Raw genomic sequence first — 144,179 nt, forward strand, 5'->3', positions numbered from 1 at the left:
TCAAAAAAAAAAAAAAAAAAAGGTTAAACGTGTTTTCCTTTTATTCTCCTCATTTTGAGAGAAGCATCATCCCCCCGCGTGATTCATTCGGTTTCTGGACGCGTTTGAGAAAGCGACCGGTGCCTTAATGCGTAAAGGACAACAAAGTGGAAAGAAAGTGTGAGCATCCTCCTACGCGCTGAGATCCGATGAGCAAACATCATCCTGCCTGTGACATGAATCAAAGATCAGTCATTCATTTCACTACACAGCCTTTCATGGTGAGAAGAAGAAAGGTTGAAGAAACGTTTAGTTCTCATATTTGAACTTGGAACAATCTTTAAGTTACATTTGAACAACAGCGTACAGGAGAACACACTGCAGATCTTTAAGGGAAAATGCCACAATTGAATGCACCTTAATGCACGTATCTCTGAATATTAATAACGGATCATTTATATTAAGATGATATTTCCCTGCGATGCCATAAAGTAACACTCAGCTGTAGAAAAAAGTGTGTATCGCATCCCCAAAATCGAAATCTTGATATTGCTTTATACTCACCCTATCTGTCTCAATAACAAACGCAGTCATGGTGGTATATCCCCAGGTTTAGTCTCTGATAGGAGACAGCAGGGCGAGGAGGAGGAGGAGGGGGAGGGGGGAGGAAGAAGAGGAGGAGGAGGAACGGCGATGGGTGTCCTACAGGACGTGTCATGTCAAAGTTTCCGAACCAATGGCTGCGCGATTTTGCCCAATCTCCAAAGTCTATTGGCGAGCGTAGCCAATGAGCGCGACAGAAGCTCGGAAAGGTCCAACCTCCTGATCCGTCCAGATTGAAATGTAAGACTGTCTGCACCGCCGTCAGGAAACAGACCGAGAATTGTGCCCCTCTTGTTTCTTATCGCGCAAAGAAGATTCCTTGGACGCGTTTTTTGGACACTGGACACGCTGGACGCGGAGCAGAGACCACGCAGCAGGCAGAAACCGGACACCGTATTCTTCATTTGCGGCTTTAACACAATGGGTAAGTTGAGTGGCGCATGGAGCGTTTTCTTGTCAGGGATGGAGCACACAACGCCACAACGTCCCGCAGCAAATTTGGAGGAACAAACGTGAGATAGTGTCTGAATTCTTGTGACGGATTAGTGAACTCGTTAATCTCTCGCGGGAATTAAAAAGCGACGACGTGAATTATTACATCTGTCAGCGCTGTTCCTGTGGCGTTGAACACGAGACTTTCGCGTGAGTTCGAGCCTCGGTGGCAGACACTCGAAATGTTGCTTAACTTCACGCAAAAACTCTTATTCGTGAAATTGTAGCTACTTTGTGATACACATTTAGATGTAAAAATAAAATCACGTCACACGAACGGCAGATTGGATTACAGGCTGTGGTTGAGCGAGGGTGTAAATATTCTTAAACAAACAGAAACATAAACAAACAGGGGACGGGTGTGTGAGCGTGTGTGTGTGTTCGTGTGTGTGTTCCAGCATGCTTTTACAAGAACTTGAAATTCCCGGATTAAAACATAACGAAACTATTCGCTCCTTTGCTCTATTTGACTGTCTACAATTATAAAGTAAAATTATGAATATGTTAGAAATGTTAGAACCTATGTGGTTGAGGCGCAGAAGGCCTCACGGGTGGAAACGCTTCTTCACCTAATGTCCGTGTTGTTCTCCCACCCTGTGTGTTCCTGTCAGAGCCAGCCTTCGGAGAGGTGAACCAACTCGGCGGCGTCTTCGTCAACGGCAGACCGCTGCCCAACGCCATCCGGCTCCGGATCGTGGAGCTGGCGCAGCTCGGGATTCGACCGTGTGACATCAGCCGGCAGCTCCGCGTCTCCCACGGGTGCGTCAGCAAGATACTGGCCCGCTACAACGAGACCGGCTCCATCCTCCCGGGCGCCATCGGAGGCAGCAAACCGCGGGTCACCACACCCACCGTGGTCAAGCACATACGGACATACAAGCAGAGGGACCCGGGGATTTTTGCCTGGGAGATCCGGGACAGGCTACTCGCCGACGGGGTTTGTGACAAATTCAATCTGCCCTCCGTCAGCTCCATCAGTCGGATCCTGCGCAACAAGATCGGGAATCTCTCCCAGCAGAACCAGTATGAGTCGGGCAAGCAGGCGCCTCATCCACCGCCCCAACCGACGTTACCGTACAACCACTTATACTCATACCCGACGTCCAAAGTGCCAACTCCCCCAGGCATGCCCACCCTCCCCGGACACATGGCCATGCACAGGATATGGCCCTCCTCGCACTCTGTCACAGATATTCTGGGGATACGATCAATAACAGAGCAACAAAGTAAGCATGGAGGCCAGTTGTTGTATTTCCTCTAAAGTTTAATCCAGTAAAAAAAATCATTTTCCAGGGTTTTACGCACAAGAAGATCTGTGTGTGTGTGTGTGTGTGTGTGTGCGCGCACGCGTGTGTGTTTGACAGAATGTTTTGTTTGTTACCCTGATTGTTTTTAAAGGCTTTAAAGAAAGTGTAGTGACTTTCTAGGGCCTCAATGGAGAGAGCGCGTAAAAGCATTAGGTGACCTGCGCAGGACAGGGATCACGGCCTAAAGCTTCTCCTCCGGTTGTGTGTGTGTGGTGTGTGTGTGTGTGTGTGTGTGTGTGTGTGTGTGTGTGTGTGTGTGTGTGTGTGTGTGTGTGTGTGTGTGTGTGTGTGTGTGTGTGTGTGTGTCATTTGCAGGTATAGGCATTGATAGCCTTGGCTTTCCACTCAACTGTTTTGGAAACAGGATCCAGCATAAATCAGTGTTAATGGTTCGACTCAGTGTTGTGAAACGGATTTTCCTTTGTGTTTTTTTGTTCATGCTGTCAGTGCCATGCAAACAGAACCCCGAGCAATAGAAATGTATTTAAGGCAGCGAACCCATAGCAGAAGGAATCACAAGGCAGGAATGCGTCCAGAAAGTTCCACGTTTCTAAACAATTTATGCTTTTCCAAATGATTTGCAGATGTTTCTGGCACGTTTTTTAAATGCCTGAATAAGACGTAGGTGCGTTCAGGGACGGGAGGCCTCGTTTGGTTTCATTTCAACACCAACAAGGTTTAACAAAAGGAAAAATAGAAAAAGGAAATTTGTTGGAAACTTGCTGGTAATATTTTGCAAGATGCGCAGGTTTAGTATTAGTGTGTTGTCAGTGACGTAATTTATAATTTATTGGATTTTATACGCACACACACAAACAAAACGCCGTGGGTGTATTTAACCCCAACCCCTATACACACACACAACACACACACACCAAATATACCAAGGTGTACCACGATCGTATATTTTAAAAGCTTTCTTTAACAGTATCGAGTTACAACATTGGTGGGCTCGCTTCTGTCTCCCCCCGTCCTCCCCCCCTCACACACACACACACACACACACACAGATCGCTTGGATCTGTGTGTATAATATCATATCCATCGCGCACAGCAAAAGCAGAAGGGAAACGGTGAAAGTTAATCTAATTTGTCCGGGACAGGAAGGCGTTTGGTGGGCTAAATGTTTCTGTCTGACCCACCAGAGAGTCGCCTTACCTCCTCTGCCCATCCTGAGCTGCAGGGCCCCCACTCTGATCGGGGGAGGGGGGGGGGGGGGGGGGGGTAGATAAATCTGCGTGTTACAGTATCAAATCTTCCTTAAACGTGAGATCAATTTGTTGCCTAGTATCGGTATTAAGTTTTCGATTTAAGGAAATTCTCTAAAAAGCTGATTTGCATTAGAAACCCAAGAAGCTCTCACCATTTACATTTCACTATTTTATCTCATTTGCATTCACTTTGAAATAAAACGACATTTTAAACAGATTATAATTTTTTTTTAAACCCCTTAAATTTCTATTTGGTAATGATTTCGCAATCGACTCCAAGAAATTAGTTCGTGGGTAAAATAACCCATGATCGCGCCCAAGTGCCCCATGTTGTGTGTGCAGAGGCTTCATATAGGTGTGTTAGTCTGGTTGATGGGCCTGTGCTGGTCTCCTGACTGTCCAATCTTCTCTTCTGACTCTCTTTGCACACCCCCCCCCACCCCCCCACCTCCCCCCAAAGTGTGACAGTCCACCTTTTCCCAGCGCAAAACTAGAAGAGTGGAGCGCAATAAACAGGACTAATTTTCCACCAGCGAGCTCTCCGCCAGTCAGCTGCGTGGTTAAACCGCATTTAGAACCTGGAGCAAAATACACACAGGTAAACAAAAAAGGACGACTAATTTTTTTATAGCACTAACATCCAGATATGATGGACATTAATCATATTCGATCATATTTTTTGTAATTCTGTAGCCCGGAAATTCCCCTTTTTCATTATTAAGACGCTCATATACTGGAGCTTTTTATTTTTTATTGCAAATAAACGCAAATGTACTGAATCATTACAGATTAAATCATCTAATAGTAAATACGTCTAGCAGCCCCCCTGGATGGTCATTCTCTCACGTAACATCCGGTCTGTTAAATATGAACAGGGGCCATGCTCAGCTGTCAGTCATCTTTCCGAGCTGTATTTGTCAAACTGCATAGAGTGAGCGAGGAAATACGTTAAATGTGACCGTGTTCAGTTCCCTCATAAATAGTTATGGCATATTTTGGTGGGCTGTTGGTTTTAGTGCTGGTTCACGCGGGGATCGAGCCAAGACACTGAGCTGCATGGAAAGGAAAACCGACATGGGACATTAGTGAAGGAGGCCTCATGTTCATTAGTCTGCAAAAACACGTTACAGTCGATTGATAGATTTGTAATGATTCTTACCTATTTATTTATGACATTATTGAATTATATAAACAGTGAAAATTCGCCATACACATTTTTTATTAAATATAACGGGGCTCTTATTTTGAAAATCACATTATATTGTTTTTGTTATATTTTTGGGTCAAACACCTATTTTAATATTACTTGAACATATCTAGGTGTGAATATTTTTGGTTGAACAAATATTTTGCGGCCGTGTTCTCTTTTTCCATGCTGCGTTATTATTTATTCTCGAAATTTTTCGCCCGTGACGGAGAAAAATACAATTCTTGGACAGCGCGTGCGCACAAAAAGGGTCATAAAAGCGTTAATAGTAGTCACATAAATAGAATAAAATTAAATATCAATAAATAACTAATTTTTACTGCGTGAAGAAGTAAAGTTGTGGAGTCTGTAAATTGTGTTAAATGTTTGTGTGAAACCGAAGGATTTAAAGCATGTCGTCACATCCATGCCATCCCTGATCCTTTATAATCTTAAAACGAAAGCTTTCGGGTCAAAGGTCTAAATCAAGTCGACTCATTTCTCCCTATGAGGTCAAAGGCCGTTCTAGTAACATGTGGCTTATGCGGGCGAGCAGAGGCACCCATGGGACCCGGAGAGGAGCTTCATTAACGCGAGATTTAAGGCGCGCGGCGGCTCGTGAGGGACTCGATTAACGCCAAGGGGCCGAAACGTCGGGAACTCTCGTTTACGACTGAGCTGTCAAAACACGGCGTTATTCGATTTCGGTTAACCGGTGTGTTATCGCTTAACGTGCTTCTAATAATCGAGTCAAAATATTTTCAGGGTTTGTTTGAAATATATTATAGCTTGGCGAAGTATTGTTCACTTCTAATTTCTCCTTTATCCGCTCTGATTAAGAATAAGTTCCATATGCGTCACAACAAGAAAGATTCGATTATTTCAAATTTAGTTGAAATGATCTTGTAACAAATTTGTTAAATTTATCATTGTACAAAATTTACCAGATTGTAAATTGTTAAAACGTTAGAGGGGGTCTAGACCTTTACAGTATGACGCAATCCAGTGCAAGAGGCTGGGATAAATGCAAGAAAATTTAAATAAAGCCATGATAAATTGATATTTAGTTAATCTGACTGTAAAGGTGCATTATGTTATTGGCTCGTAAGTATGTATACGTGTGTTTGGTGTGTATGAATGTCTGTCAGTATGCCTGTGTGTGTGTGTGTGTGTTTGAGCCTACATACTGTACAGTGTGTTTTGTTGCTTGTGCATTAATCTTCATAGAACTTGAATCAAACTAAAGATATAAATGCAACAAAACATACATTTCTAAGGTAACATAGAGCTTGTGTGGCAAATAAGATGCAGTGAAATCACCCACAAACACAGACATGCACCCACAGACACTCAGCCAGACACCCGCAGTCACCCCCGCCCCCAGACACACACACACACACACACACACACACACAAACACACACAACATGCAGCAAAAAACACACACAGACAAGCTGCATTTCTATGTATAGTTGTGTGTTATTATCGCTGCGGATGTTAGTTTTGGTGTATATTTGTTACAACCGATTTCTCAGAAGTTGTCCTAGAGTCTCCCGCGTAGCAAAACGACATAAAAATACACGAGAGAAACAAAAAGTAGGAATAATTCTCAGTAGTGGCAGACCACCCAGGCATCGAGCTGCAGCCTGGCTGTTGAAAAGCTTTGGTGAATTCCCCACGTTCGGCTCTGTCGCCGTGCCAGAGCACCAAAGCTCATTCATGCTTCAGACTCCTTCTCTATCATATTTCTCCTCCTCCTCCATTTTCACTCTCAATCTTTCATGACATCTGTTTTGTGGCGCCCCCCCACCCAAACCGCCTTCGTCTGCCGCGGTACATCAACGCCATGCAAAGCAACAGTTCCATATACACACACACACACACACACACACACGCAGACGTGCAAATCACGCGTTTGTGATTTTACACAGTGGTTTTAATGTGTTCCAGGAGCATGAGGGTGCATAATTGATCGTGCATACTTTGAGGAAAATTGGAAAAATTCGTTTTTTATGCAGGCGGTTGAGGTATTGCAAGATTGACGTGAGAGCTATGCTGCTCATAACTCTTCCTCTTCGCTTCTCCATGCATGTTCTTCTTCCTTATGTTATCTCACAACTGGCATTGACCTTTGACCTCCACCTGCTAAAACCTCTCTGTCTCTCTCTCCTCCTCCCCCCCAACCAGACGCAGAGTGGATTGCCCACAGTGAACAGCTATGTCACAGCGCCCAGCATCCCTCCCTACCACCCTCCCACCCAAGTGTCGCCCTACATGGGGTACAGCGCCACCACGTCGGCCTATGTGACCGGACCCACGTGGCCGCCAGCCAGTGGCAGTGCTCTATCTCCCCGCAGCTGTGACATCGCCGCCCCGCTGGCCTTCAAGGGCGTGGCGGCCAGCCGCGACGCCATTCACCCGGTCACCGCCTCAGCACTGTAAAATGGGAGATTGGGAGAAAGAAAGAAAGAAGGGTGAGACACTGAACTCACCACGAAGGACTCGGACCCATATTTGTGCCGCTCTCTTCACACACACACACACACACACACACACACACACACACACACACACACACACAAACACTACCCCGCCCCCCGTCCTTCCTAGCTAGACACAACCAGGCCAAAGAGACACGGAGAATAAAACCATCCATCACTTTTTACCCACAAACTCACCTTTTGTGTGGAAGACGTAGCAGGACAGGTGCACTGAAGGACAGTGGACTGAGGACATTTTGCCTTCCATCTTCTCAAATCCTCTCAGATTCTTTACTGCACGCTGCTGCAAATGTCTGTGGTGAACATGGGGTAACGTATAACTTCATAAATAAGCAATCAAAGAAGAGGGGAAAAAGTTTGCATTAGTGTTTCAGGGTGCTTATCAAATTGCTATTGTTGTTGTTTTTTTTATGTTTGTATGCTTTTTTTGTCGTTGATGTTTTGATAAAAGTAATTGTTTTATGGCGCATTGTTTTTTCCCACTTCTCTAAAAAAAATGTAGCCTTTGCAAAGCGCTTCCAAGAGAAGTTATCATTATGTTTATTTATTAGATTAAGGTACGTTGAATGAAGTGCAATTCGCCTCACAGACAGCATGGGAATCTCCACGCACATTTAGACTGAATTGGCATTGGTCTTATGTTGGAGTTTAACGTATAACAGTTGAGCTGCACAGTTCCAAATGTTGCACAATGAAATTGAATGTATCTTATTAAATTGTTTGGCTGTTACTGGTCTTTATGAGCTACTCCAGTTGTTTGGGGAATCCTTAACACATTTGATTTAGACAAGAGAGACAGAAAGAGTCGAATGTTCCTGTGTGCACACATGTGGCGACGGTACACTCAGCCCGCTGTAGTCTACTGGGGCCACAAACAGGAAACAGCGTCACGTGTTTACCCACTAACGAAATGACCAAAAAAAAAGAGAGGAGGATTTGCAAATGAAAGTGTGGTAAATCTACTTTTCATAACAAATGTGTGTGTGCGTGCTCGTACACGGGCGCAGGGACGGATTGATGTGAGGGATCACCGGTCACGGCTCACTAGGAAAGCTCAAACACGCTTTGCATATATGAAGCTTTTTAAAATATTTCGGCCATTAAATTAACTAGTTATTTGATTATTCAATCGGTTTTCACTTATGGCACTTGTTTTGTTTAATGGACAAAACCATGATAAACCTATGATAACCTTAGGAAATATAGGCATAAACTATAAACTTATTTTGACAACAACAATCTCATTTTTGAAAGACTTTATCTTACTTTGAAAATATTAGTCAAGGCCCCGTGATATGCATTTAAAATTGTCATATGCAATTTCTGCCTGCTGGATTATGTGTGTGTAAGATGCCGTAAATTACAACACCAATTTGGGCTCGGAGAGCTAAGGGGCCCTGGGGATGAGGTGGAGCCGGCCCGGAGTCCAAAGGGCCCACAAATAGTTCTCACTGGACTGGACTGCGGTCTAACAAGGTCATCAGACATCTGACCCACACCAGAACCTACAGCGGGCCATAAAAGGGCCAAATAGGGCTCAGCCAGGGCTTAGTCAACATGTTCACTACAAAAGAACAGGACACAGCCCAGTTAACAAATGACATGCTTGCAGAAAATACATTTTAGGGGAAGAATGCAATGACATAAATTACAATTAAATCTGTCCCCGTCTTCGCCCTGCAGCAAACCAGACCAGAGACCAGAGACCCGCTCCAGCATCAGCAGTTACACATTTAGCTCGATCCAGTGACTCTTTTGTGCCTCACATGGCCTCCTGGTTGTTTTTAGTTCCTCCTCCTCCTCCTCCTCCTCCTCCTCCTCCTCTTGTGTCGCAGCGTAAACAGTCCCTCCGTGCGACAGTGTCAACAGTCCTCCCCACGCACACGGGGCTGATTTGACTTGGAAAGCGCTCTGCCCCCGCATCCAGTGGTCACGGACCGTTGCTCGCGGATCGCGGTGTTTTCTTTGACCGTACGTGAACCACATCACAGGGGACGTGAGGATCACACACACACACACACACACACACACACACACACACACACACACACACACACACACACACAGAAACACGCCCGCCGTACTACCGGTCAGCCTCCCTCCTCCCTTTACCATCCGAACATCCGTCACGTAAATGATAGTTACAGTCATGAAAGAGCGCCTCGTTTTAATGTCTCTGTTTTTACTTCTGCCTACACACACTCTCTCTTCTCTTTCTCTCTCACACACACATACGACTTTTCTTTTCAAGGTCCTGTTTTAATCTCCTCTGACTCACACAACGAACAAAGTGCGGTCGTCTTAATTGACACCAGTTTGCAAAAAAAAAAAAAAAAAGAAAAGAAACAAGAACATCGTGTTTTCTAGACGGGTAAATAGTTTCTGGAGAGCTTAATCATCTCTGCTCTTGTTGTCTAATGCCGGTCAACTTTATGGACATGAGGTCTAGGAGGCGTAACTTTCAAAATAGGGCCGAACATGTGTTGATAATTAATGATGGTGAGTCTGACTTCAGTGTCATATGGTTATCTTTACGTCTCCACATGCAATCAGAAACAAGACAGCCATTTCCAGAGTAACACAGAGCAGAAAGTATGGAGCAGCAACGCCTGTACAGCACTTCATGTATGTCTGAAAGAGTCTGACAACAGCCAGAGTGTTTTCTTAATGCTTTAAAACAGCAACGCCAAGGCCCACAGGTGAGTTAAAGCACGGAAAAATTCACGTCTGGTTCAGCTTCTTTCTCTACTCGTGTGTCTTTGGCGTTCAACCGCACGGAGATGAATCACTGTTTCTGCTTGCAATGTAAATCTTGGACTTGTTAACACGTATTAATCATTAGGTTTGAATGTCTTCATTAGGGGGGGGGGGGGGGACAGACAGGTACGACCATGTCCACATCGCATGCCTGTCTAACCCCGGGATTGGAAATGTTACTGGGAAAGATGAGGAATATGGATGGAATGGACGGTTGAAGATTTATGAGGGAATCCAGGTGAGGGGGTGGTTCTGTTGCTTGGTTACCTGTAACGTTGCACATGTTACAAGCTTCCAACGTCTGACAAACAAACACAGACGCTCTGCACTCCATCACAGAGATGACAAGGTAAAGCGCTTACAATTCCATCAGTCTGCAAGTCATCGTTGCGACTCCATCACCACGGGGGCCCCGGGCGAAAAAAACAGGAGCCGTTTTCCATTTTTTGGCAGAGACAAACTCCCATATTAATGATGACTGTCAAGCGCCAACGTGGCTCAGCACAACCTGTAACCCTCCACCAGATGAGGTTAAGATGAGTTTCGTACAAAACAGCCCCCCCTGCCCCACGGCTGTGCGACAGGTGTGTGTGTGTGTTTGCATGTGTGCATATTTGTGTAAGAGATAGCCTGGCAGAGAGAGAGAATGTGTGCGGTTACCCCTCCCATTTGAATGTCTTGAGCTTGTTGTTTTAGCTCGCACTAAGCTTTGCTCGAGCACCGAGAGAGAGAGAGAGAGAGAGAGAGAGAGAGAGAGAGAGAGAGAGAGAGAGAGAGAGAGAGAGAGAGAGAGAGAGAGAGAGAGAGAGAGAGAGAGAGAGAGAGAGAGAGAGAGAGAGAGAGAGAGAGAGAGAGAGAGAGAGAGAGAGAGAGAGAGGACTGACACACAACGTCTACAACTGACAGCTCCTCAAACAACAAAGTGCTCTAATGGTGAAGTGAAGGAAAGTGATGTCCTTATAACGTCACTTTTATGATGAAAAGCTACATTGAAAGACAACATGTGTTTACACACACACACACACACACACACACACACACACAAAATCAGGAACAAAAGATCCTTTTTATTCTTTTTTTTGGAACATTTTATCTGTTGCCAGTAAATACAAGTTACATTCCATAAAAGTTGTAGAAGGATTCTACTTTGAAATGGTAAAAATGTCAGATTGATAAGTTTTAGACATAAGAAAGTAAATGATTGAAACAGATTTGATAACATGAAAAGGGAATAAAAAGTACATAAAAAGTCATGCAGAAAGGTCGCTGCTACCTAAAATTAGTCTCTCTTCACATACATGCTCATACATGCTTGTATCATATCTAAACTAAAAACAATACGTGCGTACAAGAAGTTCATATGTAATCAATTCACAAATGCCTCTATTAAGAAAGTATCACATAATGGGACTGGTTCGGCTGTACTGTAGTGTATAATCATCTACGGCATGAATGAACGTACGAACGTGTGTAAGTACACACAACAGTATGTGTGTATGTAAACACACGCGTCACATGTAGTTGGTGTGTACTGTACTCACTTCAAAAGCTGCTCTGTAATGAGCCGTTTCCATGAACATGTGAGTGACTTTTGCAGACGGATCGCCGCGTCTAAACTCACTATGTGCTCAAGTTATGGTGTCTATTATAAACTGTGCTGCTATTAGGACGTAAACACTCGCACTTCCTTAAAAATGTATCTAAAAAGTTTCCCTTCATCCTGAATTCACCGCTGAAAGCTGAAAGCTGAAAGGCACTTTTTTTTTAAACTATTAAAACTACATCATTAGTCAGTTTGCAAATACTGCTCTGAAATCCTGAGGAACTTACTTCACGTGAGAGAAGATATTATTTGGAATGTTTATTTGGTGAGTGTGTTCTCAAGTAGAAACAAAAATCTGAAAAAAATCAAAATCCGTAGAGCTTTGGTTGGTCATTTGTGGGGTCAGCTTAAGTTTCCCGGCCTGAGATGTGATCTATAAGGCACTCGCATGGCTTTTCCCTCTTCTCCTTTACCAGTTCTTCTGTAGCCATCCAGACACGTATTCATAGACCAGCAGCATCACGGCTCCACCTGGAAACAAACAAGCAGGAATCTCATCCATCCATTCTAGTGTTATATGGACAAAATGCTTTCAGATTTCAGATGCTTCGTTTCCCTGACAACATCTTTTGTTTAGGCAGAAAGGAAACACTGACTCCTTTAGATTCAGTGTAATGTTGTTGTCCTTGCTGACTTTGCAGGGTTTGATGACAGCAAGTATTAACAATTTTTTAAATGGAAGGAGTGCGAACTTGATCCCTCCCTCAGTCGATGATTGGCCGCCATTAGGCTACAATCAAGCAAAGTTCAACCTAGCACTGACATGTTAAACATAAGAAAATAATCATTTCAGCTCATTCAACAATTCCAAAGCCAATAATCCAAATAATCTCAAAGAAAAGTTATTAAGTGAAATTGAAACAGAACCATTTTCAGCCACTGTAACAGATGAAAATGGTTGATGAAAAGGAAAAGGATTATGATTATTATTATTTTACCTGGTCCAAGCCTCATTATCTTGGGCACCAACCCCTTATACAGCGCCAAGTACCTACATTAGAGAAACAGAGAGGATGAAGGTTTAAAGGCTGAAAACCAAAACAAATCCTGCCAAGACTTCAGTTTGACACGTACTCTTGGAAAAGTGTGGTGTGTGTGTATGCTTGTATTCCTGCATAGGAGTGTGCAATAGCTGGCACTGCTGCAGAATGTGAAGATAAGTTCCTGCCTGTCTCACCCCTGTTAGGTAGAGTGAGGTCTAACATCCTGCCTGTCTCACCCCTGAGTGAGGTCTAACATCCTGCCTGTCTCACCCCTGTTAGGTAGAGTAAGGTCTAACATCCTGCCTGTCTCACCCCTGAGTGAGGTCTCACATCCTGCGCTGGTCTCTACCTGCCTTAATGCATTCAAGGTGATCAGTGGCTGGCCTCCTCCTCCTCCTTCTCCTCCTCCTCCGCCTCGTGCTCCCTGTCCCGCTCCCTGCCCCCGCCACTGACGGCGTTAATAAGGCTCGACCCACTTCCTCCCGGGCCCTCTGTCTGATTAGATTGACCCGTGGAGCGCCGCGCGGCTCGTTAGGGTCTGCTTAACGACGTCTCCCATAGGGACCACTAATTAGCTGCGACTGTGTTGTGTTAGAGCGAGGGACTGGATGTGGCGGAGGGGGCACCCCCGTACGCACGCACCCCTGCAACGGCAACCTCTGCTGTGCCATTCCTGCAGCCGCCCCCGAGGCTCCTGCGTCCTCTAACTACAAACATCTCGCTGGCCCTTGTCTAACGTAGCTGCATGGGGGAAAGTGGAAAGCCTCAGGCAGCTTGCTAACATAACACATCTTTCCTTGATGCTTCCATTTAGACCGCTGAGGCTCGAAAATATGTTAACATTTACTGTACGACTGACAGACTGCAGAAATGTATGATCGCACATGTGAGGAACACAGTCCAGAATGGAACGTCATGATTTAGTTTCCACTCCTCGGATCACAGCTCAGCACTTCTCCCGACCCTGGTAGCGTCTAGCTGCAGCTGCTGCGTTTGTCTTTTCAGTTTGACAGATAACCGACAATTAACTGCTATCAAAACACACAAAGTGCCCCATTAAATCTTGGATGCACCAGCCACTGATGCCGTTGACAGTGTGTTCGATGCTGCCAGAGGCTGCCAAACCCATCTCTGTTCCACGGAAGAGTTCCATACCCCTCCTCTCGGGAGACCAGCGCCATGGTCTGGAAGCAGGTGCGGTACTTGATCTCTCCGGGCACCGGCTGGGGGCCTTGGATGCGGCTCTTGGCCACGTCGAAGGGAATGTTCACGCAGGAGGAGATGGTCCCAGACACCAGGCCGATAGTGAACTTCCTCAGGAACTCCAGGGTCGGGTCCTGATGGTGGGAGGAGAAATAAAAGTAGTGAATATCTGTGTACGTATGTATTCCATATGGGAAATCATACATTGCTGCAGTGGGCCTCAGGTTGTAAATGCAGCGCTGGAACATAAACAGTGAATAAAACACACAGGGATAAAGACAGAAAGTAATGACATGGAGGCGATCGAAGAAATTGTGACATTATGCGTGTACGTACGAGAGTGAAAGCTGTGGAGAGGGCGAGCGGGCTTGTGCATATGATTGCAAAGCTGCCATGAAAGCCCTGATCATTTTATGGTAGCGGGGGGCAGATTAGTGCTTCCTGACTGCGGTGCGGCTCTCTGATTGGCTGAGCAGAAGCACATGTTCTCCGCGGAGCCAAGACGGAGGATTTATAAACAGGGTTCATGCAGGCAGACTGGGGAGGCATATGGGGACAATTTGGGTAATTGGGCTGTGACTCGGCACAGGGGTATTACTGTACCAAAGAAGCCCAGACTCAGAGAGCTCTGACAGCTAATTGGCCAGGATATTTTTACAAATGACAGCAGCCTCTCTGGTCCAGGCCTTTCTCAAGCGGCTGGACACCCTGAGAGCTGAGGTAAATCAACAGCTAATCCCACTTCTTCTGTTTTTTTCAAGTGGGATGTGGGGAAGGGGGCAGCATACCCGTGGCCTAAGTACACCCATCAACCCACTTCCTAACAGCCTTAAGCAAACATCTCCTCGCACATTGGCTCGTGAATGATGGCAGTGTGCTATCTGCCCCCTCTGTGCTATTCAAATGGTGATACGAGAGAAGCCTGAGCTCGGCTCGCCTGAATTTGACTGCGGACACGTCTGACTTGCAAGCTCATTGCCCATGTTGCTGACAAAAGGGCTGTGGAGCCACGCCACCGTCAGCCTGGCCAGCGAGTCGGTGGAGGCCACAATATTTATCCTTCGCTGCCTCAACAATGGTCACAAAGAGGCTTCGCTACATCAACGTGCATATTCTCAAAGGCGATGGCCGCAGTGCAGGAACAGAGCTATTTCAGTCATTCAGCCACATAATTATAATTCATGGAGGATGACCACTTGGTTCTCTGTGCATCCTGCGTCAATGGAAAAATGTTGAATATAGGAGCGACCGGGCTTCCACTGTAACCTTCTGTTGAAAACGGGTCCGTTGTCTGCTTCCAATTAGTTCATTGGAGTTAATCTAATGCTCCGGTTTGTACATGTGGGACTGGCGTATGGTAACGTTTCCATTAAACAAAATTATCTTTTGTTTGGGCCATCAGGCTGTGCCGGATGTGTAACGTGAGACTTTGAGGATGTTATGAAGAGCTAACAGACGAGGTATTAGGGGGACTGATCTTACAAGCTCCTCTCTGATTTTTGCTTCCTTTCTTTGCCATCGCATTCAGGCTGACTAATCACTCTGTCAAACACTTGCTATTCCCCCACTGGCGAGGTAGCTGGGACACGTGCGTATCATATAGCCTGAGGTTAGCAAAAAAAATGTGCCGTAGTCAAGGTTACAAACAAGGAGGCCTGAGCGAAGCTAAAATGATGCGTGTGTCACTTTGCTGAGCAGAAATAGAGCGGGACAAGAGACGGAGGTGTTACCGGGTTGGTAGGAATGGCATCCTTCACGTTGAAGTAGAAGCCAAAGTAGATCATGTTGAAAACTCCATGGCGTCCCAGCGTTGATGTCAAGCCTTTATTCAGTCCTCGCCGCCCAAATCCGTCAGACTTAATGATGCGTCTTGCTTGGGCGAATGAGGACGGTTGCTGTATTGAATGTTTTAGAAAAAAAAAGGACACGTCAAAGTTTGACTCCAAACCACAGGGCCTCTGAAGATATGCATGTATTACTGACATGTTACAAGTTAGTACAGTATTTCAATGCGCTTGACCTCCTTGAAGGAATCTCTGTTGGCCTGCAGGCTGACTTTCACCACTTCGAACGGATTGACGACCACAGCCTCGGTCAGGCCTGCGCCCAGCCCGGCTGCAGACAGTGCCTGCGGGGTACATGGACATAATTTAGGTCTGAGGACAATATTGTGGCAGAGACAGAGCGGAAAAAGTGGAAGATGAGTAAGAATCGCAGATAGACTGTATCACTTAGTTTACCAGCGTATCCAAGCAACAAGGGCTTATTGCAGAGTTTCCCCGAGTCTCTTTGTGTCCACTTAAAACGGATATTTGTTTTTATCATGCCTGCCATTGTTACCATTCGACAAATGTTAAAAGACAGGCGAGGCGGCTGCCGTTGACAAATGAAGGAGGAAAGACGAGAAGGGAAGTAAATAAAATGCAAATAAATGTATAATATAATCTAATACCAGGGATTTAACAGTATGTGTTGCAACCGTGTGTGTTTGCGTGGGCGCTGTGGCTGTACTGTGTGTGCTTTTGCTTGTGCGTGTGTGTGAGTGTGTGCGTGCGTGCTCGCAGAGAGGCGTAATGGGAACATGTCAAGAACGTGTCTATAGCTCATTACTCTTTCTGCCTCTTTATCCTGCTGTCAGAGCCTCGGAACCCATCCTCTCAGACATGCCTCACGATGTTTACACAGTCAGCCCGCCATGTTTTAATTCCTTATTTGTATTATTACCGTGTGTGTCCTCATTAATCAGAGTGAAGGCATTCAGCTGTGCCATGCTGAGCAGCTGAGAGAGGGAGGCAGCGCTGTGCCATTCAGACCCAATCTGCACCTCTCCCGCACTAACGAGCGTATGCGACTACAGCGTTTGATACGTAGGGGCCTCTGGGGCAAAGGGTGAGCAGGCGTTTGAGGAAGAGGAAGAGGAGGAAAAAGGAGGCGGTAGAAGAGCGAATGATGGATGGGACAGGTAAACATTTCTCCACCAATGGCTGAACAAACAAGCCTGAGATACATGCCGTGCCGGGGCGGCCTCCACGCTGAGTTACAGGTAAGACATCGATCAAGCGTGACACCTGGCTGCCACCTGAATAGGTGGTGTGTGTGTGTGTGTGTGTGTGGTGACCACGCCCTATACCTTGAATCTGTCTTCCCTAGAACTGTGACTTAATGTAACAGAAGCCAGACTAGAGGAGGATGAAACTATTTGTGCGTCCTGTAGACCAACCAGGTTCCAATATTAACAGCAGTCATGCGTAACGTTCCACTTCAGACTCAGATCAGCGTTGGCTCGGGCTGAAGCCAGACGATTACGTTCAGATGCTCTCACAACTGGTCCCTGCCACTTGCTGTACTTCCCCTCCAACAGGGGAGTCAATCAAATCAAAAGAAAACAAGGCCTCCCTGCCAACAAACACTCCCGGCTTGCCGAATTCATTATTTATGCAAATGATTGGTAGCAACTCAACTTGTTTTTTACTGGCTGCTCTGCTGCCTGGAATCGAACTTACAGTTTGAGTTCAGACAGAAACAGGAGGTCATTAACTGATCTCTCCGAGTTACAAATACACCCATTCAGGATCGGCCTTAAAAAAGCCCACATTGTCCCACTTTTGATCTCCCTTGATGTAGCACTAATGTGCACACTGGGTGAAAGGAGGCTGTTTTAGGCACCGTCTCTTTGAGGGACCTTTCCAAAAAGACCTGCGCTCGTCTTAATAGCCCTGAGTTTAACTACACTACTACTACACTTTTCTCTGTGCGTCTCAACTACACACCAACCATTTTGCGGCACATTTTCAGCGTCATTGTGGGAATTAATCTCATTAGGAAAAGTGGCCATAGCCTAAATTCTTCAGTTCCAGTTCAGCACACACGCTCACATGAGGTTTGCTCTGTGATTTTTATTGGAGTTGGTGGCTTGTTGATGAGGTTTTGTCTGAGGACCATTAGGCCACCATGATACTCAGGACACACTGACACATGCACTATGCTCTAACACCACTCAAGTCACTCCAGACTCACTCTGCATTCAAACACACACTTTGAAAACAGGCAGGTTGACATTAAAATTAATGTTATTTAATTTGGGTGGTAAAAGATTTCTTTTGTATTTGTGTTTGGATTAGCTGAGGCTTGTCAGGCGAGTTAAAAAGTTGATTTTGGCTCCTGGGTGTGACTTCTTCTTCGCTGGTGGCGGTGCGTTTGCCAGGTGTGAGTGTACTCAGGTGTTCTTGCTGTTGAGACTCACCAAGCCGGGAGACAAAGGGGTCAAACTCAGCAGCTTCTTGTACTGCTCAAAGGTGAAGAACTGCAGAAAGAAAGACAGATTGGCACAAATGAGTCATCTCCGTCCAAAAAGCCACAGAGCATTTAGAGGCTGACACCTCTACGCGCACACACACACACACACATACACACACACACACACATTCTGGAACACATACACATGTAGAGAAGAAAGTACCTCAGAGTTTCGTTTGCAGGCTACGCAGCACTTTGAATTTTAGACTACAATCTCTCTGTGAGTGCAGAAGGAGACACATCCACTGATTTGTTTATCTGAGCAAAGGGCAAAACGCCAGCAGAGGCGTTTTAATCGGAGCTTTAATTTTCTCTAATTCGTCGCTCCAGACATGTCTCACCCTCGGCCTGCTTTGTTCGCTGTGTGAGCGATTACCCCATCTTCTCAGTGTGAGTGCTCACTTTTAAAGTTCACAGATCCTCGTCTCCAGTATCTCATTACAGAGTCGCTCCAAAACCCCCCAAAACCCCCCAAAACCCCCCTGTGCACATGAGCAGCAGGAGGGAGGGAGGGAGTGACGCACTACAAACATGCTCGGGCCATATCAAAAGATGGTGCTCGAAGGAAGCTTGGCCATAAAAGCTCGTAAGTCAATATTTGGAGGGGATGGCGGAACAAACAGGAGTGGCAGGTGATGAAACCGAGGCAGCATGTGAGTAAAATGCATGTGAGCGACTGCGGTTGGGACTGTTTTCATACGGTAGCACAGCGGTCCTGTAGCCGTGGTGAAACCAGAGCCGGATGGTTGCGACTCTTACCTTGACTGCTCTCTTTGGCGTCTCGGCCACAATCGGAGGGAGGATGCCCTTATAGAAGCCAAATATTCTGCAAGGAGAGAAAATAAACGGTTACACGTGCTAATCTGATGACTTCACACGGCTTTAAGTCCCACCTGACACTGTGATCAAGGAGGATTTTGTGATTGAATCTCAGTTTCAGACCTTTCCGTGATGCTTGTACACGATTGGAGCGCCTTGGCTACATGTTGCTATTGCAGGGATCAAATCCGCGACTCTAACCGCTAGGCCGCTATAACGTCGCGTACGGCCTCTCGAAATGAATGCAGACCTTGTCATGCCGAGCTCACAGAATGGAAACAGAAAGTATATTGCTGCCATTTGACTACATAAGTACTAAGATTTATTCTAAAACCACAAACCCCGGTAAACACGTTCTCTTGAAATTGGAGGAGAAAATGATTTAAGTATCTGTTTCGGCATTTATAGGAGCGGAAGTTTCAAAAGAGGTGGCTGTATAATTTGGGTCAATTTTGCCGTTTTTCTTCGCTCAATCAAACTTCAGCCACGACTCAAAGTGCTGTTTGGAAACGGGAAGAAATATGAATGAATCAGTGAATGATGCATGTCAAAATGGATCGCTATGGTTACTGATGTATGTATTATGAAGCGTGAAAAGTGTAAAAGTGTGAAAAGTGGATCACGGCAGGCAAGAAAGGAAACATTTTCTGTTAGACATATTTTTGAAGTTTCATATTTAATCGAATTTTTCGATATTTTTCACAAATAGTTTTTCACATTTGAGAGTTTCTCCTGATATTTCACTCTATTTTGCTCTAAATCTCTAAAATAGCAATCTAAATGGGATCGCTATTTTGTAAGCAATCACATTTAGATTGTATAACTGAAGAGTAAAGACAGCCTAGTTACTCATAGTAGTTAGTCATTTTGATTTTAATTTTGAAGAGTTTATCTAGCGTCATCTAATCTAAAAATAAATTTTCACAAACCAAACCTCAGCTCAATTCAACCATCTCTGCTGTGTGAATCAGAGACATCTAACAAGAAAGTTATGATTTGAAAAAAAGTTAAACAATTAATAAAAGCACACCGAGTCTCCCACAAACACCTGGACAGAGCTCATGATGACATCACTCTGACGCAACCTCTTCCTGCATTGCATTAGCAGGCGGTATGTTTCCACTCTGCACAGGGAGCACAAAATGTGTTGCATATACATTCAGAAGTGCCCCCCCCACCACCCCCCACCTTTACATTTAGTGAAAACATGGGTCTCATGGTGCTCGTGCTTCACCACGCATGGGTTACAGCAAAGCATCAGCACAGGTGATCATTATAATCTATTGATTCTCTGTCTGAATTTGACCTCACTAAGCTCCGCCCCCACCCTTGCGAGACGATGAAACGGATCTCAGCCCAGGTGTCCTACACCCGAAGCATCACATACTGATCAATCATTACATGTTTTGTTGCTAACAAAGAGTCACTGGCAACAGCAAAGGACTCTCATTCCTGCATGTTGTTTTAGAGGGATTGCCTGAAAGTGAAACAGGTCAAACAGGTCTAAATCTTTAAACAAGTGCAGCACCAAACACAGAACTAACACTAATGTAACGAGGAGAGGCTCAGGGTTACAGGACACTTGTTGACTGTACGCTATGTGTCCTTAATGAATAATGGCTGGCATTATGTGTGAACACAGTTTTAGTTTGATTTTGAGTGCCATTACGAGACGTGTTGCAGCATGTGTTCACACTGTGAGCAGCCAACAGGTCACAGGAAGTCCATTAATTCTTGTGCAGCTGAGGGAGCAGGGAAATGTAACGACACGCCAACGATCGACACGCCAATGATCAACACGCGCGACGGCTGAGAAAACTTTGCTGCGACTGAACTATTTTGTTTTTTCTTTCAGTCACCAGCTGCGTTTCAGATTCCAATCGCTTTACTGCTGCGATTGCGTTAATGAGCAAAAGTCGATGACAATAATTCAGAGCTGCTACGCTCTCTGCCACTTAGACGACAAACAAGTCTGAACCAGTCGCGTATCATGGTTAATTTAATCCAAGTGAGAGCTTATCATCAAGGTCTGATCCTACTTAACTAAGTCCCATCAACGCACCCCCATATTTCCAGACTTCTTATTGTAATGATTTATACAAGCTGAAATGTTCTTATATGTAGTTAAGCGTTTTGTGCTGAGGGAGGTTAGAGCAGCAGCAGAGGTGTAAATCAGGGAGAGTGTATTGATATGAACACACGTTTGTGGACAAGGAGGACAATGCGGCGTGACCGTGACCGAGTGTATCTTGTGAGCAGTGGCACCAGCTCTATTATGGCAACACACTCCACAAGTCAACAGAGATGTACTTGACCGATTGCGTACAACTGTAAAAATTCCTGCCGCTGGTGTACATTTGTGACAAATCCCCCCCCGTCCCCCTGAGAAGGACGAGCCACACGCCGCGGAGAGGTCGCCTTCAGGTAATCGTCGTCTAGGCGCTTGTTGTCAGGTGACATCGTCGGAACTATTTCATCTACATCAACACCTGTAGCTACAGGAGCGGCGCTGCCTCTGGGTAATGGAGCCACAATAATGCTGGGGTAAGAGATTATGGCAAAGGGAAATCCCTCCTGGAAGCAGAGATTAATCTCCTGTATGGTTTATGTCAACAAGTTATTTCAGGCAGACGGAAGGCCCTGCCCTCGGCTCTCTTTGTCCATGCAAATGCTGGCCACAGATTTCCCGGGTGTGGTCAGACTGGGGAGCCACCAGGTGATGAAGGAGGAGTGAAATTTGTTACAGAACAAATATGGCCTCCACTGAGTGGCCATCATTTGAATCCTAATTTGATTCCCAATGTAAAGTACACAGCAAGTCCCTTTTTTGGCTTTCCTATACAAATGGCCTCCTGACACAGAGCAGATGGATGTGTGTGTGTGTGTGTGTTTGTGTGCGTGTGTGTATGATTTGTCTTTCATTTTCATAAACCTTTCCTTTTTTAACAGCCCCCATCCATCTGGAGAAGACAGTGACACTGCCACTACCAGACGGACGCGAGCAATTATTTAAACTAGATCATGGCTGTCACCGGGCCGACATCAGCGCCGTGTCTAAGCATCCTCTTCATCATTTGAATTTAGCAAAAACTCAGTTGAGCTCAGCCGGTGCCAGCTGTGGACTGTGTTGTTGACTTGTGTCAATTTTCACAGCGCTATGGTGAGGACATCCATGGGAAACGTGAGCGGCCCCCTGGGGGAGGACTTTGCACCGACATGTAAACAGCCAGCATGCTTCATCTGCAAATATTTCCACTTTCCCACTGTCTTGCTGTAACCTTGACATTGTCACTATAACGGGCGCCGTGCAGCAGAGTGTTTCGGCCCGTTCAGGACGAAGAAAACTCGGAACTCGTGTCGGTGCAACGTGGACTTAAAAAGATGCAAATGGATTCAGCTCCACGGTGTAAAGGTTAAAAATAAAATATGACCACACATGTGCTATTTGTGCGCCGACTGTCAGGGAGATTTGAGGAGGTTTAGTGGCGTCCAGCTGTGCGATGAAACTGATGAGTCAGTCCGTGTTTTGGCTCATTTTCTATCACAGAGTTGAATTTGCAAAACGACGGATTCTGTGATGTACGAAATGCCTCCACTGACCTAAACTTGGCATATGTAACTTGTTAATCAGTGTGTGTGTGTGTGTGTGTGGAGTATTGTGGTTTGTGCACTTTTTCATCTGGAACCCACATTTTTCTAAACAGTTACATCTAAAACCCAAAGCAACCTCATCATCATCATTTTGACATTTTCAGAGGATGATAGAATCTGGTTGTTGAGGGAAGGTAGGGGGGGCGGGGGGAGCATACCTCTTCCAAGGCCGGAGAAAAGTCGTCTTCTGCTAACAATATGCTGTCCCAAAGAAGACATGAAGTGAGAAATGACAATAGTAACATAGTTTTGGTGGTTGTTGCATGTTTGTAGTCCGATTTGTTGTTTGGAGTCGGCGTGTCCCTCTAGTCCACCGGGATAAATATGAATATTATATTTACATTACATATTTTCATCATTACTTTTGAGGAAAAGGACCCACAAAAAATGCCTCACCTCACATTGTTAGTAAGTCATTTCTTAACTTCCTGGATCTGGATTAACACTTAAACTTAATGGGCCCCGTTGCTCAATTGGGTTTCAGAACCCAATCAGTTCAGAACTTTGAGAGCAATCCTGCTGACACACAAACAAACAAACCAACCAACAGATGTGTTGAAAACTCGAAGAGGCCGTTAAAATCTCTCATCAAACTCACGTCAGTTTTTCCACACACACACAGACCTATGTAATTTGCGGGACATCTGCATCTTTATCTGCAGGTTCTCACACATCAATAGGTGTACATGTTTCTTAGCATGGGTGGTCCGAGCGGGAGTCGAACCCCCCACCCTGCAGAGTTAGCTGCGAGCGTTTCTAATCGATCCGACTGTATTCAGGCTAAAGCGAGGTCGCCTTTAATATTCACCGTGGCCGTCCTTTGGGTCCCGACCCGCTCTCTGGATAACACACTGGTAAAGAATGCTTGAGAATAGAGTCTTTCTGTGTGCCTCCAGACGGAAACACTTAACACATGCTCACGCTGCTGCACCCTCATGCAACAGAGAAGAGGGGAGAGCGGCCTGTAAGGCAACACACAAGCACGTCTCTGTGAGAGCACTTCAAACATGTCAGAGCTGCAGGAGTTCAGGCTCAAAATTCTGCCAAAAAGACTATCTTAAAAATTAGGATAACAACACTATATTAACATAAAAACTATTCATCAAAACATCCAGTTCATGTTCCAAATGCATCTATCCATCCCAACTCTGCAGGTCTGGCTGTTGGCGTCTAAGATGGTGTCACACGCGCGCGCATGCTTCCATGTCTTTCTGCAGTCTAATCACCAGGCTCGGGCTCCACAGCTCGGGTTTCCTCCCTCATCGCCTCAGAGGAGAAATGTGAGGCCTGGCGTGAGCTCGGCCCTGCCACGAACCCACCGGAGAGGTTTATTTTTAATAATAATTCTACAACAGCGGGGCCTAAAACTATTTGTATAAATTATAACTAAGTGGTTGGGCCTGGAGGTAATCCGCCGACGTGCTACCGGGGGAGCGATTACAGCCTCAGCGAAAATATATGGTCGGTGATAATCGGCCGGCGGCGACGGGGATCTTCTGTTCTATTCTGTTGACGTTCTTATACATGTGGATGGTATGTAATTTACTTTACTGTTGTCAGTGATGCGACGCGAAAGACACACCCCAGAAAACATACAGGCATGCAGGCGAGGTGAGGAGGCCGCCGCAGCAGCAGCAGCAGTATAGCATGTGTGTATGTTGAAGCACAGCCAGCGGAGGATTTGCAACTGTCACTAGGCAGCCTTCTCGCCATGCGCTCGCTCACACCTCGCAGCAGATCAACTTTATATCCGCTATAAAGCTGTCGGCTCGCCATAAACAGACTGAGTGGCAACCACTTTCTCCTGCGTCTGCACTGTCTCAACGGCCTGTCACACGCCCGGCAGAGGAGGAGGGAACGCGGCGGGATGACTCACGCCAGCTCAGACCGACACAGAGAGCGAGCAGGGAGCGAGCTGGTTCTCTGCTTTTATAGTTTAGGCACAAACAGCTGCGTTTCTGCTCGCACAAAGACACAGAAACTCTTTAGTTTGGTCCAACTTTCTTCAACATTGCCGTTGTTTTACTCCACAACATGTATCAGATGAGTGCATGCTATTGTTTCCTTTGTAGAGTCAAGTTCAGCATGAGATTAATGAATGAACTTTGCTTTGAACTTTGAAGAAAAATGGCAGAAACAGTTTTATTCCAAACAGTTTTAGGATAGAAAAACAAATACTACAAATGTCTTTTTTTCTGTCAAAGATTCCCACAATTTCTTTCCACATTCATTCCTCCACAATTTACGGGACTTTCATTGAAGAATACATACTAGATAAATGTGAATAAATCATCATTTAACACTCTGATCCTTGACACTTGAGTGCTTTTACTGTTATTTTTTACTTAAGTAGACTTTTGAAAGCAGGACTTTTAGCTGTATTTGTGTATATTTCCATTACAACACAAGTACTCATATTACATAAAGGATATGAGTTCTGTGCTGCAGTAACACTGACGGCATTGGTGTCCCGAAGCAACTGTTTTATTTTAAATTTCTCCTTTCTCGTACACATTTAATAACAACTCCAACAGATTTCCTACCTTTCGTTGCGGTAGATGGTCCGGAAACAATCCCCCAGGCTCTTGTAGCTGTTGGGGTCACTGGATCCCCTCTGGATCTGGAACCTGCAAAGACATAATTCTGGTTAAACCCCCTCTGGCCTACAATCGCTTGCATCACCGCTTGCTTTATTCCTTCACTGTGTGTGTAAATCACAGTGTGACACGTGTGAAAAACACTTTGAACATATTCAATTTCATTATCAAAAATGAGCTCAGTCCCACCATATTTTCCTGCCCTTTCCCTTTCATCCACCTTTTTTTTCCCCCTCTGCAGATTAGAGGCTCCTACCTCCAGGTCCCCTCAGCGCAGGGGAGAACTCAAACATTTATTTAACCCAACCGATCCAATTAGTCACCCAACTCCGCAGGACCAGCCGTTTAGCGGCCAGCTTTTCTGCCACTAACATGCTAGTAAGCCAATGTAATAGCTCTATAGTTTCATGTAAATTTTTAATATGATGGAGCCAGTCGAAGGTCTTTTAGTTGTGTCGCAAACACACTGGCACCTCCCTTATAAAGGCTGGTGAGCTGTGTGTAAACCTTTTACACGCGAGACATGTTAGGGGTGAAAGAATGGAGCCTGCTGGAGATTGAGAGTGTGATGAACTTGTGTGTTGTGGTGATAATGAGAAGTTGCCGTCCAGAACTCCTACAAAAGCGCTGTTAAAGAATGTGAAACACCCTCAAGTGCAACAGATGATCGATCCCCTGAGGGCTCCAGATATCATTTAACTTTGCCCACAAACGGGAAAGGACGGAAAAAGAGAGCGACAGAGCTGAAGAGAGTTGTAGGGACCAGGACAGGAGAAAGATTCTCTCCTCATATGGCTTCAACTGCCAGGTCATAAGGGCAGCAGTAAGTCGTCCATGCGGGTGCCTGATGGGGCCATAAAGAGCCCCTGGGTTCCAGTGGAGGGGGAGTTTAGAGGGGTGAGCGGCCTTTCATATCGCCCGCAGATTAACATCTTAGAGGGGTGTCCCTCAAATCCTATTTGGTGGATTCCCAAATAGCTTGTAACCCTTGGCTGAAACCCAGTTAACACAGCATAATAAATAGATGTCTGACACCATATTAAAGAGAAGAAGAAAAGAAGGCCTTGCGGTATGATGAGGGGTGTGGGGGTGGTATCGGGGGCAAAGACTTGGAAGATTTAAGACTTCTGGGGCTTGTAAACAAATTCAAATCTGGCCTAATTAAAGGCATATGACACCAGGGTCGAGGATGGAAGGGACCCTGTCCACGGCCCCCCCCCGGGCCCCCTTCTCCTTAGCTCCAATTGCTCCGACCCAAACCGGCCCTGAGAGAGTTTGGTTGGCAGGGCCATGGTCCGGTTCCAGCCCCCTGACTCCCCTCTCGACCCTGGGGTCACCTCATTTCCTCATGGCCCTCTGCTACCCTGCCATAAAAGCCTAGGACCAAACAGCAAGGCCCAGGGAGCAGGAGATAATAGGGAGGACCAGAAGAACTCCTGGCAGCAGAGGAACCGTCAGGCCCCTGGCAAGGAAGCAGCTAATGTCACCTTCACAGCAGCCAACAGTGGAGAGAGACATACTCATCATCATGAGGTATGCAGGAATGATTCAGCAACAAACAGCTCCATAACACTCAATTGAATGGAGATGTATTGGAGGGCTGATGAAGACGATGACATGAGGGCCTCCAGACACAGCTCAGGCAGATGTACTTGGCCTTGGATTGAGTCGTCTTGATTGTAAACTCAGACCACAGAAAGCCCCGGGGCTGCTTTAAAACACTCCTTCACTTGTCTGCAAAAGCCAGCAGAGATACACTCAGTGGTGATGAGATCTGTGAGTTCATCAGGAGTCTCCCTCCTCCTCATCCTCCTCTGCCCGTCATCATCCCTGTCTTCCCCTGTTTGTGCTTTACAGGCCCACAGCTGCCCAGGTGAGGGTGAAGGTGAGGGCAGGTTGGTGCTTCTGTGAGCACGACAAGCTCTCTGGGGTAAATAATCCTCAAGACCTGAAGACCACCTGACCTTCACTCCCTATAAAACGACAAATCCAAGGCGTCCAAAAAGTCAAAAAGGTAAATGAGGGCGGAGCTGCAGGCCAGAGCCCCATTTGTATTTTTATGGACCAGAGCGCACCGGGCTGTGTCCGCTCCCAGACCCCAGTGGTAATGGGCTCGAACTGGGGACCAACAAGACAGGCTGTCCCCTCAGAGAGACCGAGATGTTGAGGTGAGGGGGGCGGAGTTTATTGGGTTGATCAAAAGGCAGAGGCATGATGGCAATACTTTTATAGGGGCATGCCGTGTTTTAAAAGGGGTCTTGTTAAATGAGAGGCATTCCCTAAGTGGCACTTTTGTATCATGGATTGTGGCCATTCTGATGATTGTAAGATTCAAGCTTAAACTTGTTATTTACTTCATAAAAGTAGAGACATTTCCTTCAAAAATGAATGTTAGCATTACAAAATGTAGAGTAAAAACCTGAGTAAAAGTCATTTAGCTTTTTAACATTACATGACTTGAATTCATGACATGAATTCATTGATTTTACAATTAATTATATATTTATGTTACCATTATATTATATCAAATTTACAACTATTAACTTAAAATATTATGGCTTAATTCTTGTAATAGTTCAACTTTTTCTTTTAAAATATAAATTTTTTGGGGGGGAAATTCATTTTCAAGAAATGCAGTAAAACTATATATTTTATTTAAAAAATGTAGTGAAGTAAAAGTTCTCCACTAAAGTGTAAATTCTACTAAAACATACTTAAGTATTGCAACTAAGTCTTTAAAAAAAAAACTTAAGAGGAATTAAGGCCTCATATACTGAGGTATTGACATATACAAGTAGAAACAATGATGTAACCCTTGTTATCTGTTACATTCTACACCAAGTGATGTCATTCTCTTTGACAATGAGCGATATGATTCATGTTCGCTGGTGTGTGTACAGACTGAAAGCCAACTCAGGCCTTTCCTCTTCAAATGCCAAGTGACGTAAAGATAAATGACGGACGAAAGAGGAGAACGAGTGTGAAGGGATGAAAGATGAGCAATTTTTTCACGTTAGATCTGAAGCGCATAAGACAATCCAGAAGGGAACATAAAGGGGAAATCTATTCTTTATAGCCAGACAGTTAATTTTAATGAGCGGGATCATAAATATGGTAAAAGACCATTGCATTGGTATATGAGGTTAAGAGCACTTTCCGACCTAAATGATCCAACATGGCAAAAAACGGGGCCAACCAATCCCATCACGGCTTCAACCGACCAATCCTGGCTTGGGCTTAAAAAAACCTGTGACCAATCATAACGCTTCTCCTAGCATAAAATCCCTGCTTGTTTTGACAGCTTAATGTTGACAGAATTCCTGTGTAAAACACCAACGGTTTGCAGTTTACGTTGAATCTTTGACAAACTGCTTGGCAAAAGAAAAAAAGTTGCGAGGGTGGCGGGAGGAGACCCATAAAGACTTTTGGAGAGAAAAATGGGGAAATAAAGACGACGGGAAGAAGAGGCATGATGGGAGCAGGCGGGAAGTGATAAACCTTTGGCACTTGTGACACGGCAGGCTGCCAGAGTCTGATCCCGCCGCTCGGGCCAAGCTGGGTGTGACCAGCACCACAAAGCCGGCAGGACCTGAGGGTTACGGACCAGGCTGCGGTGTAGATATGGACAAAAGGTTTTATGATTTTGAAATTGGCTGCGACGTCCCTCTGTCAATCCAGATTCTGTCTCACGCTGAGAAAACTGAGCTCACTGGTTTCTATATAGCGGCACTGGGACCAGTTTGGTCCGGTCCAGATGTCTCCTCATATACTGTGACCTGTGTGACCTGAGACCGGGCTTTGTAACTGAGGGAGAGCAAGGGGAGACACCGCATGAAACAGCGAGAGGACGCCTGAAGACGGCCTCACACTCAGACGCTCGGTGGACTGTGGCACATTCAGCCAAGGCTAATGTGGAAGTGGAGCGGATAAGTGGAAAAACATAAAGGCCTTTCTCGGGTGTTAGTTTAAACTGGGGCCTTTTAACCTCTGCCAAATGTTGTTACGGTGCTCAGAATAATGTTAGAGCAATGATGTTAATTATAGTAATGATATAACAGTGAGAGCAATATAAATAATAGTAAAAGCAATATAAAAAATGACTTTTTCAGTGGACCTGCTGGGATCCCTTAAGGACAACGCTAACAATCACCAGACTAGACTGATTCACATTACAAATGATGACTTAAGGGGAAGTTGCAAAGAGAGAAAAAAGAAGAAGCGTGACAGCCCAGCCCAGCCGGATCAGGGCGACGGGTCGAGGCCGCTGACACTAACGGCCTCTTTCATGAGAGGAAATGCCGCAGGATTTTCGGAGACTCCCCTGACAGCAGGTAACGACCGGCTATAACACGCTGCGCTCCAAACACTCAGTATTTCTACGCAGGGCTGTTCTGTTCTCAGCCCCCGAAAACCGCCGAAATCACAGCAAAAGGAAACCTGAACGCAGACACCCACAAGTGTCCCACAGATGCTAAAAACAAATGAGATCTCAGGGAAAGGCTTTATTGTGGCTTTAAAATGGGTCGTTTCAACTCGCTGGTACGTTTATTTGGGTGTTGAGTGACACATAGTTGGACTGGAACCGTATCGTATGGTGTCGTAATGTCCTGTGGCAGAAGGATCAGCGGGATGTGGATGAAACGTAGCTGAACGAGTGAAATGATGCGCTTCTCTCTAGGGCTTTTAATTGTGGCAATTGCGAAAAAACGACCAAAAGGTGGACCCAGGATTTAGAAGAGAGGCTTGTCGAATTTTGTGGTACCACACATATGATTTCCAAATGTGATAATTACACTTGTATGTGTTTACAAGGTCAAAGCCTTCCCATTGGCTCAGACCGGGCCATTGTTTCGCCTGTTCCGACGGGTGTAGCTGTAGTCGTAATGTTATTGTGGTGGACACCCCTGTCTACAGTCACACTCGACGCCATACTGTGCTGCCACGGTTCGGAACTCAGAATCTGGTTCAAAACCTGGCGAGGAATCCCGATTCCCCCGGCTTGAGTGTGTTTGTGTCGAGCCAAACCTTGAGTACAGTGGATCACGACCACATCAAAGAGAATCGGTGGAAGGAGAGAACTACCTCCCTTGCTTAAAGGGTCGGAGCTGAGCGATTTGAAATAGCAACCGACTATGGGGCAACTGGAAACGCTGCGTCAACTGCGACTCTGTCATCTAATGAAATAAGCGACAATTCTTTTGCTCCAAGTTTGGATCCGACAGATACGAGCGACAAAGAGAGCGAGAAGCCACTAGAGAAGGCAGCGAGAGAGGGAACGTTTGGAAAGCTCGGAAAAAGGGTGATGGAGGCGGGACAAAGGATGTACAGAAATATGTGTGTGTGTGTGTGTGTGAGAGTGACTATGCTGCGCTGTGGTCGCAGCACAGTCAGGGTCTCGAGGAATCAAAGCACGCAATGCCTTCACTCTGTAATTAGTGTACTGGAATGTGCACCCCATCACTGATAATGGTTACAGGTGCTCCAAGTACGACACACACACACACACACACACACACACACACACACACACACACACACACACACGCACACACACACACACACACACACACACACGCACACACACACGCACACACACATCTGCGCACAGTGAAGGGTCGTCTTTATTAATGACAACAGCGAATAAAGACAAACACGGATGAAGGAATCAGACGAGCAACACCATCTTGTTCATTGACCCACCAGGAAGTGAATCGTAACTCACCACGAGGGTCGATTGAAAAGTTCTGACCCTAGCACAGAGTTGTCAAAATGACTAGTTTTTCCAACATAGTTTCCTTCCAGGTCAACACACTTCAGCCAGCACTGATGAAGAGATTCTTTTTAAACCCAAACATATAGAAATTAATTTTGTCTGCGAGCTGAAGTGTCGGGCAGGTGGGTAATAGTGAGTTATAAGACTTCTCTCAAATGAATGCAGCTAATGTGGTTGATATGTCAAAACACAGAGGGAGTTTGACTACTTTCATAAAATAACATTACCATGGTTGCTCATGTCAGGCACAAAATCTATCAATCACCCCTCATATCAGTCTTAGAAATCTCCCAAGATCCTCCATGCTTTCCCAAGCTCATGCAGATGTTTGAGTCTGCGCTGACAGCGAAGACTTGCCCTGCAGTCTCACAGCGCCGGGGGGATTAGGAGCTGGTTTGACGACCGCTGACCCGCCTGTGCCTTTACAAGGCAAGATCAGCTATCAGGCTGCTGCCGCTTTGTGTCCTGCTGTTTGAGGGTTGTGTCAGGGATTCCTCCATAAGTGCACTGGGGTTCACCAAGCAGTTGGGGGGCCGAAAAGGGGGTGTAAGTGGGAGGATGGGAGGAGAGGGGACTGAAGGCCCCTGGGCCATCTTCAGCACCGTCGCCGGCTCTTTGACAGGACTGGACGTCATCTGTCAAAGCCCTCATCAAAGATCACTTTCAAGCCCCCCAAAGAGGGACACACTTTCATGCGTGCTGTGAGCAAATGGAGGTAGGGTTGCCATGGCTACAGCCGTGAGCCCGAGCCCGGACCAGGTTTTTCTAATCAGGCTTGAAACGGCCTACTGGCAGGCCGAGTGGTGTGCAACGACTCTGACAGCTATGTCATACAACACAATTTACTTGTAAAGCACATGTACAACATGAATTTAAAACAAAATATTACATAACAACAAAGTACAAATTCAGAAGTAGTGATGAAAGTTGAAACAATGCATTCCATATGTTGTTGACGATGTTGTTATGTAATAAAGTTTGTGTTACCAAAAGTGGTATCAGATTGAACAATAGGCTGTCCAGGGAGGCTGCCAAGAAGCAAAAGCCACTGAACACAGACTGGAAAAAATAGAAGTAAACAGTAAACCGTCAGTGGAAGTTCAGAGGGAGGAGCCAAAAAGCAGAATGATGGGTGGATATGAGAGAGAGAGAGAGGAGAACAATGCAAGAGAAAGGGAAGTACAACACGAGAGCAACGGCGGGCGAAACATAGGGAGGAAACTGGAGGGGTGGAGTGGCATAATGACATTTCGGGGCTCATTATGGCGAACACGTCAGATCAGATCATGGGCACGTCGTGGAGACCGAAGACGGCTAACAGGCAAGACGGGAGAAGCGTGGCTTTGGCTCCTGGGCGGAAGTAAAGAGGACGGCGGCAGGAAGGAGTCGTTCCAAGATGAGCGCGGCTGTGTATTTTGCGCGTGCGTGCGCGTGAGGGTGGAGCTCCGTGTAACAGGATCTGGACATGAAGGGGAATGGGAGCTCTGTGCTAGTCTCTAATGAGAGGGGGGACCTGATCAGAGTCAGATGGGGTGCCCCGAGCACACAGCCCCCCTGCGGAAAATGCCGCCCGACACCCTTTGTTACCTCCAAGTGAGCTGAGACCAGCCCATGAACCATGTAACTAGGTGGTTTCCAGGTTAATGAAAAGCTGTAACTCCGGTCCCACTGTCTCTCTCTCTGCCAGGACGACGACTCCCCTCACATCTCGCACCCTTCATGCCCCCCAACCCCCCCACATATTTGCCCTAACCTGGGGAGGGGGTCAGGGTCAGGGGCAATTAACTCTTTACTTTGTGTGAAGTATGGTACATTTACATTTTGGACATTGATCCATGCCATTATCCTGAGTGACTCTGAGTGACAAAAATGGTAGAAAATGAACTGAACGTGATGCAATAAGTGATAATACATGAAGAAATGTTGCTGCTATGTTTGAATTAACACCTGCCAGCCAATCAGACACAAGCATTCTCAATGGTCATGGGATAAATATTGACAAAGGCTACAAAGAGAGAAATCCAGGTATAAAATGAACCAAAAGCTTGAATGTAATGAAAAGGTCAGAGGTTCAATTCATCCTTCATTCATTCTGGATCTGTGTGCTCATCCTCAAATGTCCATTATTAACAAATGTATGTGTAAATGCTGATGAAAGAGGTCATAAGTCACAGCGATGGGGGGGTTGGACTGCCCCGGAGTCCCTCAGATGTAAGATAGATGTACTTGTTACGAGAGGTGAGTAACAGAGGTCGCGGCTTGGCTGTGGGTGATCACACAATGGGGAGCATCCGCGCAACAACAAAGACTCAAAGAGGCCGTGAATCATCTGCACTGGCGTTTACTTTTCGTTTCAGGCGTCGTATCCTCGGCGATGTCCACCGCCGTCTGACGGACGGATCAAGTACGTCCAACATTCAGCCATCATTGCCGTTTTTGGACTTTTAATAGTTGTAATAAATGTGCGGAACGTTTGCTTATTTTGCTTGAAAACATACCGCAGAGTTGTTTTGTTGTTTTGCCATCAATCATTTAGGGAAGACGTGTGTCACTTTGTGCAAACACAGCTGTGCATTTATCCACCGCAGCTGTGCTTCAGGATGAATCAATTTTTTCAAAAAAAGGGGAAAAAAGGCCGAACGGACCGGATGTTTTCTGAATCGGCAGAATGGCAGTGTTTGGCTGCGACCATGCTACTCCAGCACCCCCCCTCCCCCTCAGAGAGAGAGAGGGGGGGGGGGGGCGGAATGAGAGAGCTAGAGCCTCATTTGGGAAAATAGGTAAACATCAGCTTCCAGGTACACATTTTGTCAAGTTGAAATCCCTTTGATTCTAAGTTGGTGGAAAAAAGTAAATTTACTCCAGTTGTCGTCCAATTTGGGGACCGGTGGACATTAAAGCAGGAGCCGGAGCCTAATAAGAGCCATGCCTGAGAGAGGGACAGACCCAGTGGAGGTGTGTCTGTGTCTGACTCTGGGCTCCAACCTTCCTGCTAATGGATTTCAGCTCCCTCTTAGTGTCCCAATTAGTAAGCTGGTGTGTATACTTGGCCTATGAATGCGTGTGTAGGATGTAAAGTGGGTAAAGATCACATACAGTATGTCAGGACCTATACATGTTTGTGCATGTACTGTGTATATAGGGTGTTTGTTGGTCTTTCAGAGTAATGAGCAACCTCGTATGGTTTAGAAAGACAGATTCAATAAGCCGCCCTCATGACATTGTTCACATTTCCCTTCACGAAAACAAAAAGGCCATTCTGCTCCTTTCATTTGGTTAAAAAACAGATGATTTCCTGAGCCAAGAACAAAAGGAATCAATTTACTCAGACCCAGAGAGCCTATCGACATAAACACATGGCGACACAAACAGAAAACAAACAGATAAACCTGTCCAGTTTTAGAGGGGCTTTTACTGCTTTTTAAGGAAGCGCGTCACAAAGAAAATAGCGCGTGCACTTTTAACCCGACGACCCCGTGCGAGGACAGACAGCCAGAGCTCAACACTTACCTGTAATAAACCTCCATACCTTCACACACGGGAGCATAAATCACGCCGGGCGCCTTCAGAGTATCGGATATCGACTACTACAACCGTGCTCACCCTGGGCTTTTATCCCCCGCGCTTCCTCTCTGCGTTCTGGTGGTGGCATCGGCCTTCAAAGTGCGGCCGTCTCGCGTTTTTTAAAAGGCACGTCAGGCAGTTTATTTACCAAGAAACTGCTGCCGTAAATGACAGAAGAAGCAGTACAATTTACTGACAAGCAGTGAGTAAGGCAAGGGGGGGGGGGGGCAGCAGGAGCCGAGCCAGAGGTCTTGGCTAAGCCTGTGAAGGACTATAAAGCTTTAGTAGTAGCCCACGACCTGTTTATGGCTGGCTGAGACGTTGTGGTGTGAAGGCTCCTGATCACCAAAGACTGCTGCTACTCTTGCATAACAGACAGAAAAGAGATGAAAAAATGCCATGAAACACAGCGAGCGCATTCAGTGGCATTTTTTTTTTTTTTTTCCTCCCTCTGGAACCGCAAACCATACCCAAAAAAAAAGGATCATATTAAATTAAGTAATGAGGTAAAAATTTGAGTGATTTGCAAACATAAAAACGTCTTTCACGTTAACATTGTGTGGGGAATTTGAATGGGTAAATGATGCGTTTCATTTTCCACAAAATGTCTCAGGCTTTTGGCATGGGTGCCCGCCTGTGTGGAGAACGGAGAGCTGGGCTCAGGCACCACCGCCGAGCTGGGGGAGAAGGGCCTGGTATGCTGGGAACGCTGCTGCTACACGCACCCAAGTGCCCACCAATGCATTCCAAGGCAGATGTGAACTGGAAATAAATGTGTTTGGTAGCTTGTACCTACGACAACAGATGAGTTAATGAGTGTGTGTCTGTGTGTGTGTGTCTTACCTGGTCTTCACCACATCCAGGGGGTGCATCAAGCAGATCTCCACCAGACCTAAAAGGCAAAACCAACCAGGTCAGAATCACTTCACTTTATTGACATTTGAATGCGACTTCTTAAGCATGAATACGAATGTTTGCCATTGTGAAATCACGTTGCTCTCTGTCCTTTCTGCTCTTCGCTTACATTCCACTACATGAACCTCTGTGAATCGGTTGCGTGGGCGCAAAATCGATTCACTCTGGTTGCTTATCAAGCTCTTCTTCTTGTGACCAGATGGTTTCCCAGCCAAGAGAACCTTATAATCACTGATCATAACTCTGCCCAGGTTAAATTCCTACTACCTCAAGAATTCCTCATGTTTTGATCTCTGTGTTGATTGTGCATTAACATGGATCTGAAGGAGGGATCCAATATGACACTTTCTTTCCCCAAATAAATCATCTAAGTGTCTATAATTCTCTACATTTCAAGGCGGTGAAGGGCAGAAGCCACCGAGCATCATCCACGCGAACAGAGCACATCATCAACGTGCCAACAGCTGCAGAATCAATGCCGCCGAGTGATCAGTGAGGGACTCTGAGGTTTCACACACACACGCTAACTATGTGCATCTGTGTTGAAAAGCCACTGCTTTGGCACAGAGGCCTCCTGACTCAATCAGACTTTTTTTAACTCTGTGATTCTCACTGCATCCCTTCTCTGCTGCTCTCAGGGCTTCCCTTGCCGATTCCACTGTGTGTACACAGCTGCCGTGCAATATGGGCTCATTCTAATTTGCTCAATTAAGCATATTGTCTCTAAAGCGAGTGAGTCTTCTGGGGTTTTCCCAGGGAAGTAATTATCAAGAGAAATACCACAGAAAAATTACTTTGTCTGCAGTTGCATCTTAATTTACAATTGGGAGAACTAAGAACTATTGAACCAAGCTACTGGCGGGCAAGAGTCAAACTAAATTCCATCTCTCACGGCTCAGTTGATCCTGACTGAGGCTGTTAATCATACTGCACTAAAAGAGTAAACATTGAACTGCGTTGGAAACATTATTTTTCAAGCGTTGCTATTAATAGGGCCGCGGCGAAAGCCACCAAGAATCAAACCTTTCAACAGGTAATCAGACTACGCGATGAAACCTAACCTGCCCGCCGGCTCGATTATCCTGTTCAAACACCAGGATGCGAACAAGTGACCGAACAAGCTCCAACAGGTGACCTAGCAGAGGGAGAGCTGAGCCTGGGAAAGAGGAGAACTTCTGCAATCCCCTTTGCCTCGAAAATGCACGTTTGGACACTAAGTGGGGAAACTAAACAGAGTGAAGACAAAACTAAACATTGACCTAAATTCCTCCCTGTGGATTTGTCTGAGATAAAGCATAGATATAGCATTTGTCATTAATTAATAAGCACTTTGTGTGTAGCAAATGGAAAATAAGCCAATTGTACTGTCATCGATACACAAAGTGGTAGGATTGGGGGGAAAATAACAGCCATGGATAACACATTAGAGTCGTAGGGAGTCGTTCCAACTCACAGAATTGCATCCGAACCGGCCATTTTGAACATGTAGCATTGCCTGTTTGCATGTTTGCTTTTCCAACAGACTATAAGAGGTCATTAATAACCCAAAACAGGAGCTCACCGTTGCTCGCCTCTACCAACGAGTGACCAAAAGGAGCCGTGTACGTCTGCAAGCTTCAGTTGTAATGAGCAGCTCTGGAATTTGGGGCTCGTCGTCGTAAACCTCAGAATGCAGGATACAAGTTTCCAGATGCTCCATCAGCTTAGAATGGCGAAACTCTCTTGATCGATAAATTAAAGAAAACGATCGTCCTCTTGTGCAATACAGATTTTGTGAATTAAAGTGTGCAGTACTGTAACTACTCTCTTTAGATGTTGACTTTGTGTCAGTTTGGCACTCTTGTTGGGGCTCCAACATGGCAGTTGCTGAGGGATTAAGTGATGACAAGCCTGAATGCAAAACTAGGTTGTGTTTATTTGAGCATCCCTTACCGCCCTTACCGCCGAGACACCTTAAGAACAGCTGATGGTAGATGAGAGGGCAGACTGTAGAAAAAAACTAAACTGGAGAAACCTTATGAGCATAATCCAAAACTGACCTTTGCGCGACTTGTTGAGTCCAAATGAAGTGTGTTATGAGAAGGTGCTATAGGTGAATGTGCCACATACGACTCGCTGAAACCCTCTGAAAGTCAGTATAGTATCATTTCAAATGCTTTTCAGCTTTTCCATATTATATAAAGACTTATTCTCCCCTTGCAGCACCACTGTGCACACTGAGGGAAAGTGCAGCATTTTTAAGTACTGTCTTTTTAAGGCCCCCCCCTTTGTGTAAAGCATGCTGGCTTCTGATTGGCCGGCTAAAACATGATGGTTGCTTTGCACATTGTGGGTGTGTCTTGCCAGGTGTGTTACGTTAACATAGTTCATAATGACAATAAGAGAAACAAAGGCAATGTATACTGCGTGAATGAAGGCAAATTATTCCATCAAACACACGGTCGCCATTTCTTTTTGCGGTGGAGGTGTCCGTGTATTCTAACGCACAGAATATCCACCTTCCTCACCACCAATGAGAGGCGCCCTCTCATGCTAGGCCCCAGTGTATCGCACTCTTCTACCCCAGCTGTCAGCACATGCTACTGTTTAATCACAGAGCCCAGCAGTAGTGAACCCACACACCCCTGGGAGCACTTCACACCCATCTACAGCATCTAATGCCCTGAGCACGGTCAAAGCAGGAGATGCGACAAAGTTTAACCTCAGTTTGGCTCCCACGTCTCCTTCAGGCAGTGAGGAGGGGCACGATATCACACCATGTGCCATCTGGATGACATTTCTGGCTTTGTTATGCATCAATGAGTGACAAATTGGAGATTCTTTTATATGAAAGTTCTTTTGTTTTTCAGCCACAATGACACTGACAGGACTTGTCATCCAGTACACACACACACACAGACACACAGTTGGGTAGTAATGCTGTTGGTAAAGGCACGTCAGCTACGCAGGCTGGAGCGCAGCCATTATACTCATCGTACAGGATTGTTTATTGCCTTAACTGCATTGTTTGCCAAGGATATTTGTGCAATGAAATTAATACGAAGACTTACTATGGAAAATGTCTGAATACACTAAAATGTTACATTAAATCTACACCGTGACAACATGTAGCCCCGATTCAATGCCTGACAGCTTAAATCACAAGCAGCTTTAGAACCGCCGTGGAATTTTAGCTTTTGTTTCGGGTATCAGACGAAGAAACAACAAGGCAGGGCATGAAAAGAAAACTGCTGCATCATCCCCCAATCAGCCGGGGAGGTTTGACGACACAGCAGCTCTCTGAGGACAGAGCCGACAAGTCGTCTCACTGGTAGCACGGCGGCGGAGGCCGCCTCTGCATGAGCTGCACATTCCAAACCATCTGATAACTTGTCTTCCGAAGAGAGAAGATCATACATCACGCAGATGAGATGATTATCTGAGTTGGTTTTGGCTCGGGAATGCACGCAGTTTGCTCCCACGCAAAAGTGAGAAAGAAAAACAATGGTGCACCGGGGAGCGATTGCTCAACGGGTGCAGGTGTCATCCATCATGCCGAGACACACACACACACTGAATGACTGTAATTCCCAGCAGCCACAGGGAGAAGGTCACTGCCACAGGAAGCACGACTCCCCCACTTCTATAGGCAAATACATGAGAGGAATACTGGTTGGTCATTTCACAGGCTCTAATGAGAGCCTACTAACCACTCCAGTTAGTCTTGTCAGTATGTAACCAACTGCCTCTAAATTAGTCTCGTAAAAATAATAACAAAGTTTCAGCGCAAAGTGTCTGCAATTTGAACGATGGCACAATTTGAAAGGATTACAGATAATTTCACTCCGGCGGGCAAATTGAAAACATGAGCTGGATTACAGGTAAATGGAAATAAAATGTTCCATCCCTAATCGTTTTAACTTTGTCATTACACGATACATTTCTCGGTTCACTGACAGCCCAAATCATAGCTTGTCCTGTGGTTTCCGCGGCACGAGATCAGGCAGGGAACGTCGCGATGACAGAGCCTTGCCTTCGCCGCCGAGGTCTGCCTTCACTTTGACACAGCTCCTGGCTGAACCTGCAGGTGATACCTCATACCTCCATGTCCTCCATTAATACTTTTTAAAACACATCAGATATGGAATGCTAAACAAACCCTCCGCGCCGCTGCCCTCCCCCCTCCCTCCCCTTCCATTTGTCATGCACTGTAACAAAGCCAGCGTGATATCTATCGGCAGCCGGGCCGGCCTCTCTGACTGAGAGACGCAGATTAGCTTCAGTTTTGTTTTGATCCCGATGCAGAGGAGGAGGTGGAAGAGTGAATACTGGCACTTTGGCACTGCCATGACGGCTGTAAACATCAGGGACGGTGATAAGTAAACAGATGCTAAGATTATTTAAGTAAATAACCTACAAGAAAATGTTTTATTTGACTTAACAGACCTCTATGTATGGATAAAAAAACATTTTATATTATTAGAAATAGAAGAACGTTCCATATTGTTGACATTTATTGTATTAATTCATACCAAAAACTGTAAACCTAACGTGACAGAGGACAATAAATGCACGCTTTTTATACGGTTGGCATGAACAAGACAAATAGGGGAAATGGATGAAATAAATGGAACATACAGGTTCCCAAATAACACCAGTCTGGCTTTAAACAGGCCAATAAATGTAACATACTACCAAGCGAGGCACACTGCAGAGCTGAAATACTGCCTGAGAGGAGAAGATGTTTTTACAGCAAGCAGCCGCCGCAGCAATTCAAATGTGATCCTAGTTCTAATAAATTAATGTACAAACCGTACAATAAAGGCCCAAACCAATCCATAAGAACATGTGTAATGACATCATGGGCAGGGAGCAGAGGCACTGTGGGAAAAGACATACACGATGGGATATTAAAGGATAATTAAAGCTTTTCACAGGAGAAAGATACTTAAATAACGCAGAAGCAGACGACCATTATGAGAAGTGATTTATGCTCCCAATCCAGCTCTCCTCTCCGGTCAAAGGAGGATGTGGAGCTGATCTCAGTGAATTAGTGGAGAAGAAATAATATCCTAAACCAGCAGGAAAAGGAAAAAAACACCCTCCCATCATATTAACTCCTTCTGCTAAAGCAAACACAAGGCGTGGAGGTACTGATTATGGAGGAATTTACATATTTAACAAAAACAAGACCTTATAATGGCTCAGGACATCTGGAGGAAGGGGAGGGAGAAGGAGAGAGAGAGAAGGAGCGAGAGAGAGAAGGAGAGAGAGCTATTAATCAAAGATATAACCAATCAGGCTTCCTGTCTCATGAGCGCAGCAGCGTCTCGTTGAACTCCCCAAACAGTCCCTAATTCTGCTCTCCAAAAAGCTCAAAGGGTGCTTAGAAAAACAAGCGGAGCCATCTCCAATGACAGCGGGGAGGCGGGGGGTTAAACTTAGGGGCCCTGACTAGCAGCAACCGTCCCGGCATTCTTCAGGCCTGCCCTGTAGCTACCGGTGACCACCTCTGAGGCCACAAGGTGTCACATGATTGAATGAACGAACGAATGGCCTCCATTTTCCCCAAATCAGCTCAATTTAAAAGTATTCTTTGCTATTTTTGATTTGGTCCACTTGGACGTTTTCATAAACTCGAGTCAATTCCTTTAGACGCATTCCAGGCTCTAACTGAACAAGTTGTTATTCAGCACGTCACCTTAATCATCAGTCATCAATACACGAGTTCAGACAAAGACAGAGAGGAAAGAGGAGACAATTCATCTTTTTTTACTGCAGAGATTTCTATGGAACCTTCACTTACATGGAAATCCCCTTAGAGAAAACGTAGCCATGGATTCAAAGTGTTTTACGGCACCTTTTGCACTAAAATAAGCTACAAACACACTACGTCCGGAGCTCAATCAGCGGTTTTCAGGTGTAATATAGAGATTTTTCAGTGAGGTATGTAACACGTACAGCAGCTTGTCATCAGCTCAGATTTATCATTAGAAGTCATGCGCCATGGCACATCTTCGCCCACAGGCTACAGGCAGACAGCTCGGGTATGTCCCTGTCTGTCAAACTCGAGATGAACTCTGTGATATTGATGGAAGTGTGAGGGTCTTTGTGTGCGGTGTGCGTGTGTGTGTGTTTGAGTGTCAGACCCATCACCGCGCCAAGCTGCTGTTGATAAGTCAGTGACAGATTGACGGGCGGCCTGTGCGTAAGAGACGCTCGCTGTGCCGACACTGGCGGCGTCAGCGCCGCCCATCTCCCAATACTGTCAGGATTTCCTTGACACCTGTGGTCACATTTTCTATACAGCGCCATCCGATGCAAATGGCTGCGCCTGCCGCACGGAAGTGGAGGGAAGAAAAGGGGGAAAAAATGGATGCAAAACCGGTTGTAACTGATTTTTGAGAGTAAGTGCTCCATGTCATCCCAGACAGATTCTTTCTTTAAGCAAATTGTCTCCAACTCCTGCAGGGCACCTGTCACCATGTGTATCAACAGTACTCATCCTGTAATAAAGGTGTGAGGGATGCCATATGCAAATGACACATAGGCGCCTATTCTTCGGTGACAACCACACCACAAAGAGTTTCAAAGAATGTCACAAAGTTGCCAACTATAAGGCAACTGAGGACACATAAGGTCCAACTATAGGGGATTTTACTATTACATAAATAAATCCATAAAGGTTTATCATATGAGGCTAAACAACCAAACCAACACAGATTTTACTATGATAAATACAAACACATATTCATTTCATGTCAGCAAAATGATTAACTGCAGGCTAATAAATGATTGGTGAAGTATGCAAAGTGTGATAAGATACTCCCTGTGGGCATTCTTGAGGAATATTACAGCGATTTTTCATGCGGGTTTATATAAGTAAACACATATTTCACAAATTGCACCGCTGCCTCTACAAGCCCAGGACTCAGAACATTTCCTAAAGCAACAGTTGAGGACCATGTAATTCTTAAAACCAAATAAAAACAGAAAAATAAACCCAGACTGGCATTTAAACTGTTTTCACCTGGCAACGCAGCGCTGCTTAATGACTTCACACACTCCGCCGTGTACTTCACCCCCCCCCCCCCGACTCACCTGTCTGCACCGCTCCATCAAACCTCCACACACACCCACGGGGTCAAACAACAGAGCTGACAGCCGCACAGACTGTGTCTCCTCTGTTGTTTACACCCGGGCTTTGCTTGTAATTGAACACACAAAGAGGAGGAATAATCCTGTAGTGATATTGTTGACTCATTAATCAAAGGCAATTTTACATACCAGTCGGCACAGAACAGACTGATGCACACACCTTCAACCTCTAACACACATGATGCTGAAAGGTCATATCTGTGCCTGAGAATGACAAATCTCCACCGTGCATCATCAATACTTGTGTGGGCTGGAATTTGCCTTATCACAACATAGCGTGTGTGTGTGTGTGTGTGTGTTTGGGTGTGTGAATTTGTGGGTATGTTATTGCAATCATTCCACACGATACAGTAGCCATGCAGTGCTCTAGTCCGCTGTTGTTCAATGATTACTGCATTAAACAAATACCCTCACAGTCACTTACTCACACTGATACTGGGTGGGAAAGGGAAAATGGAGCGCTCAGTCATATGTTCCGCAACAGTCAGGTCAATACCATAGATAGACCAACCACATACACTCTCACATTCATATCGATGGGCAAACTTTGGCTGTATCTCTAAATCGTTTTCATTACAGAACAGTTCCATTCATGTAAGACCTGAGGATGAAAAGTCATGTAATAAGCTAATAAGTTAATAAACTGTATTTGGGACAGATTTATCCCCAAAAGCAATGGATTCTGGGAAGTAAGCTTTGAGATTTAACATTTGATGAGTTTAGTGATCTCTCAGGAGGACGTTTACCTCGGACTTCTATGTGAAGAAGGAGAACTGGTGATTATAAACTGAAATAATGTAAATACTCATGATAATCAATGCAGCTGGCTGACAAAAAGTGAATCTTCTGCCTTCTGCTTCACAGCTAGAAAGGCATAAAGACGAACACGTTTCCCTGTTCTGCTGCCTGAAGCCTGAAGCTGATTATGGTGATCCTTCATCCTCTGCTGAGTGATGTATCACACACAGCACTGAACGGGACGCAAGTGAACTTCCCACTATAGACACCACCATCATTAACTTCACCACCGGGTCACCACATCAACTACAACGTCGCCACCAGCTGCCGACACGCCCACCCGGACCTAACCTCCAGTCCTCCACCAAATCACCTTGTGTAAACAAAGATTACACCTCAGCCCAAACCCCAGAGGGGAGAGCTGTGTCATTACTGTCACCTAGTGGACAGAAGCGAGACAGAGATTGATTAACACAAACGGGGAAGCGCGAGTGACTGCTTGAGAAAAAAAAAAAAAAAGGCCCTTCGGTTGAGAGTAAAAGGAAAGTAGTAGCAAAAGTGAATTCCAATTAATCCAACCTTGGAATTAGTTACTGTTCCCTCTGCTCCTGTTTCATAAATGAGCCCCGTGTGTTAATCTTAAACTCTACAAACGAGACAAGCCTTCATATAACCTCCAGACAGAATGCGTCTCGTAGGCATTATACCCACACGGGCCAAAACAAGTCCAGAAGCTCACCTGAGTCCATAAAAGCTGATAATAGAGCCAATAATTGGGAGGGAACAGCAATAATGAACGTTTAGTGAGGCAGTAAATTCTTTAATTAGTTGTAAACACCCTGTGTCTATGTGGACACGTTGAAGCTCCACCCCCCCCCTCCTCTGCCTGCCCCGCCTCTGTCTGGAGCTGGACGCACATTTAAGATGCATTACGGTATTTGGCTCATTGTGGGGAAGAGAAAAGACCACCGGCGTCCCTGAACAGGTGGTGGAGCAGCTGAAGCTTTAAACCTGTTATGTCGGAGCTAATTAGTACATTTTGAAATTTGCGATCAGTGTTGAGTCAAGATCTTCCATGGGCTCCTCTGGGAAACGGAACCCGGGATTCTGTGGGTAGGAAGACAACGCTCTTGGCTGACATTTGTGGGACACGTCATGGAAGGGACAGACTAAAGAACATGTGCTCTTTGCAAGGTAGATAAATGCAAATGATGCACGGAGGGAAAAAAAAAACCCCAACGGACATTCCTGAGGTGTGACACCATCCGTCAGGAGAGAACGAATAAGCCGACAGGGTGGTTCCTCTTCGCTGTACTGTACTGGCACTGGCATGATGGGAAAGGGTAGTAGCAGTGGCAGGTCCTGCGTTCCTCGTAGCTTTAGCCAGGAAGCCATTACCAAAGTGTCAATGCACTCAGCCCTGTACGAACACAACAAGGCTCTCTTGTCCCCTTCAGTCTGAGAGACACTGGCCTACTAGCCTCAAACAAGACGTTGGCCAACTCCAAACATTGCATAACCCAGATCCAGATGCACGGCGGTGGTTTGGGCCTGATGAGAGACTGTGATTATGTTACATACGATGGCGGTTTGATGCACTAATTATGCAATCAGCAGCATGACTTTGTGTTATGTGTATGATTTATCAACATTATTTGAAATGGGGTAATTAATTGTCCCAGGCGGGTGGGCAGACGGGTTTAGTGGCTCAATGTGTGACAGCACGTCTCTGACGGTTGTTGTTTTGGCAGATGGCCCCGTGCCACGCGGCTCACCCAGCCCGGCCGTATGGAAACCAAACCCTGGCTCAATCCATAATACGGCCTTAGCCTCTGCCGATGTGCCTAAAGCTCTCTAAATCATATACAGACTGGAGAGGGAAGGACAGATGTAATGGTCTACGCAGACATAAACATATTTATCATGTGCAGTGCAGAAAAATTGGATAAGTAGACAAATCCAGCATAAAATAGGACAAACCTCGCATTATTCCTGCAATCTTAGACAATTCAGAGGAGATTTGTCACTCAAGCTGGAAACGAGAGACGCAACTCTTCAATTGTTGTCATCACGGGACAAACTCTGGAGCTGCTCCATTGCTACTGAATAGCAGACGGAGTCTCTGGACACGGACTACACGTCCAGGGTGAAGTTAAAAAGGTCAAGCAAACATTCTTTGAATCCCGGAGCCTCCGATTCATTGTCAATAGAGCAGAGCCACATTTTGTCTCTTGATGGCGTCGGATTATAGCCTCGCTTCTCTGGTTTCTGCCTTTGTGAGAAGGTTGTTCCCAAAAGCAGAAGAAGGTAATAAAGATCACAGAAATACACATGCAGTCAGTTAAACCGAAAAGAAACCAAAGAAAGTTTGATGGTAAGCCCAGAGGAGCAGCGGATACACGCGTGGAAATCTCTCTGACAACACGTCGGGAACATACAATGGCCCCACACACTTTAGGTAACAAACAACAGCACAGAACCTACGCAGTTCCATTTGAAGCTTCGCCGGGTTCACTTCACATGTGTGGATGCAGAAATCGCTAATGAAATTCAGCGACACGCAAAAGAAATAGCTCCGTCATCCTGTAATTGAAGGGGTCAAGATCTCTTCCCTGGACAAACTCCAACTGAACCGTGCATGAATGTGGCGGTTGCTTTTATCCCGCTATTTGTCAGGAAAGAAAACCCCCAAACAACTCAAAACTGTCAGCGGAGAATTATGGGTAAGAATCCAGTTTCTGGAAATTGGGCAAATAACAGATTAATGAAGCCAAAACGAAGAGTTGGAGGAGTTTCGTTCCAAAACACAACGTATCACAATGTATCACTTGAAAAGGTCTATTTTAATGGCGTATTAATGAGGTTTTCAGCTATTTCACTTAATTACAAAGTCATAACATCTTCAAAGTATGAAATCAAACGTGCTGTTGAAATCTATGGGACCATTTCTTTTTCACATTTTGTTCCAACCACTGGAAAAACTGTATTTTCATTTGGCTTTTGGAGAGTAAAGGTTCGTAAAGTAACAGATGATCCCTGGCATGGACGCCCGACAATGTGTGGGGCCTTCTGTGTGCGGGAGCCAATCGGGTGTTCGGGACGGATCCTAACATGTCCTAAAAGGATCCGTCCGTTCGTTTGCTTACGTTTAGCCATCGCTGAGGCCAGTTTGGAGACGGTAGTTGCGAGGCCCTGTGTATATTTGAGGCAGGAGCGAGGCGCTGCGGCATGAGAGGAGCGAGCCAGCCAGCCTCTTTTTGGGCACCGGCTTTGCTATGACAGATGCCGACGATGAACTCTTGACACGGTGGTTCGACCAGTTTATGTTCAACATGTGTGTCTCCCAGTTACTGTCTCTGGTGTCCAGAGGGCTGCCCCCGGGCCGGCTATCATCTGGGCGCGTAGGTATGTGTGTATGTGCGGCCCTGTGTTTTTCTATGTGTGCGTATTGAGGCCAAGGGAGAGATGAGAGGAGCAGCAGGATCCGCGGCTATCTGGGAGGTTGAGCGTAATGACACACCGGGGACAGATTAGGTTCCTGTCCGTCAGGGTTCCATCAGGAAGACTCTGATTTACAGCCGCGCTGACCAGCCGGTCTGCCCTCCACCCAAAGCAAACACCCACACACACACACGGAAAACACCGGCGTCTCTGTGCGGTGGCAGCTGCTGGGCCCGCACACATGTTGCGTTTGGCTCCTTTGTGCTGAAGACGGCTCGGTTTTTGACTTTAACATCGGCGTCGATTTAAGCGCGGGATCGCTTTTAGAGCAAAAAAACAAGCAGCTGGGAATCGCGATGACGTCAGTATTGGCCATTGTGCGTGTAGTTGTCTGTCCGTATAGAACGCCGTGCATGCTGCTGCCTACCTCCCCAGAACAGCGAGAGACGGGAGATGGACAGATCCATTAAACAAGATGTCACCCCCAAACACAACAATGATTAATCACACGCTGCAAATTATAAGCACCTGTATGAATGGACGGCAAAGCGAAGCCCTCTCCCACTGTCTGACTGCATGCTTTCACTCTCTCAGACAGCCCCCCCACCCCCCCTCCTCTGCTGACCCTCTGCCCCCCTCACTCCTACAGAGAGGAAGTCTGCCTGAAGAGAAATAACTCACCACGTACACAAAAGGCCATTTTGGCTGAAACGTGCCATGAAATGATTTTGATGTTTTATGCAGAGGCGACTTAAAGGAAAACTTACATGTGAGGCAACGTAGGTAAAAGTTGAATTTTAGATCATTCAGCATTATGAGTTTGGTGATCAGTTTGTATAGAAGTCTGATTGAAGTCTGTATAGGACATAGAAGTCATTCAAACTGATACATGTATGTGTTTGAACAAGGAATAAGTGCAGGCTGCACACAGATCTTGTCGTGTCTGTCGTTAAACACCAAGCTGCTGTTGTGAGAGGGATGGAAATATGCAGAGTCGGCTGTAAATATAGCAGGAAAAACAAAGTTCTTGCTTAATTCACGTCCATGGCGCAACAAATTCACTCTCAGAAGACTGTGGCCCTCTGTGTAAAATCACCTGAATTCATTATGCTAACAAGGTCGCCCCGCTGATAGGCACCCGGGCTGATGTGAGGAAATGTGAGTTTGATTAATGTGGGCAAAATTGAGCAGTGCAGACGGCTCCCCAGCCCCAGTTAAAGGAGTCGCCTGCCATCAGGCTCAAACGGCTGCAAGCTGCAGCGCAGGCCCCAACTCTCCCTTCACTCCGGCCCGTAGTGCTCCTGACACTTCACAGCAAATCTCTCACAGACCTTCTCTCTCCTGCCACACAGCACACAAGTGGCCCCCGCCTGGACCTGCATAAATCTGGCTGGCACACACAGACCCCCAAAATGAGAACCATATTCCTGACAGCTTATGCAGTGAAGGAGATGTCCTTTCTGTTGTACGGCTGTGTGTATACATATCAAATGGGCCTGCATGCTGAGCGGGGCTGGCTTGTCTCTGTCTGTGATCCTCCAGTGCTCTTAAACTAGCCAGACCACAGCAGGCAGGCAGGCAGGCAGGGAGGCAGGACCAGGCTCACAAAGCAGACTCTCTCTGGAGAGCCGGTCCCAGGAGATAAACCATCTCACGGAGCTCGGCCCAGATCCATCCAAGAGCAGCAACCACGGCAATCTGTGGCCCTTAAGGGAGCACGGCCCACCGCCGCGCATGAAGAAGGCACAGAGGTGGAGAGAGGGAGAGAAGGAGAAGGAGAGAAGGAGAAGGGAGGGGAGCCAAGGAAGGGAAACGCTCGGGGAGCCTCCAGGTACCTGCCTGTACAGTCGCCTCTCTCCAAATGTTTATTTTGGACTAGACTGGCGGCCAACTGGTTGCAATTGACCCTCTACCAGGACGAGTTAGAGAGTGAACATGAGACTTTTCCTTCTGGGAAAAAGATGGAGGAGAGCCACACACGTACACAGACTCTAAAGCACACACACATGCTCATACACAAACAGATATACACAGATGAGGACAGACTACAATAACGAGCTCCACACAAAAACAATATTCTTGAAAGAGGATGTTTTGTTCCTTGTAATGCATCAGGCATCTTTGAGGATAACAGTGGATGAGTCAAGGATCAGATCTGAGTTGGAGGGATGCCAGAGGTCAACGTCAGATCCAAAAAGGTCCACCTGCCACAGGTGCCAAAGCTCAGGCCTGCTGGCTCTCACAGAGGAGGAAACCAGGCAGACGGGCACATACACGTTCACCACCAACCTACAGACGATCACACCACTCCTCCTCCTCCTCCCCCTCCTCCTCATCCGCTAACTGGCCGGTCATCCGTCCAAGAGCCGGGAGAGGCGAGGATGACGAGGGAAGGTTGCACAGAGGAGGCTTGCTGGCCCCGTAGACTAAATAAAACCTCTTAATCCTCATAAACTACTCCATATGAGTATTACATCCCTTACTCTGTGCAGGACTTCCAAGGGAATGGAACTCATTTTGTGGGCTCAAACATTACCAGGGTTCCTCCTGTTGCTGCCTGGCTTCTATAATAGGTTCCGTGTTCCTGTTGAGGCCTGTTGCTGACTCGAACCCTCAATTTCCCTGCGACTATCGATGACAGAACCCGCTTATGATGAAAAATGCCCCGGAAAATGGAAATCAGTGGGGGGGGGGGGGGGGGGGGGGGGGGGGGGGGGGGGGGGTGGATGACTATGTGAAACGATTTCTGTCCGTGAGCGAGCGAGCGAGGAGGAGGAGTGTTCGGACAGGGAGAGCACGTCGCCCGACAAGGATACAAACGACGTGCACAGGACCATGAGCAGTGTGTTGCACGAAAAGGACAGAAAAAAAAAGAAAAGGAAAAGCCGCCCCGCCACCCACCGGCTCCACACGATCGCACAGAACCTGCATAGTCGATATGAATCATCAATAAAAACTTAAAATAAACACCGCCGTGTAATCACTTTTCCATGTCAGCCGGCCTATTCATGCACGACACGCCAACCCTCCCGGCTCGGCGTACACCTGAGTGTGTGCGCCCAGGCCCGTGCAGGAAACAGGGTGGGAGGGAGGGAGGGAGGGAGGGAGGGAGGGAGGGAGGGAGGGAGGGAGAAAGGGGGTCGGGTTGGCGTTTCACTCCGGGCCAGTCATTTGTCACAATTGTCACAAAATGCACAAACACAAATTACTGAATTATAACTGCGGATGTGTGTGTCCTGCCTTGGCTAAATCAAGGCAGCGCTGGGAGCTGTCATAACAGGGGGGCTGGTGTCTGGGCCACCTAAGGGGGGGGCTTGAGATGTTGGGTGGCTGAGGTTAAAACAATGTGTGTGAAAGGCAGAGTGAGGCTGTGTGTGATTTGCTCGTATAATTTCCCTTCATTTTATATGCTAAACAAGTTGTCCTGTTGTGATTCTGAAGCTGCTGTTTACACCAGTAAAGCTCCTGAACTGAGCAATTACATAAGCGTATTTTTGACGTTTTCTGCAATTCTTTTGCAGTTCTTAACTAACAAAGAAGCCTGTAGATTCCTGTTGGTAATGCTGAGGACTTCTCATACTTGTTGGTGACTTTATTTTTTTGTTTGAGCCGATTTAGACCAGGTAAGGAGCAATTCTACTCTGCTCTGCTCTCTTCTCTGGATCCGGGCCCGGGAACCGGATTGGGTCAGTTTCTTCAAAAGTAACACACCGATCTCATCAACTAATCAAACGTGACGCTGTGATATCCACACCATAAAGCACCGGGACCACTGTGGAGACGACCAGTAGCCAAGTAAGAAAAAACATGATTTGGATTCTTTGTTTTAAAGCTGCAGCGTCCTCTTCATACTTTCATTTTTCCAATGAAATGCAGCCCAGAAGCTTGTAAGGTAAAATCTAATGTAGCGGCTGCCGATCTTCTTGGCAACGGTGACTGTAATTATACTAATGTCCTTAAACCAAATGATTCATTGAAGTTTAAATGCTCCCGCAGAGAGAGCGCGGCCATATTTCTGCACAAGGACAAAATGCCTTAACCATCTGTATCTATCATGCTCACAGTAAATCCCCAGTGTTACTAAAAGAGGTATTGGTTTCTGTGTGAGTCGCTGTGTTAGTCAGCGAGTGTGTGTGGAGGTGAACCACACAGGTACGGTGGGCCAGACACAGGAAACGTATTAACATGGACCACCGTTTACTCTCCTAACCACACTGTGTCCCACGGGAACGTGGATAAAACGCTCAAGCTAAAGTGTCACACACACACACACCCACACACACCCACACACACACGCATTCAGACAGAGAGGGAAAGAGAGAGAGAGAGATAAATTACATTAAAATGTTCACGTACATAAATAAACTGAGACACTACACACACACATCATAACATAAACACATGTTGCAAGTATACATGCGAAAATAGATATTCAGAGACAAACTGCAACACACACACACACGCGCACACATTAAAATAAACACACAAATTAAAGCAAATACATCCTCAGACATACATTGACATAATTAAACACACATAACGAAACATGAATGTATGCATACATTCAGACACGCACATACACACACACACACACACACACACACTATATTCTATATTCCATGGTAACACCTGTCCACATGGACGCTCACACACTCTCCATTAACCCCCACGTGAAACGCCTGTATTCCACTAAAGGTCAGCGTCCGGCTCGTCTGTGTCACTGCTCGTGTGTGTGAGGGCAGCAGAGGTGGACGTGATGACAGGGAGGAGGATGAGCGGTGAGCTAATTGCAAAGGACAAACTTCAACATGCTCGTCTCCCCCCCCTTCCCCCCCCCGTATCCGTTTATGTTCCCTTCATTACGCCGCAGTCTCTGCTTTCCATTTCTCTTTCCTCTGACCGACTCACTCGCCCTTGGCTTCAGCTATCTGACTCTGCGTGTTCCAATTCTGTTCTCTCTCTCTCTCCCTCTCTCTCAGGAACTGTGTGTCTCTTCCATGGCTGGGAGGTTGTAATTTGTTACAGGCGGCGGGGGGGTGCAGGGAGGTCTCCCCTCTTATCTGGACAAGGGATCGCTCGGAAAATCATATCAGAGGGAAGGCGTGTTTAAATATAGCTGTAATTGCTGCAATCACTTCTTGCTGCCTCCTCCACCGAGCTCCCTCCCCCCACCCCCCCACCTCGCCCCAACCCGAGGCCCCACCCTCTCCCCGCCTCTCCCCTCTCTGTCCCGCTAACATCTCCCCCGCGTTTCCCCTCCCTCCTCCGTCCGTTCCCAATTCCCCAAACCTTTTTCCCCTGGCTTTTTTCGGAGCGACCTCCCTCTTTCCCCGGCGTTTCCTCCTGCAGTATCCAGTTAATCCTGGCTCGTGGTGTGGGCTCGGGGGTTCTGGGGCGGGGGGGCGGGGGGGGGCTGACAGTTGCATGACAAGGAATGTTTCCCTTTGTAAGAGCCTACTTCCTCCTCGCTGCAGTTTTAGCCTAATTGAAACGTTTCCTATTGAGCTCAATCAAGGGGGCAATTACCTAATTATTCGCTTATGCCTCACTCGACCCTGCGCGGGGACTGGAGGAACGCTGGAGGAGAGGGGAGGGATGGAAAGAGGGGAGGGGGAAGGAGGGAGGTGGGGGGCAGAAGAAAGTGAGGAGGAAAGAGACAGAGGAAATAAACAAATTAGGCTGAGTGGGGATTTTTTTAGGGGGGGGAAAGCAGAAAGAATCGATTCTGAAACTGTGCTGAGAAACCAGGAAACACACTGGAACGGGTGGAACCGACCGAACTCCTAAATGTCCATTAAATATGTGTATGTAGCTGTAAACCTAGTCCACCTGCTAAATGAATTGATTTAAAATAGATAGGAATGATCTATTTGATAGCTTTTTCCGCTGCATTTTGACAAAATCTGGCGCGGGAACTCTCGAAACAGGTGAAACGGCATCGGAAACAAGTGAAACTCTGACTCGTGCTCTTTCGGCAGGCAGATGTTTCCCCTCCCTCGCTCCAGAAGACGATAAGGAGAGTCGCTTAGCGTTCGAGGAGAATGGTGGCGCTTGCCGAATGTGTCAGGCTTTTTATGGGCTCATGAGGAAAAGTATTATCAAAGAGTGGGGGGAGACGGAGAGGGAGAGAGAGCGAGAGAGAGCGAGAGAGGGAGAGAGAGAGAGACAGAAGGACGAGAGGGAGACATTAAAGGAAGCTGGAATGTTTTGTCCCAGCTCAGCCGGCCTCTAACACATTTAATAATGAGACAGGTAATAAAACACACTGGCACACGCGGCCTCTCTCACACACACACACACACACACACACACACACACACACACACACACACACACACACACACACACACACACACACACACACACACACACACACACACACACACACAGGGGAGGACGTGTTTTCATACGTTCTCTTCCAGGCTCTGCTGACATTCAAACAGATTGCCTGTGTCACGTTCTGAAGCATAATAAACAAAATTTTATAGCTCATTTGAAAATGGAGTATGTTAAAAAGCAATCAGTACGTCGTTAAAAGTATCCATCTTGCACAAAGTAAAGGTTTACTCCTGAATAATTTCTCTCAGCTCTGTGAATAATGTGCCTCTGCCGTAAATATCTCTACCTGTGTGAGAGCTGCGGCTGTGTATGCTCCCGTTTCAATACCATCCTTCTTTCCTCTCATCTCACCCGCCTACCCGCCTCCCTCCCCCCCCGCGCGCTTGTAGCTTCGACAAGTGTTGGCTGGTGCGACTCTTAAATCAATCATTGGAATATATGGATAAATCAGCGAGCCGTCTGGGTTTAAGCACACATGCCGTAGCTTAATTCACCCGAGCAAACGAGCGCAGCGGCCATATTTCAGCCAACATGTGCACCACTGTTGTCTAAACAAGCGCTGCGAGGCAGGCCGCAGAGGAGGGTCCTGGCTGGAGGTCATGGAAAGCAGTTATATGCATGCACACAAACACACACGCTCACACACAAATATATATACACACACACACACACACACACACAGGCCGTGAAGGCAGCAAAGGCCCTGGCTTTGAGGTCATGGAAATCACTTATAATGCCGCCTTTCACCAGGGAAAATGAGAAGAGCAGGGAATCGGGAGGCAGAAGCTGCTTTCCTGTGACATGTATGAGCATGTACACACACACACACACACACACACACACACACACACACACACACACACACACACACACACACACACACACACACACACACACGCGTGCACACACACACACACACACGTGCACACACACACACACAGAGAGGCCTTAAACACACAAGAAAATAGGCAGACGCATACAGACGTGAACACAGACACGCTGACCTTTAAGGTCCGCGGAGAGAAGAAAAATGGAAGCCGGCTCTCTCACAGACTGGGTGGGCCGGTCAGCTGGACTTAGCAGGGGCAGTGCATCGGGGAATTCTGCTAGAACACTTCACACACATGCAACACATACACACTTTTTAACACACACACACACACACACAAACCCATATACACACCCTTCAGTACAAAGTTATGATCATGGAGAAGGACTGAGTGCTAATAATCTGCTACCAATACATCCAGGATGAGAGGAGAGCAAGAGGAGGAAAAGAAGAGAAGAGAGAGAGAGAGCCCAGGTGGTCCTTACCCCCCCTCGAGCATGTCTGGGTACGGCACTGACGTGAAGGGCAAAACCTGAAACCCATGCAAATGTGATCACCAGAGCCGGCCTTGATTGGGACGGCCGTGTATGATTAAATATAATTGCAAAGAACCTTTTCCAAATGCCTCGGCGGTTTTTAAAAAAATAGGAAGGAAGGATTTAAAACCCGATTCTCCGCTCACTTCTGAGGAGTAAGCGGAGAGAGAAAAGGAAGAGGAGGGGGAGGAGGAGGAGGTATGTGTGTTTGTGAGCTGCTTAATGTGAGAGAAGAAGAAGAAGAAGAAGAAGAAGTAGATTTTGCAAGACAGAGATTTAAAAGTGGGTCATTTCTTTCTAATCAAGGCCGTTTTTTACATGCACACGGCGAGTAAGTGGGGTGACGGGAGGGGGGGGGTGTGTATGTGTGTGTGTGTGTAGAGAGGTGGGGGGGGGGTAGAGCCGTCACACGCGGATGATTGATGGCCGAGTCTGAATGCTTAAGTCAACAGAGCGTGAGCACGTCTCGGGCAGCCCAGCCTACAGGCCGCTCGGCACTCAGCGCCTGTTTAAGGGGTCAGGTGCTCTCAGAACACACTCGCTGCGCCACAGCAACCATTATCTGTACCAAAGCGCGCGCACACATACACACACACACACACACACACACACACACAAAGTATTACAAAAAAAAGAGGGGAAATCACCACTCACAATGTCTGAAAAGCATGATGCGTGTGTGTGTGTGTGTGTGTGTGTGTGTGTGTGTGTGTGTGTGTGTGTGTGTGTGTGTGTGTGTGTGTGTGTGTGTGTGTGTGTGTGTGTGTGTGTGTGTGATATTGGCACAAAGTGGTGAGTGCACCGTGCCGGGAATGTGTGTGTGTGTGTGTGTGTGTGTGTGTATCCTTTCATTGTGTGAGGAAGGATTTGGAGGGTTCAGGGTCACTTGCTCCAGGGGGCAGGTGTCCACCCCGCTGATCTGTGGGCTGTTCCACTTCAACACCTTGTCACCAATCACAAATCACCCAAAATGAGGCAACAAATCTCTAACGTTTCTGAAGAATTTGAAGTATTTAATCCCTTTACCATCACTGCACTAAATCCTACTGATATTAACTTTACAGCTTATCACACTCAGACATGTTTTAATCATTTTGAATTGAAAGAAACATGGATTCGGAGCGGAGGGACAACAAAGCGGCTGTGGAGAGTGGAGTGATAAACGGCTCAAAGTCGCATCGGGATCTTTACCCCCGAAGTCTCCGCACGTCAACCCTAGGGCAAATCAAACACAGATGCGTTTACCAAATGGACGAGGGTCTCCGACGGGGGGCTTTGGGCGCGCGTTGGCGACATTGCCGAGGCGGCACCGAGCGAGTGTGTTTAAACAAAGTGAAATTCAATTGTGGAGATGTAGCTGGAGTCTGAAATTTGGTCCATGTGCAGTGAAAAAGGCACAGAGATAATGTACACACACACACACACACACAATGGGGTGGAACTGCCTGTTTGCTGCTAATGTAACCCCCCCAGAGAGAGAGAGAGAGAGAGAGAGAGAGAGAGAGAGAGAGAGAGAGAGAGAGAGAGAGAGAGAGAGAGAGAGAGAGAGAGAGAGAGAGAGAGAGAGAGAGAGAGAGAGAGAGAGAGAGAGAGAGAGAGAGAGAGAGAGAGTCCTGTGGTCTGAGTCATTTTCATCAGTGTGTTTGTCTTCCACTCCAAATGAATGGCAGATGCTACAAGGTAGGCTACTAACAACAGCAAGGCCACGGCAACAAATGCCAGGAACACACACACACACACACACACACACACACACACACACTTTCAGATTCATCTCTCTGATATAATACTGCTGCAGTCTCCTCTTGATGCGGTGCAGAGGGGCGAGTCGTGAGCAGATAAGCCGCTTGGGACGTGGAAACTGAGACAGCTTTGACTTGCTGTAGGTCTCGGCTGGATCGGAGCCCTACGCCTGGATTTCAGGCCCTGTCATGGTTCCGCCCCAATCCTGTGTGTGTGTGTGAGTGTGTGTGTGTCAAGGCCCATTTGCAGATGTCTTCCCAATGGGCGTATCCCTGTGACAGGAGCTACACACCCCTGCATGCGTGTACTTAGGAGTGTGTATGTGCCTGTCTGCAACTGTCTAAGAATGATGGTGTTTGTTTGTGTGTTTTTGTATTTTCCAGTCCTCCAGCTGTGACAGGACCTACATCATAACACAAACATCAGGAAAACAGCTCGGGAACACAATCACGGGATCGCAGAAGATCACATTCAGTGACTCAGCAGGGGCCTGGGGAGCACTAACGGGACGGTCACATGTAAACACACACACACACACACACACACACACACACACACACACACACACACACACACACACACACACACACACACACACACACACACACACACACACACACGCGCGACAGGAACAGCATTTAACCTTTACTCTGCAGGAAGAATCTCTCCTCTCTGATTTTCTCTTGATTCCGTCCCGGCTGGAGCCAGATGAGGACGCGGCCCAGTACCATAAAGGCTGCCCGCTCTTGATCTTCCTCCTGGTCATCAGTGTCCACATCGTCATCCTGATTCACCATCCCACCCCCTGCACACACACAGCCGCCCCCTCCCCTCCTCCTCCCTCCTCTCACCCACCTCCCCTGGGTTGGGTGCCTCCCAGCTGCGGCCCGCTCATCCTGATTGCGCTTGATTTGGGTTAAGTGATTATTACCCCGCTGCGGTTTGGGTAGAGACTCTCCCACAGGCTGGAAAGAAGGAAGAAGAGGAGGGAGACCTCTTAACACACACACACACGGTCTCTTTAGGTGTGTATCAGACTACAGACAGTGTGCGGCAGACAGAGACAGAGAGAGACAGAGACAGAGACAGAGACAGAGACAGAGACAGAGAGAGAGAGAGAGAGAGAGAGAGAGGGAGAGGGAGAGGGAGAGGGAGAGGGAGAGAGAGAGAGAGAGAGAGAGAGAGAGAGAGACCTACTGAGGAAAAAGTGTGGCTGTAAACATATATAATGCAAAAAGGCTCATATCTAAACACTCCCCTCTCTCACACACACACACACACACACACGTTAATGTCTCCATATAGCATAGTACCGGGAACGTCACCGGAGCGTGGAGGGAGGGGAGAGAGAGAGAAAACGGTCCCAAACACATATTTACGACGTGAAGTTAAACTGTCTCTCACTCTGTAATTCTCTGAGCTTTTACTGCAGGCTGGGGTGAACAAAGTGCACGTTCTGTTATTTTACCATCCTTCTCCGCTTACATCCACCCCTCAGATTTAGAGCTGAGGTTTCAGGGCCTCCGCTGGAGACTCCGGGTCTTCTGCTGTATTAGGAACACCCTGGAAATTGGGTAGAGTTCATCCTTCTTCTTTTTTTCCGATTGCTATTTCTGGAGACGCGGCGCAGTTTCCGTGGCCAATTTCTGTCCGCGTCTGTGATAAAATGCAATTTTCTGCCAGATGCGTGGTTTAATTGGCCAGGGATGTTGATTTGTGAGTCATTTAAGCCAAATCGGCAGACTTGTGACTTTATTGTGTGACGGTTATTATTCCTTTGAAATTAACCTTGTCTAACAAAAGCCAAAACACGGTGATAATATGAGAGTAACAGTGTTCCAAAGCTGCAATATGGACCATTCTACTACGCCCTCAATTCCCATTAGGACTTCATTACTCTGCGTCTATCCCACATTTTTACAAAAGAATCATATCAGTGAATCTGTGCTTATATTAGGATTGGTGCAGTGCCACCCCTTGAATATCAAAACATCTCCTTATCGTCTCCTTGAAATAAAAAGCAGCATTTTTAGTCAATTTACTCACTCTATTCGATTGTCTTATCATTATGAATTCAATGTGTCCTGAGTTTACAGTGAAGATAATAACCGAGCAGCTGCAGTCCAGCTTTGGCCTCTTACACACACACACACACACACACACACACTTACACACACACAGTCCAGTTCAGGCTGCACAGCTTCCAGCTAAAAAGGTACTCGGGGCCCAGCAGCACATGAAACGCGAAGAAGAAATGAGTTCAAAATGAATACACAGAACCTCCGAACGGCGGGGAGCCAAAAAACACACCATAATCTAAAACATACCAATTTAATCACGGTGGGAAAGATTCAGCAAAGCATGCACACCTGCTGGACGGAGCATTTCCACACGGGAGGGATATTTCACAAGTCCAGCCATGAATCTTAATCATGTAGCCACAGTGGTCAGAATGCTAAATGAGTGTCAAAGCCGAGGAAACGCTCATCTGTGGAAACAGGCGTGAAATACTGAAATGAACTTGATCACAGCAGAATGACACATCAAGACGCAGAGCGGTGAGGCCTGCATGCTTAAATGCTTCACGCTGTAAAACAACAGCAAACTTATTCTATAATATCTTATCACACCAAACATTTATAGCTTAAACAAAGAAGAAATCGCCCAGTAAGCATTTTGACACTTACTGGCGCAACAAACAACGAAGGAAACTTATTCAGTTAAGTTCAGACAAAATCCCTTTTAAGCTGTTTTCTGAGTCATTTAAAGAGATTGTGATCAAAATACTCTCCTTATATCAAAAAGTGTTTTGAAAGGGACTAATCAGATTTTTTCTGAGACTGTTGAAGAATATTCCAATTTCCATTTAAGTCACTTCAGCAGGCGCCAAACGCTTTTGAAAAACCTCAATCTCCTGCCTGCACTTTGCCGTGGATCAGCACACTCCCACACAGACACACGCACACACGCACACACACAACAACTCAAAGATGGAAACACACTGTAAACTGGATAAATGATGAGCTCACAAATTTCATGTTCTGGAAAGTGGCTGGATCATCCAGACAGCCCAGAACACACAATTAGGAGAGAGAGAGAGAGAGAGAGAGAGATCAGAGGGTAGCAACGACAACTACAGTGATTGGAAATATAGATCTGTGCTGCATAGATCTGTGATATGCAGATTGTCTTTCTTTATGGCGTTTTTCAGCGAAATTGTCCATTGAACCAATTTTCAAATTTTTACCAAAGCCTCCTCTGAAATCAATTTGTCTTCCAAAAAATTAAATGTTGTTTTCATGCGCCATGTCTTGCAGTTACGTAACAACAACATTTGCATGAGGCGCATTATATTCCAGGTAAAAGAATGCGGCTCCATCTGAATCTTTTATACGCAGTCAGTGTGGCCTGCAGGTTGTGGTATGTTAGGTTGTGAATATCCAGCAGCGCAATGGAACAACATACCGAAGACAGACGTAATGAGGGGGATGAAGATGCATGGGATACTGCTCAGCTTCATGGAGCACAAGCGGAGGTCCCGAGGCTCATTAACACACACACACACACACACACACACACACACACACACACACACACACACACACACACACACACACACACACACACACACACACACACACACACACACACACACACACACACACACACACACACACACACACACAAAACAATGGTGTGAAGTTTTAGAGGAGCAAATTGGTCTGTTTTTAATTATGTAAAAAAACAGCTGAACATAAAGGCTGGAATGCAGAGTGTGAAAAGATTCTTCGGCAGCGCTTGACTATGCATTTTTAAAAGTTGAGAATGTACCAACATGAACACACATTACAGTGAATGTCGTTATGGTGTTTGGTGCTGAAAATGTACATGAAATTTACAGGGTGCAGATTTCTGACACTGATCAAATGGTATGAAGCAGAATTTCTACTTTTAAGTTCTTTTTTTAATCATTTCTGCCATTTAACTGTGCGTGAAATTGCCTCAGAAATATAAATCTACCCCCATTCTATTTTTTCAAACGTTCTTATTTTATACTTAAAACCTATGATAACCTCCTCAGTGTATGGACGAGGCTATATAAATAAACTGTCTCAGCTGCCATAAATATAGAAACTTAATATGTAACTACTGTACTGTAACACACCCAACTCTTTAATGTATCATTTTAAAGCTTACAGTTTGGGCCGACGACAGCGGAAAAATCCCGATCTGTGTGAGTCAACATTACCAGCATCAGGACGGGTGAAAGAAGCGCAAAAAAAAAAAAAAAAAGATCAATCACGTTTGGATCATCTTTACGGAAACATGTGCGTAGACTGCAACAGGAGAGCGTTTGTTCCGACTCACGCGGCTGCTCCGAGCAAATCTATAGAACATTATAGACGTGACGTCATGGAATCATGCCAAATTCCCTCCAGCGCCGGCGTGAAAATACAGTAGTGTATTCTCAAGCAGGGCCAACTAGAAGACTGGGCCACGCGGGCACCGCACAACACACTGTGTGCACACTGTTGTCCAAACAAGGGCAGCCGAGAGAGAAAACATCAGCTGAGGAGGAGGGACCCCCCCCACTCCCAGACCACCAGGGTGATCCCCCCTCCCTTCGTATTTACTTAAACTTTCATGGTTTGGCTCAAGTCCTCCAAGGGCCATCTTTTACCCCACGTTTTCCCGTCCTTCACACCCAAAAACAGCATGCAGAGGAAGAGCTTTCCTGGAGCGGCCCTCTGACCGCCATATACATCCTACACACACACACACACACACACACACACACACACACACACACACACACACGCACACACGCACACACGCACACACGCACGAGGTGAGGTGAATCCTCCCACTGTCTCCATGGTCAGTCTTACCCCTGGCTAAGGTCAGGAAAACTGGAATGTTCACTGTGTGACGCCTTCATGTGTTTGGAGTGTGTGGCTAGTGAGCTACTCCATTATCTTATTTTTGTATATTCGCAAGTATTCATAAGAGAAATCAAATCTTAAAGAAATCTAAATTTTCATGAATCAGGAATTATGTATATATATTTTCCTCCCTGTAAATTATTTCACAACCACTTGGATTTGAAATCGGTTTAGGGAGTTCAGGTTTAAAATGCCAATTTTATAGGGAGTGCTTTTGGTGAATGGTTTTCACGACTGTATAATTGTGTTGTAAAATCGTAATTTGCCAATAATGTGGGCTGTCCATAAAAATAAAGGGCGGTAAAAAGGAACAGAAACAAAAAATAAAAATAAACTGGAAGAAAATCTTTAAGTGAAATTAAACCAAACTACACTTCATTTGATTAAATGTAGATTCCGCCTTTGGCTAGGACAGTTTGAACAGATAACAGCTTTGGTTATTACATTTTTGGGTTAAATTTTACCATTAAAGCAGCTCTACATGTTGGTTAGACAAGGTGAGAGGATATCACAGAGGACTGAAGATGATGTATATGTTTGTATACTCGTGTACTTGAGATGAAACTCAACTAAATGTAACATCAGCTCTACGGTAAACTTTGTAGCTAACTTTAGCTATATAAAAGGCTAACAGCGCTCGTTGACGCTGTGTGTTGGTGTTGGTTTGACATTAGGACGCTGCTCTTTGCACTGGACAAGGCACAGAGTGAAATCTACACAAAAAGAACACATATTTTGTATTTTATTGAGTTATTAGCTACTTTTGAGGTACTTCCATCTACCAGTGATGGCACAGTTTGCATCCACTAGACGCTACACCGTTGCATTATGTAGCATTAGCACTAAGCTGATGTTAAGAGTGAAATTCTTTCAGCTTTTAATGGGGAAGTACCACAATAACAAAGGTGGACACGGGGTTTGAGGGATTCTGGAGGGTAACAAGATGGACGGCCTCCCTCCCTGTGTGGCTGGGTGAGGCTGTAGGTTCCACTCCCATGAGACCTGAGACCACAATGGTTGCTTGTTGTTGTTCGCTCCCCTGTGTCTCCCCCCAACTGCTTATCTCAGCACGTTAATGACTAGAATCACTGAAGATTTTTCAAAATCGCGACATTATGTCACCAACCGCCTGTCTGGAGATTGTGTGTTTTCTTGTGGTGTTGGAGGGGCTCCTGTCTGTGTGTTAAGACCTCCTTGTCTGAGTCTGTGTGTGTCTCCTTGTGAACATCTCCACCCGCCCACATATGATACAGACTTCCCACAAAGGTCCTGTGCTTTGACAGGCAAGGTGAAGGGGGAACCAGTCAGTCGTTTTTTTTCTTTCTGCCTGTGGAAAATGGAGGCGAGTTTTATGACCCATGCTCCCTGTCCTCCAGTAAAAATCACACCAGTCGTTTTCCAGCGTTGTAGCATCATCGGCTGTGCAGCCAATGAAAACAATGGAGCGTGTGGAGAAGAAACAAGCCAAACAAAGGGGGAAAGGCCTCTCGGACGGAAATACCTGTAGGTCTACTTTATACATATACATCATCCTTTCCCTTCCCATCAGACTCTGAGGTAGACCTCTTACCTACTCACACACACATGTAGAAATCTTCAAGACTCTTAAAAATAATACAGCCCCTGAGAGGTTCTCATGGGTTTTCAGTGGCAATCCAACCTGGCAATCTTCCCAAGTTCTCTGCAGGCACTTTTGCTTTGGGAGGGGGGTCCCTTGGGTCAAGCCCAGCAAAGATGCATCACTGTGTAGACCCACCACACGTGGGTGGGTAAGCGGGCATAGTGCTGTAATTCCATATTATAAAAGGAAAGCTGCCAGGCTGCTGTGCCTTCTCCCTAATTGTGATTGTCAAACTCTCTATTGAATTATGCGTTCAGCGGGAATGCATGTCTCTACTAAGCCTTGAAGATGAGAGAGCAGGAAACGCCAATGTGGCTGTCCTGTGAGGTCCTGTCTGTAGAGGTCGGATGAAGACATGCATTGTGTGTATGATTCACATGCCACATTGTATTAGTGTACAACAAGGGCTGAGAGGAGGCAGATTGACTTGGAACGCTAGAGGAGAGGGAGAAGGCATTTGTATTCTCCTGTACTCGTAATACATGGTAACAAGGGTGATTTGCACAACTAAATCAAAACCAAGTGATGGTGACATTGAAGTCTAATGCATCTTAAGATGATGAAGCTCCTCAGTGTGTTTCGCATCGAAGCCCACTGCAATCCATTTGCTTCAGTCACTCGAGGTAACATGAAGAGTTAGTTAACCTGTGAGAGCGTGCTTGCAGCCTAATGCGCTGCAGATGTAGCCATCTTAGATGTAGCCATCTTGCAACAAGCTTTATTGAAAGCTTGCTGCACTGCTGCTTTGCTGCTTCCCTAAGCCTTAAAAGAAATGTTTACAGAATGGAAATTGTATTGATTTATCTGGGGATACCAGGAATGATGTTGGAACGACTTTGATCACGAGACACACGTTTTGTGTTACAACAACATGACCATTCAGTTACGATATACTGGAGAACATGGAAGAGGGAACAGGCTGCAGCTGAGGAAGCACTAGAACAGGATAGGTGCAGGAAGGATGCATGATGGGGGATTTCAGTGAGGGCTTCCAATAAACATGCCTGCCAGGCAGCCACATTACTCAACTAGTTGGATGGTCTATTATAAAATTGGATACGCATTACAGGGACCTAATGTGGGCCTCTGGCACATGTATACACTGCCTGTGGTGAGGTTATCTGACACAGTTGGAGGGAATTATCTGCTGTTGTGATCGGACCCACAGCAGTCTTAGCTTAAACGCAGCTTATCAGCCCGGCATCCCAAACCTGAGGAAGAACGCTGCAGAGAGGTGTGCAAAAAAGTCCCAGTCAGATCATTCAATCTGAAATCACACCAGATGTCGAATCTAGACCCGACAGCACCTCCGATTCTTTATCAACCCCCCCTCCTCCTCCTCCTCTTCCCCAGGCTCCTCCTCTGACCCCCCCCCCCCCCCCCCCCTCCCTGGCTGGCTCCATTGCTCCAGGAGATCCTATCATTTCTGCCGCAGACTAGATTTCTTGGGTGACTTCAAAGCTTGTTCACTAAGTGTTTAGAAGAATGCAATGGAAACAGGAAAATAATGTTCTGATTTCTGTAAACTTTATAACATCTGCTTTTGCTTAGTGCCGGTGCAGTGTGTGAAGCAGCGGCTCCATACTGTGTTCAGTTTGGGACATTTTTTCCCACAGTTTAAACGGCATCTCACAAACTGTGCAGGAAGGAAGAACCCAAAAGAGTCTCCAGCACTAGAAACTTACCCTGAATGGTAACTACAATTACAAAAAAAAACATTTTTCCTAACAGCACCAGCTTGTTTTAGGGGGAAAATTAAATCAGTCCATATTGTCAACCATGTCACAGACCATATGAAAAGCAGGTGAGGATGAATTGCACAAGAAAGCTAATACTTTAACCCTTTCGGAGCTACTTTTCATCGCTGTTTGTATAACCTTCATCTTTTGAGAATTCAGAGGATACAAAGGGTATATTTCCACTGAGAGGGAAAGGAACCAGGCAAGACTTTGCTCGAGTCCCAAAAGGCCTGTGAGTAATGTTGCTGGCACCGTACAAGCATACACACAGACTAACGCTACCTCCTTGTGTATACACAAAATGACAAGCCGTTTTTAGGGCCAGGCCAGATAACTCCATCACAATCTCCCCACGCTAACAGGGCAGCATGACAAGAGCGCCGTGTATACACACAGCATCCGACTGGCAGCCTCGGGGCTCCTGTCTCCTTTCCCCTTAACTCAATCATGCTCAGGTTTCACTCTCGCCCATCCGAGGCTAACTCACTTCCTCTCTCTATCCCCCTCACACTACCCCCCAGCTTTAAATCCTTAGCCCACATCCCACCCCTACAGTATCCAATCCTGGTCTAATATAAGAGCATCTCCACCTACATACGTGTAAAGGAAAAACTTATCTCAAAACAAGTCTGGAAGTCTGCGTGTAAGTTTGAATGCCTCTTTGTGTTTGTTGAGATGATTGAAAGTAGAGGTTTAGCCAGAGGAGCGACAATTCTGGGCCAACAACATAGAAAATAGGAGAGGGCATTGTCGTGTTCACGTTCGCCCAATGAAGAAGCAGCTACTGTAATGAATTCTGTTACTATTCACTGTCAAAAGTTACTACTGCTACTTTTAAAGATACATCAGAACTGTCTGTAGGCCTGTTTGTCACTTTACAGTGATTCCATTGTTGTGCCTCCTGTCCAAGCACAGCACAGCACCAGATGTGGATGCTTGTTGCCATCAAGACCAAACTGTATCTACTGACAGTCTATCACGGGAGATTGTTGCATAACCTTTGAAGCAATTGACTAAAACATGGAAAAATTACAAATCTCACAATGTTAAGAACTCAAAAATCAACTCAAAAATTCTTAATGAACTTAATTCAGAACTACACCAAAATGTAAAAGGTTTTAGTCTGGAGTCTGCCCAAAGCTTCCACCAAATTTCATCATATCAAACTCACACACACGCGCACACACACAGGTGCATAAGATAAGATAAGATAAGATAAATACTTACAGGAACTCCTTGGGGATTCAATGTTAAACTAATCTACAATAGCATTTTCTAATATACAATTCCAAAAGGACCCACATAACTATCACGTTTTGCTCATTCTTTTATTTTGACATTCCATCATACAGGAAGTGATCAATGAAATGAAAAGACAGTTTTGGTGTCCTTAAACAACAAGACGCTTTGCCTCCTCGCGATGACAGATTTCACTTTGGCTTTCTGACAACCTTCTCTCTCACTCACTCGCTCTCTCTATCTCTCTCTCTCTCCCTCTCTGTTTCCTGATCCCGCGGTACTATTCACATGTAACACCAGCGGCGCGTCGGGGCTTGCTCTGCTCTGCTCTGTGGGAGTTGTCAAAAGGCATTCTGGGACGCAAAGGAAACTTTTTTGTGTGTTTTAGCCCATTTAACACAAATCAACTTGCAGGGACATGAAACTTCCTTGACACAGGTACAGTAGTGGATTGCAGTAGACACCGCGTCTCCGTTTATTTCTGTCAAAGTTGTATTATTATTGTGCTCTACTGCCGTGCCAAACCTATCAATAAATAACTTTGACAAAAATAGGAGGCAGCATGTTGATCACGATGATGGATTGCTATTTTAAGCACAGTTGAATTCATGCAGCACTGGAGTGAATGAAAGGGAACTACCAGAAAATGAATTCAAATCCATGATGCTTTGAAATAAAATGGCAGGTTGTGAAGCTGTACATGGTCCTAAACGGATCAGAACACCAGAAAAAATAACCAATACCGCTAAGAATCTGCATGGGAGGGGAAATTTTCACTTATATTTCAATGATTTCTGCGACACTGGAGGTAATTGGAGGTTAACTCAAACTGAAATAGACCACAAACGAGAGTGAGTGGGACCAAATCCTTGTCAAAAGCCTGTGTGTCTGCGTGAGGTTGAACATGCGCCTGGTTCTGCCCCGTTCGACCCGGCTCTGGTCTCTGTTAGCGCCGACTTCACACATCTACGCGCAGGAATTGCGACAGCGCCATTTTTGTTTACAGCATTGTTGTATTGTACGCGGTGGAGGGTTAATGACTTGCAGATGCCGCGTGGGGCGACGGTGCTGCACGTTGGACACATTCAGGGGGTTAAGTATGTGTATGTGTTGTCAAATTCTGTGCAACGTGCCAGGCACCCGGCCGAGCTTGTTTTACCTCAGCAGTGATGCATTATGGGGGTTCCGATGTGAGACCCGCACGTGTTTCCGCTTGGCTCAGACGCTGGAATAATCTCCAACCTACTCAGGTCAGATATTCTCACTCACCTGTGTATGTTTGTGTAAAACAAAGACAGTGTGTGCGCTCCCTTCAAACATCCTGCGTTTGTGAAGGCAAGCATCTATGTTACTTCCCTAAATTTTCCGTCTTCCTGTTTCAACTTGAGAGGAGGAAGAATATGGGAAGAGGGCAGAGAAGGCGCAGAGGCGGATCCAGGGAGGCAGACAAGAGGCAAAGAGGTAAAGATACGGCCTGATGGACACATGTGAGATGACACACATGAGATAGATTTGATTCTGATCAGATTAAGTCTTATTTTGTTTCTGGCCTTTTAAAGTGAAAGTTGCATCATAAGCCAATAGGAGAGTGGAGGTGAAAGCTCTCGCATTGACACTTTCCCTAATGGCCGTCGTTTGCTGTTGACCGCCGTCTGTCAGAGAGAAGTGGGCGGAGTTTGGAGCTGCTAATCTTCCTGGTCAAGACTCGCTGGGTAAACATTCATTTCATGGCCGGTTGGACTCAGGCTGTGTCTGTTCTAATTGGCCCGGGAAGAAGAAGAAGAAAAAAAAAAAAGCGTGACATCTTCCTTCCTTTCTGTCCTCCCACTGCCGTCCAGGAGTTCAGCCATTCGCCATTTGCTCGCTGCCCAGACGCCCGCTGCCGTGATGAATGGACCCAAGCTCCATTCAATTAGGCCCAAAGTGCGAAGAGGCAGGAACAATGGAAACTGGCCTCGGCGGTGCGGTACAGACCCCTCAGCATTCTTCGCAACAATTTTGACTAATTAGCATCAACTCCTGCCCCATCCATCATACTCCTCAAGAAACATAAACAAACTGTCAGCTCTAGCGTAACAAACAGATCGCCCAGCTACTTAACACAAATTATTCTTACATGAAACGCAGCTTCTCAGGCAACCTTCCCCCCTTCAGGCCATCTGGGGGGAATGGAGAGCTATTAAAATTGAAGACATATGTTTCAGTCAAGTTCAACTCCCCAGAATGCCACGGTGGACACAGTGACAGTTCCCCCCCACCCCCCGGCCGCCGCTGTTTGCTTGGCTCTGATGGGCTGTGGGGGAGTGGCCAGAACGGGGTGTGTGTGTGTGTTACGCCGCATCCGTGTGTGTGTGTCTGTCTGTGTGTTTGGCTCGTCTTAATTTGTAACGGCTGATCCGGTGACAATCTGACGTGAGGAGGCTCGAAGATGAAGATAGATGGAACTGCTGATTACCATACAGCAGTGGTTTGAGTTCCAGTACCACCTCTGAGGAAAACAGCCGGCGACACGCAGAGCAACAAGCCACCAACTCTCTCGGAAACATCAAGGATAAACCTCATGCGTGTGTGTGTTGTGTACAGTGTGAGCACGAAAACGTAATGACACACGTATGGAAGAGAAGAAGCGTCCATGTCTAACATCTGATTCCTAAAGGGCGACACATTTGGGAGCGCGATTCAGCGTATGAAGCAATCAGCATTTAGTGGCTGGAGAGACGTGCACAGTCAGTGACCTCTGTGACATCACCAGGGTCACTTCCTGTTTGGTCTGAGGGACTTTGACTTTGAGCCGCTCTAAAAAGCTCTTGGGAGAGGTTTTGACTTGCAAACTTGTCCTCTAGCGCCAACACAAGTGATGTTATAGTCTTACCACTATGACATCACAGAGCTCGTCTCCTTTGTTTTCTCACCATAAAGCCAATAGAATTTATCCAAATTATTACTATTACTAGACTATTAAAAAAAAAAAATGGTCTTGTGTCGTACCAGCAGGGGGCGCATGAGGTGCTACCAGTGGTTCACATGGCACAGTTTGAGAACCACTGCCATACAAACGTCAGGGGGAAGGCTAAATGCAACAAAGCCAAGAATTAATTGATGTTTAAAAAATTCTAAACCATAAGAAAGAATTACCTCACATGTAAACCAAACATAACTAATGAACCATTTTAGTACAAATAAACAATCCAAATAATTTTCCAAACTGTCATTATGTCACTCCGTGTGTTGATAATATAAAGAAAATGACCGTCCCAAGCTTAGAATAAAGGCTTTTGTCTTTTCTTTAACAAAAATGAGCATTAGAGCTTAAATACTAAATAAATCAGGACAATCATTACCAATGAGTTATTAATGAGGATCTGAATTGAGTGGCGTTCCGTGTGGACACAGACTACACAAAAGAGCCAGTTAAATAATCAACACTTAACCAAACCAAACACTTTTTGATCACACTTCAGGCTGAATGATTATGTTTTAAAGAGCCCTTCTAATACAGGCAGGAAATGCGGTAACACTATTTAAAACAACATTCACTTCTTTTGAAAAGCCTTAATGGAGAAGCGGCGCAGTTACATTAAAACACTTTTTCCTTATGCTTACCTAATGCTTATAATCAGTTACGAGGCCCCGTTTGATAAATAGTTGTAAATAAATTAACCCTAATGAATTCAGAATAGAAAGTCGTGCCTAGTAAGAACGAACTCGGGGCGTTAAAAACCCGGCAGCACTGCTGATTGGTGTAAATTGGACAAAGTGCTACAGTAAGCGTGTTTCAGAGCGAGCATGTGCTGTGCTGGAGCCCCACCAACGCTGCTCCCCGCCGCCGCCGCCGTACACGGAACATGCTTCATTCGTCAATTTTCCATTTCCTTTTTGATGTTCTGCAGTGTGTGAAATGCTCAGCTAATTATCAAGGAAGTTTGGCAGGCGGGGCTTGTTGTTTTTACAGCACCGATGGCAAGACTCACTCATCCCAGCCGAGGAGGAGCTGTGCAAACTCACAATGACAAATAAACCACCTCCCCCCCTCATCCTCCCCCTCCTCCCCCTCCTCCTCCGCTCTGTTAACAGCTCGAAAACGTTCAACAAAATAACAAAACTGGGCTAAACGAAACGTCAGCACCCGCGCTCATTTTTCTTTCCTCCTTAAATGTACTTATTCCACATTAAACAAGCCGCGGTGGGAGGGGGAAGAGAGGAGGGTTTCAAACCCAAAACCATAAGAGAGGAGAGGAGAGGGAGTGAGGCTTTGACAGGCAGATTGCAGAGGAGTTGGACGCCCAGCCAAGGTGAGAGTGGAGGGTTATTCTAATCAAGCTAATTCCCTGAAAACCTCAAAATGTCGTCATCCGCTGTTTGCTCATTAGAGATTCTTGTCAGGAGGCCAAGACTAATTCTCATTCAGATGTGAATGCAAATATGAACCCTCTCACTCTCTCCGTCTCTCTCTCTCTGTGTTTGCTTCTCTTTTTATGGGAGAAACTGAAAGATCTGTGGAAAAGGGGTGTGTGTGTGTGTGGGGGGGGGGGGGGTCTCAGCTACGCTAGACTGACTAATAAAAGGATTGCGTTTGTCGGCTGACTCTGCGTCAGATGAAACGCGTCTCCGTTCACCTACACGTTCCCACCCTCTCGCTTTCCCACAAAGCTCCATTTTTCACCCGTTGCTTTCTTCCCGGGCCGCCGCTTTCCGCCCCGTTTCTCCCCTGATGGGTTCTTCACTCGTGAATTGTTAAGCTTCTGAGCTGATTTCTTAAATCGGAAGCAAAACTGGATTGCGATGCCATTTTGACTTTTTTCTCCCCCACCCCCCCAGCTCGCCTGACACGTTTGCTTCGTCTGCATCCAGCGCTCGCTCCCTTTACGTCTTCTTTCCAGGGCCTCATACACGCTGACTGACATCTTCCCAATCCCAACCAGGATTTCATCAGCCTGTTGAACTTCCACTCTCCCATGTATTTGCACTGTCAGACAGCTCAACGTCTGTCACACACACACACACACACACACACACACACACACACACACACACACACACACACACACACACACACACACACACACACACACACACACACACACACACACACACACACACACACACACACACACACACACACACACACACACACACACACACACACACACACACACACACACACACACACACAGAGAGAGAGTCCATGTGTCTGGCAAACCTTTCTCCGTTCCTTCTAAAGGCATGATTTTGCTCGTGTCGCTCAGATTGCTGTAGCTTTGAATGAGACTATCCGGTTTATAAAACGCAACTGTGATCAATTACGTATGACAATGCACAACACAATTCCTAACGTCAGGAGGAAAGTATTGATCTCCACTCCAAAATCCAGTGGAACCGCAGATATTTCACATTCATATTTCCGCATTAGGTCGTGATTATTCTGTATACAACCAGTGCATGCGTGTAATTCGTGTGGCTTTGGAGAGCGCTGCAGCAGCTTTCGACCACCGAACACTAAAACTCTTCCTCCTGTCCTGTCCTGTCCTGTCCTGCAATCTTTTTGGAAGCTGAAATTGCTCCCCCTGGCGACAGCGGCAGCGGCGGCGGCACCCGGGCTCAGGTGCCGTTCATCTGGCAGAGGTTTCAAAGGCCTCCATAGAAAGAAAACAAACCCCTGATCCTGCGTCCCCGTGCAGCGGCGGCAGCTCCGGCGGCTCCGGCGGCTCCCTGCAAGCCCAGTCAGCGGCCTCCAGAGGCTGTCCAGCCGCTCCGGCCCCTCGGACCAGGATGTTTAGGTTAGAAAATGACTTTGCCTCTCCCTCGGCCCCCTCTCTCTAATTGCCCCAAGGGTAATTACCTCGTCTCCTTTCCACTTAAGAAAACCAAGAGCCGGCGTGTTATTTTATATAGATTTAGTAGAAAGTAAGGCTTAATAAAATTAGCATGATTAAATATTGATTCAATCATTATTACAGCTTGTGCTACACTTAACAGATCAGACACGATAAGTGATGTAAACGTCATATAGGGGTTATTAAAGGGAAGCACAGCTGGTGGTCTTTAAAATAAAATAAAAAGACCATGATGGCGTTTTGTTTATCCAGCGTCTTTCAAAATGACTCAACAATCCAGAATCTAATGATCCTACAGAAATTATTTTACTAACAAAATATTTCCTCAAGTAATCACAATAAAAACAACATCTGCAAAACCGCGACGGCCTGCCGCGTGATCGTCCCAGACGTGGGAGGGAGGGAGGGAGCGCCATCAATATAAAGTGAATTCTGAATATGAGAGGCGGAGGGGGGAGGGGAGGGGAGGCAAAGGCCCGAGTGTGTCATTCCGCCTTCCTCCGGCTAGGGACTGATAGATTGGTGCGCGGCGCAGCAGCTCCCGCGGGTGCCATACATTCAGGCTCGCAACGCTCCAAGTACCATTATGAAACACACCCGAGAGTACCGCGGCGCAGGAAAAGGCCAGAACACCAATGGCGCTCTCCGAAGGTTTCTTCTTGTGCGGTATAGGCAGAGACAGAGGAAAAACTTTTGACTGATAACTCCCTGTAAGCGTTACGCGCCACATGTCAGGGAGAAGAGGAATCCTCCGCCAGTACAAGAAGTTAAGGAAGAAACACAGACGGAGGAATGGAATGGAGCGGCGGCCCGCGCTCGCACACGTGCAGCGCCGTGCCATCGCCGGAAAGAACGATCTGCTGCTTCCCCCTGCTATTGTTGGATTCTCCCTTTGAAGACGTGAACATCATTGGCTCACTGTGTAAACAGCTGGCCGCCTGTGTGTTCCAGCGAAAGCTTCTGGGGGGATTCTTATCGAGAAAGCATCTGTCAGAGCCTCTGATTACAGAGCTGCCCAGCTGAGCGCCCCGCTCTGTCAGCCGCCCTGATAACTTCACCGTCCAGCGTGCTCTCTCTCCCTCCCTCCCTCCCTCCCTCGCCCGCCCGCTCCCTGGACCTCCATCAAACGCCGCAGAGCAGCCGGGGCGGGCGCCCTGTGTGGTCCCCCTTCTCCTAAAACGCATCTCAGTGTGAATTCTTGTTTTAAACTCGCGCAAGCCATAGAAAATAACAGTCTGCGTCATATCTGAGTCATGATTTGGATCTCCCCGTGTGTGTGTGTGTGTGTGTTAGTGTGTGTGTTAGTGTGTGTGTGTGTGTGTGTGGAAGAGAAGGGGAAAGGGGGGCAATTTCAAGAATCAGCGTGGTGTATGAAAGCTTGGAGGCCCGGCGACGTCTGCTGCTGCGCAACTCATTCATACTTGTATAATATTAACGTTTCCATTGATACCTGCCTTAAACCAAACACAGATGTGAGCAGATCATCTCGACTTCTTTCAGAGCTGAATGCCTCGCTTACGTGAAATGGCTTGCACATACATGTAAAAGGATCAGAGCAGTTATCCGTCTCCATATTATGTGAGATCCGGGAACGTCGCTAACAAAGTTAAAAAGTGCCGCTGGGACGTCACGTTGCGGCTCAACTCTGCCCTCTAGTCACTCCGGCGGGATCAGACTGTATTGATCTGTGAGGATCTGTATCTGGATCAGCCTGTGTGAACTCAAAAGATCTAAATCCGCATTTAAATACCTGTGCAGGAAATGGGCGCCAAACTCAAAACGCTACTGTCACAGATGTTTCAGTCTTTGCGTTTTGCCCCTTAAAAAACAGGAAAAGCAGATATTGCAGTAACCGTGCAAGTTTTCAACCATGAATGAGCACAAACATGCTGTTTCTTCTCCAACCTGGCGACCTGTGGCGCATCTTCACCCTCCCCTTGTCCTTTCTCAGCCCTTCCTCCACACTCTCTCTTTTGCTTTGAAAATGTGAAACACTAAACAAATCCCTAACTTTAACCTTCTTGCGTTCCGACTTTCGCCTCTTCCTCTGCCAGTGTCTTCCTCCTCAGTGTGTCAACCTCCAACCCAAGTGTCCCATCAATTTCTGAGCGTCTCTAATTAAAGCCTTTCGCCATCGGGGACGTGCGTTTCTCCGTTTCTTTTTTTTTCCCGCCCCCCTTGCACGGCCACCAGGCACGAGATATTTGCTCGGAAAAAGACACAAATTGGCTCATGAGCACAACAAATTACATTATGATTACTGCGCTGGCCCGGGTGCTCTCATCTTGATAGAGTTAACCCCAAAGTGGGCCGGCCTGAGAGCTAAAAAAAGGAGAGAAGGAATTACAGTTTTTGGCCGGGACTTACTGTAAAAGCCCGTGTTATAAATTTCCAGCTCATCCAGAGAATCACGAGGCGCGCATCCACACACACACACACACACACACACACACACACACACACACACACACACACACACACACACACACACACACACACACACACACACACACACACACACACACACACACACACACACACACACACACACACACACACACACACACAGCTATGTAATTCTGTTTTTTTTTGTTTTTTTTTAGTTTGAAGTCCGGTTGTGTTTTTGTTTTTTTGACAGTACTTATTATGTTTATTTATATTTCGGCGCTTACAGCAGAAGCACGGAGGGTTTGTAATTATCTGAACTCTTGAATCGTGTATCATGTTCGGTTGGAATAACATGAGGTTTCGCCTTGGCCTACTTTTTTCTCTTCTTCTTCAGAGATTTGCTACAACAAAACAAAAGCTATTAAACAACAGATCAAAACCCGGCGAGCCTGGGAAAAGAAAAGGATCAGCGTCAGGAATCGGCGTGGTGGTGACTTGTATGTAACGGCCCCACATGTCTGACCTACTACCGACCGTGGCTGTGAGCTGTAGGGCAGAAGGTTAAATGCCCAATTCAAGACTTTTCAACACACATGTCAGCATTCATGAGGAACACGGTGGTGGAGGACAGACAGAGGACTTGGTGGCGGCTTGTAGACGTTTGAAAACCTTTGCAGAGGAGCGACGTCACGGGTTTGGGTGTTAGAGTTGCATTCAAGCAGGCGAGATTGTTCCTATTGGACAAAATGAGACTCATAATATAACAGACACAGGCAAATTGGTTTGTCTTGTGCAACAACTTCACCCAGATGTTCATACACATAAAGGTTACCAACTATATCATGAACCTCAAACTCAACTTCTGTCTCAGTGTTCAGATTACCTTATTTTTGGATAAACCCCTAAACGCGTCATTGGTTTGTTCTTTTAAGTGTTATTGAATTCCCACACTGATCAATGTGTAGCCGAAGAGTGTGTTAGTGCTGCAAGTTAAATTTGGAGGTTCAAAAACAATGCGGGACTCTCTCACACACACACACACACACGCACACACGCTTAAATATATTGTCCCTTCTCCAAAAAACCCAGACTTAGATGCATGTGCACGTATCTCACACAAACACACACTTACATCCAAATTCTCCAAAACTGGGATACACTTACACGCAAAAATCAAACAAACAAGGACACACAGCCATTTTGGTTCACAAAAACACAGCCCTAATGTATGTACAGGCTACACACACGCACAATCTCTTTGCACGAAAACATACCCCCGGTGCATGAGCACGCAGATCGCAGATCACACACACGGTCCAGTCTGACTGTAATGTTTCATTTCTGTGCAGGGTCAGTCTCTCTGCCCCTTGACTACTTAGCCTAAGTGCTCAATTAAGCGTAGCTTGTTTAGCTGATTTCCCTCCTTTTGTGTTATTGTTGCCATGTGCTGTAACGTGTAACGTGTATTCCTGCACTTTGTTTTACGATTGCCACGGAATTTTCTGACCCCTTTGCTTATTTTACATACGTGCTCTTCCTGGTTCAGCGTGTGGCTTTGTGCTCCCTCTACAGCCCCGACATCCTCACACCGCCCTGCACCGCCCCTACACAAACTGACGCAGGGACGTGACAAAACCCTCAAAAACTCAATCCTGCTGTCAATAATGGCCGCTTGTCTAAACAGAAGGCAGTGACCCATGATGAGCAATCATAAAGATCCCGAAATCAGTAATTGTTATTGCTAATTATTATCATTATTACTTGAAACTACTTCGGTAAGACTGTGAAGTTGTTAGATCAGCATTTCGTCTGATAGGTTATGAGGGAAACTAGCATCAGTTCTCATGTTTCTATCCCAAATATTTCACCATATTTCAAATGAATCAAGCAGATATCTATATTTTTAATAACAGAAATTTGATTTATTTCCCTATACGCGTTTTTTAGTTTTGGTTTACATTTGTATGGATTTCTAGGTCAATCTATTGGTTGATTCACATTTGATAGACATTTTTAAGACATTAGTACGCCAATTACAGATCACTGCGTCTTCTTCAATCCCCTGCATCACCACCATGCTTGTGTGTTGAGTCAATAGTTCCATATCTCCCTTTATAATCATATTTCTGCTCAATCTTTTGGTGGGACCATAAATTATGATGAGGTAAATTAGCAGATTTATTGAGCCCGTTTGCTGCGGTGCGTTTGTGTCATCAGTAAAGGCTGTGCTGTCGCTGAGTCGCTCTCTCTGACTAACCAGCTGATTCTCCAGTCAGATTTATTATCGTCTTCCCCACTCTGGGCCCCAAACTCCTTCAGTGAACTGTTTCCATTCATCACGTCATTAAGATAACGTCGTGAGCGCGACTGGGACTCATACATCACACACACACACACACACACACACACACACACACACACACACACACACACACACACACACACACACACACACACACACACACACACACACACACACACACACACACACACACACACACACACACACACACACACACACACACACACACACACACACACACACACACACACACACACACGTTCTTTATGCATCTTTTACAGAGCTGTGCTGGTATTGTTTATAGCACAGCTTTTACCAGACACAGATTTTTTTTTTTAGAGCTTGAGACAATTTATTTTGCTTTGTTACCACATTTTACACTGATACATCTTCTCTATTTAAGCAAGGTGTGTATGAGTTAGGGTTTTTATATATACACTGTATATACATCTCAGATTTATTACTTCATCATGAAATAATAAATGTGAGGCGGTTAGAGGCAGTTTTGGTGGACATTCATTTTCTTTTCAGTTCATTACATCCAAACTTTTCACGAGATGCACAGATCAACTACTGACTCCAAAGGGATGAAAATGACCTGCATGGATCAGACAAGTTGTCCTTTGGTATCACTAATGTATTCTAATTTACGAGCTAATGAAATGTAATGTCAAGAAATTAAATTACTGTTGAAAATTCTTAAATACATCCCTTTTGAAAACTTGCTTAGAAATCCATTCAATTATTTTATGTATTCCAAGGTAAATTCTGAATTATTGTTTCAGGAATTCCACCTGTTGAGCACTTCTTCCTCGACTCAGCACTCGCAAATATCTTATGACCTAGATGACTGAACATCTGACTGCTTCTGCCAGCACGCAGTCATCATCACAGTCTGCACGCTGATTGTAGGAGGAAGTCGGCCAAATAATACAAAACTGACACCAACCCAAAGTTCAACTTATAAACAAGGCTCATTACTCTCTCCTGCATGCTGTAACGTTTATGTGGTGCACAGTTGTGACCAAAATAGTGGCATTTTAACCCCTTTAACACCACAATTCCTGTGTTATGAAGGCATTTTATACACTTCAATTATAAAACTGGCAAAATAAATGAATAAATAAATAAAACGAACCACAGAAAGGCCTAATAAACTATAGATGGATTTCAGCTCTGGGAGACTAAATGTAGGCCTGGAAGTCATTGAATTGTGTCACCGACTCAACAGATCTCATTTATGGCAACGGTTTCATTATTTTATCATCAACATTTAATCGCAAATTTACAAATTCAGCCTATTTTGGGATCAGGGGCATTAATTAGCTATTACCGTTCATCCCTGTTTGCAGTCAGCTAATTTCTTGTGACACTGTGATTATTCACATTTCAGTAATTAGTCAAAGGAAATAATAAATCTCTTTTTTGTTTGTTTTTGGAATGCTCCGTGTGTTTTGCCCGTCTTAAATGAGGGGTTACATTCATTATACTCTGCACCCTGCAGCATGCGAGGAGAAATTTCCTACAAATGAAATCTCTTCCATCAAGGAATTGATCATCCGAGAGAGGAGGGGGGCGTCCAGCTTTTAATAATCACTGTAATTCCCCCTGATGTTTACAAGCACTGCCAGAGGAGCCGCTGATGGCTGATCCCAGAGCGAGGAGCAGATGTGTCATCCTTCAGCACTATCACGGCTCATTTTAACCAAGCCAGCCACGACCCCGCCGACATCTGTCTGTCAGGGATGGAACGGGAATCTTAAATGGGTCCTATTTAACGCGCGCCAAAGCACACAGTCCATTTGAGCCCGTGTGCCTCCGCCTGCCCTCCCAGACTGAGAGGAGGAGGAGGAGGAGGAGGAGGAGGGAGGAGGAGGAAGGTTGGGAGCTGATTTCGAGGAGCAGGCCAAGCATCACTCCATCCAGAATCAACATTACTTCAAACATGAGGTCATCTTAACATCTGTCTACAACATGTCCTCGGGGAGTTCAATCAAAGCCCCCCGCTCAAACACGCACAATTGTTTCTGGAAATAAATATTAGGCCTAATTCGGCTCTGATTGGTTCTGGGAGAGAGGGGAAGAAAAAAACACCCATTGGTTAGAACCTCCATCTAAGTCAGTGGATAAGGCTCATAAAACACACACACACACTGCCGCACACACACACTTTGCTTCTGACTTTATTTATTTGATTTCCCCCTCTCCTCTCTCCTTCATTCGGGCTAAGTGGCTTTATTTGTTCTTTCCACGCTGATTTCAGGTTCAATGTTTAAAACCCAATTAAGAGCTGCAGCTCAGGGAGAGAGGGGGAGGAAGAGAGAGAGGGGGAGAGAGAGGGGGGAGAGAGAGAGAGAGAGAGAGAGAGAGAGAGAGAGAGAGAGAGAGAAATCACATGGGGGGTGTCTGTCTCATGTCGACACACTCCATTTGCTAGAGAGGGATCCATTTACCCAAGGAAATAAAAAATGCATTTGTCAAAGAAGTAACTAAGGACGAACTAAAAACATTACAGCATGGTGAATGTAAATAGACAGATTTACATTCACTATTAAGATATTATGTCAACTTAATCACATTCTGTCTCTGCTTCTTTTCACCGACTTTGTTTGCAGGTAACAAGACAGAAAGATTAAATGAGTTAATTTATTTGTACCTCTGAGGGGTTTGAATCCCAGTATGTTGTCTTCTTGTCTGCGTGTGGTGATGATCACAGAACTGCAACTGGCTAAAAAAAAGTGGCTCCTTTATCACGACTAGAGATAAAGTGTATATCTACTGCCCCCTTGTGGGCAAAACGAATGAATGCACATTACAAAAGCATAGTATTGGTTTCGACAAGAAAGAAAGAGAATATTGCATATTAAAGCACAAATATGTCACACACACACACACACACACACACACACACACACACCCTCCCAAACATACACACCCACTCACAGACAAGCCACTTGGGATTTTAACGGGGCAATTTTATCAATTTATTGTTATATACTGTATTATTTATCATTTGTGATTTTATATCATGCATTATCCTTGACTTTATTCTCCTAACATACACCAACAACTCAATTTGTATTGGAACCAGGTTGAAAATAAGTCAACAATTATGGACAGAAAGGACTGAAAGGTTTTTTTGCAGTAACGAACAAAGCACACACACTTTTTGAAATGGACTTTATCCCACAGCGAGAAAATAGGTCCTAGTGTTCCATCAGTAAAGAGGGTCAAGTTCACACTGTGCACTGACCTCCAAAGATAAAATCATCCTCAGCTTGGCTAGACGGCCGTTGTGCCAGATAACTTTGACCTGCTTTGCTTTATACACAAGCTTCTGCATCGTGGACTCCTGGACTCGAATAAGTTAACACTGATCTATGGTTAACGGTGAATCAGGCTGGAGGACGGGGGGTGGGTGAGAGGGGGGAGACACTGAGGTCATTCTCCTCCACAGCAGCCTGGACCCTGTTCCCAGCAACCTCTGCGAGGATAGACGAGACCCCCTCAGCCTCTGCCAGGAGGGGGTCAGGACAGCAGGTTGTGAGCCCCAGGGGGCTTGTTACCAACTTAGTATGGGCCTGCACATAGTAACACCTCATTTCTCATAAATCATCACCTGAGACGCATCAGAATTGGGCGTCTGTCTGAGGGTAGCGACATGAATAACGCCTCTGTCACTGTCTTTATACCGCTCCAAAGAAGAGAGAAGCGTCCATGAAATGTGTCTACGGTAGCACATTTGGAACAGCCACGGTAGCACAATTTGTAGCCGCAAATTTGCAATCCCAGTCCAAAACTTACATTTTGACCTCATTACCTTGTATAATGGTCACGCTCTGGCTCCCTACACACAATTGCAAAACTGCCAAAACGCTCTGCTTTACTACTACAGGGAGCGGCTGTAAGCTCACAGTTGAATGAGGCTTTGTCGGTGAGCGAAATGAGGTAAACATTTGAATATTAGAAGCATCATTAGACTACAGGATACTTGGAATATATTTCACAAGCTGTTACACCGTTTTTGTTGCTGTGTGGAATATTCAGAGGGCTGTCAGAGAACTTTTAAGGTCACCCGTCTCCGTTTAGTGATTCTATTAACTCTGCTGGTTGATAATTACAAATACATACAAGTAATGTCTGACTGCTATGCACATTTATAAGCGACCAATAGGAGTTGCAAAAAAAAAAACGGAAAGAGAGGGCACCTGTAAGTGCAGTAAAGTTACATTCTGATAATAAAATACAATCCGCCAGATGATTAGAGCAGAGATCTAACAAACACAAATTTAGACGGATCAGGCCAAAGTCATAGGTTCCCTAAATGCGGAAAACATTCACGACGCAACCCAAGTAGGGATCCAAACCAGAAACCTTCATGCCTCAAACATAACCTCCACACTTTCAGAACCTCAGATGAGCGAGCTTTAACAAGAGAATACTGCACTTAGCTCCAAAGTCTTTAATTATTTGACCCAGTTAGCTTACCAACTGGTTTTACAGAACTTTGTTACGAGGTCTGGGGAATGATCAACCAGTCATCACCTTGACGTGGACTTTAGGTTGCACAAACCCTCAACATAATAATAACGTAATAATAACGTCATGTAAGCAAACATGGACACAACTGGAAATTTACCTGTATTGTATGTCTCCAATATACAAGAAAGACTTATGGGAGGAAAATCAGAGCCCATAATTTGGTTTCTATCATTATGTTTTAGCTGTGTAATTGTAATTTATACGAAACGATGCAAGAATGATTAATTTCATGGCATGATTAGATGATGTGATTTATATAGTAGCAGCATGGCAAGAAATAATGAGGATATTGCACAGAGCATGCAGTGGAACTATTAGGAATTAATCAAAAATGAATGAACTGAGAGTTCCAAGTTATGTTTTCTTTTTTTGAATTATCTAAAAGACCTAGTAGACCATTCTGACCGTTTTTATATTAGAGGTGGATGAAGATAAGGGAATCAAACAAAAGCAAAACAAAGAGGCAAAAGATAAGAGAAAAGGGGGCGTCACCCTGCCGCACACGGGTGAAGCCAATAACCTTAATGACGGCTGCGTTCGCTTGTGCTGTTCACGCAATTATGAACGTAATAAGTTGCACCTGCGCCTCCCTTACGGCTGTTACAGTGAAACGTTCACCGTGGGAAAGACCGACCACTAGCACGCCCCGCCCTTTATACAGTGAGCGGCGCGTGAGACGGGAGGAGGGTGAACGCTCTTGTGAACGTCATCTCTGACGCCTCCGTCGCTCCCATCCCACAGCTGTCTGTCTGTCTTTCTGTCTCCGTTGATCTTCTCTCAAGATATCAATCGCAGCGTGTCTGCCACGTTACGCAAGACTAACTGCCTTCTTTGAAAGGTTAAACGATGACACTTGAGAGCATTAACCCCTGCTCACTTCCTGTTCGGTGTAGTCGCCACGCTCATTCTGACGTCAGAGCAGGACTTCGTTGTTTGGCGACTAGGTGTGATGCTTTGGATGTTTTGGTTTCTTTCTAAGCGTTCTTTGGCGTGGTTGTCATAGCAACACATCCAAGATCAAACCGGCTCATGTCAATGTAACCAGTATTATAGCTTGAAACTTACACAGTTCAACAACTACACCTAAATGTCTATCACAAACACTTTACTGTAAAAAAAGTAACACTACTTACTTCTTACTTGCTTTACAAAAATTACTGCAATTCAACTTCAATTGCTCTGCATAAGCTGTTGATGATATTAATGTTAGGAGAAGTATCATATTTAGTTGATGTATGTATATGTTGTATTAAACTAGGGAGGCAGTAGTCGAGTGGGTAGAGCTTCCGCTTACGAACCGGAGGGTTGCCGGTTCGAGTCCCTGCCGAGGTGCACTGAACCCTCAATTGCTCCCCCCTCTGCGAAGGGTGGTAATGTAATGTAAGTCGCTTTGGATAAAAGCGTCTGCCAAATGCTCGTAATGTAATGTAGAACCTGTTCCCAGGTCCTGTGTGTGCTACGACTTGCTCTGACATGGGGACATGGGACGTTCCAAAATGGAACATAATTGCAGTTTACCCAGTAATCACATCTGATTTTAAAGGCAAAGGACTGGAATACACCCTGCGAGAGCGGGAGAGGGAGAACACTGGCAGCTTCATCACAAACCACCAATTAATGAGCAGCAGTAAAAAGAGCAGCAATATACAAAAGTTTCTTTGTATGTCCCGATATCACATGCAACGCCTCAAAGGGCTTTACAGGCCGACACAGCACAAAGCTCTCTAAGGAAGACGGGGCAAAACTCCTCTAAATAACTGAACACTGAAGGGAACAAAGGAGGAAAGCTTGAGAGAAAGAGTAACACTCCTCAAGTGGCCAGGTGTGCAAGGAAGTCAACTAGAGAGAGACGGAATAATGCAGGGAGCAGTCGAGTCCTCATCCAACAAGAGGAGCCTCAAGTCCACACAGATGTGATCGATATGGGTCATGAAGTCAGTGAGAGAGAGAAATACAATGCAGGTACATAACTATAACTAAAAAGAAAATCAGTTCTCATCCAGTCAGGAGTCTCAAAGACCAAAGAGAGTGATGGAGTGGCATTGGGAATATGTAAACAACAATCTCACAACTTTGAAACTGCGATGAACAGGTGATTACGTCATATTTACAAGGCGTGAACTCTGGATTCTCGTTTATCAGTTATCCTGACGCATAAGTCGACCTTTTGGTCTTCGATAGCGTCCACGCTGATCAACGGTATTTGACATCAAAGAACACAAGCAGTACTGCAACATTCTGTATCTCCATCTCCACAACAAGGTACACGTAACACAGTTGGAGAACCATGATGTCTAGACCCTGCCATAGTTCAGTCAAACCCGCAGGGGGTGTCGCAAGAAAGCTATGAACTATCTTGCCAACATATGATCTTTGTTTAGGCGTCCCGGACGAACTTCCTGCAATCGGATATTTTATCCAACAGGGTATTAAACACGCACGTGCGCTTAGAACGGGAACAAACGTGTTTTACACGCTGCTCGGGCCACTTTTAAACTATTAAAGTAGGCGTTATTATTGTCGTGTAGTTTCCGCCTCGATGCTAACTTAGTGTCGGCTGTTTTAAGCTAACGTTTGCAGCGCGCGCTGGCACTCGCCGCTATTGCGTAATGTGCATCTCTAGAGAGTTCCAAACTTCGATCAAAGAAAGTAATCAATCGATTTACCAGCGGATCCCCCGGCGATGATCTGATGACTCGCCTCTCGTACGATGCCTCGGGGTTTGTTGGTTGTCATCTTGACGGTCCCGGTTGTGTCCCTGACATTCGGGATGACACAGATGTTAACACGCTGTTTGCATTCAAGATGAGCATCGAACCGTAACGCTGATAAGATTGGCCGATGCCAACACCCAACCTGGCTTTTCTGCCTCCGCGGTCGCTGTTCTCGGTCGTTTCAGGTCCCACACAGGGCTCCAGGCGGAGTGGAAGAAGTGTGTCCGATCCTGCAGGCTGCCAGCTAGGGTCGAATAGCAACAGAGCGTCCTCGTGATCCGGGGCAGCTAGGCTAGGCTAGGCTAATATGGAATCAATTACCTTCTTACTGTTGCTTCAGAGTCAACCTCCCGTTGGGAGGGAAACTGTGCCAGATCTCTGAAAATACTGAAACCCTGATCTCTGATCCGGTGTCATCATAAAGCAAACACAAGTGTACACAAAGATTGAAGTTATTTTCGCATCTTTTTGCATTTTTAGGTTATATTTCCTCCTTAAATCTCCCTCCACCCCACACACCACTCTCAACTTGAACATTGCTCTCATATTTCTTGTGATTACATTACAAACCTGTACCTCAATCTATGATGGCCTAAATCAAAATGTGTGTGTATTGAACTTTATCTGTGTAAACCTCAACTCAAAGTTACATGCATAAATAAAAATAAAGGAAATAAAACATGTTGGATAAGATGAATAAATACAACAATAACAGGAATAAAGCAACAATAATATACAGTGGATTTATATGGAACTGTTCAAGCAAGATGCACAAGCACATATAGTTATGAAACAGGTTTTGAAAGAACTTGCACATAGTTATAATGTACAGGTATTAAATCTCTTTACCTGGGGTGATTTGTAGGTTAAATTCAGGTCACAAGTCCATGTATTTGCAGTTGGGTCTGCGGAGAAGGGTTCAGTTTGAGTTTCAAATTCCAGCGTGTATTTGCATGTTGACAGGATTCACCTGTAAAAACTGTCCCCCCCCCCCTAAACCCACGACCCTGAGATTAAGAGTCTCATGCTCTACCCACTGAGCTCGCCGGGCTGGTATTGAGGAAACACGGGTGCCTGGAGGAAACGGCCACAGAAAGGATAAAGTATACAATAGAAAGGGTAAAAACAAAGCTGGGAACACATTTAAAAGATGTACTACATTACTAAGAAAAAATCCCCTGACCCCTGCTCTGGACCCCGGTGAAAGGTCGTGCAGCAAAAGTGCAATAACCCCAAACATATGGAGCCGTTACTTACAGACACACAAGCACACACACTGCCTTGTGTCACCTTAATAGTGTCCATCAGTCTGAAAGGTGCATAAATGAAACTAAGTGTGTTTACTCCCATCCTTATTTTACACAAACACCATGTCACATATACCATTCAAAAGACTAAATCACTACCAAAAGAAGCCAAGTGTTATAAATATAAATAGACAGTGGAGATATAAATGTGTGAAACAGATTATACACTGATTAGAACGATCAAAAACCATTTTGCCTTTAATCAAATACATATGGAGCCACGTGGCCTGTTTATACAAGCAACATATAGACTCTTTACATAACCCGACACATCGTCCAGCCCCCATAGCTTATGTAAGAGGAATGACATGAGTTACTGTCTCTCTCTCCCTCCAGGATAACAGCCAGATAAGATTTCCATGTCTTGAACCTTTGCCAAAATGCCTTTCACATTGATGACTTCTCCATCCGAAAGATCATAAGTGTCGTTTTGCCCCAAAATACGCTTACTGCTTAGTGGAAAGTTTAACTGTAAAATATTATCATGACTCAGCAGGTTTGAATCCGGCTCTGGAATGTTTAAGCTGCAGGCATTTTGACGTGTAAGTTGTACTGTAAATGTAATTGTTTTATATTTATGATAGAGCAGCAGGTAAGATAATTAAACTAAGGGTAGATTCTGTAAAAGGGTTATCATCATACAGGGACATTTCACTTAGAAAACTATTACAACATATTAAAAATGTCCCAAAACATGATTATTCAGATGGATTTTTTATTGATTATTGTCAACCAGAGGACTTTTATGAGATGCAATAATGAAAGCAGCACGCACTCGCTACAAGACAACAAAGTCAAAATACTCACATTGTCTGCATATGGCAGCGATTAGAGGCTTTTAGGAATTTAGGAATTAGTGTTGCAACCAAATAGACAGCAGTGAAACTTATTTGAGGATAAGAAACCACACTATAATAAAAAACAAATGCCTCTTAGAAGATTGAAGATTTCATTGCCAAAGAGTTTGAGATCTGCAGAATGGCAGCATGTGTTCCTCAGCTGCACATACATCCCTCTCCCCATACATGTTGTCTACATTATGAGCATGAAAGGTTACCGGCACCCACAGAGAACAGAGCAGACAACAAAGAACAAAGACAAGCTCATTCTTAATTAAAAAACATAGATTTAGATCTGATTTTAGCACCAGGGATTGGGGGGGATTTACAGTAACTGCCAGCAGTGGTCCACATTGCACAGTTTGGGAACCTCTGCTCTGGGTAAACATTATTTCTCACATCAGGCGTGTTTCATCAACTTATGTAACACCCATACTGGCAGCAAAAACACGCTGGCTCTACACACTCAGGTTTTGTAAATGAGATGCTCACCTGTCCCTCTGGAATCTTTTTACTTCAAATCCAAATTGACTTCAGAATCTTACAAAGCTTGCAGCCCCCGAGTCTGAGCAGCACGGAAAAGTGAAAGAAAAAGCTATTTTCTTTTTTGATGAGCAGTGAAGGCGTGCTGCAGTTCAGCAGTGAGCCCTGTAATGAGCGTTTCATTTAGTGAAAAAGAGCAGCCATGGAACAACAAGAGCTTCAGACAAGCTGTAAAAATGTGGGATTTACAGCGTGCGTTTGGCAGGGAAACGCCATTACCACTTTGGCCTGTTTGGATAAAGGAAGGCAGAGCTGCTTCCACGGCTACAACCTCAACACACACCGAAACACCTACAGAGCAGCAGCAGGACCCAATGAATGGATTTTGGATGATTTAGTGTGTAACAAGGCATTTTTTCTTTTTTATACCACTACAACTTTGGCTGGTGGTTAAATTCTGGTAGGTTCTAACTGCGTGAAGCACTTGGCCTTAATTAATTGCGAAAAAAAAGCATTTAAGAACAGGATATTGCTGAAAAATTGCCATTCTTCACTCTGCACAAAGCATGTATAGTGTACACAAAAATATGCAACAATTATTTTCAGATATGCTCTTTTTGGAGAGAAATCAAACTTGACTTAATGTTTTACGACCACGAGACAGTATTACTGAGCATGTTACACTGTATTGTGTTCGTGTATCATCTATTTTACATGTGAACGTATGTGTTGAAGTTGATTGTCCCCTGATTAATGTTTATTTACAGTTTAACGCTGAAAAATGTCAGAATTAACCCCTGAAATACGACAGATTTAACAGTAAAAAGTCAATGTTAAAGATTCTCGAAGAAGATTATTTTATTATCACTCACGCTTACAGGAAACGTCTCTCAAACATGATCAGACATTCTATTACTGCTACAGCAACAGACGTGTTATGCTCTTAAATTACTTTGCTACAAAAAGAAAACATTTCTCTGATATAAATGTGACAATTATGGAAGAAAAAATTAAAAAGACTAAAACGCCCAAATAGCGGGAATAAAATAAATAACTAATACGGACACGGGCAAGACAGTGGTTTGATCCAAAGCAGTTCAAGTCATTCAAATATTATTTCTAGCTCTTTTCTGTTTTTGTTGGACAGTTGGTTATGAAACACAGAGACTGCAGACCTGACGAAGAACATGTGAGCCAAACGGGTGATTAGAGGACTAAAACACAACAGATCCCACTACTGACATTTCACAGACGCAGCACACACACACACACACACACATCCCCATCATGTACCTTTACAAATATGTTTGTTATTGTGTGTACCTGAAGATCTGGGCTAACATACAGTATGAGGGAGAACTAACAGAACCGACAACCAATCACAATGCAACAAGAAACGTAATAAAAAAAGAGTAATAATTCTACTTTTATTCCAATTGTTTTGCAGGACGCACCACTAGAGAGAACCACTATTCTACTAAATGTAATTTCAAATATCAGTATGGGAATGACACCTTATCATAAGGCCGTAATGTGATTTGTTAATATAAAATGTGCTACTTTAAAAAATATGCAGGTCCCGTTCTTATTCATAATCGTAATCAATGGAATTAAATCTTGTCAAGCATTAGTTTTTGTTCATTTTTGAATAATTACACAGTGATTCGCAACACTACTGCCTAAACTGAGATGCTTTTAAAAAGAGGAAAGAGTTCAGAGTTCAGGAAGACTCAAAGAGAAGACGGTCAGAGGGTGAGGAAGGGTGGTGGGCACTCCTCTCACACGCACTGTTCATCCTAAAGCTCCAATTTCAACAGATATGACTTTAATTACTTTTAATAAAGTGATCTGACGCCTAAACGAAGCAGAGTTGGAAAACTCTTTTGTTGTTAAAAAATAAATAAAGTCGAACGAAAGCCGTTACCAAGATTTTTAAACGTAGAAATCGATCTCCTTGCTCCATCTGTAAAAAAAACCCCCCAAACAATGAATCTGCTGCTGCTGCCTGGCTCACTGGCTCACAGCAGCGTGGGGCCCTTAGTGGTGTAGTTCATGGAGGGGACGTCCCAGTGACCCTGAGGCTGGAGTGACGAAGCCGACGGGAGGCCCGGGTTCCAGTGGTTGATGTAGCTGGCCATGAGCAGAGTCAGCTCCAGTATCTGAGAGGGAACAGCAGACTGGGATTAATGGGCTTGCTCCCCCGGTTTTGGGGCGTGATTGTGTTTCATTTGATTCCTGGGAGCTGCAGGCCCAGAAAGTCAACTGACTCCGACTCCAAAAAACAGTACGAGCAACCGCACTGGGCAGTAATAAGAGCGCCTTAAAGCTCCTTTGAGATGCAAATAAAATGGAGCTAAACCTGTTTTCTCCATCACAGGTTCACTAAGTGGAATGATAACAGAACGGGCCTCATTATTCCCCCTCTTATCTACTTCATAGCCCTTCAACACCTTCAACAATCAGTCCCCGCACTCACATTAGCTGTACACGCACACACACCAGTGCCGCCATAGATAACCACGGGACAACCACACACACTTTCCTTGCGCATCCACAAATCAATCTGACTGAGCGTTTGTCCAGATGTGCAGAGTTTTTACCTTTGGTTTGGCCATAGCGAACACCAGCTTCTCCACGCTCTTCTTCCCGACGCCGGGCTCCCTCTGCTGGCTCGTGACCACCATGAAATCGTCACGGCAACCGCCAAAGGTAATCACAGACTGGTAGGAGTACGTGACCAGCGTGTGCTGAAAGGGAAAGCACGGGCCGGTGTGAAATGTGATGCGAAACGGACACACACACACACACACACACACCCACACACACAGAGCGTGTTCAGATGTTGCTGCCGCTCCCAGAATAGACCACACAACTCATCTGGGAAATCACTTTGGTTTAGGGGGCAAATTGAGTGTGAAGAAGCGTGACATAACATCCAACGTCTTATTGTGACTTTGTTTTATTTTTCTCTCTGAGCTACGCAGAGCACACGAGTGCCGCCGCCGCCGCCGCTGCCAGACCAGAGACGGAATGAACGGCATGGGCAGCTGAAAATTACAGGGGTCAAGCTAACATTGTCTACACGCCGGAGCTGCTGGATCAGAAGGTTGAGGGGGTCAAATCGGCCGTTGGTCTTTTTTCTTTTCCTGAGGGTTTCTGCCGTTTAAAACACCACAGGACAAAACATCATTCCAGATTTGGACTTAACAAACCTCGGCGGCTGCGGCTGTGACTTGCTGTGTTTCAACATTCCTTGGAACGAGACTGATCAGAGACGGTCTACGTAGATGAAGATCGTCACTCAACATATTTTAGAAACTCACCATGGTGTAGTCCAGCACACACAGTCCGTCCTCATTGACTGCCAACCACACCTGGCTCTGTTCAACAGGAGACGGAGGGACAGGCTGTGGACGAGGGACAGAAAGAAAGGACATAAGCAACCAGGGCAATCATGGAGGACAGGCAGACACCTTACACCATAATGAGCACAGTGGTGTAATCTGTAACCTGGATAAGACTACAGCTTCCTTTCTGGGTCCAGCACAAAAGAGGGGAAAACAAAAAGTGTGTATCTGATTACGTTTCTGAAGCATAATGGGTGTTTTCTATCAGAGGGTTTGAATTAATCGCAAAACAAAGAGCTTTACCTTGGCACTGAACAGCTTGGCTCCAAACAGAGGCCATTTCCGAGCCACGGTTAAGTATATTCTCACACACTCGGATGCACTGCACCCACGTAGCATAGACCACTTAGTGGCCAGACGCTCAGTCACGTCTCTGAGGAGAGGAAAGGAACGAAGGAGAAGGATTGAGGGACTGAATGATGGCTGCAGTGTTGATGTATGCTGACGGGCAACAATAACGTTTGTTATACCTGAGCTGCTCTGAGCTGCAGTCCTGTTTGTAGCGTTTGGGGTAGAAGCGTTCCAAAGCTTGCAGGAGAATCAGCTGAGATTTGGGTTGAGGAGATCCAGTGGGGGAGGAGGCACCTGGTCTGTCCAGATCACCATGTTCAACCTGCAGGAGGTGGGGAGAGAATGAATGAATCAAAGCGCAGGTACATTCAGCGCTGACTTGGCTTACAGACTCTGTGTGTGTGTGTGTGTGTGTGTGTATGTGTGTATGTGTGTGTGTGTGTGTGTGTGTGTGTGTGTATGTGTGTGTGTGTGTTTACAGACCTGGGCCATGAGGGCTGCCACCTCGAGGGCCAGCTCTTTGTTCACAGGGAAGTGGCCTTGCTGAACTTCATTGTTCACCTGGTAGGCCAGCAGGAGGCGCTCTCGCTCTGTCTCTCCTTTCACCTGCGACCGGAAACACAGCCTGGAAACGCACAAAGAAAGAAGAAGAATGGTCAGGCAGAGTTTGTTTAGTTTGCGCCACATTTGTAGTGCGGAAAATCTAAACCAGCTTCCAAAACCGAAATGAGCAGATCATCACATCAAGCTCTTTCACTGTGTGGTCAGTGCTTGGGTTTGAGGGCCTTTCTTTAGACAAATGTTTGCTTTGGATTTTGGCATTATCCCCTAACCACAAATACAAAATGCTTGGAGGATGTGTGTGTGTGTGATTGTGAGTATGTAAAAGCCCTCTTGGTTCGTCCACAGCATCTACCTGCTCTTGTATGTGAGACGGACAATCCGTGTCCCCTCGTTCTTCCCGGGGTGCAGCTCCTTCAGGGCCTGCTCCCACTTGGAAATGACATCACAGATCTACGGAAAAAGGAACATTCTTCATTATGAGGTTTGTCTCTGCCTATACAGTCATTTGAAACAGTTGAGTGACCCCCCCCCCCCCCCCACACACACACACACACTCTTACCTTGGCGGACGGCTGCAGGCAGTGCTCCAGGTCTTTACCAGAAGGATCGTCAGTAAACAAGGCAAAGCCAGAGAGCTGAGGCTTCCTCATTCCAATCCTCTGGTTCAGCGTGTTGAGGAACTCCTCCACTGTGGTGGAACCATCAAAACCAACCACCTGCAGAAGGAACACAAAGATCGGTGTGAGGACGTAGCTACGACCTTCTAAAGGCGATGTCACAGCGCGAGCAAGACGTGAGAAAGATGTGTGTGTGTGTGTGTGTGTTTGTAACCTGGTAGGTGTTGTTCATGAAGTGGACAGGGATGCTGAAGGGCAGTGAATGATGGTAAGGGTTCCTCAGCAGGATGGAGACGATCTCCATACGTGAGGGTTTGGCCTCGCGCTCGCCATTCTGCAGCGTCCTCTCCACAGACCTCTGGCAGTACACGGCATACTTCCCCACTTCACTCCTGCGTGTAGAAATGATCCACCAAAAACACTCTCACAAATGTTTACAGATATGAGAAATGCTTGTAGCCATCAGGCAGAGGGTCGGGGCTCACCGTGGGTCACCGTTGCGTTGTAGGTAGTGTCTCAAGTACCAGAGGAAGTGCTGCTGAGGGAGGAACAGAGCCACGCAGAGAGACAACAGCTGCCAGCACTGCAGGGAGGGACAGGAGACACGCTGATTTAACATCGACTTTCATCCAAGATTTTTTTGGGTTCTATTTTGTCTTGGCACCACGCTGACCTGTGTGAGGGAGTAGTTGTGCGGCGTCCTGCGGTTCGTCTGCTTGATGAGCTGACAGTACATCTCATTCTGCAGCTCCGGGTGGGTCAGGCACACTTGCAAAGCATTCTGGGCCAACGACATGTGGTATTCCACCGATGGCGACTCGACCAGCACGTTGATGAAGAGTTGGCAGGACTGAGGGACAGGATCAACGTACAGATATTAGTTTATTGAGGTTTATCTGGAGGAGGCGTAATGCCACAGAGCTACCAACAGGTGGAGACAAAGACACACCAAGAGGACAAAGGGGAAGCATTAAACTCATTCAGTCATCTTCCTCTGTCTTGTCAGATTGATTTGCTCGTCAAACAATTGAAACAAAGCGTAGACTTGAAGTGTGTCACCTCAATTAAATCTGCGTCTGTGAGTGTGTGTGTGTGTGTTTGGCTCTGCTTTTAAGGCTGGCTGGACAAAGAGGGAGACGATTCATTCAAGCTCCAGTCCTTTGACACAAGCCAAGCTCTGCTGCAGTCACTGAAGCGTGTGTGGGGCAGTGCGGGGGCCTTCTTGGTGGGCGCACTTTGGGTTTCAATCTTAAACTAAAAAGAGGGATGGGATCGTCCATTTCCTTCTCCTACAAGACAAACATCCCTTCATCCTGCCCTCTCCTGCTCTCCTTAGCCCTGATCCAATGTCTCCTCCCTCCTTCTCTTCCCTCTTATCCCTTGCTGCCACTTTCTGAGGGCTTTGACCTCCCATGTCTCTTCTGTAAAGGGGCTCCTTTCACTTCGGCTGTAAACCAAAGGAACGTTAGCCTCAATCAGAGCAGATAATCAAGGCCATTATCTCTCTTCCACACTTTTAATGAGAGGGAGGCCCTTGTCCGCCAGCCTTTGATCTGTTTTAGAGAAGAAGAGGGCCATGGAGCACATCCAGGAATAGGAGGGGATAAGGTGGGGGACAGACTAGGGTTAGGGACGGATGATTCCTTGAACAGACAGGAGACTCTCATAGGGAGAGACAGAAAAGGAAAGGAGGGCTTGGAGAAAGAGATAAAAGGATAGAATGGAACAAAGAGAGCGAGACAGAGGTGTAGGGGCCGACCTTGAAAAGTTTGAGTGCCTCCGTCTGCAGAGCTTCAGAGGGCAGAGTGGTGAGAGGGGAGTGCAGACCCTCCTTACAGAAGCTCAAGGCCTCGCTCTTCCATAAGGCCGATTCTGGGAAGACACACACACACACGCACACGCACACACACACGAACAAAGACTCAGCTTAAGTTTCAAAGCTTTTGTAACTCAACAGCTGATGGAAATCCACACACGGTGCACTGGTCGTAAACACCGTCTGCGCCGTGGATTAAGGTTTTCAGACATTCTGGCTCTAAATAACGTGTACAACGCTACCGACTGAAAATTACACCACTTATACCGGGACTTTACAGTAAACGATCCATCTACTGCATGTGACCAACGTTTACAAAGCTTAAGGCATGTCAACAACAGAATATGAAGTGTTGAGGGAAAATAGGGGGCTGGCAGCAGTGACAGAAAACTCAAGTACTGAAATGAATATCACCCTTAATATTCTTCTTCTCCCCAAAGAACATTTCTCATCATTTCACACAATACATTAATTTTAAATGAATTGTTTTAAAATAGTCTGACTGCGGAACGACTATGCTTAAATGGCAGCAGTCTCACCAACTAGCTAGCAAGACAGTTTGCCAGTTAACAGTTTAAGTTTAACGGCACATTTATATTTATTGTGAACGCCACATAGTGAATGTTGGGCCGTCAGGCTGTCAATGTTGACGTCTTGTTGTTTTTTAATTTGAAAACCTGGGTAACAACAAGAAGGCAATACTAGTTAATAGTGGCTTGTTTGTAGCGAGCTAGGTGAGGTGATACAGCAGCAAACAGTCTAGTTGCCCAATTGTCTATCTGTTTTCAAATTCATTCATTACCGAGTAAATAACTGGCTGTAGAATGTTGCGGTTGACTAATCAGACACGAGTACAAGAGACATATAATAACCAGGAGTATGGTAAAGTTATAATGTATCTGGAGTAGGTGTTGCATTTAGAAGCTACCTTCTACTTGTGTCATATTGCTTTGAAGTGAGGACATTTGAGGAAACTATGTAGAGTTAACGTACTGTTAACCTGCTTTATGTACTGTATCACATGGATCTCTCACCTGGGTCTCCCTCTGCATCGAGGAGTTTACCGATCAGCTGCTCACACTGGGTGCCCACCTTGAACGTAGCACTGCCTGCTGCCACAGTCAGGTGATACAGCCATGTGTCCTGTGGATGAAAATGATTACATATCACTGTACAAACTAAAATATGTAGCCTGAAATACACTAAAACAGAAACAAACCCATCAACTTCCTTACTCTTGCTACCTGATGCTAAATTAAACATTTGAATCCAGCACATACAGCTGATCCACCAATTTTTGGTCTGTGTCTCAGTACCTTCTCCTGCTTGGTGCCGATGAGCAAGTAAGTGGGGCTCTGGTCTCTGGGCTGGACCACTAAGGTGCAGTGGGAGGAAAGGAAACCTCGACTCCCAGCTTCATAGTCTTCATCTGAATCACAGGAGCGATCCACCTCCTGCACCGACGCCTCGCGCATCTGCAGCTGGCCGAGCGGCAACTAAGATATGAAAAGACAAACTCAGCAAACAGGAGACCCAAGTTGCTATGTGGGAAATCAAATGTGTTGTTTTGTTTAGATGCTTCGTGTGTGAACCTTGTCCTCCTGGTTCCGATAATAATAGAAGAGTTTGCCAATCAAAGAGCACCACACCAGCTTTGAGTGTCCATGTTTGACCTGAGACAGAAAGCAGAAAATAATGTCACAAATGATTATAAATGCAACATTACGATCTGGTGTTCTTGGATACAGGTTAGGACATTTTCTGCTTTGTCTGACCAGCAGATGTCCCAAGAGTCTACTGGTCTCTATGCAAATCACCTTAAAGCACTTTCAGGGTCCATATTAATAATCTGAATGTTGGAACAAGCCATGAGGGAACAGTTTTGGCTTCCAAAGCAAAGCTGAAGCGCCAATCAATTCCTGCCCCCTGACACCGGTCCATTCCCACTCTGAACCCCCCTGTTGCACTCCTGAGCGTCCTTCTGACCACGACTGCAGCTGATGATGATAATGCTAGATGACTTTCTGAGAGTTTTAGAAGTATGAATAGAGCGAATGATGTCACTGAGGGAGGCCCTCAGTACAAAGCCAGCTGTGCATCCCTGAAAGAGGTCACAGAGGCAAAGGGCCCCCCTCTCTGGGATCACGTCATAACCGGTATATCAAATTGGAAACACAGGAAGGTGGTAGGGGGGTGTAGGGGTATGACATCTCTGTGTGAGGCTGCCAATCATCTGTCAGAGTCTCATCACACACGCATATCAGATGCTGAAGCGTCTCAGTGCCCCTGTTCTAACCTCTCTGCCAGACCAACCTCGAATAAGGGAAATTCCCAGGGAGCCAAAGGAAGAATGAGCTCTCTCTCTGGCATTCCAGCAACTCTGGCCTTATAGCCGTGTCCCGACGTGAAGGAGTTTTCCAAGAATTTGCTTAAGAGCTCTCCGTCAAACCCTCCCCGCCCCAGTGACACACACATCTACAGCTTCTTGAATGACAAGTGATTAAGAGTAACAATGAAAGTTTGGGGACAAAGACAGAAATGGCAGGGAATTGCAGTAAAAGATATCAATAGAAGTCATTGTGAAATAAATTGAAAATCAAGGACATTGGAGAAAGAAGGCAGACGAAAATCTCCAAAATTTAAAATAAAAAGATTGAAATCAGATCAAATCAGCATATTATATTATACAGTATTAAGCAAAGGAAGGAAACTGAAAGAACCTGAAACTATAGTACAGACGGACACATTTTACAGAAAAACAATATTTCAACAATAATACAACAAGCAATATTCTATGTTAATTTCAAGTTGAAGGTAAAATCCAAATCTGCTGAATAAGCAGTCAGAGAAATGTGTTGTAAATAAATGAGTCTAAAATATCATAGTGGAGTGAAAGTACTAAAGCTGAAAATACATGATCATGACACATCACGACCTGTGGAATCTGACCTTTGTCAGCCAGCCTCTCACGGTGGGCTTTGCAGCAGTCTCCACGGTGACGGGGCTGCTGGCCTGGACTTTGAGAATGTTCTGCAGAACTCTGATCCACTCCTCTAGAATGTTGGGTGAGTCTGCGGTCAGATAGAAGGTCTTCTTCTCTGTAATCAACTGATTAGAAGAGGAGAGAAATATGGGAAAAATGCAAAGGCAATCTGAGTGAGATAGCATCATCATGTCAGAGGAGGAGATCAGAATCAGCTGCCACAGAGCCAGGAAACATTCCAGAGCAATGCTACACCTGATGTCATCTTAAGCTGATTCTCTGGTATGCAGAGCGAACGCTCTACTCTGATACAATGCTATTATAAGAGTCGTAGTATGTGTGTGAAATGCCGCTGTGTTTCCAGGTGCTGGTTTGTAGTCACAGAGCATCATGTCAGACAGACTTTTCCTTAATTGATAGCAAATACAATAAGGGAATTTTGTGCACATTATTGAGCCACTTACCTGAAATGTCTGTGCTCCTTCCCCACGTGCGATGCGACAGGACGAGTTCAGCTCAATCTGGCCCTGAGGCTTCCTGATCACATCACTCTGATGATACACACACACATGTACAAACAATTCATTTCTGCTCATATCTATACAAGAATGTTGATGGAACAAACGATACAGTGTCTACAAGTAACTGCAGTGCACATGAGTGCATTACACCTACATCTCTACCATCCAGCAGTTTTTCTTTGTATACACACACGCACACACACACATGTGACATGTGGCAAACTCACAGGAGATTTGTAGTAGAGGATCTCTCCATTCCTCAGGATGAACCAGCGGCGTTTCCAGGCTTTCACCTGGTTGCCCATCTTCAGAAGGTACCCAGACTTCTCCAGCATCTCCTACAGTGCAGACACACAACACAGATTGAACTCTTCACACACAACAACAGTTAAAGATACTAAAATTTAGCTGGACACTGGAGCATTTATTATTGCTCGACATGCAATATTGATTCTGGGTTTGTGTAGCAACAATTCAGCTATTAGAAATGATCACAGTAGACAAGAGAGAATGATCTTGATACAATGTAGAGATGAGAGTTGATTGATTTAAAAATAAGGTTGAATCGGTAGTGAAGAAAGTGATGTGTGTGGTGTGTTGAATTGTTTGTCCATCTTGTACAACTCAGAGACTCTTTCGTGCTGTTGTAATGTTCTCTAACCACAGGCTCAGAACATATCAATCAACCGGTGAATGCATTTTTCCCATTGTTTAACAGGATTATGTAGGGTTACAACTACATGTGCTTCCTTTGTTATCGTCTCAACCGCAGAGAGGAGTCACTCACAGGCCCTGTGCTCTCGCAGGAGTAGGAGGAAGTGCGCTGAACTTTGTGCTCCGGTTCAGAGTAGTCACTGTCCAGGGAATAGGCATCGGGAGGAATGGCATAGTCACTCTCTGAGCTAATGGAGGACATGGACACACCTGGAGCACAGCCAAATGACAAAGAAAACAAGAAATGAGACCTTAAGATTAGATTGTTAAAATGTTCTTAATTTACATTGGAAAAATGTGTAATTCTCGCCTCTCTTGACAGCACGTGGACTCCCGGGGACGCTGCCCTTCCTGTCAGGGCTCAGGGTGGAGGTCCGCAAACTGGCCAGAGAGCTGCTGTCATCCTCAGACCCAGAGTCATCATCCAGCAGAGGCACGCTGCTGATCTGAGTGGCTTTCTACAACACACACACACACACACACACACGCACACAAAGGAAAAGTAAGGACAAGCTCAAGCAAAAAAAGTACTTTTACTTCAATACCTTCAATCCTAAAGAGCATTTCTCTTACCCCTTTCAGTGTGGTATAAACAGGAACATTAATGTTCTTATAGATCAGCTGGGTGAATGGACCTGCTGCTGGATTCTGGGGTAAACTGGACCCTGCAACATACAGATGCAAAAATGTGAATGCGCCACTATGTTTAACTCCAAAAGTGAGCAGTTTAATTTGACAAGTTTGACAAAATGTCAAACAGTCTTTTGCAGAGAGAAAATAAAGCTTGCTCGTTGCATTTGTTTTGTCAGATCCCAAAACGAGCCGAGAGCCGATGCGCCTTGAGGCACAGACATGGGAGGAAGCAGAAGGAAGCCGAGCAAGCTCCGGCTTAATCCTCAGCAGCCACTTGGCAGTCAGTTTCGTATACCTGGCAGTCAGTGAATTTGATATTCTGAGTGCTGTCAAAGCTCACTGTCTGCATCCTGACAACATGGAAAGAAGGAACAGCCGTAATTACAACTGGGCCACGTCTCCTTTCATCGCAGCTGATTAAAAAGCAGCCGCTCCCTCTCCCCCTCCCCTCCACCCCGCCCGGGCTCCTCCTTGGCTCTTTGAGAAGAAGGATCTTAAAAGCCCACACCTGCACAGGTGCCTGGGAGCCGCGAGGGAAGAGGAAGTGACATGAAAGGCAGCAACGACAGATCCAAACAGACCATGCTCACCCCCCACAGGAGCTTCAGTATCAGTTGAATGACATGTCAATTTACAGCGCCGACTCTCCTTCCACACAGCAACCACAAGCAACCATGCATCATTAACACACACACACTCACACACAGACACAGACACAGACTGAACTTTAAAGAAACTCGTCTCAGTGCTCCTCAGGCCATTAGAGTGAATATATTTACGTGTTTTGACTTCAGGGGACAGAAATGTGACCCTCACCTCGTCCGGGGCCCCTGGCTCCCGGAACGGCCTCCGACACCCTCATTCCTGACTTAGCCACAGCGTAGATCCGACTCTCCTGCAGGGAGGCAAATTCAACACAATTCCATAAGTTATTAAATATTACAACATTTTGGTTTCGGGGACCTTTTTGTCCCATTATTTAATCTTTGGATGATTGATAGATGCATATTAGTCATTGAAGTGATGATGAAAGTTTGCATAGAATTGATTTGTTGTGATTTGTTGTTGGTGAAAAATCATCTCTACAAAGTTAGAAGTCTCAAAGAACTTCATCTGACAAAATTGCTCCTCACCCAAGAAGGGAAGCGATGTAAGGGAGGAGTTGGTGGTTTCAAAACATCTGGATCCAACCGCTCCAGTTCCTCCGCAAGCCCTACAAATGAGACCCCATCCCGCGGTGGCTCGTCTGATCCCGGCCCCTCCACCACCCCGTCCATGCTGTCTGAAAGTCCGTCGTCAATGTCCGTCTCTTCCACGAGCTGGGAGAAGGGCGAGGTGACAGAGCTGGTGCTCCTCAGGGTGGAGGAGTTGGAGGGAGGAGTCATGATGTCTATGTTGACATTAAGGTGGTGAAGTCTGTCCAGGCTGGGCTGTGGCTGGCTGTAGTGCTTCTTGACCAGCTGGATGCTGTCCCTGGGCGTCAGAGGTGTCCGTACTTTAGGTAACGTCATGCTGGTGCCTGACTGGTGAAGCAGAGCCTGGGCAGGATTGGGGAAGGGGTTGTTGGTGGAGGGAGAGCGCGACAGGAGGGGGCTTTTGGGTGTTATTCTGATCGGTGATTCTGGTGTGCTTGGTCCGTGGGCCATCTCGTAGGCAGAGGACGAAGAGGAAGAGGAGGACGAGGAGTGAAGACAGTGGGAGCGGAACTTGCTGCTAAGGTCATCGGAGGAGTGGTCTCTGTCTGATCCCCCTGACCGACCCTCTGGGTCCACTGGGAGCTCTGGACCACTGTTACTGGAACCGTCCCTGCACCGACCCTGAGAGAGAACATCGAGGGCTCCAAAGTCGCCCTGGCAAATCCCTTTACTGGACTGTTCAGGAGTCCTTTTCACATCTGGAGGCATAAGAACAGTCTGATTACCTTTAGCCAAACAGAAGAAAATACATTTAAGCAAGGGGCAATTGGAAAATAAATCAGAAGGACAAAAGTATTCTAAGAAAAACAATAAATACGCCAAGAACTTCATCATCTGCTACAGAGGCGAGCTATAGTCATATTATTTATGTGTGCTGAACATCATAACAAAGGTTAAGCTACAGACAGGAGATCTCTCCACCCTTTCCGGTCCTATCCGGTCATGTGATCAGCCCAAAAGCTTCCTTCTGCCCATCTCCAGATAATAGGAATTAAGAGCAGCACACCTGTTGGTGAGGTCTTAATATTAGAGGCGACCCCACGGGTTCCTGGCTGTCTCCAGCTGTCATCCTGGGCAGGTGGCGTGTCGGGGCAGCTGGGAGGAAAGAGCGGGCTGTTGGGCACCAGGTGGGTGTCTATTACAGGGGAGGTGATGGGAGAGGCAGAGGATGCAGGCTTCTCTAGGAGAACTGGAGGAAGAAGAGGAAGACGTTGTGTGTTTTCAGATCTCTATTACTACTACTACTACTACTATTCACTTGCTTTGTTCTGAATCGGGGCATAAACAGTTTCAGCATTGGCCCGGTTTGGTCTGCGGTGGTCTGTGTGTTGTGTAACTGTAATATCTGACAAAGACAGAACGTAGGAGTGTGTTCACCTTGTAGTTTGTCCTGTAGCAGCATAATCTGCTCCGTCTGCCTCAGGTTGGCCAGTTTCAGCTGCTGGTTCTCTTGCTCCATCTGCAACAAAACATACAATTAACTGTCACATAAAACTCCAGGCAGCTATAACATAGACACAGTCATGCAGTTTGGGTTATTTTTGTTGATTTAAACTCAATATACTAGAAGAAAAAGTAATACGCCCCTTTGAGCTTTTTATTGTACAATTTCAAAACATCCCAGGTCAGCACAGATAAACAGACGGATGAGTGGGTGAGTGTGTAAACAGTATGATGACACACCATCAGTCGAAAGTCGTCTTCTTACTGCAAAAAATGTCTCTCATTGAGTCAGACTTCATCTCTGCATGTCTCAGCTTACCTCTTTGAGCTTGAAGGTGACCCAGTCTTTAATCTTGGCCGCCTTCTCCTCAATGATTTTTGCCTCCTGGGCTCTGACTAATATCTGGAGTCAAAGAAAACAGAGTTTGTGGGTTATTATAAATACAAAAGTACCTTTCTGCTCCTTATCCGATGAATCTATCCGTACCTGTTTTTCCAGCTGCGTCTCCAATCTCTTAATCGCTGCATCTTTTTCTTGCACTTGGCTCGTCAGGTCCTGGTACTTTCTACACAGCGAACTCTCCGATTCGCTGGTTTGTATGTTTGCAGATTTCAGCTTCTCCTCCATGACCTGGATCTGAAAATGCACATTTAAGATACGTGGTAGGGGTACGCAGGCACGTGAACTGACAGACACGAGACAAAGCCCAGAGAAAAACACAGAGAGGATTCATGACGACAACTCTGACAGGGAAAAGCTCTCTAAGCTCTCAGGTATTTGTTGTTTTTGAAGAAAGGGCACCAGCAAATTACCACCTATGGAGAACACCTGGAACAGCCAGTAATGACAGCAAATTACTGATTAAAGCCGACAGCGCAGACAGAGTGTGTGTGACATGTATAGAGTTTCTTATTTTTCAAGCACACCATGAAACCACACACCTTCTTTTGTCAGCTACAAGCAAAACCTGGCTCATATTTACAGGCCGAGGCGTCCCACAAGACACATTTTATCCGATTCAAGGTGTGCGTGTGAGTGTGTGTGTGTGTGTGTGTGTGTGTGTGTGTGTGTGTGTGTGTGTCTCAAACTCTGGGATCACACATAAACAGATAGTACCTGTACCTGTTTCTCCGCATTCTCTGCTCGCTGGTCAGCCTCCGTCACCCTCTGCTCCAGCTCCAGCATCTGGGGAACGAGACAAAAGAGGTTACCATGGTTTCCCAGAGAGGTCAGCCGGGATGCTCTGGGAGGGGGGTGCGAGGAGGTTAAGAGTGGTCGCGGGAAAGCCCTGCGCTTCCGATGACAGTTTGAGGTGTCGGATTGCCTCCACCTCTACAATGGTTACATTTAATTGAAGACATGCCTGCAGCTCCGGCTCTGTCAGGACGACTACAGGTCCTGGCAAGACGTACGCCGCAATCTGCCACATGAAGCCTACACTTACACACATTACCAGGCATCTACACACACACACACACACACACACGCACGCACGCACGCACGCACGCACGCACGCACGCACACACACACACACACACACACACACACACACACACACACACACACACACACACACACACACACACACACACACACACACACACACACACACACACACACACACACACACACACACACACACACAACACAAATTCACAGACACCTTTAATCCTGTGTACAAAAGCTACTGCAGCATTTAAAAGATCAATGTTATAACCGGTGCTTGAGTGCCAAAGAGTTTTTTGGGGGGGCGTGAAATGGTTAAGGGCGATGCAAAGTCAGTAAAGGTGAAACGAGAGTCAAACATGAGCTGAGAGGGAGAAGGAGAGATAAAGAAAGAGCAAGAGAACAGCAAAGAGGGATTATCTCCTGTCAAATCAGATGTTTGAGGATTTCTCCAGGCACTTTGACCGCGGGGGAATGGTAACACACACACCAAGTGGCCTCTGAAGGAGCCGCACATCTTTCAAACCACTACCCCTGACCAAATAACGCTGCGATAGAGAACACTAATACACTCTTACTGACTATTGTGTGTGTGTGTGTGTGTGTGTGTGTGTGTGTGTGTGTGTGTGTGTGTAGAAGCTTGCGTCACCTTTTGTGCAAGCATGCATATGTATGCCCTCAAAGGCAAACACTGTCCATTGTCCATTCTGCAAGTATGTGCAAGTAACCTCTACCATAGCCACACACACACACACACACACACACACACACACACACACACAGAAAACAACCTTTCCCCCGAGCTCAGTGACCCAGTTGAAAGGAGAACAAACACACTAATGGATTCACTCTGCTTGAGAGACACAGTTGAATTCCTCTCATCGTCTTTGTTCCCTGTCCCTTTCTTTTTATTCCTCGCCCCCTCATTCCCAGAATCCACTCACGTTGACTTGAACGCTTCCCCACAATCCAGATTAACACTCACTAAAGCCAGAGTATATCAGAGGGGAGATGTGGGTGGTGGTTGCTGGTTAGTGGTTGGATGACTCTTCACCTCAAGGTCAAAAGCCCTTACCGTCAGTGAAAAGGCATTACTGAGCTGAAGCCGACGAGGAGTAAATAGTATTTATCCTCACTCCGAGAAACAGAAATAGCAGTAATCAAGGAAGAATGTCAGCGGAATACGGCCCAGAGGCTATAAAGTCGGGACAGATGTGCGAATTGGTCATCGACAAAAGCCGTCAGACAATTTAAGAGGCCGGGACATCCCATTAGGAGGGCAGGGGTCAGGAGGTGGAGGTGGGGCTGGACCTGGAATCATGTGATTGGACCTGGAGTCATAAATTTAACTCCATTTAAGTTGAAGTGTTGAGGTAGCAAGTTCTGCCATCTCACTTTAAGACACTTTCAGCTTTCATTTGACGGCTCACTAGGGTTAGTTACTCTGCGTGCACCTATAGCGTCTGATTATAGTGTTTACATGACGTTACATCAAGTTCTGAGCATAAGACTCTGCTATATAATGTAATCAAATACCTATTGACCAAAGCTTCTGACTGTGTGTGTGCCTTGTTGTCTTGGACCTGTCCAACAGGTGGATAAGCTTGCTGAGCCAGCGTGTGACAGCTATGTCAGCTATCCAGCATCTGTCAGGACACTTCTGCTGCCGAGGAAGCTGAAAATGTGCAGGAAGTCGTGTTTCATAAAGTATTAGAACCACGGGCAGCGCATGTTCGTCCAACATGCAATTGAGAACGACAGGATGATGGCAGGTCTTCAATTTAGAAATTACTATGAAATATTCGGGTTTGTTTTTGCAGAATCTATTTATTTCTGTCTAGTAAGTGGCGGAGTGGAGTGACGTGCCGCTCTGCTTTTAGTGTGGAATCCAGAGTGAGTAAGATAGTGTCCAGGGCAGAGAGGAGATAAGATGAGAGCAGATCATCTCCTCCACAGACAGCTTATAGCTCCGTCACAACCACGGATCTGCTTACTCTTACCACTTGTAACAAGCTGACAGACAGCAAAACACCCAACAAGTCATCTCGCCCAAGACTCTCAGACCATCAATACTGCTTTACTCCTACTGCTACATAGTTCTCCTCTCTATTTCTTGAGAGGGGTCTTACTGGATGTTCATTCCTTCTGATGGCAAACTTGTGACAAAAGCATGAAATGATGATCCCTCTTCAATCTTGTGTGGATTTAGCTGAACTTTACATTAAAGTTACGAATTAGACCTTTAATGTTCATGTTGAGCCGAACCCTGGTAGCTTTCAAATGCACAGATATCCACTAATCTGACAAAGAATTAGAGGCAAAATTAGTTTAAACTTCTACACCTCAAACACATGGATCACAATTTTCCTTTAGTAAAAACATGCAAGTTAGAGTTTCATAGTAAGAGCCAGGAAAAAGGTACAAACCCACCAGCCTTCCTTTACTTTAACCATTAACCTTTGTGGACAGCTGATGTTGGTAATTACTCCCAACTCAGTAATGAAATGTTCAACCAGCCTGAACCAGCCAGAACACATGAAGTGAGAGCAAATAAGAGAAAATGAGTTAAAAGTTGCCGAAAAATATCGAGACCACCAGCACTTTATTTGATACTGCACTCCAGTTAACCTGCAGTATGTGGTGACTGAATGACATCATTCATTGAATCATGAATCATGTTACAGATAGGGAGATGAAGGGCAAGGTGGGGGTGGGAGTGTGTGTGTGTGTGTGTGTGTGTGTGTGTGTGTGTGTGTGTGTGTGTGTGTGTGTGTGTGTGTGTTATCAGTGAGATAGCCCAGCATGAAGCAGGTGCTCGTGCATTAGTCCTCCTTCCACTAAAAACCTCCTGCAAACCATCTCCCAACACCAAACCTCACCAGTAAGCTGCCCTCTCACCTTCTCCTCTGACTCACGGGTAACACACAGGTCACAGCATCTTCTACACAACACAAAAAGCCCCCCCCCCCGACATGAAAAACCGTTGGGACTATTAAAGAGCAGATCCAAACAAAATCCCCTGGCGAACATAAATGTTTATACACACAAATCTGAACCCGCTGACCTTTCCAGAGTCTGGGCCAAATTATGCTTGTTTTGATCCTCGGGCCATGTGAGGCTTATGGTGGAGATTAATCTAATTCGTCTTGTATTAGATTAGCCACGTAATTAAATAGAAGTAGAGCACCACCCCAATTTAAAGATTCCTTTGTATTTGAGATGCCTATAGGTTAGTGAGAGACATGTGTGTAAAACCAGGGAACTAAAGGCCTCAGTTTGCTGGAGACAAAGTGTCAGCCGGGCAAACGGGAGACGGTTTGGGACACATCTGCACACCGTGATGTTCTCTACATGACGTTATTAGTAAGTGATCCATGTTTATTGTATATGATTTGTCGTGTCAGGTTTAAATGTATAGACACACACTACTTCTCTATTCAGTCCACATTCAAGACTCTTCCTGTCACCTTTCCACTCTACCAGGTCTTTCCTAGTGGACAGCTTCCAGATTTACGGACTATACTTGCTGACAACCATAACTGGTCTGGCCCAATCTACAGCAAAGCTTCTCTCTCTCTCTCTCTCTCTCTCTCTCTCTCTCTCTCTCTCTGCTCGGCCTCTGGAGATAAATGCCATGTCACAGGCAACAGCATCAACTTCTCTCTCTCTCGCTCGCTCGCTCGCTCTCTTTTTTTCATGTTTTTCCATACCAAAGTGGGTCAATGCGTAAAACACTCCTAACTTGGCAAGAGAGGAGATGAAGAGCGTGAAGCAGTCTTTCCAAACAGCAATAACATGACGGAATGGTAGTCACTCAGCACCCTTACCCTTCCCCCCCCACCCCCGACTCAGAAAAAAAACACACTCAGCAGCACGGGCCTCCACTTAAACTAAACCCCGCTCAGTGCCGTGTGTGTGTGTGTGTGTGAGTGCATGAGAGAGAGCGTGTGTTTTTATGAGCAACAGAGAGAGGGAGAGTAATTACTGAACCTTTAAAACTTGGAAATGAGGAGAAAAAGAACCTTTAATATCACCTTTTCACTTTTGAAGAAGTGAGAGTCGACAATACAGACACACTTGACATGAACACAACAAAATCACGTGTGCGCAACATTAGTGCATGTGTGTGTGTGTGTGTTGCATGGGCCCTCACGGAGGAGTCGGAGGTTCTGGCAGGAGACACAGCAGGGAGTCGTCCTGCTCTTATCAGCCACCGGGTTATGTTTGGACAGTAAACATCCTGCTGACTCAATGAATCTCTCTCTCTCTCTCTCTCTCTCTCTCTCTCTCTCTCTCTCTCTCTCTCTCTCTCTCTCTCTCTCTCTCTCTCTCTCTCGCTCCAGAATTAGAGAAGATACCGAGCGCACTAACAAAAGGACCTCAGAGGATCCTCACACTCACACTGCTATTTTGGTTCACTGGGTAATAAAGGGTCGCGCCGTTTTCAAAGCTGGAGGACGAGGAAACCACAGCTTTCTCCTTCTAAACCTACTTCTTCATCATTTAATCCAGGCACTTCCACTCTTTTACTGGGAAATCTCTAGAACTGAATCGGATCTCCTGATGACTGACTTTCCAAAGTGTCTGGTAGTGGAGTTTACAGCAGGCCACAGCCTTTACGAGCGTTTTGGCGGGTGCCTGGTGGTTCTTTCCCCCCCCCCCCCCGACTACTGGGGAACCGGCAGAAGCGATGAGTAAATTCTTAAATATTTTCTTCGGGTAGAAGCTGGAGCCCAGCTCTGATGACGCAGAATGAGTGGACCGAGTGTTTACCACAACAGCTGAGTAATCTCCTGTCTCACACAATCATACACACATGTATTTGAACTTATTGATGTTTACTCGTCCTTTGGTTTCGACGCGAACGTTACCAATGCAGGAAAGCATCCAAACGAGGGAAAGAGCTGAGGGAGCACGTTAGGCAGACTCAGGGACGTCTGGACTTCAGGACACATGTGTGGATCAGATGCATGTAATTGGCACATCAACAAAACACAAACATGGCATTATTTTAAAAAAAAAAGCTTAACCTTATCAGTATAACAAACACTTAAAAGAAAGAAATGTATAATAATAATATTTTTTGGTGGAATCTATCTACTTTTCATAGAGAATTTCACATTCATAAGAGCTATTTCTTCTTCTTGCCTTTCTTCATGGTTCATCATCAAGTTTACCTAATAAAGATTCTTCAAAATGCATGGTGGGGACGTTGTACTGTTGAAGTGAAAAGTCGCTGCTCGGATTTGGACTTATCATGGCGAAACTCGAGTCAGCACTTTGGGCAATGGCCTTTGAGCTTAGTTGAGGTCACCTGGGACTTAACATCTGGCATGTATAGGTGTTGTTTTAAACAGGACTCTATGACCAAAAACTCTTCGCCCAACGTGGGGCTCGAACCCACGACCCTGAGATTAAGAGTCTCATGCTCTACCGACTGAGCTAGCCGGGCATGCACAGAGCAGTAGCTGACCGGACTGAAATCGTGGCAGAGCAAATGTCGAGCCACCACACAAAGGAAAATGTTGAACAAAGCAGAACGAACCTGAGTCAATCCAATTAAAGCCACTCGTGTTCTTGTGATTTAAATCAACCCTGCTGCTTTCATTTTGTCCCCCTGCTGTTTGAATGAGCCCAGGACGACGGTTGTTGTATTAGACCACTAACGACGGGGAAGAGGAGCTGAGCCGCAAAGCAAAGCTCTCAATTTACTGGTGAAACTTTGCTCTGACCCTCACTTATGGTCGCGAGCTTGGAATAAAGCGGACGAGCCTTCAAATACTATTCAGGTTTGCCTGCTGGCTTTGCTCTATGCGTCTGTGGGGACAACGAGGATCTCAGCAATCTGGACAGAGGAGTTGCTGGAGACGCTTCATTTTCCATCTGACATGGAGGCACTATGGGGTTCCCCCCCAGAAAGGAGCTGGAGGTACTTTCAGAGCAACATGAAATGGATGTAAGGGGAGTATAGATCAATGACTTCTTAAGAGTTCAACAATGCTTCTCTCTCTCTCTCTCTCTCTCTCTCTCTCTCTCTCTCTCTTTCTTACCTTCTCCGCCAGCAGTTCTCGGATTTTTCCCGCCTGGAGCCGGAACCTCAGCAGCTGCATCTCTAAGGCGATGCAGCGTTTCTGCCAATCCACGCTGGCCGCGCCGACAGCTCCCACCCCGCCGCTCTCCAGCACGTCCGCCATGTCCAAAACCTCAGCGCTCTGTCTCTCCACACTCAGACTGGACCTAGAGACACAACACAACTGTTAATACTTGTGTGCTGTTAAAAATGAATACGAACTGCATCCTTCCCCTCAGCCATATTTCATATTTAACCTGATCTAAGAGGATAAGATTAGTGCAACCAAGCAAATGACACGTGTTATACCTCTGAGCAGGATATGCAAATGATCCTGCGATGGTATTTGCCGGAGCCGTCCAGCTTCTGGTTTCATTTACAGCACAAGAGGTGAAAAAAAAGCAGTTTAACCTCTAAAGTGCCTCCCACTGACCGCACTTCCCATGATTCATGATGGAAATGTGACTAAAGTGAACACTAAGGATGAGTTCACAGTGACATAGTTTAATCAATGCTTCCTCTCACTTTCTTTGTTGCTATGTGACACATAACCACACATACAGGTGCTCTGCAAACTCGAACTAGACAAACACACACACACACACACACACACACACACACGCACATGCACTACATTAACTCAAGCAATGTACTGTTATTTTGCAGGTTTGCAGCATGAGGTGTAGCATCTCTTAACATAGCTAAAGACGTGAAAATCTCTATAATTTGAGCAAGAAAAACAAATCTTCTTCCCATTTTTGGTAAAAGACCTCCAATGTTGAGCACTTGTGTTATTTCATTCCAGGACTTTCCGTATTTTACCTCACAGTCTCCAGAGAGAGATAACCAAAGCTTGAAAACCTTCCTTCCTGTTTCATTCGCAGTCTCTCCACATGCCCACACACATTGAACAAAACCTCAGCAGGGAGACTCGGTGTCAGCGGGGGACTCGGGGTTCATGCGTGCTACAAAGCAGGTCAGTGCTCTGCTTTCTCGCCAAATTACCTACTAACCTACAGTGCCTGGGTCTCTCCCTCTCTCCCCCTCCCCACCCACAGCTTCCCCCAGCCATGCAATCCCTTCTTAATTACAGGGCAGGAGTGAAACGGGATCCAGCTTGGTACAATAGTGTCTTTCTGCATGACAGTCCCATCACAACTGGAGAGGAGGAGGGGGCCTGTGAGCTCGCCTCAGCAAAGAAAGGAGGAAAGAATGTGCGAGAATGAATGAGCCCAGGGCTGAATGTGGGAAACTGGGGCGCTGAAGTTATTTTTACCTGAGAAGCATTGACTAGTGGCTATTTTTCCTCTGCTCATTCACAAAGGTTAAGGCCTAACAGCGTGCTCTCAATGAGACGTCTCATCATCTTCAGTTAAAAGTAAGCATGAGCTCCTCCGAAGTAATAAGACGCAAAAGGACCAATCACGGTGTTGAGAATGTGAATCGCAAGAAATATGAACTAAAAATGAACCGAGTGAAGTTTAAGGAAGTCTGGCGGTGACATTAAGAAAGGAAATAAGGTTGAAGTTATGCAGGGTTCAGACAGACAGACGCAGAGTGCAGCCAGACGCAGTCAGCAGAACAGCAGACGCTTAAAGTCCGGCAACTATAACTGCACCATGGCGCTCCCTGCAATTAGCATGCTCATAAATACAGGCCTAGCAAACAAATTACAGAAGTCGTGCACGCGGGGCCAACCGCTGCTCCCAGCGTGGCCAGTCAAGGTCTAGCTACTGGCCTCGACATCGCCCTCTCTCTCACTCTCTCACTCTCTCACTCTCTCTTTGGATCAAACTGGAGGGTATGAAGGTCAAGCAGAGACGGACGCCGGCATTGGGGATGAGGGGAAGTCAGTCAGCCTGGATGAGTCCGGTGGGGGGGCCAGCCCGGACAGAGGGGCCCGGGCCAGACCTTAGTCCACGAGCTGAAGCAGCTGGGCGCAAACAAGCCATTTGCTGGTTAGACACTCTCAGCACCGCCCTGCTAATTCTCCCCCTGAAAGCACCCGCAGCTTGTTGAACACAGAGTTACAGCTCATGCCGACAGCTCGCGCCAGGAACACAGCTCAATAATGATACGTGCAAATAATTAGTGTACTGGAACTGCTAACTAAATTGAATATAAAAGCGCTTGCGTGTAAAACAAACCCAACAACAGCAACGTCTCCAAAATGAGGTCATTTCACTGTGTGTGTGTGTGGGAGTAATGTAACCAGGATTTCAACTTTTGTTATAACAAATTCTTCCCTCCTTCTGGGTGAGCCTCACCCTCCATTGTGGGACTCACAGAACTGTTTTCCTTTGAGTCCACTACACAGATAAACATGATCCATTTCGTCAGTATTTTCTGTCATTTGCGAATTCAGATGGGAGGAAAAAAGACCTGGCAACACATTCAAGCTTTTCAGGATCAGCATAATAGATCCATAATAGCACAGTGGCCACCCAGAGCGAGCAGGGAGTGCGGGGGAGCTTGAAGCCCGGTACGGGGAGTCCTCTCCTGGCTACGGACAGACAGGAGGGACCCGAGAGTGTCTCTGCTTCCATCTAGCTGGGAGACCTTGGACATAGCCAGGGCCAGAGCAAACACTGGGGAAGACGACGGAATGGAAAAGCCACCACAAGGATCCCAGCAGGTTGCCATCTGCAGCCGACGACCGGGTTTGGAAAGTTTTCATGCAGAATGTGCGAAAAAACCAATCAGACATTGCCGTGCGCGATTGTTTGACTGACTTGATTTCACATCCTCAGATTAGTTAGTCAGGATTGAGTGTGTGTGCTGTTCCTTAGAGGCCGCAGTCAGCACAACGTAGAAGTCTCCAGTCAGTCCTTCCATTGACTACAGCCTCCTTAATCACTGCATATTCAAACACACACTCCCTGGCCAGTCGTAAGTCTTCAGCGCTCGCTCACTAAAGCCCTCGGATGGAGATACACACACTTGCACGCTCACTTACACACACAGGCACACACACAGAAATAGATTGGAAACAGACACGTGTGGACGCAGACTTGCATGTGCACACATACACACAAGCACACACACGCACTACTGCTGAGCATGCAGCTGTGGTGATGTCAGTGATTAGGGTGGTTCGGTGATATCATCCCCACCAGACATTTCAAATCCCCGCTGTTGTTGTCTCTGTTGAGATCCAACTGGCTTCCCCCATTTTGGCATCTCTCCCCCAAATTGCTCCCATCAGGCGGCGGCACAGGAGCACGCGTGTAAATCTGGGTCACCCGGCTGCAGATTCGTGTCAGCACCGCAGATCTCTCTTTGTGCGCGGAAAAGAGACAAAGACAAATGAGCTGAGAGCTCGAGGAGTCAAGTAGAGTTAGCTCAACATTGGCTTATCTCCTCCTTGGTGGATCCATATGTTTCACAGAGGGGACCCCCGCCTCCTCCTCCTCCCACTCCCACTCAGTCACATGGGCCTCAGAAGTTTGTTTGAATTAGTGGCTCACTTTTTTGGTACCATTTTAAAACCAACAATGCGGCGAATTGCTATAAATAATGGGGAACCTTATAAATAACGCGAACCTTTGACACTAATTTTGGGGTAGAAGGTTTGTGTTACTGATGCATGAGCTGATTTATTTATTGTTATTGTATTTGTCAAATTAGATATTTATTACACAACTACACCTCGTCTTCAACCTCCACTACATCACCTTCCTGGTCCCCTCCCTCACATCCTCATCGCCTTCTCCCTCCCCTCATCTCCAACTCCTTCCCTCCTCCCTTCCTTCCATCCTTCCTTCCTTCCTTCCTTCCTCCCCCTCTCTTCCGACCTACCCTCAGTGCAGGTTAATGACAGGCCTCAGCACACTGACCACACTCATCATCAGTCTCAGCCTTAAACACAGGCCCTGACATTCCTCTGCACTGTAGGTGTAAACATTTATCTCCTTAGCTCTCCTCCTGTCCTCACACACTTCCAGTCTTGAACTTGCTGGCTGTGACTTTGAAGAATGGCATGAATAACAGTAAGAGACACCTCAAACTGTATAATGTAAGAACATAATACACACCCTCCGTCCATATATCAGCCTGGAGAAGGTGCTAAATAACAGCTATGTCTATAATGAAGGAGTCAGACTGAGTTATGGAGCAGCGTGGACCATCAGGATTCAATCAGGATTCCTTTCCAGATGGATAGAAAAGAAACTGTGGATGTGTGGATGTGTGTGTGTGTGTGTGGAATAAATGCGCACGCACTTTTCCCCTAAAGCCATACAAACATAACAAACCAGGTGTTGTTTCTTCTTCGTCTTCTTCCACTGCTTCTTCTTCTTCTTCTTCTTCTTCTTCTTCACCTCACGCTTAATCTTATCAAAGCCTTTATAAATACTATAGAATGTCATGTTGTGGTTTTGCAAGAGCAAGAGGTGGCTAAGAATTCGTCCCAAAAAAGGCCACAAGGAACAGGTGTGCCAGACGCGCACCGCTTGGTGGAATCGTAAAAGCGTCCGTCAGCAGAAAAGTTCAAGCAAACATGACACATTCCACTGAAATACGGTAGCTTTGTCGTGTTTTACTCTAAACAGCGTCTTGTTTGAGTTTCTGTCATTTAACATCAGCGATCATCGGTAGCAAAGTGTGAAATCTGCGCTCTTTACCTTGTGACTTTGTTGTCTCTTCGCCCTCCGTCGGCTCTATCCGCTTCACCTTCGCCGGCAAACCGTCTCACGTCCGCCGCATAACGTCTCCGCTCCGTCCCGCTCTCCGTCCCTCATTCATTCCTCATTCTTGTCCTTCCTTCCCACCCGTTGCCCCGTGTGTCCTCCCTTCTCCCCCGGCTTGTCTTTCGCTTTTCCTTCGGAGGCAGCAGAGTTTTGGAGTGGGACGCTGCCGCCGCGGAGCCCCATTCAACAGACTCATCCCATATTCCTTTAAAGGGCCCAATGCAGGATCAAATTTCTTCCTGCAGGAGTCAGGCCCCCTTGTGTGCAGGAGCAGCTCGGGATATTGCATTAAGGTCTGTCTGGCTCGGGTTTTCCCTCTTAGGATGTAAACACAAGCTTTGCAAAGAGTTCTTAGAGCTGTGGATGCATAAAGCTGCCTTAGACTTTTGCAGTAACAGGACCAGGTTATATTTTATGGGCCCACACATTGGAGAAATTAAGTAATTTGAGGCATCTATACCACCTTTCATTTATAATTCAAGAATTCAAGGGCCACCGTGAGTGAGCACACAGAGAGATCTCATTTCACTCCAACTTTTTAGGTTTAAGTAGCCTAATTATGTTTGTTCACTGGCGAGGCGTTCAGGCTACCCGGGCTTTTACTGGAATCAAAAGTTGTTAAAGCGAGGTGTGGAAGTTTAGTAATGAACCATTATCTGGGCTGTAAAGAATTGCAAGGGGATCATTGAGAAATGTTTGAGAATTTACCAACAAAACTCAAGTGTGCTCAAGTATCTGATGGCCTCTGTGAGCTCCGGTCCACGTCTCAAACTCGCATAAGGAATCTCTTAACTTCCAAATGTCAGGAATATTTCACAAGCTGCTTTAATCAGGGAGATAGTTTAGAAACAAATAGGGCCTAATCAAACAGACGGCCCTGTGGCCATGGTGGGGGAGATCGGTTTCCTCTTTGTGGTCTTCACACATCTTCATCTGGAACATTTTTAATGCAACTGACATTGTGGCATGTTACAACCAAATGAATATGTCTCAATAGACAAATAGGATGCCACACAGCAAACAAGAGATTCTGAAGTGTTCCAGTTTACTAATAAAAATACATATGTAGTTGTGATAAATAATGAAAACTTTACTTGAATGTTGCAAGTATGCAGTGGTGTGACACACCCTGCACACACACAATGCACAGAGTGCATGCAGAGAGAGAGAGAGCGAGAGAGAGAGAGAGAGAGAGAGAATGCACACAAATAACCGCAAGTATTCCTCAGCTGCTGGTCTGAGCAAAAACTGGACATGATGGAAATAAGATCACATGTTCACATAAATGCACTTAAGCGACGCCGCAGCAACCTCTCAGCACAACCCTCCACCACAGTGCCTCTGTGTATGTCTGCATGTATACAAGATCCTCAGTAGGCCTGCTTCTCTGCTAATGCGCTCTGCTCCGTTTTATTCTAAACACTCTTTCGTCTGCGTCCCAGGCCGGCGTTGGAATTAGCTCTGCCTTTTCCTGTCATGTAAGGCTGTTTAAAATTAGCTGCTGTCGTTTGAAGCCGCATGGAATAAACAATATTTAAATGTCATTCATTGCCTTTAGTCCTTATTATAACCCACATGCTGAGGATGGTATGTATGAAGCCCGGGGGTGCAGGGTTTTGCTCAAAAGTGTATTCAGTGTTGCACACATCAACAGACATTTGCTCATAAATCATCATTAAACAAAAGTATAAATGTGATTTAAGCAGCTCTAAAAAAAGTATCCCTCCAAATCGTCTATATTTATGAATACTGTCAGAAAGAGGATTTAAGATGGGTGACTTTATTCTTTCCTCTGCTAAGGACATCATGGTTTCACGTAGGTGCACTTTGGTCCAGATTCACATGTTTTCCAGATTAGTTTCCAGAAATGCAGTTTTGGTGAACTCTGCTCAAAGGCTAAAACAACCTCGCAGTGACGCTGGCATGGATGAGCAAAAGCAAACCTTGTAGAGTAAAATCTAATAGGATTTGTAAAAGGAGGAATCAAGTATTAATGGATCTAATGATGGCCTCCTGGTTTTAGTATATGGTGTTTTTAGCAACAATAATCTTCAGTGGAAAAGTAGCTGAAAACAATTCTACATTTTAAATTGACTCTGGTGGATGTGGACTTGGTGGACTCTGATTTTCTGAAATTGATTAACTGCACCCGACCCGTGATCCAAAAACACAGGGAAATGCTCTCCAATCCTATCTGGGAAGGTCATTTTGGAACAGGGAGGGGTGAGTTTACAGCAGGGACCAGCCAGGCTACGGCTCTGCCCTGTGTTGCACAATAAGTCAGTGCCTCAGTGCTCTCAGTCAAAACAACTGGTGTCAGGCCTACATGGTTTACATGCCTATTCTTGGGCACGGCTGCCAGCGTAATAAGGGGGAGGCAGGACAGTGAGAGGGGGCTTCAGGACAGTTTCACCATGTGTGCGCAGATTAACATGTCCGCTGCATGTATTTAACCCAGTTACCAGCCCAGGTCTGACCCCTGTGATGACCCAGAACAGCTGGAGGACACGAGAGATCCATCTTGCGCCAGACCTGTCAGACGTGAGAAGACAGTGCATAGGTTTAGATAAATCACACAACATTTGCACCAAAGGGGCTGTCGACAGTGTTGTTTCCTGTGCTGTTCCAGGGTCCCAATGGCCGTAGTGAATTGATCCCAGACTTTCATCATTCCATGTTGTATCAAATGGGACTTAAAAAATCCCCAAACTGGTCTAATTTCCTCCCAAAAATGCAGCTCTTGTGAACTCAGATCAAACGCGTGACACAAAGGAGCGGAATTAGCCTTTCAGAGGAAACTTGAGAGGAGCCAGCATGATAGTTTGTTGGTTAAAAGTTTGAGGTGACGGTTGAGAACACAATCTGTAAAAGTCCCTTCTTGGCCACTTGTTGTTCTTACTCCACTTCGGTTTCTTCTTTATCGCAGAGGGAGTTCAGACTGAAAAGGGTCGTCGTCTCGAAGAGCTCCCAGCTAGCTTGAGCTTCAGCGTTAGCTTCTCGCTTAAGCTACATTTGGGGGGAAAATAAAGGTTTTGGCCAAAGTATTTTGCGACGCGTCACTTGCTTTTCTGCCCACGCATTTGTTTAAGTTGGGAAGCAGACTATGGAACCTTTGAAAAATGTGTTAGTAGAAAATCTGAACTTACCCAACCACGTGAAAAGGCTCCATGCACTTGTGTGAAAGCAGCCCAGATGTTCTTGTGTTTCTGTGCTGGCTCAGGTGACAGACAGACGCAGCTGATGGTTCACAGACGCAGAGAGTAAAGTGCCGTTGGGTTTGTGTGGACTGGGAAGTTTTCAAAGTCACAAAAACCACAATAAAACAAAACGTGCTTTCAGTTTTCGTCCATTTCAGCCGGCAGGACAGTCTCAGCTCGGCCTCGGCCTCTCCGCTCGCACGTCCCAGCTGTCATTTAGTGGTTGAAAGTACTTGTTTTTATGATGACTCTTTCCTTTCTTGTTATCTATTCCTGTTTACCGCTCTAATTCCTTTCATAACACATATTTTTAGCACATCCACAGCTGCTTTTATTTGACCTTATATAGGCTATAACAGTCACTAGTAAAAAGGAGTCCTCCCACAACATAAATAAAGCTCTCTTAATTCTGTCAAAGGTTGCTCGACTGACTGTTGACCCGTCTCCTGCACACACACGCTGATTGCGGTTAGACTCTTCACTCGGGCTGCTGCTGGGCCACTTGTCTTCCTCACACAACAGCGCTGAAGCTTTTTTTCACATGTTGACTGGTTATTTAACTACTGGGGATTTTGTTAGGCTAACAAATAGGTCTCCTTTTCCCTCTCTGATGTCCTTTGAGCATTTTATTGCCATTTGGCCAGCCGCTCTGGAACCACAGAGGGAGTGGAGCATGATGGAAACTCCATATAAAAAGAAAATAAACCAAACTCACTTTTAACGGTAACATTGTGCGAGAGGACAGCACCGTGTATGAGAGACGCAGAGGATAACAGATTTGACACTTGGGGGGAAGGGGGAGGAGGGGCGAAGCTGCACATATATTATGAGTTTTTATGGCGGAAAAAACTACTCGCCATTTCATTTTTCACCCCCTGTGATAACAAGACTGTTAACTCCTCTCCCCTTTGCCTCTTTCCCCTCTCTCTCTCCCTGTGCAGCGGCGTGCTTCCTCTCGCTCGGTGTGTGGTCCGCTTGATGAGCTGCAGAGTGGGTTAGTCCTAACAAAGGCCAGTGTTGCAGGTAGGGGTCAGCCGGTCTTCAGCCTCAGTTTTTACACTCCAACCCCCACAGCGTGCGGCTCAGCGTAGGGCACATGTAATAGGCATTAAAGCGGGGGTCCGAGCCGGCATCGTGCATACTGTCAACATGGCCGACACTCAAGAGGAATTGGAGAATGAGCGAGATGAAAAGCAGTGCCTAGTGACAGTGGCTTTGGAGGCAGACAGCGTGATGATCCTTAAATCACAGGTCCAAGGATTGATGAGTGTTTGGCCGCTTCACAATAACACTCATTTGACAGAGTGCGATTGCATGTACGTGTGTGACAGTGAAGGCATGTGTGTGTATCTCTATACAGTAAGCGCGTGTGTTTGCATGTGTTTAACCATTTTGCTGTCTGTTTGCATTCACGAGCGCGTCCTCTCCAAGGTCCAGGTCTATGAAGCTGCGTAAAGATCTAAATTACAACGCAAGAGTGCTGTGGTCACGCTTTTGCGGAGATTTACTATAGGTGATCCAGCCAGAGTGTTTACAATGGGCTTGGAGTGCATATCACAGCCAATCCACAAACCACCAGACCACAATTGTTGAATATAGTTTTCCACCCAGACTGGAGCTGTGAAACGAGCCACGTTCACGTCCTGCGGTCACAAATTCACATCAGGAGTGAAAATTTCAGCTACTGTCGTTTTCAGAACTCCGAGCCTCATTGGATTAGACGATCGGGAGTTGAATTACTCTTTAAGCACACAAACACGTGCAAATTTCACCAAAGGGCACTTTAGCTCGGGAAGGGGTCGCACCACCATCCAGCTATGGGGTGGTCTCATCCTCCTTCTCCTTGAGAAGATGTTATACAGCTGTTGGAGGGCAATTTAGGCCAAAGCGTAAATGCTCCAACAGGAAGTACGGTGACTTACAGGAGACCCTTTTGAATCTGGAAATATGACCCCCAGGAAGGAAAAGCACCAGCATACTTCAAAAGACATTAAGCTAGACAAGAAACTATGAAAGAATGAAGCGACGCCAACTGTAATGAGGAGGATATGATGTATGAAATGAGTTGTATGTGTTGTATCATCTTCATTTCATACATTCTCACTGGCTGTAAGTCTAGATGCTGAATCGCACGTCTGGTTGCGTCACTCGGGCCACCAGTGGGCAGAGCTTGAGTGATGGTGCAAACAGGCATCAATATTTGGTTCACTTTGAGGTCCTGCACAAAGAAGGCCTTATAAGCCATTTATGGCCCTGAAAGTTCTTATACGAGCTCTATAAGTCCAAAGTCAAGTCCTCTGTCCTATGTCCACTGTCATCTTTGAAGGGTACAAAAAAGCCGCATAAGCACACAAACCCAACCAAACTCCATCTCTGTTTGCAGACTGTCAAAACAGAGCGAGGGAGATGGAGTGGAAATGTCCGCTGGCAGACATTGCAGGGCATTGTCAGTGATCTCAATCCATCATGGTGATTCCCACACAGACAAAACAGTCAACACCCATCTGTCGGTGCACAACACACTCTCTGTTTACACTGGGAAAAAGTGAGGGAGGACATCAAGAGAGAGAGAGAGAGAGGGAAAGAGTGAAAAGGAGAGAGTGAGTGAGTACAATTCCAGATTGCGTGCATGCGCTTTGGAAATCTGTGTCATAGGGGAAACAAAAAAACAATAAAAAAAGGGCGGAGGTAGAGACGCATTTTGCAAACGGAGGATGAGGCAATGTCACATGATCTTCGAAACCCTACAGATGGATGAATGCTTGAGGACAATGGAGAGTATGAGAGCATGAAATGGAGAGAGCCCAGCGTTATTAAAGGGGGAGAGATTCGGATGCAGTCGCACCCTGCGGCAGGCCCGGCGTCAGTGGCCACGGGGTGCCAGAGATGATAAGATCCAACTCCGATAAGCACTTCATGGGAGAGAAACGAAGACATAATCAAACTTTATCATTCTTAAAGGTTATTTGATCATTTATATGGGATATCAGGTGAGGCTGGTGAGTGTTTATCCCCCCAAAACACTTCCTCCTGCTGGTCCTCAGGGGAAGTTGGTGTCAGTGTGTGACTACATCTGCTGTTAGTGGAGGTGTGAGTGCCCCCCACACACACTCACTCATCACTCAGCCTGTGAACACGTAGACTCGCTATGTTCCACCTGTTAAAAGTGTGATGTCATTTTCCCTTCAAAAGAGAATACAGAGTGCGGTGTGAACGCCACACAAAGGGATTTGCACCGGCACGTCCTTGTTTCTGTGAGGGGAGGGAACAAACCGCACTCGTGTTAACACTGATTAAATATATAGCAGTCGACTTATTGGAGCACTCGAAGCAGAATTTAAGAATATTTAACTGTCAGGAAACAGGCTGGAATTAACAGGGTGAAGGAAATGAGATTTTAACTTTGTACTCAGACTTGATGATGTCAGAAACAACACTGTCAGAAACGTGGCAGGGTTTTTGTTATAGAAGATAATTAATATACAGATTCAGGCTGTTTGACCTGTTGACAGAGCAGGATGCATATCCCTAAACCAGACGTTTACACAGCAGCAAATCGCCTGGTCGGTTAGCGCTCAGAAGAGGAGAAGAGGAGAGGAGGAGAGGAGGAGAGGATGGAGAGGAGGCAGTGAAGGCAGCTACGTGTAAACAAACACCAAACTGGCTCTGTTGGTAAAGAGAACAACCAGAGGTCTACACGTGTCCTCAGGGAGGGGGGTCAGGATGAGAAAAAGAAAAATCAGACAGAAAAATCCTATGAAAGACAGACATAGTCAATCCAAATCTGAGAGTTAAAACCAAGATGGGACACTGGCTATCATATCAGCCATGTAAATGTGAATGTGTAAATCGGTAAGATAATGAAGTAGTGAGTGATACTCACTCATACTGCATAGACAAATAATAGTAATCAAATAACAAGTCTGTGGTCTTGAGGGACACTGAGGAGGGGAATGAAGAATAATGAACAGAGAGAGAGAGAGAGAGAGAGAGAGAGAGAGAGAGAGAGAGAGAGAGAGAGAGAGAGAGAGAGAGAGAGAGTTGTAAAAGTTGTAAGGGGAGCCAGAAGAGTGAGAAGAAAGGAGAGGGAGTAGAAAGCATGGCAAAGGTGAAGAAAGAGAGAGAGGAAGTCAGAATGGCATTTCTCAAAAGAGCACAAGTGAGCAAAGAAACAGAGGGCGTAGGTTAGAGGGGGGCAGTGTGATGGCTTTAACAGACCCAAGCAGAGCAGACAGGAGTGGAGAGAGAGAGAGAGAGAGAGAGAGAGAGAGAGAGAGAGAGAGAGAGAGAGAGAGAGAGAGAGAGAGAGAGGAAAAACAACTCAACTCAAGAACCAGACCAGAATATGGTCTGTCTGCCTGTGTGGTATTGTCTGTCTGTGCAGAAGGCTGTCAGGGGAGAGAGAGAGAGAGAGAGAGAGAGAGAGAGAGAGAGAGAGAGAGAGAGAGAGAGAGAGAGAGAGAGAGAGAGAGAGAGAGAGAGAGAGAGTGCAACAGTCCTTAAGTAAAATGCTGCCCTCTGCTGGGCAATAAAGATTTCAGTCCTTAATGTGATTCATTTGAAACATTACCACAGGGGGGCGCTAGAACCGCTGTTATTCTTATTTTAAAACAATGACAGACAGCATCACAGCCCCAATTTGGACAGGAAACAAAGGCGAGCCCTCCCTCAATAAAGCAGAAGAAAGAAACCTTTGGAAAGAATCAGAAAATGTATGTTGGTTCCCTTTCTAGGGGTAATATTCACAAACACACAAATGGTAAGAAAGTAAAACAACAAACAATATTGCTGTTTACAAATTACAAATTAAGGCTAAAAAAAAGTTCACAACACAACAGTCTCCAGGATGGCAACACCAAACAGCCAACACAGGTCAGTGGCAGATGGGATTATGATGAATTATCAGTTATATTTTAGATGGATTAGATGTGTTAGATCTGTATGTCATCTTCCTGAGTGGTTTACCTTTTAAATGGAATTACAATGTTGCATTTTTGGCCGTAGGCTTGAAGCTTGACTACAGAATGCAATCACATTGTTCTGCTAATGCTGAAATGTCACTGTACATAAGCCAAATCAGTCTGGGGTTATTTTTGCTCTGTTCTTGGCAGTTGTGAAAAATCGATGACACTGTTGTCAAGCAAGGGCGTAGGTAACCTAAATACACACAGTAAGTTGATTTGGTTATTGTCAACATGTTGGAGTGTGTCATGTTTTTTCACGTGGCGGATGTCTGTTTTTAGAACCCTCATGAGGAATTAGAAAAGATGCATCATTTGAATGGATTTTACGCAAAATGTTACGCTCTTCGAAAAACAAAGCAGGAAACAAAAAAAATAACATACAGCTGTTAATTGCCAAATTGTCTTGCTAAAGGGTCTTTGATGGCTTGGCTGTACGCAGACAAAACAACAGGGTAAACAACGCAGGACTCTGAACCCATTGAACAGGCTGCTGCCCCCTCCTTTACGCCCCTCTTGCAGTTCTCAGTAAACGCCGTAACGCCCTTGTTACAGAATTACCAGCACGCTCCCTGCACCAGATGCTAAAACACGCTTGCACTGACACTGTCAATTTGTCCCTGGCGACGCTCTCTTCAGTTTGGTGTCTTTAATCTATTTTCTCCTCCCAGAACCTCACCCTCCGCCTCCATTATATGCAAGCTACAATGGAGAGATCAGGGAGTTGGAGTGGGTGAAGCCTGTGAAAAGCGGCCGTTCAACAGTCAGACCCAACAGCCAGCGTCTTTCAAGTGCGAGCCGCAAACCGCTCCGACCAAGCAGAGGAAGGGGGCGGGGGGCAGAGGTCACGAGCTTGGTATCGGCCTCTCTGCGGGGGTGCGTATCCTGGAAAAAGAAAGGGACAAGACAATCAAGTGCACACACACACACACACACACACATACACACACACTCTCTCTCTCTCTCTCTCTCCCTCTCTCCCTGCGCTCACCCCGCCAGCCTCCTCCCACTATCACACCCCCATTAATGCCACATCCCATTGAATAACGGCTGCTTTGATCAAAGGGGAAATTCCAGCTCTCCGTCCCTCGTCGTCCCTATCTTGTCGTACTCGGTCAAGTGGAGTAAAGGACGGAGGACATGCTGGTTATTCAGTTCCTAGCATACTGATTAGGACACAATGGGACCTCATGCTGTGTCAGTTATGTGTGTGTGTTAAAGCATCCTCTGCGCCCCTCTACGCAGACACGCAACTCGCATGCGGTAACACACACATGGTATATATCCTATACAAGCTTACTATAAGACCATGACCCTATAGCAGGTGGTGTGAGGGCCACAATTGCTTGGGTCTGGCTGGGATCTGCTTCTTGGCCAGCTGTGGTGAGGCCGGGCCAACGGTAGGCTTGCTTGGAGAAATGGGAATATGGGGGCATACGGAGGGCTTCTGTTGGGGAAGTAAAGGTCAGGGAGTCAGAACCGGATCAGAGGGTTTGGTCAAAGAGAGACTCGAGTCTAAAGGGATTGGGAAGGTCGGAACTGAAACTGGCATATACGGCAAAGTAACATATTTGAATCTGCTATATTCAATCTTCATCTGGCTGTATGGAAAGGCCATACATCTAAAGTTGGCAGAGCCAAGAAAGGCTTGTTGGTTTCTGCCTTAAATTATTTCCCATTTCCATAATGTTAACCGGCTGTTTCTCCATTAAACACTCAGTGAACAGTTCTATCTAATTTTTTAGATCTAAGAGTAGAACAACCAGTACTTCTTTTGCATCTTCAAACCAAATTATCATTTTGGAGACGAGAATATTACTTTCCCAGTTCTTTGTACATTCTGCTCATGTTTATCAGCGAACAGTATCTGTGTTTGTTTTTTTTTACCCAAACCCTGTATAAACTATAATTCACAGAGACAAATTACCATCTTTCTAGCACTATATGAGGGCCAAAAAGGGAGTATTTATTGCATGGTCAACAACTACATTTTGCATTTGGACCCCCAACATGTGGCCGCAGAAGAAAGTTTGCTGGAGAGGAGGCAGAAGAAGAGTGATTAAAGTGGCATTCATATAGTACTGCTCTGTTAAATCTGCCGTTTATGTTTAATATGTCCCATCTAATGCAGTCAGAGCTGTGAAAGGTTCCCATTAACATTCATATGTCATATGTCGACTATAAGGAGTTTTGAGGGCCTTTTTGTTTTACCACAGCCCAGTTGATGTAGTCATATCCTATATTTTACATCTACCACTTGTTCATTGTTACATGTGACGACTCCCTCTGTGTGTTTCTCCCACTTCCTCCCTGGGATTCGTGTCCTCAGAAGTGTGCACGTATTGCGTTTCGTGCCGCATTAAGCGCGTATTCTCCACACTAAGCGAAACTAATACAGGAACAGAGGGAGCCAGGCAGGGAGGGACGTGTGCGCTCGCTCTTAATGCTGATTTAAGGATATAATCTGTTATCTACCCGTCAGCGAAGTTTTCAGCGCCTTAGATGGTTTGAGTCACACAGAAAAAAACAAAACTTTTCATTCAAGTTTCTGTTGTCTTTTAACTTAAAAAGTAAAAGTATCAAAATACTATATAATATATTACTGGTTCAACTAAGTCGGTAACTTTTGAGGCCATGTTTTGTTGTTTGTCTTGACATTACAACCAATTGACAATGGAAATTAGCATCCTGGGCTAACGACTTGAGTTTGAGAAGTGTCCCTTTTGAACCAAACTAAACTAAACTACTCTTAACTAAAGTCAGACAAAACAAGGTCATATAGACTAAACTAAGTCAAAACTAACTCAACTAAACTTAGATAAACTAGGAGAAGCTATCATAAATTAAGCTAAAGTGAAACAAGTAAGAAAAGCTAAAGCTAAAAATAAGCTAAGATAGTCTCAATTTATCTAAAGTAGGATAAACTAACCTAAATAAATACAAATTTTACTGAAAACAAAACAAAAATCAAGTTCATCATAAATTAAGCTATAGTGAGGTAAAATAAAACAAGATACGAAGATAAAAATGCTAAAGCTAAAATTGACGCCGCAAAATTAAAACTAACTAAAACTAAACTCAGATAAACAAAGATAAGCCAAGATGTATTAGGCTAAACTAATCCAAACTGCAATAACCAAGACTAAGGTAAACTGAGCTAAAATAAGCTTAATTAAGATAAGCTAAGATTAGGTCGAATAAATTAAACAAAAATAAGTTAAATAACATACACTCTGTTTTGTTCTCAGTGTGTGGTGAGAACGCCACTAAAAGCATCAGTGTTACGGGTCAGCGGTGCCAAAATGCATGTGCTCATGTTACGGTTAGCCAGCGTGTATGAAAATGTTCTTCATGTGGCTGACACACATCATCCAGTGTCATTCTCCACGTCAGCTGAGGCTGTGATGCAGGAGCAGAGATGGGTTTTGGCAGCCATGGTTGTGTTATAATGGGCTGGGCAGCCACACAAGGGCAGCCAGTGTCTCCCTCCCGCTGGGCCAGAGTTTCCTCTCACCACCTGATTCAGCACCCCACATCTGCCCCGAATTACTCCGCTAACGGACGTGCCCAAACCCCTGGAGCCGGCCAACAAGGGGCCGAGGCAAACAGATCCCCGTGACACACAGGCTAATGCAGCCAGACGGACGGCCCGCGGGAACGCCTCACATGTTCCACGCCGGGAATGCAAAACATCCTGGAGTACAGTCGGTGCACATCTGGGCCACAGCTGTGCCGCCGTCAGAAGGTAGAGATGAAGCTGGCATACAGTTCTGCATGTGAGCAGCAAGTGTGTGCCCATATTTACATGGCACACGTGCGTTTTTATATAGAGGGCGTGCACACGTGTGTCTATGTGTATAAGCAAATGGACCATGGCAGAACCGGCAGTTTTACGGGTGAGAGGAGCGAGGATCAGAGTCGTAGCTCAGCAGTAGTAGACACAATCAACCATTGAGAGTTGGACTCTGTTTAGAGAGGTGTGGAGGCTGTGAAGGAAAAGGAAAAGTTTCAGGTCAGTGGAAGTGGAACACACAGATGAGCACAGATGTTCTGACCACTATATACACTCTCCATAAATCAAAAAAGAGAGAAACCCCTCTGCAGCGTGTGTATACATAGGAGGGCAGATTACAGAATCGCTTTTCAGTAAATCAAATAAAAAGTAGCTTGGACCTCAGATCAGGTTCAGTCTGTCTTTTGTAGCGACGCTTTAAACTCCCTGCAGATGAATGATGCAATATTGGACCGAAAAAGCAATTGCAAGCCGAATTGATGGAACAAGCCAAGAGTTTGTTTTCCAGCATGCATAATATCTCACAATAAAAGAACACTATGAGAGCGGCGTGGTGCATCTGCTCCCGCCAAATGGCCTCATTAGCTGTAAAACGACAATGAAAAACAACGGGATCTAATGACGTATGACTCATCTTGTGGCCGTGAGGCGGCTGCTCATGTCGTCACAGATTTGACCTCAACAAACAGCTGGCAGCAAATTTGGTAGGTGGAAGGCACCTTTTGCCTTAGTCCAAATATAACTGCGTCACAAAGTGAGTGAAAGGCCGAATGGGGACAAATCTGACCACGTTGTTTCCTCGGCATGACTCAACGCTACTGTGTTTTTGTTCCTTATGTATGGTTTTCATGACTCAGACTGTCCAAATGGTACACCTGCTATAATGATTACGTAACGTTGCTTTTTTAAAGGGGTAATCTGGACAATTTCTGTTCCGTGCAGGCAATTCAGGCAAGAATTGACCGCAATATGACTCGATCATGGTTTTTTACAGTAATAATACACATTACTTTGTTACTTTCCCGTCTCTGTATAAGTGCGTCTTAGATGATACACTTCTCGTGAACGACCCATCAGCAAGGTTGCGGTTCTGTGTATGTCCACTAGGTGCCACTTGTGCTCCGTCTCTGGTGTGGTCTGTCCAGATGGGGAGTCTTTAAAAAGCCAAAGCTCTGTGGAAAATCAGTGCGGCGGATTCTTGCCTCATGACCCACACAACTAACACAGAGGCCTAAACTGCAACGAGACGGATACGAATATCATAAACAACCAACTACGACCTTGTTTTCCTCCACGATAAGATCAAAGAATGACTGCGTTACACTGTTAAGACTCCACCGCCCCCTCCAGTAACCACATACAAGGCCCACACACGTCATATTCGACAGTATGCGTTGTGTACTTCCCTGTACATTTACAGTATCATATTTCTTGAATGAACCTACCAGGTGTCTGAGGCAGATTTCCTGGCATAGACAACAAACCCTGTAGGTGCTCTGAATGACTGGAAACACCACAGAATGGCGCTCGGTCAGTGAACTCTCCAGGCATTGTTGTTGTCCTCACATCGCATGAGGCTACTGTTTCCCTTTCCTTTTTGGCACGTTTTGTCTCCGCAGAGGGACACCCAGGGCTGTGTTTAAGGTGTCCCCAGGGACAAGAAGATGAGAACAAGGTAAACACTTTGAAGGGGGAGGCAGTAAAAGACAAGAGTCTGGACGCTGTGCTCGCAAAAAGAGAGTCCACTTTAGAAAGAAGTGTGCAAACAGACAGAGAGATGCCTTAGCACACCAGATTGTTACAGCGGAATAAATCTTATGCAAGGGATAAGAGGTAAGACAAGAAAAAAAAGTTGATTGTGTGATGTATGCGAACACACCAAAGCTCATACCTCCAACAAGGCTGGACAACAAATTTCTTTTGTTATAATATACTAGATCTGTCTGTAACTGTTTACTATTCATGAAAAATCCTGCTGTCTCCTCAGAAGAATACAGAAGTTCCACACTACCTGCAAACAGGAAGTGAAGAAATCTTGTGAATCCTCTTTTCTTTGGGTTGAAGGTTACACAGCCTCATCTCACAACTACACAACCATATTCTTAAAGAAACGGGGAGAGAAGTACAGCATTTCGCCTTTCGATACCAATTTACCGATCACATCTTTCTTGCTGGAGTAGGGGAAACCAGATGTGGGTGAAACCGTATCCTCCTGGGTGGAGGTAACTACAGCGCTTACGCTTTAACCGCTGACTCCTCCGCCATATACTGTCCAGACAACAATATCAAAGCAAAGACCAGTGAGGCAAAGCCAGAAATGTTTGGTAGGGCAAAAACCCATTAAAGGGCCCAGAATGTGTTGATGTTGAGGTGGAGGTTGTGAGTAAAAAAAAAAAAGAAAAAAGAAAAAAGTGAGGTGGGGGAGGGGCGGGCATGACTCAAAGAAGGGAGGGAAAATAAACACAGTGATGAAGAAGCGACAAGGGCCTTTCATAGTTCAATTCATTTTCTGACAGAAACCGCATCCCTCTGACCGATGGAGGAACACCCCCCCACCCCACCCCCGAATCGCCTCCTCGCAGTGTGTGTGTGTGTGTGCATGTGTGTTTTCTGTTCGTGTACGTGCGCGCCTTGTGTGCATCCAGCGTGTGTTCAACACCTCCTCCTCTCCTTTCCTGTCGAATGAAAGAGCAAGTGGGCTCGGGTTGTAATTACAGTAATGAATGATTTGGCTCTACCTTTCCGCCCGTGTAACATGTCTGTCCCCCCCTCCCCCCCCCCCCCCCCCCCCCCCCCCCCCCGCCCCCCACCCCCCAGCCCCGGCCTCGCTTGTTACGCTGGATGTGGGCTGGCTGCTCTGCCGGGCCCTCTTTGTTTTTGGTAAGGAGATCCCCTGTTTATGTGGAGGTGGGTGTCCCTGGGTGTTCTTTTTTAACCACATCGTCTTTGATCCACTCTTCTCTTGCCTCCAGTGTGTGTGTATATGTGTGTGTGTATATGTGTGTGTTTGTGTGTGTGTGTGTGTGTGTGTGTGTGTGTGTGTGTGTGTGTGTGACATTCCTCGATAAGAGCACCAGAGTAATATGTAAAAGATGGACGTTACTCTGTCTACATACATGTGGTTTTTGTACGCACACTCACGTCTACAAGCTGCTTTTAGTGGTGCTGGAGGTCTATAGAACTCTAATAATGGGATGTTAGATGACTTAAAGATTGAAATGACACTTTATCTATCTGCCTCGACTCTCTTTCAAGTGCTATACAGCCATGATCACACACGTCTAAGTATAGCCCCCGTACCTGTACACATATGGCAGAGGCTGTGTTTGTATAGGGCTAAGGTTACTCGAAACACCTCGCACCTTTAATGAATTACCCTTCTAACCTCTCTGTTTTGCATTCACGCTTAAATCAACACTGCCCAATGCATGCAAAACTGTGTGCGTGTGTGTGTGTGTGTGTGTCCGTGTTGCAATTTGCCAGCGTCTGATTCAGCACTATTAAGTATTAAGTTTGTCAAATAAAATGACGGTTTGTGCTGAAGATGCATTCAAAACTTCCTCTAATGATTCTGCCACTGCCTCGTTTTCTCGTGAAAGAAGGAAGACAGAAATTGCACACAAGTGGGAAAAGAAAAAGAAATTGTGTGCAAAAAAGAAACAAACAAATGACACCGGAAATTGCTGAGTGCTCATCTTTATCAGGGAACTGTCATAACACAGATAATTTGTTCTATTTTGCTCAGATTACCACATTAGTCGGTATTCATTTTTCACACACATCACTTTCATTCAGGATTTGAATCACTGGCAATAGGCGAACGATTTCATATGACAGGTAGAGGTGACGTTTGCTCCAAAATAAACAAGTTGAAAATCTAATTTCGCCACTATGTCTCTCCTGACCTTTCACCCCCACATTTCCTTACGGGTCAGGTTAGGTCGGGTTAAGCCGCATTTTCAGGGGTGTCATGCAAAGAGAACAGACAATTTTTAAGCCATCCTGCTTTCTCAGAGAGCAGCTAACCCCGGCGCACTGAGCGGTGAAATGATATGAGACCCAATGTGGCTGACCTCTGGTTCCATAAGCAGTTCAGGGAGAGTTGAGTCAGAGGCAACAGGGCAGCCAGCTAATACCTTCCACTGCCCTCTCTTCCTCAGCGGGCTCCCGAGCGGTATCATCATGTCGAATAACATGTGGTGCCAACCCGGAGCGAAAGCGGAAATCCCATTCAAATTAAAGTGTAGAGATTGGGGTGGGATCGGGGAACAGAAATTTGCTGAAGTTTTGCTGCATGACACGAAATGGAGTGTGTGTGTGTGTGTGTGTGTGTGTGTGTGTGTGTGTGTGTGTGTGTTTGTGTGTGTGTGCATGTATCTGCACGTCTGATACGGCGTCTCTGTTTGTAGGCCAAGCATATGTAGAGCGTGGCGAACACTGTGTTACATTACCACTTACATAAGACAGAATGTGTTAAAAGAAATTGCACAAGCTTTCACAGTAAGAGAGCATAAACACATATGTCACTGTGGAGGTCGCAGGGAGCGGGACTCCATCGGCTCACACCAGATAGGTCTATAGGAGCGACGGGGTTTAAAATGAAACACCCCCAGTTAATGGAGGTTGTGTTTCCAATTAGGGAGGCAAAGGCTGGTGAGACTGCGGCGCGTGAAAATGAAGGCCAGATTATGTAAACCACACGGTGCGAGCGGCGCCCAAAACGATTCCCAGCGTCCTCTCTCCTCTCACATTGCGCCTCCCTCCATAACGTGCAGAGAGCTTCCATCCCTTCCCATCAGCCCACTCATCCTCATCCTCAGCTCGCCGAGCCCGGGGAGAGGCGTGTAAGTCTGGCCCCCTTTCGAGAGAGAGAGCGAGAGAGCAACCGGCTCCGGAGAAAATAAATCTGCCTCGGTTCACGGTGAGTTCAGCCAAGCCACAGCTCCAGGCTCTCTCTCTCTCTCACTCTCTCTCTCTCTCTCTCTCTCTCTCTCTCTCTCTCTCTCTCTCCCTCTCTCTCTCTCTCTCTCTCTCTCTCTCTCTCTCTCTCTCTCTCTCTGTCTCTCTAACTGCTGCTGTCTCTATCAGTGCATCCCTCTCTCTATCCCTTCCTCTCCCTTTGCAACTGCTCCATCCTCCGCTCATCCTCACCGCAGATTTAGTCATGTCACACACGCAGACAAAAGCTACAGTGATGTCATTGTTCTGATAATGTCCCCGGGGAGGAAGAGGGACAGTCCCCTCGTGTGTTGTGTCTGGTCCGGTTTGGTCGAGTCTAGTCTGATCCAATCTAGTTTAGACAAGTTTGGGTCGAGTTTCTGCACCGCTATGGCCGCCTGTTTCCTGAAAGATGGAATGCGACCCAGTTCTTTGACTAGCAGGACCCACATGACAGGAAGACTGTACGAGTGAATCAGTCTACACGACAGGAGAATAAAGCTCCTAATTACCTTATTTAGCCTTCTTCAACTCGCAGGGTGGCGTAAACCTGCAGCAACTGACATTTTCATGTTATCAGTGACTCATAACGTTCAACAATGATGCTTTGTGTCTGTCTCTTGGCTAAGTTGACTCAAATGAAACGTTATAAAGTGAGAAAATGTCTTGAAGCTTGAATCTCAAATATACTGCCATCTAGTGGTCTAAATGACTACTGCAGCCTTAAATGAAGACGAGACCTGAAAAGTTGTGAGAAGATAATATGGGAAAGTACAGATGTATTTCACTCAATAGTCATGACGGCAAATAACTGCAATCAGTTCGTCTTGACTAAACTTCTCAACTGTAAATCAGTCTTATTGTTGTCAGGGGTAACACATTCACTCTGTTTTGAAACACAGATTGCCATTTTCTTCCCCATTTTCCAACAGCAAATATGTTGGACATCTGAATGGCTACTGTGAGAGGAAAATCGACAATCAGCATGTTTTGGACCTTTGTTACAGTCTAAATATGTCATTTGTTGTATGTGGTAGGAATTATCTACAGTTACTTCAGCAAAATGCTCTATAGTAAAAAACCCTGTGCAATCATAATGTAGCACAGTTAAATAAAGAACACTCGATACTGTCGCACAAAACACACATAGTCTAGTTGCCAAAGGATGTGTCACTCTCTGCACATCCTGCACAAATCGCACATTTGTGTTAGTTTCCACCACAGGAAGTGCAAATTTAACACTGACACATGTCGTGTTATTAAAATATTCTGTTTTGAAAGGTTGCTGAAAAGGACAAAGGACGCTGTAGAAAGGTCATCTTGTCTAGTCTTTGCTTAACTGGCGTCACACACTGCAGTTTTGTGGCTCTTTAGTCTGCACTTTTCACATTCACTATCTACTCTGTTGCTATTTAGCTCACTGGCTGAATAGCAGCGGCGTGTAAAGCGAGAGCAGGGAGGGTTTAACTGTACTGGCTGCCTGCTGATGGACACTTGGCTGTTGCAGTGACTTCATTTCAGGACTTAAACAAGCCTAAACTATGCTGTCATCATAAGCCATCTCTAATAACATTAGCAATGCAACATCTAAATCTGTTTCAAGGCCAAAATGAAGTTATTACAAAACAATAATGAAAGCCTGTATGACTCATTTAATGAATTCCATCTTAACGTCCCTGCAGAGATAGCGTCTGTGAGGGGGTGAGTGTTGTTTACTGCGTCTCCCCGGTGGATCGTTTCAGGCAGTTTTGTGTTGACACTGCTAAGGCCCCCTCTCCTGATGTGGCTGTTTATCACAAATGGACGGATAGATAGAGAAGGAGGAGGACTGGTCACTGAGTACTTCCAGACCTCTAATGAAGACAGATGCAAAGGAAGGACAGTGGCTGCTAAGCTGGACACGCCGGTCATCCCGGCCCTAAACTTTGACCTATGACACCGGCGTAGAATCGAGGTCCAGCTGAAAGGAGCTTTGGCAGGGAGCGGACGGCTTCATTTGCGCTGCGTAATTACACCACATCCTTCCAGCACATTTGGAGTTTCACTGCCCCACTGGAGAAAAAGTGTTCACACCATAAACCAGCTCAAACTGTGGAAAAATATCCGCTTGTAGTAAACAAGCGCAAAACAAAGGCCTCTTTGTGTTTCCTGCTGCAGTTTCACTTCTGCTTGATGAAGTGACTGAAACCATGCATGTGCACATTGTGTCCACGTTTTGCCGATACACAATACCGTACATTATTTCACATCGCTGCCTGTCTGTAAATGCTTTCAAGGCTAATTGAGTAATTGCATGTAACACTTCTTTGTCTGTCATTAACTGCTCAATCTGCTTATCTCTGAGTCTAAAATAAACCGCAGTCCTTGGACGTTATTGATGTCCTGCAGACAAACGCTAAGGGCCTGATGCTCTGTGTGTCCTGGAGGTATGTGGTTCTCATTCACCAGCGCCTCATCCTTAATCCCTGACCTAGAAGAGGGAGGAGAGGACTCTCAGTTTATACAGGGAGTGGTGGGAGTGTTAGATTACACTAGGACTGTAATTACAGCTCTTTGACTGATTAATACAGACACACACTAATGTCTGCCATGCATGAATGTACACTCATACACACGCACACTAAATACAAGTGTGCATGTAACAGGCAGACAGGCTACATTTCCCTATAAGAAGGCAAAAGGGCACAGCAAAGGCAGTCTATGATGTCCGTTAGTGACAAATCAAAGAGCTGTCAGGGAGGACGCTGATCCGAGAGCACCGGGACGTCTGCAACATCACCAAAATGGCAGCGGATGGAGCTGGCATAACAAAACACAAGCAGGATGGAACCAGTCCTCTCCAAACACACACTAATTTCATGTTGCATCTTGGAGCATGAATGCCCAACTGTGTTTGCTCTGTATGCACTCTGACCCCTGTCCCTCATACCCATACCCCAGGACACACACACACACACGCACACGCACACGCGCACACACACACACGCACACGCACGCACGCGCACACACACACACACACACACACACACACACACACACACACACACACACACCCTGCTGAGCTCAACCAAGCTCAGCCCAGCTTAGGCCGGCCCACTCAACAGGACAAACTGCAGGCCTCCTAATCAGCTCATTTGGAGCAGATCAATGGCACTGATGACAAGGGCCTAAGCAGGGACTCTGGCCCAAATGAGAGACGAACAAAACCGCCTTCTCAAACGATGGCCTCAGAGCAAATAACCCCCGGGTGAGGGGTCAGGAGGTTGGTGACCTGAGTGGGTGAGGCGGCGGAGGTGTCCGACTGGGCTTGAGAGGGTTTTTTTTTTTGAGTCCCTGGTGTCCCTGCTGGTGGGCCAGCTGAACAAACAGCTGGGAACAAGGCCCGGCTTCAGCCTGCAGAGACGCTCAGTTATGCAGGCCCGGTTTGAGACCCGACCAGACTAGACTAAGACCCAGGACAGCGTGAAGACAGTGAGCTGCTTTCTTCTCCGGAGACACGGGAGAGAAAAGGCCACGTCCGATCAACACTCGTACCAAATGCTGCCATGTGCATGCACAGGCATCCATACTCATGCATGGGCATGCAAAGACACATACATACATGCATATATAAATATGCACACATACATTCTTATATGTGCATGCACACACACACACACACACACGCGCAAACTCCACAAATTCCCACAGCTTTGCAGTCCTGCTGCCCTCTCTTGCACAAAAGGCCTGTGTCTGCCTCTCCTCAATATAACACTTCCCTCTATCCTCCAGCTATTGATCTCCACTCGTCTGTTCCTCCACAGGACATCCACTGTTTCTACTGACTCGCAACTCCAAAATATCTGCGACTATTGACATCACCCCAAGGGAGCCGCATTCCAGGAGCAATGCCACATCGACGCAGTGCGTTTCAAGATGTACGTGCCTTTGCTAAAGTGATTATGTAAAAGCTTGGAACGGAGACAGCTGGAAATAGCTGAAAAGATGCTGGCTGCGGTTATTGCAGGCTTGGGAAAGCAAGAGGAAAACTACTGAAACTGATAAAGTTTGTCCAGTTAAAATACACATGACACTCATTTGCCATTCTGCCCCTTTTGATGCCAAACAAAACACAAGCAAGCCTTGATCAGCTCAGGTCAACCTGAGCCGGATTCCCAATTGTATCTGCTCCAATTGTGGCAAAACAGGGTCACTGGACGATATTAAGGGGTTTTGGCAAAATACACACATTCACACACACACATTCATACATACACACGGCCTCGTTTGTGGCAGCAGGAGGCACATGCTCTGGTAATGAGTGGCACACATGAAAGGGCGGCTCCTCACGAGAAAACAAACTTCGCCAGTGGAGCCGTTGTTAGCAGGCTGACCTCTGAGCCTCTCAGTGGGCACATTGTTCCCCGACGGATCCCCTCTGACAGCCTGTCACTCAACTCAACTGTCCTCCGTTGACCAATCAGGGCCCGGCGCAGGCAATCCTCTGGGAATTCCCCGCCCCTTTTGAGAACCTTGTGTGGGTGTGGGTGTGCAGCCATGTTTAGACCTCATGTTGTTAATAAATGATAAGAGTGAGATTCCTTTTCTAACTAACTTAGCACTTTTGGTATTAGGTACGTGTGTCATGGTTGACTGTGAAGCAAAAGGAGGTTAATTCAGGTAAAAACAAACACCCACCAACACCCACACGCACACACAGATGAAGCCCATCCCTCAGAGGAATCTGTTCACTGTACTAGTCTACATTGTGAGGAGACAAAGGACAGGGAGTGGGGATGACGGGGTGGAGGTCCACTCCTGTTTCAGGTCCTCAGAGGGCAGCCGTGGGTGTGTTTGGTGTGTGTTGTGTAGGAGGAGGTGGCGGTTGTTTGTGTATTGCGAGCAGGAGGGAGTGTGTGTGCGGCCTGGCCACTGCATGCACGCAAGCGCTTTCACGTGTCGACAAGCGCCACACCAAAAATCTGTGTGGATCTGATGGCACGCGGCGTCGGCTCCCCCCTTCCTACCCCATCACACACACACACACACACACACACACACACGTCTCTCCTTTCGTCTGTCATCACTTTGATGGCTTGTAGATGAATGAGAAGATCCCTCTCCTGTGCCGCTGACTCTTCCCGTAAGGTTTTGTTTTCCTTGTGTCTCCTCGCCAAATGACTTAAAAACCCCAAATGGCAATAAGTCATTTACGTACAGTATTGATATTGGAATAGTACTTTAAATTTATCATAACAAGAGCTCGGTGTCGTCGCTATAGCTCGGCCTGAGGAGCAGACGTGTTGAAATCCATATAAGGGAGGAGTGACAGTGAACCAGATGTATGCAGACAACGGCTATATTTTACAATTTCACAGCAGTTTATAGATTTATTTATATGCTGGGACTGCTATATTTTTCACACTTATTCCATCCACCACACACACACACACACACACACACACTAGCAAAAAAGACTGGAAACACGTGTTCTGAAATCCTACGAAATCTCCTCAGAGACCGTTTGATACAAAGCGAGGCTGCAGGCCGGCGTGTTTGTGATGAGCTTCCTGCTCGGGCCATTGTATGCTGACCACAGACGCTGGTTGTGAAACAGGATGACACGGACAACCGCCTGTTCCATCCTGGCCGTGCTCTACCTGACCCCTGCGCTTCCCTTTCCATTGAGTGGGAACTTCCTTCATTTTCACAACAACAAGTTCCCCCCCTGTCTCCCATCGAGGCTGTCTGAGTTTTACCGTGACACGTCGTTCTAATCTGTGCCACATGGATGAGAAAACCGAGAGGATTAAAGGGGAAATAGTTTTTCTCTGTGGCGATGGCGGCTGAGAAACCAAAGTGGGTTTTGTTGCGGTGGGGGACTGGACCCTCTAAGCGCTGATGGTAGATAGGGGCTCTTTGTGTCTGCCTCCCATTGTCTTCTTACCTGATAAATCTTCCACACCGACACCTGATACCTCATATCACGACCCATTTGTCACCCGTGTTTACGTCTGGGGCGTAGAGTGCTGTCAGGATTGGGACAGACACTCCCCACCCGCCCCCCAAGGGTGTGCGCGCTGCTGGGATGGGTGACAAGTCGGGTGTGGAGTCGGCTGGGGGAGGGGGGGGTCTTTGCTTGGAGGAGGATGAGGGTGGAGTATGGTGAAGAGAAGTTAGGCCGAGTACCTCTGAGCTGCCCTCAGGAAACACAGGTCTCATCCTGTTCCAAAACATGAGAGGGGCAGGGGGGTGGACGTGTCAGTCAGTGAGTGAGTCACACTGAAGTCAAATAAATGTTTAATGTTTCACACACAGCACTGTAAATGGCTGACTACATCCGGCGCTCAAATCCTGTAGTTCAGTAAAAAGGTCATAAAAAACAAAATTCCACAACAAGTACTGAATCAACAAGTACGAACAGTAAAATATACTCAAAGTATAGCAAAGTCATCTTTTATAACTGTAGCGGCGTTGCACCTTGACCTGGTCACAAGAGGTCACGTGTGGGCTGTAACTCAAACACCATTCTTTTGAGCCATAAGTGATATTTTTGTTGGCCTACATAATGAAAACTCCTGCTACCTCTCAGCTCTGCTCGGTTGGATTTAAAAGGAACCGTTTCCCCATTTCAGACTCTAGCCTGACTTGTCAAGATTTGAATCATTGTTTGAAAATTCCACGACACTTACTCCAAGTTTTAGTATTTCCATGGCTGGAAAACACGTTTCTAAGCTCCAGGGTTTTACTTACAGGGTATTTGTGCCAGATTTCTTACCCAAAACAGAGACAATTTAGGAATTTATCTTGTAGTGAGCGTTACATCCAAATCTGCAAAGTAACTTTTAGTAAATATAGAGTTTGACAAACAGTACTGAGGTTTGTATATGTGCGTAAAACTGTACACAGGATCCATCTTGTTAATTCAGCACAACCCCTCCACTCCGCCTTTTGCACTCGTCCAGTCCTAAACACAATAACCATCAATGCCGGTGCGTCAGTAAATACTTGCAGCCTCTGCGGCATAAAGAAAATAGCAAAAGCAGGGGGAAGAAAGGAAAGAATGGAGGAAGGAGGGAGGGGGGAGGAAGAAAAGAAGCGGAGCAAAGAAAAGATTAGGCTCTGGTGAAGTACAACTCTTCCAAAAGCTGGCTTGGTTCTTGGCTGAGGGCCATGGAGCGGAGACAATGCGGGGCTGTGCAGATCCCGGGATCTATAGACGCTCACTGGAGCATTGGACTATTGGGAAGGAGACTAAAGGATGGAGGGCTATGGAGGGAAGGCGGAGGGCTGGGGTGGGGGCGTTGGAGGAGGCCCGAGAATAGAGGGACGGGCCGCTGGGGTGGCTGAAGCTGGTAGGGGAGCGCTGTTGAATTGGTGCGGCAGAATTAAGCGCTATGGTCACAACGTATAGAAAATATTGACCTGACAGACTCCATCAGAGGATGTATAGGGTTCTTACTGTCTGCCCGCCCCCCTGCCAAACTGCCATTCTTCGGGCCCTATTGCAAACCATTCCCTCCCATCGTCCACTCTCCATATCTGCGGCTCAGCTCTCGCCCCTTGGAAGCACCTGCTCCATGTCCGAGGAGAGACGTGGGGGTGGAACAATATACTGCAAACAATCTGTCCAAGGGCTTGTCTCAAAACTGCCCCGGGCCTTTTAATAAGGAAGTAGGAGAATATATATATACACAACTTTGTATTTCATCCTCCAGCAGCGCTCCCGTCCCCTCATTACATTTTCATTCATTTCAATCGGCATTTCATTGCCTCTCTCTCCTCACTCTCCTGTTGGCGGGTTTGCACCGGGTCAAGGCTTGCGCTGAAAAAAAGTAAAAGAAGAAGAGGGGAGGAGAGGAGGAGGGGAGGAGAGGAGGAGAGGAGGAGAGGAGGTACCCCTCTGAGATCAAAGGCTCCGTCTCATTGTGAAGACTGTACAATGGGAGTTGCTGCATGGAAGAAGCTTGGACAAAACCCCCACCAGGGCCTTGAAAACACCCCCGCAGCCCAAACACAGTTGGAGGTGGGGGCATCAGGGGGTAACTGGAGGAATGAGTGGGACTGTGTACAGTTAAGTTATGTCAGATAGAACACACACACACACACATACACACACACAAACACAAACATACCTATGCACACTTACACATAGCAGAATTACAAAGATAGGAATCGTTTTTTTGGTGGAGTTGCCAAATGTTTAGCCATGAATGCTACTACTGTTCCCTGTGGGCTTCTGTAGTCAATTACCATAACCAGAAAATTCCTCCCAGTGCATTCCCGGTGACAGCTATGTGGCAGAAAACAACTGATCTGAAGCAGTGAAAATGCCTGAATGAATTATTATACAGTTTATGTGGAGGCATGTTAGCACTTAAATTAACACAAATCCTAATGGTTTCTTTGGCAGAATACAGTTAAAAATTATTTTGAAGCATCACATTTTTGTTTTTAACTGGTGAAAGGTTTGATTTATCCAATTATGGATAATATATATAAATTATTTTATTGGAGAGGTTTCATAATTGGGATTTGAAAGCTCTCCAAAATGTAAAATATGAGGTTATAAATACTAAGATATAAACCCTGTATCTGCACATTTTTGGGAGTTTTTCATAATGATCCATCTTCACGTCTGTACAGGCACACAGACGCGTGCAGTGAAATTTACGTGTGTAATTATGTAATGAAGATAATCTCCCGACAGGAGTTTGTCTCTCTGTGAATTGCTCATCTCTCTCTATCGCAAAAGTTGTGGTGTGGAGTGAAAACCACAATCTAGAGTGGTTGTGATATAACACAAGCTGCCTTGGAGCTGCTGGGGCTGCCCCCTCGTATCTCAGATGCAGTGACAGACAAAGCATAGAGTTGGGCCTTGCATACGCTTCATATAAAACTCCCCAAAGATCCCCCACAGAGGAGAGAGGTGGAGGTTAGGATTGAGCTCTTGCACATGTAACCAGGGAATGACCTCAGGGCCGGAGCTGTGTGCGCCTCCACACAATAACGAGTAGACAAAACTTCTTAGGGCCTTAAAAGGGCTGAGCTTTGAGATGTTACACTCCTTTCTCTCTTTGCTTTCCAGTGTTTCAAGTGCTCAAGTACTCTTGTGATTATTGCCCTCTTGTTCATTCTTCTTCTCTGAGCTCTGAGTTAACTCCTTTCTTACCTCTCTCCTTCCTCTTTCTCGCCTCCTCTTTCCATCCATCCGTCCCCTTCCCTTCCCCCTCTGAGCCTGAGGGGGTGATCTGCGGGGATGAGGGAGAGAGGAGAATGGAGAAGACAGGCACTTTCATGGCTGAGTTGGGAGCCATTAGCCCCCCGTGTGCTCAGCCCTGTTCTACCTCCTCTCAGTATTAATCTGCAGTGACAGCTTCACTGTTTACCAAATCCACCCAGGATCCTGGGGGATGACCTGCCGGCGCCACTCTGCTCCATTAACCTCTGACCTCCAACGTTGCGGCACCAGAGCCAGGCCCGGGGCTCGGGGTTAGCCGGCCCAAGCAACCGGTCGGACACCTGTCTGATGTCCGATACAGAACTCCTGTCGCACAGACTCAATCTGCGCACAACGATGTGTCTCAGCTGGACTTAAAAGGAGGGTGTCATTTAGAATTATGTTCCATTTACATTTGTCTACATCGAGTTTACATTTGGTCCAAATAAGAAGACGCGATGTGACAATAAGATTTGTGAGGAGATTATTTGCTGTAGTGGAGATTTCTATTTTTCCTGTAAGTGACAAGTAACTCACTAGTATAATAACATAAAATAAAATAAAATAAAATAAAATAAAATAAAATAAAATAAAATAAAATGAAATGAAATGAAATGAAATGAAATGAAATGAAATAAATTAAGATATAATAAAAAATATGTTGGTCTGGGTACCCAACATATATACTATACTACTGTTACCTGTGTCCTCTACATCCATGAATAATTGGAATGTTGTTCAGACTAATTATACAAATGAATACAGCTTCATGTTCACTTATCATCTCTCAACAGTGGAAAACAACATGATTATATCCATTCGCAGAGCTCCTGATCCATGTTCCATCCTGAATGATTCCTGAGAAGTATCTGTTGCAAATCATCTCGATTAAGATTAATCATGTGTTTGGCTCACGCTGACCATCAGTAGATTCCACAGACAGACCACAGACTCGCTAAATGTTTAATTTACACATTATTAAATCAATTTGAATTGTGATACAGCAGCATGTAATAAGTAGCTGCTGGAAGCAAACTGTAGGCTCTGGCAAGGCAACATCCATTCCTTTCAGGTCAATGTCCAACAAAATGTGATTTACTATGAGTAAAGCTGCCTTTAATACTATCTGCTGGAAAGGAAATGAACTGCCTCAAACTAGATTCTGGGATAGACAAAGACCTTATTTGTTCTTTCTGATTGAGTCATCCAGGTCAACAAATCGCTGACATTTAACCTTAACTGCCCTCGTGCTGCACCTTCCTTTAACTTTGGAGGAGGATGCCTCTTCAGCCTTTATAACACCGTTTTCTTCCACGCCGCTCTGTGTTGTAAAGTTCTAAGTGCTGTGTCTGGGTTGCCCTTGTTAATCTTTTAATGTTGACCTTGTGGTTTTACACAAAATCACATTGGGCCAAATCAGGTCTGTGAACAACTGACTAAGCAGCAGTTTACAGTGTCACACAGCAGCGACAATGCAAAGCTCTGATGTGTCTGTTTCATGTAGGATGGTATAGAAAGAGCACTTTAGGTCACCGACAAACAGAAGTGCTCAGAGATCAGCGGGGGGAGGTCAAAAATAATGTGACATTGTCTGCATACTAGTGATTTAGTTACTTCAAAGCTAATGCAAGAAACTAACAAAGATAAAGAAACTTGTTCAAACAAAATGTGGAGGCGTAAACGCTGATCTTGCAGATCTGTGTGTGTGCAAAATGCCACATTGTACAGTCATAACTGCATACACACACACTTCCCAGCAGTGTGTTGGCTTGGTACGAAGAAACCCAAACGTGCATACTCACGGCCACTCACAACACACAGATGAACACACACACTCACACAATCTGCAAGCCAAGTCAGCGCAAACAGACACACACACACACACACACACACAAATATACACAGTCTTACGATCAGACATGGAGAATGACAAAGCACCACGTCTTACTCCCCCCCGCCCCGTTTAACCTCTGACCCTGATGACAACACACTGTCATCACCGTCACTCCTGCAAGGTAAACACAGCGTCCTAGAAAAACTAGCAGACATACAGATTGGTGGGGGGGGGGGGCTCACACACTTTGCTGTGTGTTTGTGCATGCATGTGTGTTTTTTTGTCTTTAAAAGTACTTTAAACATGGTTTGTCCTCTAGCCTGCGTTTCATCAAATCATCACGTGTCCCCGTTTTAACGACACTGACTATTAACTCATAACTCATTTCTAAATCCACTAAACCTGTGCCCATGACCAGAGCTCTGTTTGAGCCGAGTCGCTTCGATTTTTCTGCTGAATGTTCAGGAAAAAAGGGGTTTAGTGTACACAACTGCTGCCAAAAGGAGAAATATTTACCCAGGGTGACGCAAGTAGTGCCCTGCTATTGAACCGCTCTCAGCTATATTTAGAAGTTCCTCACCACCAGACCAAAGTGCTGCACTCATCAAGATAACATGAAAGACATGAAATGAGTTGTCTTAAGCACAAGCCCCCACCTCACTTCAAGTTAACCCCCTCAGCAGATTCCCAGTCGCAGCCAAGTCGACCGCACCAACACATGTAAAAGACCCAGACCACAACAGCTCTAATGGCGCATTTTTCCCCTCATAACCTTACCTTATCATTAAAGACATTGAAGGCAATCAGCATGCAAAATCTAGGCTACACACACAGATACACACACACACACACATAAAGGCACGCACAAAAACAGCCCCTCTCTCTTGCACGCTCCCTCCAGCCGCTTTCCACAAATCATACACAAATGTTTATGGGTTTTTCCACAAATTAAACAAATAAAGAGGGGGGGGAGGTTGTGGGGCTTGGGGGTGGGGGTTGAGCAAGGCTCTTGGACGGTGTGCAAGTCGGGGCCTGGAGCCAGTTAGTGCGCTCCTCCTCTCCCAGGAGAGCAGCCACACCACGGCCAGCTGGAAACCATTGACAGGAGTTTGGGGTTAGCGAGAGAAGAGAGGAGAGGGGCTCAAAGACGAAAATCGCGGGGCCTTGCCTGTCGAGATGAATTCACTCTCAGCACCAAAGCAAGAGCAGGAACAGAGGAGAGGAGAGAAGAAAGAGCGTGTGTCACATATCTGTGTCATATATATCTTCCAGCCGGGAGTGAGAGGCGGCGGTGTTTGAAACTCATGAATCATCAACTTCATTTCCCGAAAGTGGCCGAAAGAAAAACAGAGCGAAAACACAAACAGATTCATTCAAAGCGGGATGTGTTGGTCATTCATGAATAGCCAATGTTTACATACAAACAAATCTGAGGAGCCAATCTGCATCTGTTTATCACATTCTTCAGGAAACGTATTTGTAAAATAAAACGCCTGCAGGAACAGTAGGATGATGAGGATAATGATGATGATGATCTGAGACAATGCATCACTTCATATTGCGCTTTATTGCAATGTGTGACTAAGAGGAGGCTGCGTTGAATTATCGCTTTTTTTCATGAAAAGCTAATCAAAAATAGCTTGGAAGAGGGAAGTGGTTATGAAACTATTTCTCAACACTGTGCTGCTCTTTCACAAGCGGGGCTGGAATAGAAAATGGGATGAGCTGCAGGGAAACGTTTGGGTGTGGCCTGTTGTCTGGAGTAGATCTTTTTTGAGGATGGAATCAAGAAGGACGAGATCATGTGTTTTGTCTTAGGAATAGGTGTGGAAATGAGGAAAAAGGCAAAAGAGAGAGAGAAATACAGAAAAAAAACACAAAACCGATGATGACGAGAGCAAAGTTCTACAAAAAACATGACACAAACATTCTGCATCTGCATAAACACGCCAAAGCTGCGCCGCGTCTTCTGCCTTCTTCCTCTGTGACTTCAAGCGCTCTCCCGAGGCCAAAGCATGAAGACGTCCAAGCGAGTGAATCAGCCATTTCTCGGGCCGCGAAGAAAAGTACAGGTTTGTCCTATAAACAACATTAGAATGAAGAAAGGATGAGGTAAAGTTCATTTAAGGGGAGAGCCTGGTGTCTCATTTCTTCCCCACGCACCTCATTTCACGCTCTGCGCCTTCGAAGAGATAAACCTTAATGAAACCTTTGACGAATTGAACACCAAATGCTACACACACGCGTAAGGTATTTCATTTTCTCCCTGATCTCCCCTTTTTGCGCCGTGCACACGTGGATCATCCATTTAGCCGGTTCACCTGCATCTTCGCCATGCGGGCAGCTGGTTTCCATTTCGCTCGGCCAACGACTGAAGTAGGACATTATTGCTTTACTTAAAGAAGCATTCCAGAACTTTGTTGGGTGCCCAGAAATCTCCTCCCCTTTGTGCTGTTAATGTTTTGATACTCTGCCGTGAACTGCATTGTTTCTTTGGGTCCAATCTTTGCAATCTGGGGGGTGCTGCTGGGTTATATAACAAAGTAAGGGAGTGCACCTTTGAAGAGGAGAAGCCTGAATCTTAAATATAGCACAAGTTCAAAGTACAAGAACTGTTCCTGACCCAGTTTGAGCTCAGACTCCAGCGTAGGTTCTCTCATATTGTTTGGGAGCTGCTGGGTGGAGCTGGCAAGGCCGAATATTGCTGATTGGACACACAACACAAGCTCTACCCAGGCCATTTTTAATTGTCGTGTTTAAAGTGAGGTTTCGAAACTTCTAAAGAAGAGGGTAGACTATGCAAACAAGGAGAGGAGGTCCAGAGTGACGGAGTCGTCCACTGCTGTGTGTATCAGAGCTTAGAATTACTCATAAAATAAGGTCATGCCCAAAGAAAACATCAAATTTAGTTTCTTTTTGCACAGAATTTGCAATCAAATGTGTAAATGTTGTGCGATAACATGGGAGTGAATTCCTTGTGTGTGCAAATACACTTGGCCAATAAAGTCTGATTCTGATTCTGATGATGAAAGATGTTCAGACAAATGGAGGAAACATCAATTGTTCTAATTTCCCAAATCTTCATTGAAATGGAAACATAGTGAGAATGTGAACAAAGAGCACACTGGAGGAACCGTGGCATTTGTTGTCCTTTTTTGTTCCAATTCTCTCCAAAATGGAGGTCCAAAGGCGCCACTGTCACATCATAATTATGACATTCAGCTCTGTGACATCCGGTGGGTCAGAGCCGCTGTGGCCCACATTTGTTCACCAGATGTTGATTTTAGGAACATGTCCTCTAGCCTGACTTAGTAATGGAGATCCGCTCTCCCAGCAGCTTTTGGAGGCTTAGTGCTGTAGGTTTTCCGTGACATATGGATGAGCTGTTCACCTCAGCAGGGCCAGTGTGAACACATTGTGAGGGGTACTGCTAAGGTGGGGGGGGGGGGGGGGGAGAAGAGCACGCGGCGATCCCAGGAACAGAAGTGCTTGGGTTCTTCATCGGCGTTGCAGTACATCAGCAAACACCGGTCTGACCAACAGGTTATGACGCGACTAATTATAAAAGGCAGATGTTGCTTTAAACATTGCAAATATGCTGCGTGTCCCCGTCTGTTTGTGTTTCGTAATTAAAACATTTACAGAGTGAGATTCTAATTCATCCTCATCCCCTCCAGAAATTACTCATCCATTAGCACTTGCTGAGAGCATGA

The 144,179-nt window shown here is 45.8% G+C and overlaps 3 protein-coding genes and 1 non-coding gene across 7 annotated transcripts; 1 reads left to right on the forward strand and 3 right to left on the reverse strand.

The window, feature by feature from the left end:
- The first annotated feature begins 828 nt into the window (after positions 1–828).
- On the forward strand, positions 829–8,023 carry pax9 (paired box 9). Of its 2 annotated transcripts, XM_076157781.1 has the most exons (5): positions 829–1,006; positions 1,686–2,300; positions 3,531–3,532; positions 4,053–4,190; positions 6,966–8,023. In XM_076157781.1, the coding sequence occupies exons 1-5, from the start codon at positions 1,003–1,005 to the stop codon at positions 7,218–7,220; spliced, it is 1,014 nt and encodes a 337-aa protein (XP_076013896.1). In that variant the 5' UTR covers positions 829–1,002; the 3' UTR covers positions 7,221–8,023. The 2 variants fall into 2 exon arrangements, with proteins under 2 accessions (XP_076013896.1, XP_076013895.1); XM_076157780.1 differs by lacking the exons at positions 3,531–3,532; positions 4,053–4,190.
- A 3,060-nt stretch (positions 8,024–11,083) lies between these two features.
- Positions 11,084–84,438, reverse strand: slc25a21 (solute carrier family 25 member 21). 3 transcript variants are annotated; one of them, XM_076157320.1, is made up of 12 exons: positions 84,375–84,438; positions 83,668–83,927; positions 83,478–83,569; positions 35,369–35,417; positions 25,135–25,218; positions 18,881–18,947; positions 18,069–18,128; positions 15,846–15,953; positions 15,556–15,720; positions 13,778–13,959; positions 12,578–12,630; positions 11,084–12,110 (listed from the first exon to the last, which is right to left on the reverse strand). In XM_076157320.1, exons 3-12 carry the CDS (start codon positions 83,545–83,547, stop codon positions 12,049–12,051), a joined length of 900 nt encoding a protein of 299 aa, XP_076013435.1. In that variant the 5' UTR covers positions 83,548–83,569; positions 83,668–83,927; positions 84,375–84,438; the 3' UTR covers positions 11,084–12,048. The 3 variants fall into 3 exon arrangements, with proteins under 3 accessions (XP_076013435.1, XP_076013436.1, XP_076013437.1); XM_076157321.1 differs by lacking the exons at positions 83,478–83,569; positions 83,668–83,927; positions 84,375–84,438 and adding an exon at positions 42,521–42,623; XM_076157322.1 differs by lacking the exons at positions 83,478–83,569; positions 83,668–83,927; positions 84,375–84,438 and adding an exon at positions 37,002–37,159.
- A 2,556-nt stretch (positions 84,439–86,994) lies between these two features.
- Positions 86,995–112,751, reverse strand: plekhh1 (pleckstrin homology domain containing, family H (with MyTH4 domain) member 1). Its single transcript, XM_076157319.1, has 30 exons — positions 112,479–112,751; positions 107,837–108,017; positions 101,463–101,525; positions 100,827–100,976; positions 100,659–100,742; positions 100,274–100,355; positions 99,903–100,085; positions 98,834–99,594; positions 98,517–98,595; positions 97,641–97,732; positions 97,378–97,525; positions 97,141–97,277; positions 96,581–96,691; positions 96,297–96,383; positions 95,799–95,957; positions 94,442–94,522; positions 94,166–94,345; positions 93,884–93,992; positions 92,793–92,905; positions 91,707–91,883; positions 91,519–91,616; positions 91,248–91,425; positions 90,977–91,132; positions 90,769–90,866; positions 90,336–90,477; positions 90,032–90,174; positions 89,805–89,934; positions 89,478–89,561; positions 88,755–88,901; positions 86,995–88,313 (listed from the first exon to the last, which is right to left on the reverse strand). Exons 2-30 carry the CDS (start codon positions 107,978–107,980, stop codon positions 88,173–88,175), a joined length of 4,257 nt encoding a protein of 1,418 aa, XP_076013434.1. The 5' UTR covers positions 107,981–108,017; positions 112,479–112,751; the 3' UTR covers positions 86,995–88,172.
- trnak-cuu (transfer RNA lysine (anticodon CUU)) lies at positions 107,166–107,238 on the reverse strand. Its single transcript has one exon. It is a non-coding gene; the product is annotated as a tRNA-Lys (tRNA).
- Positions 112,752–144,179: the final 31,428 nt, after the last annotated feature.

Source organism: Genypterus blacodes, unplaced genomic scaffold (assembly GCF_046128005.1).
Source record: "Genypterus blacodes isolate CSIRO-AG114 ecotype Tasmania unplaced genomic scaffold, CSIRO-AGI_Gbla_v1 ptg000073l_1, whole genome shotgun sequence".
NCBI classification, from domain to species: Eukaryota; Metazoa; Chordata; class Actinopteri; order Ophidiiformes; family Ophidiidae; genus Genypterus; species Genypterus blacodes.

Bases quoted from the DNA above. Each gene is read 5' to 3' on its own strand.
- pax9 (XM_076157781.1), top strand. The intron at 4,191-6,965 runs GTAAACAAAAAA...CCCCCCAACCAG, and splicing joins CTGGAGCAAAATACACACAG to ACGCAGAGTGGATTGCCCAC.
- slc25a21 (XM_076157320.1), bottom strand. From the start codon at position 83,547: ATGACAACCAACAAACCCCGAGGCATCGTACGAGAGGCGAGTCATCAG. The intron at 25,219-35,368 runs GTAAGACACACA...ATGTCTTTGCAG, and splicing joins CTGGATGTGGTGAAGACCAG to GTTCCAGATCCAGAGGGGAT. The intron at 15,954-18,068 runs GTGAGTCTCAAC...TGTACCCCGCAG, and splicing joins CCCCTTTGTCTCCCGGCTTG to GCACTGTCTGCAGCCGGGCT.
- plekhh1 (XM_076157319.1), bottom strand. From the start codon at position 107,980: ATGGCGGACGTGCTGGAGAGCGGCGGGGTGGGAGCTGTCGGCGCGGCC. The intron at 100,743-100,826 runs GTACGGATAGAT...CTTTGACTCCAG, and splicing joins AGACGCAGCTGGAAAAACAG to ATATTAGTCAGAGCCCAGGA. The intron at 88,902-89,477 runs GTGAGTTTCTAA...TTTCCCTTTCAG, and splicing joins GTGTGCTGGACTACACCATG to CACACGCTGGTCACGTACTC.